This window comes from Schistosoma haematobium, chromosome 7 (genome assembly GCF_000699445.3).
Source record: "Schistosoma haematobium chromosome 7, whole genome shotgun sequence".
Taxonomy (NCBI): domain Eukaryota; kingdom Metazoa; phylum Platyhelminthes; class Trematoda; order Strigeidida; family Schistosomatidae; genus Schistosoma; species Schistosoma haematobium.
The window spans coordinates 14,711,690-14,855,868 of NC_067202.1; the positions used below are offsets into that span (position 1 = coordinate 14,711,690).

A 144,179-nucleotide genomic window follows, 5' to 3' on the forward strand; every position below is an offset into this window, starting at 1 on the left:
GTCGTTAAGACCTACCAGTTGGGAAACTCTAGTTTTCAACTTGACGAAGAGAGGCTGCACAACGGAATAAGCTTTTAGGATTAGGGGCAAATTTGTCCATAAGCTTTGTCTGATACTGAAGCCTATCTTCTCTTATAGCCTTCGTGCATATGTTCCTTATATGTTTATATTGCCTGTACGCTCCGTCGTTATCAGTTCGTTTGTATTCCGCTCAACAATGCCTTTTGCGGCTTAGCAGGCGAATAGTGCGGTTCTTTATTATTGTAGGTGGCTTGCAGCTTTTGGGAACCGTTTGAGGAACTGAATGGTTTGTAGCACGTAAGAGCGTGTGCAGTAAGAAGTCCCAATGACCGTCCATATCGAGTTGGGGGTGAGCATCCCAAACCACCTGTTGTAGATAGTCTTGTAGAGCTGACACATTCAACCGTTTAAAATTCCAACGCAAGTTATTGGTGGGGGACCTTATATAAATTTTGCTGACAAAACTAAAGGCTATGACGTCATGATCGCTTTTTCTCAGGGGAGACAAGATTGAGAGGTTGTCAACTAGAAATTCTTCGTTTGTGAATACAGTCTAAGCGCGATGGCGTCTGACTGTTTCTCCAACGAGTTGCCGACCTCACATTTTCGTACAATCCCAAGTCATCGATGAGGTTGAAGAACCGAGCTTCAATTTAGTTGTCGCCTCCAGTGTACGTGTGTTCCGCGAAGTTGACTCTAGGGAGATTAAAGTCCCCTAGAATCAGGATGTGTGTGAAACCGAGACGGGTAGAGCGGGATAGTCCTTCCAGCATACGACTATCGTACTCGATGTCGGCAGTTGGCTTCCTGTAAATGACTCCGACTAAACACCTCGAAGTACTAGACAATCTTACAGAGCACCATATGGATTCCTCAAGATTGTTAAACTCGAGGTTGTGAACTTGGTGCACCTCCAAGCAAGAGCTTATGTATGTGGCTGTAGTGGCTGTGCTTCGTTAATTAATCACCCTCAAACCGTTATCGTATAATCTTCAACGATGTTTGAAATCAGAAGGCAAAAAGAAGCAGCTACTACAGTTTATTTAGTAGATAATTCGGACCAGACAGCAGAGAGGCAAAATGAATGAGCAAGCGAACTGCGATTGTAGCAGTAGCAAGTAGTTGTAGTTGTAGTAGTAGTGAATGGGTGCAAATGTACACATATATATATGTATAGGAAAATGGATGAGTCAGCGAATAGATTAAGCAGTTAATAATGAAGCTAGCAGAATGAATACATGCGTAGGCGCTAAACAATGTTCAAGCATATGTATTTCATACAAGCATAATAATAAAGATAGTACAACAAGTTGTTATATCATGGATGACTTTGTCCATTAAATAGGTCAACAAAAGACCTTGATTGAACTAAACTCGATTGCACGTGAGTCACTATAATAGCTCCCCCCTGCAAACAAAGATATATGGAAAAATGTCTGTGTTTGCACAAAAAAATAGTAAACTGAGTAGGGTAGTTACAATCGTTTGAAAAAAATGGTTTGTACAAAATTATGATGAAGTTAGTGTGTGCTGTACATTTGGTTTGCGCCCGTCCGTGAGGTTTTAAAAAATAATAGCAATAAATAGAAGGAATGCGGTATTGCTTTACATTTTAAATAAAAATTATACGTGTAAGTGTAGGGGTACATAAGATATGTTGAGTTTTATAGCGTATAACATGAAATTAGTAATGTATGTGTATACAATGAAATTAATATTTAAAATAGTAGAAAATTATTAATAGAAGATTGCAGCGACATAATGTTGGGGCCATCTTACTCTTCGGCCAGACCTTGTCGTTACTGGATTCTCTTCGCTTGTGTTCGTCGATGTCGTTGATGATTGGAACTGACGCTTCGATGATTCAACGGTTTTCGCAGTATCTGTATGTACTGGCTGATCGTAGGCTTCGATGAAAGCTGGTTTGACTCGGTCGATGCTAATTACATCCGTTTTTCCAGCTTTTTCTACCGTGATAGTTTTGCCGTCTCTTTTAATCACCTTAAATGGACCATCGTAGGCCGGTTGTAAGGGACGTTGCACATTATCCCTTCTGATAAACACATGGGTACTGTCACTTAGTTGTTTGGGTATGTACACACGGCGTTGATGTTGTCTCGGAAGCGTTGTCCTTAGACTACTCATATGCTGCTTAAGACGCTGTACATAGTCCGCTATATCAGTTGGAACGCTTTTACCTGCAGTGAAAAACTCTCCTGGCAGACGTAGTGTGGTTCCATAAACCAATTCTGCTGGGCAGCATTCTATATCTTGTTTGATTGTTGATCTTAAGCTCAACATGACTAACGGTAGCTTGCTGGCCCAATCATTATTGCTGATGACAGCTGTAAGAGAAGCTTTAAGTTGCCGATGCAATCTCTCTACCATACCATTCGACATCGGATGGTAGGATGTTATGCGAATTCGTTTGATTCCGAGTAGTTCTGTGAGTTGTTGGAAGAGGCGGCTCTCGAATTGAGCTCCTCTATCGGTTGTGATATTAGTAGGTACGCCATAATGGGAAATCCAATGCTCTACTAGGGTTTTTGCGATAGTTTCGGCTGTAATATCTTTTATGGGCACAGCTACAGGCCATCGCGTGAATCTATCAATGCAAGTGAAAATGTAACTAAAGCCATTCGAAACCGGCAGTGGTCCTATAATATCGATATGTACGTGCTCGAATCTGTTATCGGGATGACGGAAATGACCTACTGCGGAACTGGTGTGGCGATGTATCTTAACTCTCTGGCATTTTATACACGCTTGCGTCCAATTACGAATATCCCGATTCATACTTGGCCATACAAAACGTTCGCTGATTAGTTTGATGGTGGACTTTATTCCGGGATGCGAAATATTGTGCATGGCTTCGAAAATGTTTCGCCTTAGCGGCTTTGGAATAAATGGTCTTGGTTGACCTGTAGAAATATCGCAGATGATGCTTACTTCTTCCAATGGAGTTTCTTTGAGAACTAACGAGGTTGTATTGGTAGACTTAAGTCTGTTTAACTCGACGTCGATATTTTGTAATGCTGCTAACTTGTGATAATCGATTTCGGACTGGACGAGAGCGTTGACCATCGTTCTGGATAGCGCGTCTGCCACTTCGTTACTATTGCCTTTGATTTACTGTATGTTAGACGTGAATTGGGAAATAAATTCTAATTGTCGGATTTCCCTCGGCGAGTAGTTGTCCTGTTTGGCATTCAATGCTTTTGTGAGGGGTTTATGGTCTGTATATACTGTGAAAATGGTACCCTCAATCATATGTCGGAAATGTTTTATTGCCAAGTAAATCGCTAGGAGTTCTCTTCCGAAAGTACTATATCTTGTTTGTGTCGGATTCAGTCTTTTCGAAAAAAATGAGAGCGGTTCCCATACGCCATTTACTAATTGTTGTAAAACGGCTCCTACCGCTACATCTGATGCATCCGTCATGATAGCTAACGGTGTTTCGCTCTTTCGTCTAGTTAGTGTCACTTCTTTATTTAGTGCTTTTTTAGCGTTCTCGAATGCTTGGATCGCGTCTGGTGACAATTGGAATGTCCGTGCGTTTCCGCGTAATGCATCTGTTAGTGGTTGCAATATTGACGCGCAATTCGGGATAAATCGTCTGTAATAATTTATTAACCCGAGAAATCGGCGTAACTTTTTCCATGAGTCGGGTAGGGGATAATTCCTAATGGCGTCGACTTCTGTTGCTATTGGTGTGATGCCTTGAGAAGTTATATTGTGACCTAGGAACTGTAAAGATTCTTTTCCGAATTCACACTTCTCAATATTTATAGAAATGCCGTGTTCTCTGAGTCGCATAAATAATTGCCGTAGTTGTTGCATATGCTCATCCTTAGTGGTGCTAGCTACTAATAAGTCGTCGATACACGCGTATACCCCAGGTAAACCTCTAATGACCTGGTCGATAAACCGCTGAAAGGTTTGTGCCGCGTTAGTCAGTCCAAAAGGCATACACAGGAATTCATATAGCCCAAATGGGGTTGTTACTGCTGTCTTCGGTATGTCTTGTGGGGCAACAGGGATGTGGTAGTATGCTCTGACTAAGTCGATCTTCGAGAAGATAGTAGTGCCCTCTATACTGTAGGTGAAATCATGAATGTGCGGTATAGGATATCTGTCAGCTACCGTTTGTTTGTTTAGTGCTCTGTAATCCCCACATGGCCTAATCTCTCCATTCTTTTTCGGGGCCATATGTAGCGGGGATGCCCACGGGCTGTTCGATGGCCTTATAATGCCTAGCCTCATTAGCTTGTCGAATTCCTGTTTTGCGATGGCTAGTCTTTTGGGATCTAACCTTCTTGGTCTTGCATTGATTGGTGGACCATTCGTTACGATGTGATGCTGAATAGAATGTTTGAGATCCGCTTTATTGTATGTTACTTTTACGAGTTCAGGGAACTCCCTTAACAACAATTTATATGGATCACCACAACTTTTATCTATCACAAGGTTCATTGAAACGGCTTCCGTAAGTATTCCTCTTATCGAAGTGGTTTGACTGCCGTTTATAAGTCTGTGTCGTCTAGAGTCTACTAGCAGGTCAAAGTTACATAAGAAATCTATGCCTATTATGGGCATCGATACGTCTGCTATGACAAAGTTCCAACGGTATGAAGCGCCACGTCCAAAATCTAGGGACAATTTCCGTTTACCATATGTCTTAATATCTGATTTATTTGCTGCTCTTAGCACTAACGACGGGTTAATGTTTTTTCTTTCCTCGTTAAATGGAGGTACTACGCTAATTTCCGCTCGAGTGTCAACTAAGAATTGTGCGCCAGTGGTCCGGTCTTGTATATAAAATAGGCGACTATTTTCAGGCATTATGTGTGTTGATGCTGTTGCCATTGATACTCGTGGGTATCGGTTACTATCCCTGTTAAATCTACAAGGTTGTAGGCACTTTCTAGCCCTGTAGCCGAACATTTGATGATACCAACATATCGCGGGAGTTGTGCGTCGTCTAGAAGTTGACCGGGTCCTTTCACGCGAACGATCTCGCGATGACCTTTGTGGCTTTTCTCTCTGCGTTAACTCTGAGAGTTTTCGGCACAAAACATTTATTTCCTTCTGTAGAGTATCAAGTCTATCGTCTACCGTCACATTGTGTAGTGGAGGGCTTGCTTGCTTGCTTCTTTCGTATATTCTATCGGCTATCTTTGCTATATTGTCTAAATCAGCATCCGTATCTCCCACAGCTAGGATCTGCTGTATATTTGCAGGGAGTCGGCGGAGCCACAGTTGATAAAAGAGATTATTGTCAATGTGTCTATCGCCAAGTAGACTTTTCATATAATTTTTTAGTTGTGATGGGGTCCTATCTCCCATTTGTACTTGGTTAAGAAGTTGTTCGACGGCTTGTTGGTCACTGAGAGAGAGAGTTTTAGTTACAGCCTCTTTTAGCACGTCGTATGGTTTTTCTGTGTCTGGTTTTGCTAGTGCCTCTCGAACGCTGTCAGCTACTTCGTCTGGGAGTAGTGTGTTTGTCAGGCCGAACTTATCCTTTTGCAAAAGAATGCGGTTAGCGAGAAAATAATTTTCAAGTCTTATAAACCAAAGTTTTGGGTCTGCGATTTTAAAAGAAGGGGCAGGGAGATTAAGAGACCTCACGGACGAGGCTTGCTGTACGCTTGAAACTGTGTTTTCATAAGACATGCTTATAAAAATTAAGTAGCACACGAAAATAATTTAACAATCACAAGGAAAAATAGACGGGCGAAAACAATGATAGTAAAAAAATGGCACAATTTATAAAATGGAACAGACTTACTAAATTGCACCAATATATCAATAGTTTATGAATAATTGTTATTTATTATGATTATAATCGTCACGTTTAATAATGTTTGCGAAATAATGTAAGTGTAATTAAAATAATAATATAAATCCACAGTTGTAATTATAGTTCATTTGATAATCCAAATTGAGATGAAGGTAGTCGAATTTTTGGAATTTGATTATTTCGTCAAAATTCGCTTCCCGTTCTCACGTCGGGATTACCATTTCTGTAGTGGCTGTGCTTCGTTAATTAATCACCCTCAAACCGTTATCGTATAATCTTCAACGATGTTTGAAATCAGAAGGCAAAAAGAAGCAGCTACTACAGTTTATTTAGTAGATAATTCGGACCAGACAGCAGAGAGGCAAAATGAATGAGCAAGCGAACTGCGATTGTAGCAGTAGCAAGTAGTTGTAGTTGTAGTAGTAGTGAATGGGTGCAAATGTACACATATATATATGTATAGGAAAATGGATGAGTCAGCGAATAGATTAAGCAGTTAATAATGAAGCTAGCAGAATGAATACATGCGTAGGCGCTAAACAATGTTCAAGCATATGTATTTCATACAAGCATAATAATAAAGATAGTACAACAAGTTGTTATATCATGGATGACTTTGTCCATTAAATAGGTCAACAAAAGACCTTGATTGAACTAAACTCGATTGCACGTGAGTCACTATAATAGCTCCCCCCTGCAAACAAAGATATATGGAAAAATGTCTGTGTTTGCACAAAAAAATAGTAAACTGAGTAGGGTAGTTACAATCGTTTGAAAAAAATGGTTTGTACAAAATTATGATGAAGTTAGTGTGTGCTGTACATTTGGTTTGCGCCCGTCCGTGAGGTTTTAAAAAATAATAGCAATAAATAGAAGGAATGCGGTATTGCTTTACATTTTAAATAAAAATTATACATGTAAGTGTAGGGGTACATAAGATATGTTGAGTTTTATAGCGTATAACATGAAATTAGTAATGTATGTGTATACAATGAAATTAATATTTAAAATAGTAGAAAATTATTAATAGAAGATTGCAGCGACATAATGTTGGGGCCATCTTACTCTTCGGCCAGACCTTGTCGTTACTGGATTCTCTTCGCTTGTGTTCGTCGATGTCGTTGATGATTGGAACTGACGCTTCGATGATTCAACGGTTTTCGCAGCAGCTACTACAGTTTATTTAGTAGATAATTCGGACCAGACAGCAGAGAGGCAAAATGAATGAGCAAGCGAACTGCGATTGTAGCAGTAGCAAGTAGTTGTAGTAGTAGTGAATGGGTGCAAATGTACACATATATATATGTATAGGAAAATGGATGAGTCAGCGAATAGATTAAGCAGTTAATAATGAAGCTAGCAGAATGAATACATGCGTAGGCGCTAAACAATGTTCAAGCATATGTATTTCATACAAGCATAATAATAAAGATAGTACAACAAGTTGTTATATCATGGATGACTTTGTCCATTAAATAGGTCAACAAAAGACCTTGATTGAACTAAACTCGATTGCACGTGAGTCACTATATGGCTACTCCGCCCCCAATTCCTGTTTTTCTGTCGTTGCGGAACAAAGTCATCCCAGGTAATGCTAACTCTTGGTCCGAGAACTGAGAAGATATCCAGGTTTCAGATATTCCTATCAGATGGGCCTTATTAGCATTGCTAAGTTCACGTAGTTCATTCAAGTTGTTTAGTAGACTCGCGGCGTTCATATATAAGCAGTTTATGCTTTCAATTTGGAACGCGTGAGCTTCTTCCTGTTTGTCTGTATGGGCCTTACGTGAATGGACAGGTAGCCCACCTAAATGAGGTTTGCCGATGTGGTAGGCCATGTCATTTACACGATTTTTTATCGTATAGACAGTTTACAAGTGGAATGGTCAGCTCCAACTTGCCTTTGTGTTTGGTCCTAGCTTCGTATGGCCTATCAGGGTGCATATGGATTCCAGGTGGCAGTCGACGTCTGTTGGCACGAAATGCTTACAGAGTTGCGGCCACCATATGTGAAGATGAGAAGGTTATCTTCATTAGACGGGGTCTAGTATCACCATCCTTCTTGGCTAGTTTCGTCACATGCTGAGTCAGTATGTTTTTGAGCCTCAAGGACTGTTTGATGAATTTCCATTCCCTGATGTCAGTCTTTAATTGAGTAGGGTCCGTATTTTCCTGTATACCTTGCACGATTATATTCCTCCCGCGGAAAAACTGATCGCGAGTTTCTTTGGGGATGTTCCGGATGAGATTGCGCTCAGAATACGGTATGTCAGGCAGTATTATTATTATTATTCACAAACATCTTATAAGTACATAAGTGTTGTGAAGAAACCATTTCGCGTTTCTTTAAAAACTACAATAATACACAATTTTTAATAATGTCAGCATTATACTTGCCATATTAAAAAAATTTAGAGTAATAATAGTAGAATATTAATAATAATCAATCGGGTCTGTGTAACTGCGAAGAATATTGAATTGAGTTCAAAGAAGGAAATGGAGAAAATAAGGGAATAGAAATAAAGGAGACGTGAAATACGCAAACAGTTTAATTGGCGTGTTTATGAACATAAAACAAGAACAAACGACTATGTATATATCGTCAAATTAGTAACAAAAAATAATTAAGAAAAAATAACTTATTATCGCAGTAAGATATGACGCTAGAATAAATGTTTGTGCAGTCATAGCTTGCAGAGATACTATGAAAGTCTAAATTAAGTGAAAAGGATAACGAAATATCAATATGTATGAGTCTGTAAATCACCAACGTGGACGATCTATGTCGAAAATGATTGCAGGCCTACTCGAGTTAGACGTGAATGGTGTGACGAACCAACTAACGTCGAAGTCACACCTCATGGTCAGCACCTTACGTGGACTACCCCATTGACGTATCAAGGTACCATAGATGCTTTGAAGACTGTACAACACAGAGGACGTTATTACAGAAATATATTAGTTAAGGTAGATACAAGCGAAAGTAAGACCACTGCCGCATGGGCCAGTCCATGGCGTATGATTAACTAATGCGCGTTGCTTGTACATGACCTTGGCAGGGAGCGATGATCTGTTCGACATTCAGTGATCCAACTGGCGGATGATTTGGCTAGGGCTTAGTGACATTTCGATGGCCCTACAATACTCCCCCACCAGATTCAACGGTCGTTTGAATCGGTACCAAACACGTTGGGACTAGTTGCGCACCGGAGATTACCAAACGATTAGTATGAATCCTCCGGGTATTTCCGAGCTGTAAAACAAAATGGAAAGTAGGCGGCAGAAACTGATCGGGAAAACAACGAATAATAATATGTTGGTACGACGTTGGTTAAACGTAAAGCGATTAACCATAGAAATAATGAAAAGAACAAAACGTCTTATTGTTCTATCAAGTCGCGCTGAAATATATAGCTTTGACAAGTAATTCAGTTCCTCTGATGAGAAACGTTAAGTTTACCGCAAGAGTAATGATGCTATAGCAATAGTAGGATAAATGTACTATCAATCGATGCCGAAGTCTATACTGTCATTGATTTAAATTTGAATGCCAGACAGTGTCGTTGACAGCTTCTAGTTATATCTATATCTAACAGACTAACCGTAAGTACAGAAGTATAACCGTGAAGAGTGGTCGTGATTTCGTTGTGCGAAGCTATTGACCAACTTGTAGTCAGAGTTTGAAAAGTCGATTACTGCTGTTACAGTCAATAAGGGTTGAAGACTACAAATCGACAGCAAAGGTGGCACGATGAAGTCTCTAAAAGATGATAAACGGTGAATGCTGCGTGTTTGTTCGGTTAGTGAACAGAAAAATATCGAAAAGAACATAAGAAACCAAGAGTGTCACTCTGGACTCATGTCAATGATACCCGTGAAAAACGCTGTCAGTGTTGGGATAGAGGCGACAATATCGTTTTCAGTTTGCAGGAGATTCGCTCGACTGCATAAACTGATGATTCGCGCGAATGATATTGTCGTCAGACCACCAATTGAACTGGACAGGTTGTAAATCGTCGAGTAGTTGAACAGCCGATTGATTTACCGGAATCATCTGTTAAATAACAGCCACGAGGAAACAATACTTCATAAAATGAAGTGCGACATCGAAGTAGAACAACTACAATAGTTCAGATGTGTTACAATGTCAAGTCTAAATAACATCGTTCTTACGTATACTGACAGTTGCACTGAACGTTCGTTTAAGCATTATTAGCGTAACAGTTGGAGGTGTGAATAAAAACATATACGAAAACTATGGTTGGGTTCGTGGAGAATTTTCGAGGACGTTTAGATATTTTCCAAACCCGTATCGCATGTAAATAAACCGAAAATAGAATTAAAATGACTGTCGTGTAATAAGGAAGTCGAGCCATGATTTAACGTGTGAATTAATAGCAAATACAAGGGGTATAATAAACATTAGTTAAAATGGTAACCACCAATGTAACTAAGGTTTAGAGGGTCCAGGTAACGTGGCCATTTCGTAAAAGGCTGATACAAAGAGCTTATTACCTAGCGTTAAGTGACATATTAAGTACGACAACGTGTGCACTTGGGACATGGACTAAGCGTGCCCGTGTACATGCAATATGTTTTACCACAGTATGTCGACTAACGAGTCATAAATGTACATGATTTCGACTAAAACTTGACGGCAGTGACAGAATATATGACTAGTTTACGTGAAAGCAACTACGAAATGTTATCACGCATCATAAATATAGTACGAAATAATCTAATGAAATTATGAAACTCGCCTGGGTTACTCTTACCTCTAAGTAATGAAGATATGAATTAGGCAGTAGTTTGAATCTGGATTATGTACGAGGTACTGTTGATTAAATTTTTCGATTAACACAGCATTGTAGACTGAATTTGTATAAGTCCAGAATTAATTTAAGCCGAATACATAGCATTACCTGACGAACAGTCTAAACGAGATCTAAGATCGCAGGAAATTTATAGTTCAAACTCACCGTAAATTTCTAGCATTCGTATCCTCTGTTTGGCCATGGAACTCAGCAATTGGAAATTAGGCAGGCAGTGGTAAAAAAAAGCAAAACATTCTAGTGGATAGTGGTTAAGCAGAAAGATGAATTTATAGTCGATAGTTAATCTTGTCTTATTTATACCAGTGGATAAGGTACAAAGAGATATGCGTTCGTGTTGCCTTGTGGCTATACTCACGAGTGGTTGATATTTTAACAGACATATTACACAGGAGCATTTACATGCTCCTAATGCTTGTTAAAGAACCACGATAGCCGATTATAATCGTAGTTGGTTGGTTAGTTCTGTCGATTGAACGAATTATCTAGGTTTAAATGCTAATCAACATTGACATGAAGCAACGAAAGTTCACAGTGATAGATTAACATAGGCGATGATAAAAATGAAAAGGAATAAGTATATAATGCAATAATAAAGATCATACTGATACGTTGCGTTATTCGAAGTCTTGCTCACCAGTGTTGATCACCAACGTAGACGATCTATGTCGAAAATGATTGCAGGCCTACTCGAGTTAGACGTGAATGGTGTGACGAACCAACTAACGTCGAAGTCACACCTCATGGTCAGCACCTTACGTGGACTACCCCATTGACGTATCAAGGTACCATAGATGCTTTGAAGACTGTACAACACAGAGGACGTTATTACAGAAATATATTAGTTAAGGTAGATACAAGCGAAAGTAAGACCACTGCCGCATGGGCCAGTCCATGGCGTATGATTAACTAATGCGCGTTGCTTGTACATGACCTTGGCAGGGAGCGATGATCTGTTCGACATTCAGTGATCCAACTGGCGGATGATTTGGCTAGGGCTTAGTGACATTTCGATGGCCCTACAAGTCATATATGCATAGTGAAGATAAAACGGGTCTGAGAATTTAATTTGAGTGTGACACAAGTTATTATCTTAATTAGAAACTTCGTAATCTTAAGAATACTTATTTAGAGGGAAAGAAGAGGGAAAAGAAGTGAACACCTAGTGAAAAGTTTCATCCATGATAAGAATAATAATTGTGTAATGAATATCAACCTCAGAAGGAAACCAGCAATTGAAAAAATAAAATAAAAATCCTTTAAAGCACTCGGATGAATACATTTAGATTTATGTAATAGTATACAGAGTGAAACAGGATATTAGCATAAATATTTGTGCAATAATAATTAAGAATGATGCTATGAAAGTCAAAATCGATTTCAAAAGACAATCTGGAGTTAAATATGTTTAGAAGGATAAGAAGAGATAAAACGAATATCTAATGTGTCGGGGAACTAATAATGATAATAATAACGGTAATAATGATAAACACGAAAATAAGCTGACTTCATATATTAAGATAAATAGAAATAAAATAAAATATGTGTGAAAAGATTTAAAGCTTTTATCTCGCTTTTCAGGCAATTAAATGGATGACGGACCTTGTTTTTATAAATCATTATTGAATACATTGATATTCGATAGGTGACATAATCCACTTTCGGAAAGAAAATCATCAAGGAGACTTTTGGACTGGGTTGTAGTTTCACTGCAACGGAGGTTCACTGGCAGTCTGTTCCACATGGTTGAGTAGCGAATAAGGAAAAAATTCTGACGTAAGTTTGTGTGGGTTCTTGGAATCGCTAGAATATTCTGCTTATTGCGTAGATTGTGGGATGATATCATAAAGTATGAAGGGGTGGATACCGAAGAGTAGGAAATACCGTTAATAAGCGGGTAGATAAAGACAAGATTTAATTTGATACGTCTGATCCAAAGAGGTTCTAAGTTGAGTTGTTGACATCTTTGGTGATAGTCTTTGTTATCAGAATACCCCAGAACAGCTTTGGTGAACTTTCTTTGAACACCTTCAATTTTAATCAGGTCATTATGTCTGCAATTACTGTAAACTAAAATACCATATTCAAGAATGGGTAAGATACATTTTCTGTATAATAACAATCTTGATTCGATATTATTGACGTTGATCGTTATCAATCCGATGAGCTTTCTAGCTTTGGATACTTGAGATATAATGTGCTCAGAAAAGTCAAGACTGTTACTACATCTTAAACCCAGGTCACGAACATTCCCATCTGATTTCAGTAAATGACTCGCTAGTAAGACATCCTCTACGTCGGTAGTGTTACAAGAAGTAGCCTCGGGTGATTTTAATGCTTAGATTCCTTTCCCCGAGTGAGCCATGTGACTGTCAAAGGCTCTATTCTTGGAAGTCCAATTTTCTTGTTCAATTCTCCCCAGAACATCCTATCATTTTTGTCCTGCAAACTGAGAGGAAGGTCAGGGTTGTCTTTGAAGTTCATGACTATGAGAGAGTCATCACGAACCGTTATTGTCGTCCCAGGTTTTCCGATGCGTTCAGGTTTAGCATCTTGTTGTTTGGGGGTCGAAGCACGTTTATGTATCCTTGGCTCTTTGATGACCGGACGGACAATCTTGGGGGTAGACTGTGCGAGCAGATCACCAGTTGACTTCCGTTCAACAACTGGGTTGTTCAACTTAGACTGTGACGCCTGGCCCCTTTTAGCTCTTTTGACATGGGTCCAATCACCTACAGAGTTTTTGGGAACCACTGTCGCGTTCAAGGACCTTGTGCTGTGAGACCCGAGTTTGCCGATGGAGTCGAGTACCGTCGTCGTAATCATGGTGCTGAGTTTCAGAGTGTCATCATTATTGCTGTTGCATGCTCCGTCGTTGGTAGACCTGTCGACATCCCTGTTCTCGTTTTCAATGCGCTCTCTTGTTTTTCTACCTATTTTTTGACTGTCTTTTCCCATATTTGCCGACAACTTGCTCTGCAGACCTGTCAGTAGGACAATGATATTACTCAGCAAGACTGCAGCATCCGTGCTGCACGTAACACATTTCCACTTATGATCCGACTTGCCGAGTCTGTTGTGAGCAGTTGCTGTGAGATCTGTGCACACTTCGTGGAACCAACGATTGCAGTTGTCGCATTGCATTCCAGATGTAACAGCAAAACGGCATCCAGGTCGTTTGCATAAATTTTTCATGACTGTATTGACGTAAACTGTGTTGTAGATGCTAGCAAAAGCCTAAGGCCGTTAAAAATACACGAAAAAGCACACTGAAAACGGACAAAAATGGATAAAACGGATGAGATAAACTGAACTAATCTTTACGTGAAAAACTGGAAAACAACCGAATAGTAAGCTGAGGGAAAACCACAGTTAACTATGAAATGGGGTGAAACTCAAAAAAAGCAATCTACCGAACGTATAGCTCAGGATAGATTCTTTTGATCAGAAATGGTACTTTCGTTACGGAAGAACACAGCAAAAGTTTGATAAATGCAAATCACGTTAGGACTAAATTTCCCGTTCAAAAAGCGCGGTTGTTCCTCCTAATTAGGACTGGTCATATAGGGGATATACTCAGAAAATTATATATAGTAAGGTCAACTTGTTTCTACTAAAGATTCGTATCCAGCTTGGGAACAAGATATACGGGAATTATTTGCTTGAAGAAATAGTATCATTGCCTTTTGTTAATATTCACAGCGCTGAAGGTGGAAAAGATAAACAAAGATCAGTTAACACTTTTGGGAAGCAAGTACATACCTAATAATAGATTTTATGGCTAATCAATGAGTTTGAATGTTTATTGACCAAATTGTGTTTTAATGTAGTAAATGAGAAAAGCCGGCCAAGGTATTGAAATTGCGTAATGGCAGAGCTAATTTTATTTTACTTTGATTATAATCTGCGATTTCCCTGAACCTTTAAATGTACTGAAAGTAAGTCATAATGAATTTTGATGTTTATTTCCGTATTTCGTCTATTGCTATAAGTGTGCTTTTTGAGGGGACTGGAAACAGCTGATAGCTTCATGTGCAAATAGAAGGCAGTATGTGACATATGCAGATAGTAACTATAAAATACCAACAATACGTTCTTACTGTTTTCACTGTTTGTGTCCGTATAAAAGACTCCGGATTTATAAATATTGAAAGCTATTCTGCTGCACCTGTCAAACTACACACCCCTTAACTTATAAATCATGAAACAAAAGTGATCCATCCCTTTCAGCTTAATTAGTCATATAGTACTAGTTATCAGTCCAAAACGTTCGGTTCAGCCTTATGCAGCAATAACGATCGTTTTCAGCTCTACCTTGTTGCCGATTCCCTCGTAAAGGATCGATCATACGTTATAGGCTTTCATTCTAGTTGCTGATACCATTGGTAAGTTGTAAGTGTTGGTTACCATGATAAACGCGGAATATCGACCAGAGTAGACGGCTAAAGACTCTAAACTGTTATGGCAGTCCAGAGAAATAAGATATTGGGACTTAAGTAGTTATTAAACATACTCCATCGTAAAAATCAACCTCATAAAGTGAAAATTCCCAGGAACTCGATCGATTCGTATAAGATGTTAAAAATTCCATTGACTGACTTTACATCTTTGGATACCCAAATGTCAGAATAGGCTAGTTGATTGAAGTCCTCGCGATTCTAACAAATGATTGGAGACTGAGTGGCATGAAGCTGAGTTCGTCGCAACAGAGCAGATGTATGTCTTTATCTCCCCTTAAATTCTAAGCTTCTTGGTTATCCTAGAAAATTTTCATCCCACAAACATTTCTTCGACCGTGTCATTCATAACTATTTTTCTCCACTACTACTGACACTGTTACTACTTTTGTCACCCTAATATCTTCCTATGCTGTTGTGTGGCAATGTATGTCGAGTTACATGTATACCAGGTTCTAGGTTGTTTATAAGTGACTCACTGAGCATTTTAAGCATGACCCCACGTAGTTGAGACATGAAATCACAATTATATCCTTACAGCACGACTAGAAAACAAAACTTGATAAATACTACGTCGGAATATACCGTAGTTTCGGAGTTATTGCTTGAAATTATCCCCAGGCTTTCGTTTCTAAACTGGTGACGCTGTTCAGTCAATAAATTACTGTTGTGAATGGCTGTGACCTGTATCTATTAGTGAACTCTTGGGATTATTTTTTAAAATACCTAGTCAGTTCATTCAAAGTATCCTGCAGTTAAAGCCCGTTATTTCTACTGAACACCACCGTTCTGAAATACGAATCCTGATTGTTTATAGTTGACACTTCCTAAGAAGTAGGAAGAGTGAGGACCTTTATTCGTTAATTTGTGATACAACATTCTTTAAATCTATATTTAGGTGTTCTGTCCATTTCTACTACCTGTCCGACCATAAAAAGTCTCATCATCATTTTACTGTCAGTAGACTCAGATCTAGTTTTTACACAAGCTCCACACATAAAACTAGGTGTTTTGTTAAGGTTTTCAATGAGCAGACTTATCTAGAACTACTACTAGTGCTTCCTCGCATTGTTTACCAGGTTAAAGAGGACAGTACCAAAACTGGTTGATCTTGTGTCAGATGACTGTGTTTGATTGTGATAGTAATCTATCATAAAGGGCTTTTCCCAAAAACTTTAACAGCACCAGTCATGTTGACGAACCGGGGAATATCGAAGAGCTGTTGATGCTACAATCTACAGGGTTGATTGTATGATAAGCGGGTTGCTACTACTATGAGTGTTACCCGAGAAAATCCATATCTCGCCAATCAGCAGGTAAACGGTATCAAACAATGTCATAACAGTGTAATTCGTGGTCGTGATAATGTCTATTGGTCATGTATTTAGATGGGAAAATATAGAGCCATACACCAAATATACGAGAGTGTGGCTGCAATAATGTTTCTGATGAATAACCAGCATCCACAACAATGTTCCAGGTATAACTCCTTATGAAAACCACTTGGTTTGGTCTGGGCACCCGGGCAGTACCCGAGCCCTCATACAAATTGAACGATTTATGTGGTGCATATATATTTGGTGCCTCCTTGTACCAATTTTCGTGTTTAAATAAATAAATGCTACCCAATGAGTGGAGGTGGTTAGGAAAGGTTGACCCTTCACTTCGTATTGCTCTATAGATTCCGGTGCCGGCTGTTAGTCTTTAATACTGTGGAGCTAACATATCAAAGACTCACAAAAAGACCGTCTATAACGGGCTACAAACGTTTGTTCCTTGCACCTTGTGATCACACTATCAGGTTGTCAAAACCATTTCTAACTCCGTTTCCATTTCGGGTACCTCAAACTGTGTCCTTTAACGAGATGGCCGACCGGGAAGTGACAACCACCCTCATAACTTTAATAACTCTGGAAATCACCTTGTTTACAGTTAAATCTGCTTTTCTTTTCCCAACATTTCTATTTCTATAATTCCTCGTTTTTCGTCTTCCTACACGTTGTACTAATGCCAACAGTCCTAGTTTTCCTGAATCCCCCTTCAAACTACTTGTTGGAGCCTCCAATACTTTGTCAAATCAGAAAAGAGTCACTAGCTAAGACCTTAGAACCTGGTTTCATCTATGTTTACTTTCTCCAAAGCATAAATACATGATCCTAATGTGTTCGTTCGATTAATGTGACCTAGCTAGTACAACAAACCAACAGGATTCGCCTTTTTGTATATCGAGATTTGACTGCGATTCCTCGTGCCCTCATAGATATAGTGTGAAGTTCCAAACCAAAACAGGCTTTCCTATACTGAATTACAGTATTCAATCGCTTATGCACCGGTTAAATGGTACTGAAGGACACAAACACTCCGTTGTCTCTATCGTTTTTGCCTACGCTCTCACTGACTACAGTTCAGATGATAAAAATGACACGTTTTACAAAAAGCTTTCTAATCTTCAAAATACCAAGTGCTCAAACGTAGTAATTGTAGCAGGTAATTCCAACACTCAAGTACGTAGGCTAACTCAAGCTGGTAGACACTTGTGTCTCTTGGCGACTCAAGACAGTGAACAATTATCCCAAGATAACTGTTATTCTTAGAAAGTAGGAACTTTAAGTATAATGAGAAACATTGTCTAACCTTTCAACCCTTAAGATTAATACAAATGCGCTGGTACGGCCGAGAGTGGGGAGAGTCCGCTCTCCCTCTCGAAACACTCACATGACCACGCATATATAGCCTCTGCCAGGGAAGTCCTACTCACTGCCTTCTCGTGGCGGAGGTGTTGTTTACGAAAATGAGAGGATGAAAATCGAATGTCCGGCACTTTAACCGGATCCCAAACCAAATCAATGGTGCACATGGGCTCCAGTATCGTGCAGGAACAATTGGCGTATGAACCAATCGTTGGTCACCGGCTTCCATGGGACTGCATCTCCTTACGATGCTCCACTGCCTTGTGGATCAGTCGTTCAGGTCGAAGGCTCGGGGAGTGGCCCCCTAATAAAACCACCTGCTTCGGTTTGGGCACCCGGTCAGTATCACAGCCCCCACACACATATCAAATGAGATTTGTGTGGCGCATATGTATTTGGTACCTCCTTGTACCAATATGTGTTAAAATAAAATAAAATAAAAATACATAAACATTGGTACAAGGAGGCACCAGTTGTACATGCACTACACTTCGTCATTCGATTTATGTGACAGCTCGGATACCGCCCGGTTTACCAAACTGAACCTGGCGGTTTTTTAGGGGACCATTCCGCGAACCTTTGACCTAAAGGTCTAGTCCACAAGACGGCGAAGCAACGTTGGGAGATACAGTCCCATGGTAGTCGGTGACCAACGATAGGTTCGTGTGTCATCTGTCCCCCCAGATTCCTAGAGCCCACTTGCACCAATGGCTTGGTGTCAAGGTTTCCATCTCCCTTAGATAGATCCTTCGTATCCGACAACCCAGTCAAAGCGCCGGACATTCTCTTTTCGTCCTCTCAATTTCGTGAATAACACCCCCATTGAGAGAAGGCTGCTAGTAGGACCTCCCTGTCAGTGGCTGTATGCTGGTTTGGCCGCCCCTAACCTTATTCCAACCATCCACAACACTAGTCAGCATTGAGCGTCGTGGTAATCGGTGTTCAGGCGTATGTAACACGTGACCCAACCATCTCAATCGATGAAGATTTACGACCTAATCAAATGACTTACCATCCTCATTCCCTAATACCCTGAGTCTGACCTCACTATTACTTACCTGGTGATTCTAACACATGCGAGCAATATTTCTAAGATATTTGTAATCAAATACTAGTAACTTACAAGTATCCTCTACCCTTAATGGTCACGTTTCCCAGCCGTCAAGTAGAACAGAATGAACTGCCACGCAGTATACTCATCCCTCAATTGATAGACGGATATCTCGCCTTCGCCATATGTCACGTAAATTGACAAACGCCAAACGAGCTTTACTGAATTGATGCAGAGATTTCATCAGACACAAACCCATTAGGGTTGATCAGACTTCCAAGGTAAGTGAAGCTGTCAGCGCATCTAAACATCCCGGTATTGTTTCCCAGTTCTACTAAGAGACTGCATTTTATCAGCGTTCTCACCAAACAGGACTATGTCATCTGCATATTCTAAGTCGATAAGTGGATCTCCTGGTAGGCGATGAATGCCCGAAAATCTAGACAAGAACATCATCTCCAGCAGTTTTTCTATAATGGAGATAGTGAACAGCCTTGTCGAACATCACTTGAGGTTGCAAAGTCAGATGACAGCTCTGACTCGACTGGTAGTGTTCGAGTAAATGACCTAATATGCGCAAACGACATCTACTTATTTCCATCTTTTGTTAAACACGTGATTGAAACAGATCATAAGATTGATCTTAGCATTTTTAATTGTATATAAAAGCTGTCTATGGAGACTACTTGGGTTTGTCGAAATCTTAGCCATACAAAATTTCAACTTCCTTCTGTATGTTAAAAAGAGATTCGTAATTACACTAAACCTGCCTATCTCGGTAGTATTGACTTATTATCTTGGTTTTTCCCCCTAATTTTCGTCACTTGTTTTGAGATGTCGGTCTACCAATGAAGAGACTGGCATTCTGCACACTGATTCGTTGTGCGTCACTAAATGATTGTGTTAGCCTTTAGAAATAGAGGATATTCGTAAGTTATTGGTACTTGATCGTTGAAACCTTCGATGGATTGCTTTCAAAACTACCGAATGTGGACAGTTGGGGTCAGATGCATGGTAGTAGGTACTTATGTCAAACTGGTTGACGAGATTTTGGATTTCCATCAACTGATGTAGCAGTCGGTACATGTAATACACATACCAACCACCACCTACCATGACACACGATGTTATACTGACAAGTGTAGGCTCGAAGCAGTCTAAGAGCTGCTAAACCAAAACACGAGACCAGTTCATGAAGTCATTAACGGCTGGTTTAGGCCGTGCTAGTAAGTGTAGACTGCATAATTGGGGTTCAAGTGGTTGGAGCTTTTAGATGAAATGGCTCAGAATCAGTCGTAGGAGCGCAAATTCTCTCACTCTTTTTCTTCCCCTGAAACATGAGTTCCAGAAATACTTTATTCCACGAATTCACTCCGCTTGAACCATGCTCTCTATACTTAATATTTTTTCACTATCACTGATACCACTATTATTTCTACTACCTTGCGAAGGAACCTGAAGCAACTGGTATTTTAATCAATTTTTGTTGTTTATACGATCATGACAGACAAGCCCAAGCATTATGTATAGGTAGCAGCTGTGGTCGCATCTAAGTTCAGTGACGAGTTACAGTTTATTTATGTATAATTCACATTCTTTTACCTGTATTTAACTCACAAAATCCACCCTGAGTGTTTTATTTTTCATTCCTCACTTGTTCTACAGTTAATCGGTCGAAATTTATTCACATGGCCGTAAGTGGCGAAAGACTAGGGAAGTCAAGCACCCGTGTTAGTAGTGATCTATCCTTAAACAATGCAAGCACTCATAATATTGGCAAGAATAATCTGATAGTATCTAACTGGCCTGATACTGTCATTCCACAAATTTCCACTATCAGATGTCAAGCAAATCAGCCACCACTATCTTCATCACCGGTACTGAGTGCGTGTGGTGCTATTTATGGTCAACTGGTAACAGCAGACCAATTATGCCAGTTGGAACAGCATTCAACCACGAATACAAATGATGAAATTACTAAGCCAATTGACGTCGGACAAAAGAAAGCTAGTTTGTGTCTAACTAGTGTGAAATCAACACCATATGAAAATAAAATTCAAAAAGCTGTATCAATAATTAGTACTAACGTAACTTCCAGTACAAATGTTTGCCAACCTACTTCTCAGATAATAGTGGCTCAGTCAGCTTATGCCAATTTAGATCCAACAGTCACTAAAATACAACAACATACTAACAGAGATATTCATCAACCTATGGAATTATCGCATTCACTTGGTTCAGAATCATTTATATTTTCATGCCATTCCGATATTCAACCAACCGCAATGGACATAGGCGGACAACCAGGTAGTCCATCATTATCAAAAAATCTTACAACTGTAGTATCTAGTTGTTTACTTCAAAGTAGTACTTCGCAGAGCGGATTAAATACTTACTGTTATCCTATTTTTCCATTTCCTGTTTCCACTGCGGATGAAATTACTTGTAATTCAACATTATGTAACCATGTCAAAGATGCTGGATTAGGCAGTAATACTCGTGGTACTATAGTTACTCATTGTGAACCGATAGTAAATGTTAGTAATCAATACCCCTGTCCACGAGATTTAGAACAACGACCTGTCATGAAAATGTCAGTGAATCTTATTCGAACTTATAAAAATATTAATGAGGTAAGTTTTGTTAAATTATGCACCATGAAAAGATATTTCAATAATTCATGTTAATGCTTGCAGTTCACAAACCTTGTCATTTTTCTTGTTCCCCAATGCACAAAAATCTACTGTAATATTTATAAGATTAAAAATAATATGTTTATGAAAGTTTTGTGGTAATTAGGCAATTCAGTTTTTTGACTAATATACAATTTCATTCACTCGAAAACAGTGTTTGGATTAAAGAATCTAATTTATCTGTAAATGTTATTTGAGGAGAAATCACTGTAGCTCTAGGGAGTAGCCATAATGGACGGGGTCTAGTTATGCGGGGTAGAGGCAGTTACCAACTAAGGACAGTAGACGATAGTTGAGCAATATCGCGAGTTAATCGATGTTTCACATTTGGACCTCTGAATACTGACTCAGTGGTCTAGAGGTTAAGTTCTCTTCAAGAAATTCCAAGCTCTCAAGTTCCATTCCCTATGGAGTCGTGGATGTGCACTGCTGAAGAGTTCGATACTAAAATAAAATAGCTGTCCACTCCCCCCTGATTCCTAGTATTTGTCAGCTTGTCGTCTCAATAATATTCAACAATGTCTACAAAACACATATAACAATAGTTACCTACAAATATCCTATTACCTTGATATATCTTGTATTTATTCGAATAAAAGAAAAACTATCCTACCGTTAATGTTTAATTCTGTGGACCAGTGTTCTCATTCAGATCTACTGTGTAAGTTACAAGTTTTCTCAATTTTTGGAATAACTAACATTCAAAGTTTATTCAAGTTTATATTATTTTCTGATTGAGATCATGAACTGATTGGTGTTAGACTACCATTGAAAACCTGGAAGCGCTGGACGACCGTTTCGTCCTCAGTAGTGCGTGTCCACGATCCCGCTCGCGGGATTCGAACCCTGGGCCTTCAGTCTCGCGCGCGAACGTTTAACCTACTGGACCACTGAGCCAGGGTCCAATGGTGTTAATGTCTAACCTCAACCAATCCACGAAGTTGCGCGACCATCTTCCATTGTACTGAGGTAGACACCTGTTTCTACCGACACGGATTAGCTCCACTGGTCACGGCTTCTTAATGGGACGAAACGGTCGTCCATTGCTTTCAGATTTTCAATGGTGGTCTAACATCAATCGGTTCATGATCTCAATAAAAAAAACTTAACAATCTCCGCAACCCCTAAACTGATACTTATTTATATTAGTCAAATAATTTTCTTATTTGTTTTTACGTATTAATTTAGAAAATCTTGATAAAATCTGTTAGTTCTTATAACCCTTCCGTACCATCCAGACTGTCTCATCTGTTATTTACTCAGTCATTTGTGTCGTCTAAGATGGTCAAGCACAATAACACTTATATTGCTCAGCTAAGTTTACCACGATTTCCAGCTCTAAAAATCAGATATATATCCTCATCCCCGTTACTGATTTTAACTTCATGAATTAACTTTTTTTGGGATCAATTCATTGAGCGACGAAATAAAAAATATGTATTACACATAAGTTTAATCAGTAGTAATATATATATATATATATAAGATAAAATAAATGACTGATTTTCCTTTATGTTTGAACCAAAACGGATAAGTTGGATCAATCATATGTTGTAAATGAGTAGGCTTATCATATTTAGCGTTGTTCTTTTTTGTTGTTGTCAATTACCACCAACATTTCGATTTCTATTCGTCTTAATGATAATCTAAAAATAGTTATTTAGACTTTTATTGATCGAAATTATATTTAGCTGGGGTGTTATATTATTATTATTGTCATCTATATTATCTTAATCGTGATTTGTCTGTATATTTAAGTCTAGATGAGTTTGTTCAAAATTTCTGTATTGGGACATCAAATAAAATGTCCTAGAAACTACATAATTGATAAGACTTTTTTAAAAAGTATTTTTGAGCGATAAATCACATTGAATATACTCGTTACTTATCGTCTGTGACCTTCCTCTGTTGGGTTATTATTCTGAACTAATTAATTATTTTATATAATATAATAAAGGATTAAAAGTACTTCGTACAAATTGATTAGTTTATATCTACATTGATGGGTTCTTCGTGTAGACGCATAGATTTGTTAATGTAAGATTACACCACTATATTTATTTATGTGTTCAAAAGGAGATTGTTATTAATCTTTCCTTACCTTGGTAACTAATATTCCTTCGTTGTATCTTAATATGTTCTTTTTTCCTTTTCCTTTGAACTCTTTCTTTTTTTTTAATATTATTATCATTAGCTTTATTCAATATATTTTTGGTACAATATAGAATTCTCAGCGCAAAGTATTTCAACAAGTTTCTGTTTCTTTCTTCTTGGTCGGTCCTGGCGATAAATATTGAGTGATCGCCAGTTAGATGTTAGCAGTTCAACAAATGAACATCTGAATAATGTGCATTCTTTACGTTGTATATTGCCAGTAACCACATTGTCTCTTATTGAATTTTTTGTAACTTTGACAACGAAAGATTGTACACTTTTCAGAAACGCAGCAGAATAGGTTATGCGATTAATAGACATAACGATATATTAAAACAAACAAAAATAGATAACTTATTGAAATATCTAGATGGCAGGAACAGGTAGCCCAGATGCTCAAGCAGGCCGCTACGTTTATCACATCATTGAGTATTATTCCAACTATCTTTCAAATTAATAATCTTATTTTATCAACTAAACTCTACTCATTTTATTCCTGTCAATGTTTACTTGTTTCTAGCCGTTTGAACTGTTGTCACAATGTTCTTTTACAAAATAAGGTATATATTTACAATATTCAGTCTATTAAATTTATTTATACTAATGTGTCTTCGACGTAACTTCCAACCAAAACGTCTCATGTAAATAATTTAAACCCATTATGTGATGAATGATTTCTAAATATCACAGGTTGTAAGCAGTTGATGAGAACCAAACGAAATAAAAATGAATTCATGCTATTCTGTTAGAATGTTTGTTCTTGCTCTTTTCAAAATGATAAAGGGAACTATGTGTATAGATATTATATAGTTGTTAGTGGGATAAAATACACATGGTTCTTTCCATTTGATACACTTTTCTTGGTATGTTGTACATGAATCTCAAGAATTCAGTATTTCTATTGATTTGGAAGTAGCTCTATTTTATTCAAATCTAAACTACTCAATTACAATTATGTATTTACTCGTTAATTCCTCAAAAAAAGATTAACCTATCTTTATTTAATTTAAAAAGAATTATTGCAACAAACGAAAGCTACCTTAGAAGATACTTGTATTGTTTCATAATTTGTACGAGAGAGTTAATTATTAAGGAAAATTTGCGGATTACTAAAAAGTTGATTATTCACATCTAAACAACATACTACTTAAGAATCAGTTATAATCAACGTGCAATTTGGGACAAATGTACGTTAACCCATGTTGCCGTATCATATCAGAATCGTGCGATGCAATGGATGTAATGAGTAGTAAAGGAATTGAAATAATTATGATACCATTGTTAGCGGGAAGGACTAAACATTGAAAGTATAGTTATGTATGAAAGCAATATATATGAGAAAATAAAGTGAATGCTTAGCCATGTTACCTAACGTCCAACTACTGATCATGTTTATTGCTCCGATCCCTCTTAGGTGGTCTCTATCCATTAACCATGAATTGATTAACTATATTTGACTGAGCCGTTTTGGTACGTTCAGTCTACCTATAGAGTCCGTGTAATTATCTTAACCTCTTCTACTTCTTATCCAACCTTTAGTATCATCATATTTTACTGATTCAATCAATTATTTTAAAGTACTTTCATATTGTAAAACTATTGAAAATGTATTTGTTTGCTTACTTTTTCAGTCCTATTTGAGTAATGTTTCGTTTTTTTTCTTTCTGTAAGCCTAGAATTATTTTTGTTATTAACACTTCTATTGAGAGAAATTCTGCGCCGGTTTTTTTATTGTCTAATATGTTGTTTGTTTGTTTTTTATTGGACATTTGACATTCTCATCATTTACAAAATCCTTAAATATACGAATTTCTCAAAACTCCGCTTTTTTTTCCTAATAAAAAAAGAACTAAACAAACTTGTTTAAGTGTAACACGAAGATTAGTTGTTGAGAAAAATAAGAATTAAAGTTCTATATGTTTAAGAATATGATTACTTAACTGTTAAAAGTTAGTAAAAATCCACTTATCTTTTCTTTCTTTTAGGTCTACTATCGAAAGAAACGTCGTATTAGAGAACAAATTAGTGAGGATAGTATTCAAAAAAGAGATCGTAAAGGTTCTGTTACTTTTGGTAATGGTGGTGGATTGGCTCCTTCATGTCAAAATGGATCTACAGGAAGTTTAACAGGAGTTAATGTTGCAACTGTAGCAAATACAGCTGCATTAACATGTCACTATCATCATTATCATCATCACCATCATCATTGTGTAGCACCACAGTCGTCTACATTATCATCACAAATTCCTATGGTACCTCCACATCGATGTGGTATTGGTTGTAATAATAATAATAATCTTGTCACAGGGTCTATTTGTTGTACATCATCTTCAGATTTACAAACACGATCATCCGGAGTCAATGGCATTATCCAATCACGACATCAAGGACCCTCTATAGTTCAAATGAAACATCTTCACCATTCAACTATTCTTCATCCTAATCAACATCCTATTTCCAAAGATCTAACTACTTCACATCTCTCTCACCATTCTCAACAACATATCTACGATCAAGGTAAATTATATCGCTTGAATTATTAGATGATGCTAAGCATTCGAATTTCATTAGTGAACTAGATTTCCTATATACAATTTTTCTTATCTATATATAGTATAGACATCTGACTTTCAGTTAAATAGATTAAGAATTTCCATGTAATTTAAACAATTCAGTGTAATTATCTAGTTAGTACTTATAACTTCACAATTATAATGAGTTATAGTATTGTAGGTGTACTTGTACAGTTTGAATGAGTTGGTTTTTTATTTGTTTTTGTATTTCAGTCTCTTCTGCTTTCTTTATTGTCCACCAAGATAGAATAGTTCCTTTCAAATTAAGTACGCTACATCATCACAGAACATATAGTCTAGTGTTCAGTATCAACAGGATTTTCCTTATTGATTTTGTGTAGTGATATAACACCATAGTGTCTAGAATCTAATATTTTATATCAACAAGGACTGACTAGTTCGTGGAATAGTTGGTTAGGTCTACGTTGCGGTAATTTTCAGTTGGTTTGTACCCTAATATATATGCTGTCATTTTTATTAAACAGTATTTATAGTAAATTAACTCATCCATCAAGCACATGGGCTTGAGCGGTAACAATGCTCACCCGGCTGTCCAGACAGGAGTAGAGCGGGGTTCAAACCCGGGATTTAATGGCTGAAAGTTAAACGGCTTAATAGCCTTTTCATCGCCCCACTGATACACAGTGCTTATAAAGTTAACAAATCTATGTACCAATCTAAAAAGAGCTGCTTAATTTCATTTCGCTATTCTTGCAATGATGCAAGATAATTTATAGCAAAAACATTATATGCACCTACGTTCGTTTGGTGAATATGAAGTTATCAGTTTAAAACTTCTCTTCATTGTAGGTTACATATCCCTTATTATTGTTCGACCGCTACTACTGCTAGTAATAGCAGGAGGAGTACGTTTGTCACATTACATATAGACAGGCTAATGCAAAAGCGTAAAACTCGTAAAATAACATCATTAATTAAAACAGACAGCGTTTCAAATAATTTTTAATGTAAGTAGAAAGCTGTCGAAGACAGTGAGCTTTCGTCTTAGCACTGCTAAAGTTTTTGCTATACATCTGGATAAACTAGAACTGTGTAGATAAAATAAATTTATCAAACTCCTTCCTTTACCATGGTTTTAATCTCGTTTTTCTTCTAAAGACCATCACCTTCCCTTTTCCTTTATTTATTGACCTTTTATATTCTACCGACTCATTTGTGTTTCCATGCTCTTCCTGACTACAGTTCATCTCAACTTCAACCTTTCTCTCACAACGATTAATAATTATTTATTTTAATGACTATTCAATGTCATGACGGTTACATTTTCCAATTTCTTAATAAGTGTTGGGAAGATCCAAAGTATCCCTGGGAAAAGTCCAGAGGGATCGCGGAAATGCTGGAAGACATTTTATTCAAATTAGTGTTCAATATAAGTTTCGCAAAGACATCTAGAAAGTGAAGTCACGTGCCACATTTATGATTGAGTGATTACCTATCCTGCTACTACGTTTAGTATGGTTCCAGAAGCCCAAACCCACCTGATATACTATAAATACCCTCGATTTTTTGTACATGAACTAAACTTGGAGTAAAGCATTCGTTTCACACTTCGCACATTTTCTTATGTTCAAGTTGTTGTGTACATTTTTAACCTGAGATTATTAGAAAAGTTTAAGAAACTGATTCAAGAGTTCACTTAGAAAACTTATCAATAACAATAACATTTTTTTTGTTTTTAGTTTATCTTACCTCTCTGTCACGGTGTTTAACGAACCCATTATTATTATTATTATTATTGTCAGTCAGTCAGTAACAACGTAGAACTTCGTACGTACGTACATGATGGTAAATCAGTTGATGAGGTTGTTAATCTTCATCGACTGAGATGGTTGGGCCACGTGTTACGTATGCCTGAACACCGATTACTACGTCGTGCAATGCTAACGGGTGTTAGAGATGGTTGGAAGAGAATTAGGGGCGGCCAAACCAAAACGTTGCATCAGTGCTTGAAGACACTAACCTCTAGTCTGAGCCATGTTGGTAGATGCAGACTACTTGGTTGGGGTCCGCGTGACTTTCGTAACCGATGGTTGGAGACTTGGTGACATGGCTCAGGATCGATCACAATGGCGTAGGTGTATACACTCCTTGTCTTCCCTTAAACTAAGAGATTAAAATCACTTCATATCTTTCTACTAACTAATTCTTTCTTCCTGTACTATATCCTTATATGCAATCTTTCTCCTATATATTACTACCTTTGACCTAACCACTGCTATGAATCCGGTGTTCATCTTGCTGTGCCAATGAGGTATGGCAACCTGGACCGATGCATATATGTGCCTGGTCCTACGTTGTAGCTGACTGACTGACTGACTGACGTACGTACATTAGTTAGAGTTGCCACACCACATTAGCACAGAGATGCAGTGGCCGATTCAAATCCCACAGTGGTAGAGGTAATAAGAGTATAAGCAGCAATCAGGAAAATTAGTGTTTGGAGATCTTACTTAAAGAGTATAATCCAGTGAAATAAATTTGGGAAGAGAAAAAAAAGAGACAAGGAGGAATAAGGAGATCAAAATTTGGGAGAACACAAAGAGTGGATGCACCTGCGCCATTGCAAACGATTTTGAGCCAAGTCATTCAGGGTCTCTAACCATCGGTTGCTATCATTTCGCGGTCCCCAACCAGGTAGTCTACACCTACCAACATGACTCGGTCTGCTTGTCAGTGACTTCATGGACTTGTGTCATGTTTTGGTCTGGCCGCCCCTACCTTTCTTCCAACCTACTCCTATACCACTGAACATCGCACGTCGAGACAGTCGGTCGTTGGGCATACGTAACACGTGTCCCAGCCATCTCAACTGATGAAGTTTCACTACTTCATCAATTGATTTGCCATCCTTACCTAGTACCCGTTTCCTGACAAATGCGTTACTTACTCGATGGTCCTCGGATATACGAGTAATATTTCGAAGACACCTATGATCGAATACTAGTAACCTACGAATATCCTCTACTCTTACCGACCACGTTTCACTGCTGTAAAGTAGGACGAAACGAACTGCTGCTCAGTAAACCCGTCCTTTGGTTGATAGACGGATATCTCGCCTACGCCATAAATGACGCAAGTTTGCGAAAGCAAGGTAGTTGAGCCTCCTCTATCCGTGCTGAGATTTCGTCACACACTAAACCACAAGGGCTGATGAGACTTCCAAGATAAGTGAAGCGATCGACACGCTCAACTAGATTATTATTATTGATCATTTTTGAATATAGATATAATTTTGCGATTGTAGCTTTTTAACAAAGTGAATTCCCTGAGAAAAAGCTTTTCAATAAAGGGTTGTGGAGATTGTTGAACTTCATTGAAATCATGAACTGATTTATGCTAGACTAACATTAAAAACCACTTTTATGGAATAGAATTGAAAATAAGATTTGAAATAGTGTGAAATTATATATGGATATAAGAGGTATTATTAGTATTGACTTTTTTTTCAAAATGTTTATAGATTATGGATGTAAGTTAGTTAAAGAGAATCCGCCTTAATATCAACAGTTTCATTCACTTTTTGTTTTCCCATTTTTTGAGCTAGGGTTTCAAAACTTATTTTACAATGCTTTGTTCTACTAATCTATATTATCCTCTCGAATCGTATCTTCGATACCTAATCTTCTCTATTATCACTGATAATGTTACTAACTCGACTATTCTTGGATTTTGTCTGACAATTTCATCTCTTTGTGCTAATGGGGTATAGCAATTTGAACGGATGTACATACGTACCAGGTTTTACGTTTTGACTGACTGACTGACTTTATGATGTGAATCATGTTCTCTTTGTTGTCTAATGTACTTTTTTCATTATTCTCACCAATACTAAATATTCGTCAAGATTTTTTAGTCCTTTTTTCAACTTAATCATACGAAAATCTGGCTGTCTCATTCTTATATTTCTCTTCTTACGTTTTTTTATGTCAACAATGTGTGTGCATGTGAACAGGTTCATCATTTCCTTCTTGTAATCCGTCTAAATCATATCCATTGACTAATTTGAATATTGTTACCACTGCTTCTGGATTTCGTACTGGACTCACATTAACATCAACAAGTGTTGGGACTGGTCCATCTGTATACTCTTGTCAAATACAATCAAATTCTGTTTGTCAATCATCATCAGCATCATCGTCTGTATATCCATCACATCATCATCATCATCATGGACTTGTGCGTATTGGTGATGTATGGTATAATCGTTATAAAATTCTAGCCTTAATTGGGAAAGGTACATTTGGTCAAGTAAGTCATTATAATTTACGTTTTTCTGTTTTATAATTTTGTTAATTTATTTAGATTGAAATGTATTATGATAAAAATATGGTTGTAGGAAAGAGCTAATCAAAAGCAAGAATATAACTTGTTGGTTTTTGAGCGAGATTCAATTATCACTTATTATATGAATAGTAGAAACACCTTTGTATGTTGTTCAACAAAACGTTTAAAATGATAAGAATTACTTTTAGTTACCATAACAATATTTAACTCTCTCTTCGAATATTATACAACTGGCAAATGGACACTAGGTGCTATATTATTAAACCTTAATTCTAAATTTGTAATCTTGGAATAAATCTTAATCTGATAGTGATATATTTTATGGGCAAATAATCAGATACCACGTCTTGGATTTTCGCATGAAATTCATTCATCCATATGTCCACATTGAAGAGGAAACTAGGAGAAGACCCTGGAGATGGATAGGACACATTGCGGAAATCATCAAACTAAATCACGAGGCAAACCCTAGTTTGGAATCCTAAAGGAAAATAGACAAATCAAAGAATTCATTGCCGTGTGAATTCGAGGCAAACATCAAAAGAATGAATAACATTTGTCAACGACTGGAAAGGGGAGCTCAGGAAGGAGTGGGTTGAAGAATCCTGGTCGGGGGCCTCTGCTCCAACACATACGTAACAGGCGTAAGTGAGTACATGATATGGCTACAGTGAGCACTTTTGAATGACAGTTTGTGATAAAAAGAGCCACTAACCTTAGTTGAGAACACTGGTGGTGAAGGGGACTCTTCGAAATCAATCAAGGTTTGAGTAAACCGTATTATTTATGACCATGACGATGAATTTGCACGTAGTTTTCTCTCAGTTATTGGCAGAGTAAGCTATAGACGAGATCTAAACAGATCCATTAAATATGTAAAATCTGTCTACACTTTATAATCTGATTGTTTTCTTTTCCATAAATTATCCATTTATAAAAACTGTCTTCTGATTGGCTAAGAACTAATTGGTTAAAAACAAGTCGCAGTTATTTTAAGCTCCTCCTTGTCCTATACTCTTCCCGTTATTACTTCGAACCAACGGTACAATTTATAGATACATGCATGCATATCTTTTTTCTATATCGTGCAAAATTACCTGATTCTACTTATTTTTACCTAAAATTTACTGTGTGCTTATTTATTATTTTTTTTCAAATTTTGATGCTTGTGTGTTGGTTTCGAGAACCTTGTGATACTTTCTATATACGTACATATGTATATGTGTACTCCATATTATATTGATCGACATACTAGATAGACAGATACAATGGTGAAAATTTTAGCATTATATTAGCAATATCAGTGGTAGTGCGGTTGGTTGTAATGTTAAAAGTAGTATTAATAGTAGTAGTTTCTGTCGGAATTGTAATACAGTAACAATAGCTGTAAAAAAATAATAGTACATATATGGCCGTAAACACGATGAATCATTTTTGGTAAATCACTGTGCCGGTTTATGTGTGTGTACATTTAAGTCAGCTAGTTGAACAGTAGGTTGGTTAATATCGTGTAAGCTAATCATGCTGTATGTATGTATGTTCTCTGTGATATCGCCACCCATCACCACACCTGTATGTTATGCTTCATAGTATAGTTATAGATGCGATTTACAAGTGCACACGCAGACATACACACATAGGTAGTAAGTGCAAAGACACATACATACATATTTTGGACATATACAATGTTTATGTCTAACTGTCTGTATGACTGTATGCGACTTGTGTTGCTATGATATTTTTCTCACTATTACTTCGTACATACATAATATATATTTATATAATCGATGCTCTTTTGGGTTTCACAACTCTACTTACGTAAACATACATACATGCATACATAGATTGATATCTGTACACATTCAAGTGCCGCTTTTAACCGACTTGATTTTACATTGGTTAATCTCAGATAAATTGGTGCTTTACTTCATCCTCATTGTGTTGTTCTGATTAATTACGGTGATTTTTTCTCTATCTTGCCCTTTTTCCATGTTTTTTTTTGTGAGCATTAAACATGTCATGCGTTGTGAATTTCACCATGTTCCTCTAAGTAGTGTTTAAATATATACTATTTGTAATGGAATATAATCAATGCCGTTTTAGCCAGTGTTAAATGTTCAAGATTTGTCTGTTTGTTCTCTTTGTTGATAATAAATGTCAATAAGTATCTGATTTTCAGACTAGTGAGTTTTTTTTAAATAACCATGTTTAATTCGTTAGTAATTTTAGTCTGAACAAATATCCAGAAATCACTCAACTAAAGAAAATTCTAATCATTATAAGAGGTTTGTAGAGATTGTTGAATTGCATAGTTTATGTCACAGACTGATACTAGTTAGGTAATCATTAAAGATTAGGTGATGTTGAAAAACCCGACCGAAGCTGCTACCTTGACGCGGTGGTCGGGCTTGCCTATCGTGATGACTCAATCGAGCTATATTGGCTGGAACATATGTTCCTGTAGGTTCTACCATGCCAGGCAGGTCGATTGGAGAACAGTAAGACTAAAAGCAGCAACTCAAGGTATGAGGGCGAAGTCGTACTGCTGACTGTAGAGGGGTGTGACAGCAGTAAGGTGTTTCCTTCAGACAACCAGCATCTGCAGCGATGCTGCCTTCCCACAAGGAGGGGTGGGGTTAGGTAAGGTCAACCCTAAAAATGTCACACCTCACCTTACCTCACGGATTTCCGTCTCCGGTGGTAAGGCCCTTTGAAGAACGGAGCTAACACATTGAAAACCTTCCACGAAAAGGCTGTGCGCGACCGGCCTCAAGCAGTTGTCCCTTGGGTTCTGCGGTCATGCTCCCAACACTAATCCAATTTCATTTTCAGGTTCCTCAAGAAATACCCTTCCACGGTGTGGGCAGCCGGAAAGTGACATCAGCCCTCATACCCGTAACAACACACGAGACCAAGTTGGTCACATTCAAATCCTTCCTACATCTCCTAATACCTCTCTTATCTCCATGGCTAACCTTCCTCACATCTCTTTACCATCTCGCACCGCTAGGGCAAACGATTCGAGTACGCGGAATGCTATTCCTGGTCCCCTGAAACCACGCTCTAAACTACACGTAGGAGCTTTTAACGTCCAAACTTTGCCAAATAGGACAACAGGCTTCCTTAGCTAGGACTTTAGAATCCCGCGCCATCGATGTGTGCTGCGTCTCCGAAACACACATACAGGATCCGAGTAGCGTCATTCACTTGACCTCACCATGCCAAAATAATGAACCGACTCGATTTACACTTCGTATATCTGGAAGCCCTGATTCTGCTTCCCGTGGCCTCGCCGGCGTAGGTATAGCATTAAGTCCTAGGGCAGAACTAGCTCTCTTAGACTGGATCCCAGTAGACAGTCGTTTGTGCGCTGTCCGACTGAACGGAACAGTAAGGATCCGAAAAGATAGGGACACTCGTCGTCTCTGCCTATTCTCCAATCGAGTGCAGCTCAGATGATGTAAAAGATGAGTTTTACAGAAAGCTCTCCGACCTTCTCCGAAATGCTAGACTCTCGGATGTAGTAAAGGTGGCCGGTGACTTTAATGCTCAAGTAGGTCAACTAAGCGATGGGGAAAGACACCTAGGTGGATCTTATGGTGTCGTGGCTCAAAGAACAGATAATGGCGACCGTCTGTTGCAGCTATGCTCAGATAACCGCCTGTTCCTTGCAAATACTAACTTTAAGCATAAGGAAAAACATCTTTTAACATGGCGACCCCCTAATTCGTCCCAACGTTGGACCCAAATAGATCACATCGCAATCAGCCACCGATGGAGGGGCTCGATAGAAGACTGTCGCTCATTCTGGAGCACATGCCTAGATTCAGATCATGCTCTAGTACGAGCGCGTATTTGTCTGCCTCTTACTGGACGTAGGAAGGAAAGACGCTGCAAGGAAACCTCTTAGGGGCCTACTTAATGATAGTCAAGCTAAGAGTATATTTCAGGAACAACTAGAAAAACAGTTAGGCAGTCATGTATGTGATGCCCATCCTGAGGTAGCATGGAATGATATCCGAAAAGCTGTGGTGATATCTGCTAGTACGGTGACCCGTAAGGTTAGGGAGCAACACTGGATCTCAGCAGCATCTATCGCACTGATAGATGCTCGGAAACTCATTCCACCTGACTCTGAACATAATGAAGAGCGGAGTCAGCTTAATCGCAAGCTGACAAGAAGCCTACGCAATGATCGCGAACAGTGGTGGGTAGCGAAAGCAAGAGAGATGGAAAAGGCAGCGGCAATATGTAATAGCAAACAACTGTTCAGACTTGTTAAGGAAGCCGGTATTAGGAAACCGACTGTTAGCGAAACACTCTCAGAGAAAGATGGACATATTATACATTCTCAATCCAGGAGATTGGATCGATGGGGAGAACACTTTAGGGATCAGTTCAACTGGCCTTCAGTCACACTTCGGTTTCCCACGATCTCCAGTCAACCTGAATGGTAAGTAAATATAGGTCCTCCGACTCTTTACGAAGTTGAAAAAGCCATAGGAAATCTGAAGCGAGAGAGAGCAGCAGGCCCTGACAGGCTTACTCCTGAGATTTTTAAGGATGGTGGTCCAGTATTAGCAGTGAGATTAACTGAGGTCTTAGGTAGAATTTGGGAACTAGACATAATCCCATCTGACTGGTCTCAATCACTGATTGTTCCAGTCTATAAGAAAGGACAAAAGTCCTCTTGTGACAATCACAGAGGAATCAGTTTGACTAATATAGTGTCTAAAATATTAGCTTTAATAATTCTTCGACGCCTAACTAAAGCTCGTGAAGAGCAGACTAGAGAAAATGAGGCTGGTTTTCGACCTGGACGTGGTTGTATCGACCAGATATTCACACTACGTCAGGTTCTAGAACACCAAAGGACGTGTTTACTGGGCTGCAGTTCGTTCCGTCCTACTTTACAGCAGTGAAACGTGGTCGGTAAGAGTAGAGGATATTCGTAGGTTACTAGTATTCGATCATAGGTGTCTTCGAAATATTACTCGTATATCCGAGGACCATCGAGTAAGTAACGCATTTGTCAGGAAACGGGTACTAGGTAAGGATGGCAAATCAATTGATGAAGTAGTGAAACTTCATCAGTTGAGATGGCTGGGACACGTGTTACGTATGCCCAACGACCGACTGTCTCGACGTGCGATGTTCAGTGGTATAGGAGTAGGTTGGAAGAAAGGTAGGGGCGGCCAGACCAAAACATGACACAAGTCCATGAAGTCACTGACAAGCAGACCGAGTCATGTTGGTAGGTGTAGACTACCTGGTTGGGGACCGCGAAATGATAGCAACCGATGGTTAGAGACCCTGAATGACTTGGCTCAAAATCGTTTGCAATGGCGCAGGTGCATCCACTCTTTGTGTTCTCCCAAATTTTGATCTCCTTATTCCTCCTTGTCTCTTTTTTTTCTCTTCCCAAATTTATTTCACTGGATTATACTCTTTAAGTAAGATCTCCAAACACTAATTTTCCTGATTGCTGCTTATACTCTTATTACCTCTACCACTGTGGGATTTGAATCGGCCACTGCATCTCTGTGCTAATGTGGTGTGGCAACTCGAACTGATGTACTTACGTACGAAGTTCTACGTTGTTACTGACTGACTGACTGATGTTGGAAAGCTGTTTCCTCCTAGTATGGAATTCCTCAGAAGTGCACATCCACTACTTGGTCGGGGAGTCGAGGCCATAACTTGTAAGTCTTATCGTAAACAGCGCTTAAAATCCAGGCTGATGAGTCTACATTTCTAACTTCAATCAATTCGCAATACTATACAACTCTCACATCTGGCACGATCGAATTCCACCGTTCACGATTTCGCACTAGAACTCCGTGAATTAGTTCTCTAAATTAGTCATTAGTGAGTATACCCCCCCAAATGCCCTGGTACGGCCGAGAGTGGATAGAGTCTGCTCCCTCTCGAAATGCTGTCACACGGCCACGCGTACACAGCCTCTGACAGGGAAGTCCTACTCAATGTCTTCTCGTGGCATTACTGTTGTTTACGAAAATCAAAGGACGAAAAGCGAATGTCCGGCGCTTTATCCGGATCCCAAACCAAATCAATGGTGCACATGGGCTCCAGTATCCTGAAGGAACAAATGGTGTATGAACTAATTGTTGATCACCGGCTATCATGGGACTGCATCTCCTCACGATGCTGCACTGCCTTGTGGATCAGACCTTTAGGTCAAAGGCTCGGGGAGTGGTCCTCTAAGAAAACCACCTGCTTCGATTTGGGCACCCGGGCAGTATCACAGTCCTCACACATATCGAATGAGATTTGTGTGGCGCATATGTATTTGGTGCCCTCTTTGTACCAATATCTATGTGTTAAAATAAAATAAATATCCTTTCGATTACTTAGTATTTATTAACAGACTGTTGGGAATATATTTCGTCATAATTTTGTCAGTTCATTTATTTTAATAATTTATTTTACAATTGTCTTTTAACATTCCTAGATTCGGTAGCATTCATATTTTATATATGTTATTTCTTTTTTCATATAATCCTGTATAGTCAAGGAGTATTAAAAAACTGGATACAGAATCCTCTCTTATTTTGATTTTTGAAGATTTATTCATGTTGTGTTGTACAGACTTAATGGTTGTTAGATAATCGTCTCAGTTGATAAGTAGTAATGTTATGCTATCTTCGTCATAAGGTTAAAAAAACGCTGAAACCATCATAAAAACAAATCTCTTGGAGATTCAAATCCATAACTTTAAGCGCTAAAGCAAATGGGAGAATGTAAGACTTAACCATATACAAGGCCTATGTTCGATAGGGTAGTGTCATACCTGTCGTCTATTGTCCTTACGATTGAGGGAAAACTAAAATAAAATGATTGACTACTGATTTGATGACGCAAATTATCCGGTAAGCACTTTTAGAAGAATTCTTTTCAACCGGATGGTGTTGTTAACCCCATATGCAATTCTTCACCTTTACCTGTGCTTGTGACTCCGGGCGGAATCACGAGTTGACATGACAACGGTTAGAAGCCCTACTTTTTTTCCATTGCTATCCATAACGTGTAGGTTGTTTTTATACCTATGTTCAGTTTTAGTTTAATCGCCGTATAATAGATAGGGTAAGGTTATCTATCGTCTTTTCACTGTTCATTAAATGTGTAATATCCAACATTTTCGAACATTTTTTTTCGTTCATTTAGTGGGTGAGTTCTAAATATAAAACCATAATTTTCATCGGGGATTTCATTTCAATAGTCTAAAATTGTCTTCTGTGATCACACCAGTCCAGCACACTTCGAATGGCTGGATAAAAAATGGCAAATAAAGTGAATAGTAAAGCATGAAATGAAATCCTCACTGAAAATTATGTATTTACGTTTAGCGCTTACCCACTGAATTCTCTAAAATACTTGATACTGCACATAGATTAGACATTGTAAGATTTATGGACACGTATCCTATCTTTAAATGAAATACAAATTATGATAAATTATTTGTATTAGGTTCTGTGGAGATTATAGAGTTTCAATAGATCTTTTATTTATTTATAACACTATTGAAAACTTAGAAATACTAGACGGTTGTTTTATCGTAATTCACGACATAAGACCTATGAAAATTGTATAGTCTCCACAAAACCATATAATGATAATAATCATATGACCAACTTCTAGATTCAATTCCTGGAGTTCCAGTGAGAAGCCATAACCAATCAGTAGAGTCCAATCAAATAAGATGTGAGATAGTTATCCCCTGCAGGTAATTGATGTTAGACACTACCAATGCTGGATATCAACTCAGTGGTATAGAGATTAGGCATAAGCGTGCGAAACCAAAGGTCCTGAGTTCACTATCCAGATGTGAGATCGTGGATGTGCACCGCAGAGGAGTTCCATGCTATGACGGTACGGGCGTCCATTGCTTCCACTCTTATGGTGGTCTAACTAAGACATGTTCGTGATATAAAATCTACGAACTATTTGTTTTGTCTAAGATGCTAATCGCTATCATTCTCTATGTAAGCCAATCGAAATTCCATTCATAATTTTTTTTACCTCGCATATTCTATTTCGTCTGTAACTTAACGTCCCCAGTCTCTTCTAGTGATACGTCCCAGCTGACACGAATAAATTTGAGTTCATATAAACTTATCTCTTATTGTTCCTCTGATTCGTAATTTTTTCTTCTATCCCCTGCCTTAAGTCTAAGAAAAAAGAGCAGTCAAACTTTTATTATTATATTCCACCCATACAATGTATTTATCCCAAACACTTTAACTCACATACATGAAATATCCAACTGCAACTCAAATTAGGAAACCATTATTTGCATACAACCACTCCATAAATGACAGAACGAAGTGAACATTACATTATTAATTATCAATAATTGAGAATTAATGAAACATTTAACAATAGTTAACATTTTCTTTGGAAGCTTACAATAAGGATGTTTTGTCTGAAGACCCGTTGATCAATATCATGTGCCAAGTCGCCAATCAGAATCCTAATTCTAATTTGGTCTATTATTTAATTTATAGCTTAATGTCTCTGACTTGGTCTATTATACGTCTAACCAGCACTACCGACTTTGAGTCGATGAAGCTAGGTTTTTACAGGTTTGTTATTCACAAGCTTCTCTCAATACCTTGCCTTGAGTTTAGAAGTCAGCAACCAGCTTTAACTTTATTTATATTTCGAACTGACGTTTGTATACAGGGTTTCACCATACCGTGAAATGAAAAATAACAATTAGACACGAACAAACAGAAAGTGGCTACGGATATGAGAGACCGTAAATAATAGACTGGCAACAAATTATGACCGTTGGTTTATGGGCTAACGAAAAGCTTATGATAAGCGAAATACATAAACGTAGTACTTTGGTTACTCTCTAATTATACAACTAAATTATAATTATTAATAATTTGGAAAATTACTTCAAATCTACAACATTCAAGCCGATTTAAAAAAAGGTGGGAATATGAAAATACAATAATACTGTTAACTACTATACAATAAAAATATAAATAGTAGTAATAATTAGGGATTTAGTCCCTGATATTGTAGTTTGCGTACACTGATCAATATCATCAATCAGAATTCCGGCTGTAATTTTGTGTTTCTCGCGTCCATTGTTTCGTTTATAAACTAGTGTCCTGGACCTGCTTAAATACACTTTTATGACTCACACAGTTAGCCTTGAAAATACATAGTCTGAGCACCTAGTAGTCGGCTATTCATAAACCCTTCTCGATCTTCTTCCTTGAGTGCAAGAGAGACGTTAGCAGCCAGCTTCCATGATACTCAATTCAATCATGACTCAAAACTCACAATAATATAGAGTGAAATCATAACCACACATCAACATAATTAAGAAATGACAATAACGGAATAACTACGCTATAAATGGAAGAGAACTGAGTAATAGGTCTATAATAAATGAACAGTAACTTAAGTAAAGTATAGCATGCAACAACAGTTTATGTATGACGAGAAAGCAGAAGAATACAAAAATGCGGTAACTTAAGTAGTTGATAAAGAGCAAAAATAACTTCAGAAAGGAGAAAATCCTAAATTTTCTAATAATCGTTTCGTTTTAATGCCAAGAGGTACACTTTCCTCAATATTTGCTTCACTGGAACTATTTTTGTTTTCGGTATTTGCATAGTTCGTTCATAATTACAGAAATTCAGCCTTATTGTTAATTCTGGTTATATACTAAGTTATATGTGTAAGTTAAACAGGTTCATACTGGTTATTTTCATATACGTAAAGTTTGTTTTTATACAATTTCAAGATGATGTCATACATATGTCACACATATAATCCTTACAAATCCAAAATGTCACTTCAGCATTGACTAGCATCGGCGCCTGAAATAATGTTTAGTGATGGAGTAGTTGAATTGCCTCACCTATCTTGAGTCTCATCAATCCTGGTGTTTGGCGAAATATCTGCTCGGATTCAGAGACCTTGGCTGCGCTTCGCTAACTCCCATAACTCATGGCGTAGGCGAGATATCCGTTTACTGACAGAAGGACAAGTCTTCTGTGCAGCAATTCGAACCGCTATACTTTGCGTGTGAGAGATGGTCATTAAAAGTAGAGGACATTTGTGGGTTATTAGTATTAAGTCTTAGGTGTCTCCGAAGCACCACTTGCGTACCTTGGGACCACGGATTGAGCAATGGCCTGGATTAGGAATAAAGTAAGCACCTTAGATGCCGTTGCTGTTCTGCATCACAGTATAGTGTTCAGCTTAGAAAAGAGTAAGAAGTATGTTCGATGAGCTTTTCTGGACTGTACTTCTGCTTCTGATTCTATCACAAGACAACTTTTACTTGACAAGTTAGTCAGCGTCAACATTAACAGCTCGATAACCAACTGGCTATGTTTCTACCTCTCTGGAAGAAAACAATACACTTTCTGGAGGGGGGGGGTTCAACGCCTCTACTGTCTCATAAAGGTGTGCCACAAGGAGCTGTCCTTTCACCTCTTTTCTCTTTTTTCTCTGCATGATCTGGCATCTGTCACAGAAAACACTTTTGTGAAATATGCGGACGATCTCACTGTATGTATGCCGATTTCTACCTCTTTATAACCCTTAAAATGAATGAGTTTTTGTCTCGTATTGATTGTTGGTCTGTCGGTAATGGTTTCATACTTAATTCGTCTAAATGTTAGACTGTTAACTTTAGTCTGAGACATGAACAGCACCTAAACACCATGTTGGGATCCCATAATGCTTGTGCTATTGGAACTCTGATAAACACAGTGTCGAAGGTCAATAATCTTGGTGTTACCTTGTAGTGGTTGTGTTTCGTTAACCAATCACCCTCGTAACCATTACCATATAATCCTCAACGGTGTTTGAAATCAGAAGGCAAAGAGAAGCTGCTGCTACAGTTTTATTAGCAGATAACTCAGACCACAAAGCAGTGTGGCAAATGAATGAGTCAGCGGAACGAGAGAGTAGTGTGTAAATGTATATATATATATATAGGGAAATGAATGGATCATCGAATCAATCAAACAGCTAATAATAAAGCTAGCAGAATGAATATATGCTTAGGCGGTAAGCAATGTCCAAGCATACATATTTCATACATGCACAACAATAATAAAGGTACAATAAGTTGTTATAGTACGGATGACTTTGTCCGCTAAATAAGTTAACTAAAGGGCTTAACTGAGTTAATTGAGAACAAACTCAATTGCACGTGAGCTGCTATAACCTTTTGTTGGTCTTCTCATGTTTTTACTGTTATCGAAGAAATTTTTCCGTCTGATTTGTTACATAAAGAAGCTGCATGCTTTTGGGGTTACTTGACACTTACTCTTGCAACTTGTCAATTCGTGTATATTACGTATTATTCATTATTTTTCTCTATTATTCTTTCCCGGGATTTTAAAAAAGACTTTGCTGTATTGCGGAAAGTGCTAAAGGTAGTTAGCAAGGTGTGTGGTGAATCTTTTGCGGTCATTATTGATATGGTTGTGGATAAACACATAAAGTCTTGAAAACTCCTGGTAGCTGTTATCGTATCAGATACTAACCATCCACTTCATATCTGTCTCCTTGTATATCTTCTTCTGGTAGAACGAGATGTCGATACATTGAAATCCATGCAAGCAAAGATATAAAAGTCCCATAACACCTTACCTAGCAAATATTCTCTGTGCCGAACAGGTTGTTAGAGTTGACCTAGTCAGTAACCTGTATTCTCAAACATGTCTCTAATTAAAAATTTGTACAGATTCAGATCATTTTTTTAAAAAATAAACTTGTTGAAATACCTCGTGCTGAGAATGCTCTATTGTACCAAAATATAATATTGCATGAAGCCATTAATAATAATACGAGGCAGAATGGCAAATCGACTGAGGAGGTTGGAACATATGTTACGTATGCCCGACCACCTATTTCCTCGACGGACTATGTTGTCTGATGTAGTGTATTTAGCTAGAAGAAAGCTAGAGATGGCAAACCAAAACATAGCATCAGTTCGTGAAGTCACTAACACTATATTAATAGGTTTAGACTACCTGGTTAGCGTCCGCATGTTTATCGTAAGTAGTGGTTAGACTTTGAATGATATGGCTGATAATCCTTTGGAATGACACAGGAGCATCCATTCTTTGCCAACCCCCATAATGTACGCTTTTAAATTTCTTATGATTTTTTTATTTCACTAATTTATGTTTTCCTGTCGAGTCCTATCTTCGATATTTAATCTTTTCTATTATCATTGATACTGTTGCTGCCTCCACTATTCTGGGATTTGGTTTTATAATTTCATCCATCTGTGCTAATGGGGGTATGACAACTTGAATCGATGTACATACCTATTAGTTTCTAAGTTATAACTAACTAATTGACTGAAATACAATCTGAATCATTAAAAATTAATCAGAATTATTTCTAATAAATGTTTTTTTTTTCTGTCATACGCATAGGTTGTTCGTGCTTTCGATGAATTAACCGGAGAGGAAGTCGCTATTAAAGTGATTAAAAATAAACGTTCTTTTGTACAACAAGCTGAAGTTGAAATTAAATTACTACATGAAATGTCTATATTTCAAGCGAATGAACAATTAGCTACAGATGTTGGAGCTAATTATATTGGTAAATGATTGTTAAATATACTTTCATTTTTATCAAACAATTTTTAAATTAATATTCGTTAAACTTTCTAGTTTATCTTTATATTTAATTTCGTCATAGATATCCTCTAAGGAGTTACAATTTTTTTATAATTTAACCTTTAAGAAGGATTGATCATCTTTACTAACGAGGAGATTGTGCAGCATTACTCTTTCTATGATTATGAATCCATGATCTATACATAGAGATATGCGTAGATTACAGATTTTTGATCATCTGCGTCTTCGAAGCATTACTTGTGTGTAGCATGAAACGACTGAGTGGTAAGGAATTTCAAGGCTAGGAAAAGATGTTAAATCAGTGTATGAAACTGAATATTCATTGACTATGATGTGGTTAGGACATGTGTGATATTTATGCCTAAACACTGTCTGCCTTGATGGCCGATGCTTGCTTGTGTAAAAGGATGTTGGGAAGAAAGCTCCTCCCGACCAAACTAAGAAGTAACATCAATTATCGATTATTGGTCTGAGCCGTGACCATACGTACAGACTAGATAGTTGAGGTGTTCGTAGAATAATCATGACCAGTGGTTAGAAATGTTCAGTGACATGGCTTATAATGATTCACTCTTTATTTTCTTCTAGATCTTCAGTTCTAGTATACCTTCAGGCATCATACTTTCCCACTTTGTCTTTTTAAACTATATTCTTAGTTGAGATCATGAGTCAATTGAAGCTAGACCACCACGGAAAACCTGGAAGCACTGGACAGTCGTTTCGTCCTATTGTGGGACTCCTCAGCAGTGTTCATCCACGATCCTGTCTCGCGAGATTCGTGGATGCGCACTGCTGAAATCGAAATCACTATAATATCCACAAAAACCCTTTCTGATATATTCATAATATTTAGTTTTTTTAATTTTTGTCATCGATACTGTATTATTCCGATGTTATTTTGTTTTGTAGTATGAAGATGTTCTCCAACGATTTTTCTCCTAAACACTACTGATTATGATTGATTAAATTTTAAGCATCAAAGTAATTAGGAAATTTAGTAAAAAAATTTAAAGCTTTTAATTTTTATTCTTTTGTTTAAAACAATTACTGAATAACCTTTACGCTGATAATAATAAAATTCAGGTTAGGACGATACAATTTACTTTGTGTTAAGTCTTGTTTATTCGACCTCATTACTTTTGCTGCTTAGTATTCCTTGAACACTACTCCGTTACACTGATCTTCAAATCAGAAAACATCTTAAACAGGAACATAATTACATTCTAAAACAAAACAGTAGGTTAACCGAGTTAAAGTCACAGTAAAAAACGTTTTTTAGTAGTGTTTTTACACAAAAAGACTCAAAGGTCTTCTCGATTTATCCACTAGCGTAGCGTTGATTAGCTTGATATTGGCCAATCAGTATGCTGGAACGTAATTCTATATGGAAAATTCTGTAATTTAATTTATGTTCCACTTAAACCTAGAATTTAAATGTATTTTCTAAATCATATATCGACCTATTCGAGTTGAACTCAGTGATATATAAGCCAAAGGTAAATTCCAGGAGCAACTTAGGCAATTTTGAAATCGATGCTGACCCATATGTTGCTTGAAAAGATGTACGAACAGCCGTGAAAACAGCAGCGATAACCATTATTGATCTGAATCAAAGGGTTACAAACAACCAGTCGATTTCTGCGACATCTATTGGACTGATGGACTCTTGTAAATTCACCCCATCAGGCTCCGAACACGATGAGGAGTGTAGGTGTATATACTCTCTGTCTTCCCTTAAACTATGAGATTAAAATCGCTTCATGTCTTTCTTTCTGCGAACTAATTCTTTTCTCCTGTACTATTTTCTTATATCCAATCTTTTATATATTACCACCACTACTTCTATGAATCCGGTGTTCATCTTGTTGCGCTAATCAGGTATGGCAACTTGGACCGATGCACATATGTGCCTGGTCCTACATTGTAGCTGACTGACTGGCGATGAGGAGCGAAAACAAATCAGATTTAGCTCGACTAAAAGTATACGAAACGGTAGTGAGCTGTGGTGGGCAACGAAAGCAAAAGAAATGGAAAAGGCAGTGGCTGTAGATAACGCCATACATCTTTTCAGACTAGTAAAATAAACTAAGATTAATAAGTCAAGTGTAAGTAAGCCAATCTCGGGAAAAGATGACACTTATCTACTCTCAGCCTAGAATGATGAGAGGAACAGTTCAGCTGACCCTTAACTACTTTACAACTACCCACCATTTCCAAACAGCCTGAATGGAACATTGAAATAGGTCCGTCGACTCTAGCTGAAGTTCAAAAAGCTATAGCTTATCTGAAACGAGAAAGAGCAGCTGATCCAAATAGAATAACTCCAGAGTCTAAAGATGATGGTTCATTTTTAACGACTAGGTTGACTAATATTTTAGCTAAAGATAGGGAATGACGTAGTTGAACGCGTCGACAACTTCACTTATCTTGGAAGTCTGATCAGCCCTAATGGGTTGGTGTCTGACGAAACCTCTGCATCAATTCAGTAAAGGTCGTTTGGCTTTTGATAACTTACATCACCTATGTCGAAGGCGATATCAGTCCATCAATTAAAGGACGAGTATACTGCGTGGCAGTTCATTCTGTTCTATTTGACGGCTAGGAAACGTGACCATTAAGGGTAGAGGATACTTGTAAGTTACTAGTATTTGATTACAAATATCTTAGAAATATTGCTCGCATGTGTTAGAATCACTGGGTCAGTAATAGTGAGGTCAGACTCAGGGTATTAGGGAATGATGATATAGTTCTGTTTCTGGTGAAAACTGACAAGATATACGGTTTTCTGACTACCTTGCATGGAAACTCAGTCATTTTCTCTCTCTCTAAATCCAAAATGCTGCTTCATGACTGGTCTACGTAAACGTCTGAACTAATGATAGATAATGATGTAGTTGAGTGTGTCGATCGCTTCTCCACTTTAAATTAGGCCACTCTGACCTTTACTATACGCCACTGATCTTTTATGATGAACGTTTTCTATCAATTCAAGTGTTACAACTATTGTATATTGAATGCATAAAGTCCCAATATTATTTATCACCCATTGTTTCCAACCACTAGCTGATCTCGGTTATAAGGGGGACCTCAACTAGATAGTCTGCTTCTTCCAACATGACTTCATGAACTAATGCCATGTGTTTTAATTTGTCTCCTAACTTTCTTCGAACCCACTTCTACATTAGACAACTTCGTTTGTCGAGGTAGGCGGTGGTTAGGTATACATATTGCATGTCCTAACCGATTCGATCAATTTGAATTTGATATCTGATCCACTGATTTGCCATTTTACTTAATACCCAACTCCCAACCTCTGGAGCTTATACTTATCATACTCGATCAATGATTCGATGGTATTTATGATTGAATACTAGTATAGTAAACTACAAATTATTCTGTATTTAAAAACACTATATCTTACATCTACATATAATGTGTTATTTAAAGCATATATATATATATATATATATATATATATATATATATATATATATATATATATATATATACTATTTTTATCACTTCTTATCATGAAACTGAACACATGTAATGACAGTTGAATTATCACCATCTATGATTATATGTATATCGATTTTGTATTCTGCCTTATTTATCAATTAATGACTGTATTGTTGTTAACGCGTTACCATCTATATTTTCATTCAGTTATCTTTTTCATTATTTTCACGAAAAAAAAGAACCCGACATTGATTACACACTGGTAGTGTTAATTTAGTTGGTTTATTGTTGAATATCTTTCAGTGAATATATATGTTCCATAGGTTTATCAAATCATCTAACACATTATCAGCTGATATTCATTTGTTTGTGTGTGTGTGTGTAGGTAGGTAGGTAGATACGTGTCTGTACGTCATACTATTTTAAGAGAATACTTGATTAAGTTGTGTACATGTGTATATAGAATCATTTTATACAAGTGAAATCGAAATCATATATCATGATTATGAAAGTGATCCTTATTATTATCATCATTATCAGTTGTATGTTAATAGATTGAATAATTGGATCATATTTATGATGAAGCTTTTTTTGTATGTTAATTTTAACTCAATGGATGTAATTTTTATTTATTGTATAATCTTATATTTAAATATCATTGTAATAACTTGTAGATTTTCAATATTTTATGCTCCATTGTCAGTCAGTCAGTCAGTCAGTCAGTAACAACGTAGAACTTCATACGTACGTACATCAGTTCGAGTTACCATACCACATTAGCACAGAGATGCAGTTGTCGATTCGAATCCCATAGTGGTAGAGGTAATAAGAGTATAAGCAGTAATCGGGAAGATTAGGGTTTGAAGATGTTATTCAAGGAGTATAATCCAATGCCCTATTGTCATTCTCATAAATATAAATACTCCTTATTGAATAGTAATAGATTGATATTTAGAATCATTCATTTAAGCAAAGTTTATATTTGTTGTTTTTATCAATTATAATCCATATCTTGTTATTCTGATATTTAAAGGGTCTGGATTATCTGTTGAATGTACTTTTTATGCATACATTATAGTCTGTAATGCTGATCAGTGTAAAATTGATCTCAATAATATAATAATTATAGAAAATTGTGTGGATTGGTAAACTATATAGTTCACATCATGAACTAATCTTTATTAGGCAAACAATGGGAATCAGGGGATAATAAGGAGCTTTTTCGTACGAGCATAAAACTTCTAAGCAGTACACATTAAAACCATCCATACCTTAACTAATTGAATTTAATCATATATTGTGTGAGTCACTTACCTACTGTTAATGATAGTATTTAAAGAAGGTTGTTGCAATATCACAAAATGATTCAAGTCAAACCATTGCAACCTGGCTCATTTTAAAGGTTAATTGCTCACTGCATGACTTGAAAGTTCTGCATTCGATATCTGGTTAAAGGTCATCTATCTACACTACTGAGGAGTTCTATGCTACGACGAAACAGATTCCCAGTGCTTTCTGATTTTCAATGTTTGTCTAACAAAATTAAATTTATCGCGTAAACTTCAGTATGCCAATAATATCCGAAATCCATACAACTTAACAAATACCTATTCCTACATTATTGAATACTTCATGTATAGATTCCATTACAAAAGTTTGTTGTTAACAAAAAATCAATTATTTTATGTCAAGTGTTGTTGTAGTAGTAGACCTCTAACTGTGTTAGTATCTATTCTTAATATATTATTGTATAACACTATGATCACCACTATTCAACATACCTTATTGTATATACGTCATCATCATACATATTATGTTCTAACCACTTTCCGCTGACTACAACATTCATTTCATTTTCGTATTCAGACAATGATGGTCTAGGTTAGAATCGACTCATGAATTAAACTGTTAAAATACTACAATTCCCTATACTAATAATATTCAAAAAATAGTTTATATTATTGTCTTCATTCTTTTTTATTTAATGTATTCAATGTTATATACTACTTATATGTTCATTTTTCATTCTTTTTTTTTCCTAAAATATTTAATAGTTAATTTAAAAGGACATTTCAGTTATCATGGTCATTTATGTTTAGTATTTGAATTACTCTCTTATAATTTATATGATTTACTTGGTAATACAAATTATCGTGGTGTATCATTAAATTTAACAAGAAAATTTGCTCAACAATTATGTGCTGCATTAGTATTTCTATCTAGATCAGATGTACAAGTAATACATTGTGATTTAAAACCGGAAAATATTTTATTAGTTAATCCAAAACGTTCAGCAATTAAAGTTATTGATTTTGGTAGTTCATGTCATGTACATGAAAAAGTATATCAATATATTCAATCAAGATTTTATCGGTAAGTTAATTCATTATTTCATTGATGATATTTATGTAATATTTGAATCATTTTATCTTTAATATTATCAGTATAGGATTGTTGATAAAAATTTAGCCCCTAAATGCCGTGGTGTGACCGAGAGTGGATTGGGCCCACCCTCCCTCTCGAAATGCTCTCACACGGCCATGCGTATACAGCCTCTGACAGAGAAGTCCTACTCAATGCCTTCTCGTGGCATTACTGTTGTTTACGAAAATCAAAGGACGAAAAGCGAATGTCCGGCGCTTTAACCGGATCCCAAACCAAATCAATGGTGCACATGGGCTCCAGTATCCTGAAGGAACAAACGGTGTATGAACTAATTGTTGATCACCGGCTAGCATGGGACTGCATCTCCTCACGATGCTGCACTGCCTTGTGGGTCAGACCTTTAGGTCAAAGGCTCGGGGGGTGGTCCTCTAAGAAAACCACCTGTTTCGATTTGGGCACCCGGGCAGTATCACAGTCCTCACACATATCGAATGAGATTTGTGTGGCGCATATGTATTTGGTGCCTCCTTGTACCAATATCTATGTGTTAAAATAAATAAATAAATAACAGGATTGTTAATTTTCACTTATCAATGTTTGACCATCATTGAAAGCCTTGAAACACACGGACGGTCGTTTCGTCCTAGTATGGGACTCCTCATCAGTGGTGTATCCACGATTCTTCACGCAGGGAATTCGACCCAACACGCGTGAACACTTAATCTCTAAACCACTGAGGCGACGGGGTTTGTGGTGGTCGGTATTCGATATAATCCTTAAACTTCGTATACAGTTGGTCTTGATAAACCGTCCTAGATAACGCTTTAACGGCATATTAATCAGAAGGCGAATACGAAGTGTTGAATACGTTAATTACGGGATCACATACAGATATCCAAAATTACAGATTCGTTAAACAAACATGAAAGAGTTGTGCCGAAAGGCGAGCGAGTGAGTGAGTGAGTCAGCGAATATGATTACGAGTAAGCGAGTACAGTTAAGCGAGAGAGAAAGAGAGAGCAATGAACATGAATAATATGGATATATTATATATATACATGGTGAAATGAATGAATCATCTAATCAGTTAATCGTTTAGTCGTAAGGCCAGCAGTGTGAATAAATGGGTGAGCAGTAAGCAATGCTCAAGCATACATGTTCATACATTCGCAACAGTGATAAAGATACGATGATATAGATAGGTTGTTGTACGGATGACTCAGTTCGTCAATAAGTTAACAAAATGACTTAATCGAATTAATTGCGGACATACTCAATTTCACGTGAGCTGTTATACGTTAATGTGTCTAGTAAGCAACAAACGTAAAAAGTGAATATCCTTCTTTCTCTCTTTCAAATATCTAGGCTATCTACAGTCTTTTATGAATAAGTGATGTATTTCTTGTTATCATTATCAATCCATTGGGTGTTGGTTTTTTTTACGTTCCATGATTATCATTACTATTGATCGATTACGTAGTATTGAATTTGCTGACTTACAATAATAATAAAACAAATTCAAAATAAATTCTACTATACTACTAATCACTAGCTTGTAATTGTGAAAATGTTAACTGCCTTTCCGAACCTATTTTGATGATACTAAATAATATGGAGTATATTTCTGTATGTCTGGAAAGCTGGTTAATTTTAAGTCCCCTTTTTATCATTGTTTATTTATTATTTTATTTTAACACATAGATATTGGTACAAGGAGGCACCAAATACATATGCGCCACACAAATCTCATTCGATATGTGTGAGGGCTGTGATACTGCCCGGGTGCCCAAATCGAAACAGGTGGTTTTCTTAGAGGACCACCCCCCGAGCCTTTGACCTAAAGGTCTGACCCACAAGGCAGTGCAGCATCGTGAGGAGATGCAGTCCCATGCTAGCCGGTGATCAACAATTAGTTCATACACCATTTATTCCCCCAGGATACTGGAGCCCATGTGCACCATTGATTTGGTTTGGAATCCGGTTAAAGCGCCGGACATTCGCTTTTCGTCCTTTGATTTTCGTAAACAACAGTAATGCCACGAGAAGGCATTGAGTAGGACTTCTCTGTCAGAGGCTGTATACGCATGGCCGTGTGAGAGCATTTCGAGAGGGAGGGTGGGCCCAATCCACTCTCGGTCACACCAGGGCATTCGGGGGCCCTTATTATTATTATTATTATTATTATTATTATTATTATTACTATTATTATCACTGTTATTCAAAAGTATACACAGTAGTAGTAGGAGGGCAGTGAATGAGAACACAAGTAGGGACAATCGAATGTATTTGAATACAAAATTACATGTCGTCTTAGTAAAATTTGATAACCATACAGTAAATACTTAATTTGCAAAATGCCAATCAATTGTCTCAAACTTGATTGATCCTTTGCAAATGTCAATCGATCGTCTCAAAACCCACTGTTCTATCACTTCCATACAAATTGCTTTCTGTTTCCGTTTTTTTCTCAACCTTTTGCTGCCAGACATTCTATTCCTGACTAGTGTTTTATACTACTTATGTCAATATAAGTAGCATACACGGGAGTAGCATATTGGTACTAAGAATAAGACTGACCGATTTATTGATTTCCGTATCAACACTTTTCTTGATGATTGTGTTTTTTTTTTCTCTTCTCAATTAAATACATGTCTACTTCATTATTTTTCTTAAAACAATGGAAGAATGGCGAATAATATTTGCATAACATTATAATGAACTCATTTATTATTTCATGGGTTTCTTTCTTCAACTAATATACCGTTTAATAACTCTCTAGTTATTTCCATTTAATAATGGAATGTATGTGAATTTCCATGCAAAAACTGAATTATCAATCAATAACAAACAAGTTGTTTGAAATGTGAAAGAACTAAAGTTTCAACAGTGTTGTTTTGTTTCCTGAATAGTTTTCAAGGGTGTTAGTTCTAGAATACTTAAAGCAAACTTTTTATTGCGTAATGTAACACTTTTTTGGAAGTTTACAAAGGAAAAGAAGACGAGTAAGCTCGACTCACTAGATTATGACTATAAGTAATTAAAGTCGAGGTGTTTAATTTTTTAAAACCATTTTTCCCATTCTTTTGTCTATTCTTTCTTGTTGTAGTTTGTATTAGCGAACATATATATTTATGAAAATATACAGACTATTTCGTGAAAAAAAATTTTCCCAGTGATATAGCTTTTTGTGTTCTATCACGATTGCAAACCAATCGAAGTTAGGTAGTCATTGAGGATCTGGAAGCACTGGATAATTGTTTTTATCCTAGTATAGGACTTGTCGACTGTGCACATCCTTGAGCTTGGTACTAGAAATGAAACCCCAGGACCTTCGATTTCGCACTCAAATTATTCCATTTTTATTTATTTAAACACATAACGATTGGTACAAGGCGGCACTAAATATGTTTGCACCATATAAATCATTCGATTTGTGTGAGGGCTGTGATACTGCCCAGGTTCCTAAACCGAAACATGTGGTTTTCTTAAGGGGCCACTCCACTAGCCTTTAATTTAAAAGTCTAATCCACAAGGCAGTGGGCCTACGTGAGGTGATGCAGTCCCATGGTAGCCGGTGACCAACAATTAGTTCATACACCATTTGTTTCCTCAGGATCCTGGAGCCCTATGTGCACCATTTGTTTGGAATCAGGATTTTCAAACTCCCCCTAGGTGGATCCTCCGCATCCATCACGCGAATACTTAACTCTTAAACCACCTAAATGGAATTCAATTGTGTACAGATCTAATTTCAAACAATTCAATCATTATCAGGCTTTACTCTAATGTACAGTAATGTTTATATACATGTGCAAAAAATCAAACCAAGTCAAATTATTCGTCATTAATCACATTGAAAAACGATAACGTAAATAGTATGAATTGACACTAAGATAATTGGCGTACTGGTAGTGACAAAAATAAAGACAGATTGAATGAATATTTTAATACAGGAAGCAGGCCAAACCTGGGATAATATAAACACTAAATTATTATTCATTAAAAATTATTAATACTACGTTGTAAGTGTGCAAACAATCTGTTCAAGTATATGGATACAAAAAAGAGTAAATAAAGGCAAACAAACAAGGGATTTTAAAGAATCAAATAACCTTTTATTTTAATCAGGTCAAGGAAAAGGCCAATCATTCTTAGCATATAAGACTAGGTCGTAGGCTCAAATCCCTACTGTTTTAGTTGTATGTAGGAAAGCACGTCGAACCATGTTGGAAAAAAATGCGAAGGTTTATGATTGATCATTTGGAATAATTTAGTGGTATTCGACATCTGACTGCTGTTGACTGTGATAAGACCTAGCTACATATTATCTTTGTTTTACTCTGCAAATCACATAGGGATATCTTCATTCATTTGTCGGTTAAGTCGCCGGTTATCCTCACTATAGCTTCCTCTACAGGAGCAACTGAATTAATAGATATAAAGCAGAGGCAGAGTTATCCTTTGTTTGAGTAAACATCTTCAGTCGACTAGACAATGAGAAGCTAAGATCAGTTGTGTGGAAGGTGTTTTCAACCCTCTCCCTCTTCTTCAGTGAATACTTCCTTAATTTCTATCTGGTTCAAACCAATCTGTTTGACTGTATGGATGACCTAGAAATATTGCTTATAGCGGGACAACTTGACCTAGCACTTATGGGTTATAACAACCATACTCCTTTTTTTGATATCCAGTCGGAGTGGTGTTTTGGAAGAGCTCACTTTTGTGCAGTCGACTTAACCTACCCCACAAGAGCGAGTAAACTCATCGATACACTCATCAATGTCTTCATGGAAAGTTTTCCCACATATTATTTGAGTTCGTTGTTTTGAATTTAAGCTTGTGGAAGTTGATATTATTGATAAATATCTTTCGGAGATTACATATTTCGCTGCAAATTGATTATAGAAATCGATTATAGAAAGTGTAGGTCAAATTTCTTTTCCGACCTAATATGACCAAACTTCATAATTTTGTATACGTTCCATCATGACCTTCCATTTATGGATCTTAGTAACTAATAATCTGATCTTTTCAATAGGATATTCATGAAGTGAAATTCTGAGTGTAATCCTGATTGTAATATGAACTTGATTTATTGAGTTCAATATTTTTGTCACAAATAGTCAGGTGCCATCCACATATCATATATATAGATGAAAACTCGATTATGGGTCTAAGTGCCTTGAAATAGTCACCTAGACGACAGGCTCCCGACCATCCAATCTCTACTTCAATAATTTATTAATAAAACTCATTGTTTAACTTAAACTGCACATTAAAAGTTCTAAAAATATTTGTCTTCCCTAGAATATGTTGCATGATAATATATAGTCTCATAATTTGATGTAGTGCTTTACCTTGTGTTTTTTTAATTGTTGGTTGATACTGTTTTAAAGTAGTTTAGACTAACACTTGTCTCTAAATCTATTCTACACACTAAAAATTACTTCAATTCGCTACCAGATATATTTATATATTCCTTAATCAACTGATTTCAGCTGAAGATAACTATTGAACTCCAGATAACTGTATGCACCCACTTATGTGAGAAAATATAAGGATCGCGATCTACTGCTCATCACTAGGTTATTCCGAAATGTTAACAAAGGGTAAAGGATAAATGTTTTACACAGAAATCGTTGTACATTTAGTTTAGGCAAACGATATACGATCAAATAATTAATTCAAAGATTCGAAACCCACTCTATGTACTTAATTTCAAATAGTTACTTGATATAGTTGTCTTTTCTTCTTGTTATTTTTTAGTACTGTCTCACGTGTTTCTTCGCTGAAGCATTGCCATTATTATCATATATCACTCAGTTGTACTTTGCCTTTCATTTATAATGCTTAATGCAAAGAAATTATGAGAACAACCAGTCTTTTTTACTTACTAGTATTGTTGGTTATTATGTCCACCACTCGTTTTTATTGCTTATTTCTCAAAAAATCATGTCTTCTCTTTTCCATATTAAGCTCTCCAGAAGTATTGTTCAATTTAGACTATGGCTTGGGTATTGATATGTGGTCACTTGGCTGTATTTTAGTCGAAATGCACACTGGCGAACCATTATTTTGCGGAGCGAATGAGGTTTGTTTTTTTATTTATTGTTGTTATAATTCCCTTTCATTATTTATTATATCTATCTCTATGTCTGAGATTATCTTATATTGATAACTCAACATCTTATGCAAAAGTAATTGTCAGTAGAGATAATCACTTTGTATATTAGATTCAATTGTGTAGAATCTCTTTCATAGTTATTACTCAATCTGTCTGTATGTCTTGGTATAGTCGGGATTGGAGACAATTTACTCTCATACGACGATATACTTACAACCTCTGCCATATAAGTTCTACTCACTGTCTTCATGCGGTTGGAATGTCTTTTCGAAAATTAGGGGACGAAAAACGAGCATCAGCTACTGAAACTGAGGGGTGGATATTCAAGGTTCACCTAGAAGAGTTGGGAAATAATGATTCCATACCAGTGGTCCACATGGGCTCCAGGACCCTAAGGAACAAGAGGTGAACAAACCTATCTTTATTCACTGGTTTCCACGAAACTGTATCTTCACTCCTTTGTGGACAAAACTCTTCAATCAAGAGCTCACAGGAATTCGCTCGCTAAGTATCATAGCCCTCACATTTTATTTTATGTGGTGCATCCTATTTTTTGTGTCTACCTGTACCAAGTTGTATATAAATTGTATAGACAATTAATTATTGGAACAACTTTAACACACCATATCTGTTTGTCTATTGTATAAACAAGGGAATTATCACAATCGGTAAACTGAAATCTCTCTGTTTATTTGTTTTTAACAAAAAAATGATGTTGAATCATCTTCGAATATAACCCTTATTAGTCCTGTACACTTGACTCACTATGAAACTGATTGTTATCAAAACGTTATGCATATATTGCATAGAATAAAGTTTTTTTCTTCCACATCACATCAATATATAACCTTTTTGCATATCTAATCAGATAGGCGCATACCTGTAAGCAGTGTGTCGCAATATCGTTCAATAGAATTGTAATTTATAAAAAATTTTCTCAAAAATCAAATAGATTTTAAACGCTTTAATACATCTCAATTTGACTGTCGTTTATAGTCAGTGTATTTTAAAGGTACAATCTTATCCATGTTATTATTACCCCCTCTCCCTTCCTACTTGAATTTTTTTTATTAGTTTTTTACTGTATTTTACTCTTTAGCTTGAACAACTGCTCCAAATTATTGAAGTGCTTGGTTTCCCACCGGTGTATATGATCGAAGCTAGTCCTAAATTATCAAACTTTTTTGAATGCATACCGGTGAATTTGAATTCTACTTCAACAGCAACAACAACAACAAACTTAATCAGTACTTCTACCACTGATGGTGGTGCTGACTTTACTGCCAATAATACTAGTATTAATCCGGCCTCGAACCCTACAACGACACCATCGACAACCACATATGGCACATTAACAACAACAATTAAAACAAACACAATAGCTGGAGATAATACAGTGGCAGCAACAACACCAGCCACTGTTTTATCTTCATCAAAAAATACTACTAATGCTACTACTACTGCTACTACCATCAGTAGTAGTTCGGCCTGTGGTGCTGATTGTATTAATTATTGCTCCAATAGTAATACAAATGTAAAAAATCCAGTCAATACTGGTGTTACAAATAGCTGTGATAGTAATAATAACTCGAATACACCAAACAATATAGCTGATAAATTGAATACAGGTGTATTATTATCAACATCTGGGACTGTGTTTTACAAACCGAAACGTGTATGGACTAAACAAGAGTGTACTTACGAGGTGAGTGAATCTTTTTAACAAAGAAAAATACAATATTTTGTTCCCTGCACTATAAATGATGAGATTTGTTTCCCTTAGACTATTTATTTCGAGAAGAGGTTCCACTCATAGTTATCTTTAAAACTTTCACTAAGCCTGAAAAATACCAGAGACCATTCACCAGTTGGTGTCTTTAGTTGCTCCTAGAACTAGATTCTTAGGAATTTTGACCATTCTTCATTATTGTCATGCTATTCAATATTATTTCTCTAACGATAAATAGAGGAAACAAAAGGATTATCTCATGAGGCTGTGAACTATAAATGACGAGTTTGTGCTATACTCCATAACTGACCCTGATAAATTCTTGACTTCGTTCAGCCAATCTGAATCTAGCAAATATGAATGAATAATTTCTTGTTGCTAAGATTAGTATGAACACTCTAGAATTGGTGTTAAGTTTTATATATAGGTTATATGGAGCCTAAGTCTTTGGGTTCTATACCTTAATCTTTAATTCCAAACATTTACCCCTAAAACCATAGTCCTATCCTTAAGCTTAAATATCTGCAATTTCTTTTATGTTCTTATCACATGATAAGATTGCCAGTTAGAACACCAAATTGTTGACCATTACGAGAAGCCTAGAGTTAACTGCGAGTTCTTACTGGCCCTCTGAGATAGTAGCTCCTCGCCTAACTCAGCCGGTTCAGTCCAGAACACTAATGTCAGTCTCCGCTACATCAATCATGTGTTCCAGCCATACACAGTTTATATACAAACAAATCAGACCGCATCATACCGTAAAATAAGTAGTAACAATTATACAAGACCAGATTATATATGGCTGTGATTGTGAGAGATTATAACTAATATATTGGGAATAACTTAAGAATAGCAAATCGTATCATCATAACCAATAGGTTAAATAAAAGCTTATAATGAGAGGAATATAAATAAATATATTTACTTAACAGTTATACAACAAGAATATATGTAATAATAGTCCATAAATAGTTCCTACCAGTTGCTATCCATTTATTCCTCGTTAGCATATAACACCTTTCCATTTTTAATACTAGTCATCGCACATTGAATGGACAATATACCATTTCGATATATGCCTCAAAATATTAAAATGGATTGTTCATTTCTGGATTTACTCACTTCTGATAAAAGTAGTTCAGCTTTACTGAGTTATCTTCTTACCTTTTTTTGTGGTAATTTTCCTATTTTACACTATTAACACTTGACATTTTCTTCAATGATGTAGTTGTTATCGTTCATACCTCATCAGTTGTGTTCACTTTTCTTGTATTTCTTTTTATTGTTTGACACCGTTTTTAACATTTTCCAAATCTGTCAATCCAGACTGTAAATTTCCCGTGTTTTTTGCTTTTGCCTTACTCATTTGTTACTAGAGTTAGCAATGTCATTTTAAGGTGAAAAGAACTGTTTACAATTTATTGACTACTTTGTAAACTTTTTTCTTGTTTGTTTTTTCTCTTTGGTTCGTGATTTCTCAACACATTCACTATCTGTGGTAAACCACATATTCATAAGTGGTAGCATCTTAATAAAAAATATTTTATATATTTAAAAATTAAAACAACACATATAAGCGAACAATTGTTTTCAATTAGGTCGTCATCAGGCTTTACTCTAATATATATGAATGTTTATACGAAAATGTTAAACCAATCAAGGCTATATTATGGGTCAATAATCCGGTACAAGAGAAATTTGGTTAGATTGTCTCACTAGCAGAGCTAAAAAGATCTGCACAGTAGACACTCTAAGTCAGGAGCTTGAATTCATCAACAACTCACTGACCGAGATCGCCTACCCCAGTGCTTTCATTAAGAAATACATGTATGACAACAAAGAAGTCGGAGATTTCGACTGTTCGTAAGAAACCTTTATATATGAAACTACAATTCAACGGGGATGTGGCCAGTGATACTTTGAAATATAGGTTAACGAAAGTAATCACCAAGACATTCTACGCAGCCAATCTTGCGTTGGCTTTCTCTTGTCGACCAGCGATGTCTGTGCAAACGAAGGATAAGTTACCTGAGTTGGCCTCCTCAATATGCATCTACAAATTCAGCTGCTCCTGTGGGGATAGCTATATCGGGCGTACTACCAGGCAACTTAACCAACGAATGAGTGAACATCTACCAGCGTGGTTTATAAAGGGCCAGATAAAAATAATTCGCAGTTCTATCTTGGCACATCTCATTGATAGCGGTCATGCTGTAGATAAATCGAAGTCATTTCGAGTGATCTATCGTATACCTCCATCATTTCCCAACGGAGTTCGTTCCCGCCTGCTACATATAGCTGAAGCTATAGGAATTCGTACATATAACCCCAATTTATGTGTACAGAAGAAATACGTGACCCCCCCATCCCTCCCATGGCCTGTTATAACTTAACAAACGACTTTTATTTTGTTATCATTAGCCTTATTTTCACATCCATTATTTGTTTGTAATTTCCTGCCTCTTTCCGTTTGTATTCTTCACTATCTAATTATTTACACACTCCTTATTACGCAATGATTTTAATGTTTTGGTGTTGACTATTCCAAGTCTATTTATCCACGTTTGACTTTCTATTTTCAACGTTTAACTATTAATAAGACTTTTTTTATCGTATTTTATTATTCTTACTACTATCAGTACACCTTTCTTCCTACTACTATCAACTTGTATTTCTACTTATTATGTGTGGTGACCTATTCTATTTCATTATGATTATTGACCCATATTGCCTTGATTGGTTTAACATTTTCGTATAAATATTCATATATATTAGAGTAAAGCCTGATGACGATCTAATTGAAAACAATATTGTTCGCTTATGTGTTGTTCTAATTTTCACAATGGGAATCTTTAATATTTAAAAATGACAACTTTCATTCAATTCACTCCTCTCTTCATCTTACTTAATAATATACATTTAGTTTGTTGATCGATTATTTCATTTTCTAAGGTATTTGTTCACAAATTGAGTTTTGATAGATAATCAGTTTCATGAAGTGATAATAATAGTAATAATAATGACCAACTTGGTTGCACTAGAATGCACACATTTCATATTTGATTTTAAGACTTAGTAGCTAAATGAATAACGCGATGGCGTTTGAAGCGAAGGGTACTCGGCTCGAGTCCCAGTCAAAGTGAACATTAATTCTGAGATGCATGTACATTCAGTTGACGAGTCCCAAATAGGACGAAACGCACGTTCTGGATTCCAATACTAGCCACTATATTTGATTTTATCAAATCAGTTGACTAATAATTATGTTGTACCAGATTCTGTTAGAGGAAATCAAATTTCAACCAATTAGATACAATGTACAAATTTTGTTCTGTCTTATAATCTTTTTGTGGAGACCCGTAGCTCGCTGCGTTGCGTTCGTCGTCGGCGGGCTTACCGATTTTTTATGGCCCGTTTGATCTGACTCCATTTAGAGCGTACGAATGATTGTATGAATGTTTGCTATCGCTGATTCTCGTATATCATCGTCGACTTAAATCGCGTTATCCAAAAACGGAATTAAATAAGTCGAATAACGAGAATTGACTTGAGAATACATATATTTCGAATATGAAGCGAATAAAGCGAATGAAGCACAGCAAAGCAAAAACGACACGTATGGAGGATGGCTGGGAAGCCAACTCCATTTTAGTCAAGCGTTACTCAATATTTATAGTCAGACAAAATAAAGCTACAGACATGTGATTAATAGGATAAGAAGGGCACACACATATACGCTCATATAAAAACAGTCTAGATTGATAAGCGAATAAATAACAAGGTCAATGTATGGCTCAAGTAAAATGAATAGAATGGGATGTCCGAAAGCTCGTATAAGGTATATGGGCTTGGCATAATAACTGACACTACAATCTATAGAAGTCTGATCGACCAATTTAATTCATAATGTGAAATATCTACGTAATCATATACATTCATGATCTCTGAGTTGTTGTTGCTGTTGTTTTTCTTTCTCTCCTGAATCATTGAAAAATGTCTAATATTTCTAAGTAATAATTAATGAACAATAGAATATAATTTACAAAAGTATTCAAGTGATCTAATTCCTATTTCTTTCACATTCATTAATTCATTGAAGAAGAAAAGAACTTTCTATCAAATATTATTTTTCATACTTTTTTAATGAGGTGAATTGATGATTCATTAATGTCTGATGGAGATCTCGTCACATACAGAAATCTGGATTTACATTTGCCTGCTTTCATCACTCGTGGTGTAGGCGAGATGTTCATGTACCGAATGAAAGATAAGTCTTCTGCGCAACGGTTCGTTACGTTCTACTTTCTGTGTATGGAACATAGACATTAAGAGTAGAGGATATTTGTAGGTTACTAGTATCTGAAAATAGGTACCTTTAGAACATCATCCGTGTATTTTGGAACCACAGAGTAAGCAATGCCTGGGTTAGACATAGGGTACTTAAGAAAGAGGGAGAATATAATAAAAAAGGTAGTAAATACTCATCAGTTGAAGTGGTTGAGACATATATTGTGTATGCTCAACTACTGCCTACCTAGAAGCACCATGTTTATGTAGTAATTAGATGGAAGAAAGCCAGATGCGGAAAATCAAGACGTACCAGTTCACAAAGTCACTGACCATTGGACTCAGCTATATTAACAGATGTTAACTACCTACTTGAGGTAAGCGCGATTATCGTAACAAATGTTCTGAGATACTGGGCGATATAACTCGGAATCGATCACAATGGCAGAGACGCGTTCACTATTTATCTTCCCTTAGTTGCTGAATCCCGAAATCTTTACTCCTTTTTCTGTTGTCTACATCTAATCTTTGCTACATTAATACCGTCGTCGCTTCTACTACTATGGGATTTATTTTGATAATTTTATTTCATTGTTCTAATGAGGGCATATATCAACTTGAGTCGATGCACATGTGTATCTCGCTTTACTTTGGGTAATAACTAATTAATTCAGTTATTATTAGCTAAACAGTTTTAGTTACTCAATACTTATTTCTAGTAATTAACTATCATTGAAAATCTCTTTTTGGTAGTGTAAATTTTCTGGAGTTGGAACAAGAACATTGCGTACAGTTGTTGGAGCTGATATTGGTGGGCCTAAAAGTTGTCGTCGTGGGGAACAAGGTCATACACCTGAAGATTATGATAAATTCGTCGATTTGATCCAACGTATGTTAGTATATGAACCCCGGTTTCGTATTCGCCCGGAGGAAGCTCTCACACATCGCTTTTTCACACGTAAGGATGAAAGTGGTAAGAACCCTGTTTTAATGTCAAGTTAAAATTGATGTGATTCCAGTTCTCTTTAGTGAATGGGGTAACATGTATACTTTCTATAGAGTAATACACATTCATAATTATTCGTATACAACTTTTGCTGCGTTTTGACTCATTTAAAGTGACTGAAAATCTCATGTCTGATGTCGTAGATAAGTAATATCTAATCAACTAATAATTTATGTGTAATGCCAATCGAGAGTGAATAAGATATGTAATGAAATTACCTATCGAAGATAATGGTAGATGGTTGAACAATTGTCCATGAACTGAGTGGAACTAAACTTGTAAAATATTGGATGCGCTTCAAGGATTTAAACATTAATCGCTCTCTGTGATACCTGGAGCTCCTGGGTTCAGCCCTTTGTGATGATAGGGTTCGTAGGTGCCTATTGCTACTAATCAGTCAGTCAGTAACTTAGACCAGTTCATAATCTGAACAATATATCTAAATTATTGTTACCTTAAAAACTTAAGAATTTCCTTGATTTTTTCAATGACCTTTGTATTTAAAATCATATTGTACGATATATTTTATAGCATTTTTATTATTGAAGTGGTTCTATATAAAATAAGGGGAAATATCCCTTTGTTTGAATAGTCCTATCTTTGCTCTCATATGTACATTCCATATTCCAAGTTTTTATCAAATATACTGCCTTTCTGGATACCCTTTCGTCGTTATTTTAAAACAAAGCATTCAGTCGAACACTTGTTCCTAATCAACATATAGAGTATAACAAAACTTTACACCGAAAGAAGTTTCCATACCACATTGATACAACCAGATAAAGCCAACACGAATCGAATTAATTCACTAAAAACGATAATAACAAAGACTTATCTTTGAGAATATAGTTCAGAAAAACGTTATGAAAAGGTATACACGAAAGAATGCTGGAACACTAAGATCTAATGCACGATAAAAAGTGAATTCATCTGCACTATTATGATCGATTTTTGTCTCATCTCCATTCATTGATCGCAGTTATCACCAGATTGTGGCCAGACCGTTTGCAATGCTTCTAATACACTTGTGATAAAAATTCTACAGTCTACCCACATTTTCTACTGTCAGCACATACTGTCACATTCCTAAAATAATTACGGACCAGATGAACTGAATGTTCTCTATCAGTTATAAAAACATATGATCTATCATAAGTATGTAAAGTAATGATTATATCCCACTGTCCGAGATTCAAAGAATACTAACCTTAAACCTATCAACTATACAGTTGACTTCTTATACGATTGTTAAGAATGCTAGATCCCCAGAAATCACTTAGTAACCGTCTCATTTTTTGACTTCATTTTGGAAATTTGATTTCCTCATTTTTGCGCAAAAAGCGCCAATTTTTACCTTTAATTTGTATTTTTCCACTTGGAAGAACCTTAAATGTCATTGGTTCATGCTTCCAATTGCTTGTGGAAAATACATTTACATCGTCTGAAACTGATCTTCTCCATCTAGTTAGCAGGGCTGAGATGCAGTAGAATAGTTTAGCTTGTTCTGTTGTTGTGTTACTGACTTTCGTTCCGTTCGCCAGTTTAAGGTGATATCATAATTTGTTCAAACGTAACAACCATATTCACTTAAAGAGGAATATATATATATATATATATATATACTAAAAATTACTCAATGTCTACGCTTACATTCATTCACAAAGTTCTAATGTAAACATATCTCCCCTTATTAAATCATACATGACCTGGGATATTGCGAAAAAAAATTGAAACGGGTAATAACATGGTAATATTTAAATGCATATCCTCTTCAGTGTAACCATTTTAATTTTCCCATATAAAGATTAAGTAATCAATCAATCCAATCTTTTTTTCTTTGCGTTTTAAAAGGAACAATCATCAAGGTACAATTATCTCTCTGAACATAATCTTTTTGAATATGTTAGTTACATTAGAAATAGCTGCCTAATTTCGATAGTTATTTTATGGTTTATCAAGAAGAATTATGTTTCCTATGAAACATATAATTCTAAACAAAAGTAATTGCTTGTCAAATAACATACTATTACGTAATATGTGTATTATAATACGTAATTAGATTAGAACAAGTTACTTGAATTTGTCAATGAGTATTGCACTGCATGTTGTTCTTCTAGAGTAATTACCGGTCTGGTCCCAAACCCAGGTAAGTGAGGAAGGTTAGACATGAGGTCAGAAAACAACCTTGCTAAAAAGCACTAACTAGAATAAACAATTTAAAAAAGCATCAATTGCCAGGTATTTAATAGTCTTATTACGAGTGGATCGTTACATATCTATTTATATTAATAATTATAATAAGTTAAAATGCCATTACTCTTGTATTCTACTTTCTACTTCCTTTTATCTCTTTTATAAAAACATAGGACAACAGAAACAACAGACTGGTAACAGTAGCTCTTCTACAACCCCTTCAACTGTCAATCCGCCACTTACAACTTGTTCAATAATAACGACAACAGCCAATGTAATCAGTAGTAATAGTAGTACTATTACTTCTACTCCTAATACTACTACCACAGTCGTCACTAATACTTCTGTTACTGGTTCCAATACGAATATAATATCTCTCTCTTGTCAGTTTGCTTCCCCCAATAATAATAAACAGTCTCCTTCCAGTAATTTAGCGCAGTGTATTCATGAAAAACTTCCCTCCAGTAGTAGTAATAGTAGTGGTAGTAGCACTACCACGACGATGACGACTACATCTCATCAGCATTATAATTCCGAACAGGACATAATGAATGCATCCTACTTAACATTTGCTCCAAATCAAGAGATTAAACTATCTGGATCAATTGTTACCTCTACTACTTCTACCGTTCCACCACCATAATGACTTCTATCGTTTAAATATCCCTTCATACTACTCATAAGGAGTCGGTAGATATGGATGCAAGCTATCATTTTTTTATTGGTTGGTTGGTTGGTTTGAAATCCTCACAATATTATAGTGTGACAGTGGTATTATTGTTGGTGATTGTGTAATTTGTTTCTTTATACATTTATCTGCTTAATTCATTCACTTTGCTGGGTTTTCTCTCTCTTCTATTTATCTTCTATTAATGATATGTTATATCCCTTTTTTTACGGAAACCTATATATATATTACTGAAATTTCACCCCGGTTGGAGTCTATCCTTATTGTTCTTTCCTGCGCTCTATCTCTCTATGAAATGCATTCAATTCACTTTATATGTTTATATATATATATATATATATAGGCTATCGATCATTCTATTTCTTATGCTATGCGATTGAGTTTCTTTTTTTATTATCCCCGACACCATCAATGTAATCCACTTTATTTCTAAGCATAAATAATAACACACATTGGTGAAATTCTCTTGAATCAATCTCAACATAATATGATGTTATTATTAAATTTTTTGTTTTCTTTTTTATTCATTAAAATACCATGAAGCTTTTATCATGTTCAAGTATCAATAGTGATCATTAGATTGTTAGTGTAAATAATAATAACAATAATACCAGTAGTAGCTGTTATCATTGTTGTTGTATTAATAATAGTGATAACGACAATGATCGCCTTTCTCCATCTAAACTAATTCACGTACAAAAATACAAAAACAAAAGTGTAATGTTTTATTATTATGTTATCATACTCTCTTATTAAGCTGATAATACTGTTTGTGTATGTGTTATTTTCATGATATTTTTCACCATTCAGTTAACACATATACAAGTTTCCTTGTTTATTTCAATAAAACATAGTTTCAATTTGAATAGAAGAAGAAAATTGGATGACCTGTATATGTTAATCTACCTGGTAATGACGATAGTTTCTTAGAGTTATCCTAACTTGATCAAAACAAATCACTTTCTTTTTTTGTTCTGAATTATATTTATTATTCTACAGAGATAAACCATGTTAAGCACAAGATGTGAATAAAATAATTATTTCCTCCATGAAGATGATTTCTTCTCTTTCTTTTTTCTGATGGTTATTACTTTGGCAGCAGTTCTCTTGTGTTTGTATGCATGCGTATGTGGAGTCTTGTGAAATAATAATAATAACTTTCCGTAATTCATAATAAAATACTATCAATTACATTCATGAATGTAGTCAATTATTCTATCTTTTGCTTCATAGCAAAATGGAAATCGATAAAAGAAGGATCTTCTTATATATATATATATATATATATATATATATATATATATATATATATATATATATATATATACTATAAACAATGATCTTTGAAGTCTTTAATAATTATTCTCTTACTATATTTAATTCACTGCTGATTATAACTTGCTTCTATTATACATTTACTAGTTTCTTCTAAACATTATTTACTCTAATATAAGATGGTGTTAATAACGACAACAAAAATAGTCAGTTCATCCGTCATTATTATCGTTGTTGTTGTTGTTGTTGTTTTCTTCAATGATAATAATTTGTTTTCCATCAAACAAACAAACAAAAAACACTTTCATTCAAGTAAATAACAGCAGTCAAGTGGTGTGTGTATTAAATATGTTGATCGGATCATCTTATATTAGATACAATTTAATTGCTTTTTATTTATTTCTATTATTATTACTCTTTATTATCATTTAATTAATTTAGTGTTATTTTATCAATGATATATGTTTCTCTTATCATTGTGTTTTATTTGTTTTATATTTTAAAACATGAATTAGCATTCCTTTATATCATGTTGCTTGTAAAGATCAATTTCCTAGACCACTATTATTCTCATTGTTGCTTTGTTCTTCTTGTCCTTTTTTTTCTTTTAATATTCTCTTTTATTTACGTTTTGGTTATGAAAAAAAAACAATAAAAGTATACAGGCTTATCATTCAACAATAATTTTACTCGGTGTATTCTCTCTATTAGGGTGAATTCTCCCTTTTCTTTCCCTTGTTTTATATATATATATATATATATATATATATATATATATATATATATATATATATATATATATATATATATATATATACAATTCTCATTATTGTATTTATACATAAATGAATTCACTACAAGTGTATTCCTTCAAATAAGATATATATTGAGTGTGGTGTCCCCCCGCCTTCACGTACATACATACAACATACACGCGCACGCACATACAGTCATATACTTGTTTTTGTCAAATACAATTGATTTAATTATTTTGTTGTTATCATTGTGCCTTTTTCTTAAATGATAATTTTTCTTTAAAAAAGTTAATACCCCTCCCCACTGAAAAGTGCTTAATTTAAGTACATGTAAATGTTCTCTAATTAGACACATTTCTCTTCTTGTGTAAAGTGTGTTATTTCATTTCTCTCTTCTTTTTTTTGCTTTCAAAGTTTTACTTATGTATATCCATTGAAATAAAGAGATATAGTCAGTCTAATCTATTTTTAATGTTCATAAGTGGCGTTTGAAGCGAATGAATGGATGATAAATCCCTTTATATATATATATATATATATATATACCATCATTACTCATTCAAACAATATAATTGAGTTATAGTATTTCATATTCATTGTTCTTATGGTAATATTTTATGGAAGGTATCTCATGTGTGTGTGTATATATATATATATATTCTTGTGTTTTATTCCAATAACAGCTGTCATCGGATGTCATATGTATATGCCTATTTGTGTTTTTAGTTGTATTTTGCTTGTTTATTATTCATCATTCTCTTAGTAAAACGATTATTAATAAGGCTTTTTTAACAATCATGAATCAAGTTCCTATTATCTATTTGTTTTATCAATTTTGCCTATTATCATCAAGTTGTTGTTGTTGTTGTTGGTGTTGTTTTTATAACGAAAGTGATTCTTCTCCGGTGTATGCGTTGTTTTGATGTTGGCTTTTTTAAAAATAAAAAGTACCTGAACATATTTGTTTATTTTCTTAGTGTTTGTTTGTTTGTTTTTCGGGGAAAAAAATGAGGTTATTTCCCATTTGCTCACTGGTTCCTCGGATATTCTTTTTGCTTTTATTTATTTATATATATACATATATTTGTACTTTCTCCGATTGTCTGTGCCTCTTTGTACATAATAAAAATACTTTAATCTTTTTTGAATTTTCTCCCATTCTGTGTGTCTACTACTAGGGAACTTTTGTTGTGCTTTTTTTAAACACGCAGACTGATATTTTTCTTATGTTGCTAATTAAAATAGGCTCATAAATTAGGTGATTATCTTTATTATTACTATTATTATCTTTATTCTTGATTAATTGTATTTTTGGGGCCTGAGGAGAGGGTGAGATTCGTAAAGAATTACTTATAAACTATTATGTCATCTTATATTACAGCTTTTTTTTCGCACGTAATCGAGTTGCCTATCTCTTGCTGCCTTTCTCTTGTTTTATTCCTGTTATACTACTTACATATATATATATATATATATATATATATATATATATATATATATATATATATATATATATATATATATATTTATATGTTTACTATTTCTATCTTTGCCTGTGGTAAGCATTGTGGAATTATCAAGGCAATTTATGCTATTATATGATTCAAAGACCATATGCTTTGTTGTTTGTTTTATTTAGGTTGATTAGTCGTATTACTTTTAATCAACACTGTTCTGGCTGTAGATCCCTATGCATCTATTATATATACACACAAAAAGAGTAATAGGCATATAATCACTCAATTTATTTTAAGCTTTTCAGTTTTAAAAACCTGATATAATTGAATCTTGAATGGATCACTACTGTTCTTATTATTACTCATATGTACTTTATCCTTATTAACCTACCTATTATTAACGTATATTCCTTAACGTCTTGTGTACATACTTATATATATATATATATGCTTTATTTGCAATTATTCCATTTCATCACATTATGAAATAATATTGATGGTTATTATTATTATTATCATTAATTCATCTGTATCCAGATTGTAGTTGATTGTATGGGCAATATTGTGTAATGATAATAATTATGGTACGCATAAGAACTTTCAAAAGAAGAGAAAACAAGCAGGATGAAGATGATAGTAGAGAAGTGAATCGTTCTTTTTTTTGTTGTTGTTTTTGTTGAATATTTCATCTGGTCATAAAATAGTGAAAATGTAATTTTTTACCTAAGGAAGATTGTGTTTTGTTCTGTTTCTTTTTCTTGTGTTCTTTCCTTGTTTTGGTTTTTTTTAAAATTCTTTCTATTTCAGTTACTGAAAAAAATACATTGTTTTGCGCAAATTTACTTTTTGTCCTGATGTTACTATTAGTTAAGGTGTTTCTCTACAACTTACAATTAAAACGGCAATACTCTAGTTGAATGGGTCAATTTCCGGGAACCACCGAGCTGCGACACAAGTGAATCTCTAACTTAAAATCCTAGAGGTAAAAGGAACAGATAGAGACTAATGAACACACAGTACTGAGATTTCGAAGCAGATGTCTTAATCATGCATAGCACGACTGGAACAATATACACAGGATAAAGTTGTTTAGTGACTCCTGGTCGTGTAATGTGTGCATATGGGACGTCTTACATTAGTTCCTGTATGCATTAATTTATCTCAGACGATTTATTGTAGTTTCTGATTTATATTTAAAGTAAATAAATCTACCTTTTCGTGCAAACCGTGGTGTGAAGAATATCTGTTTTCTTGTTCAACAATGGCCCTCATTTCTTCCCATACTATTTCAGTGTTAACATGCTTTTTCAGACACACCATTACGAACAGGTTTGCACGTGTTAAAAGGAAACATCAAACTCGTAATATAACGATTCCTTATAGATCCTGAATAAATTGGTGAGGATATCACACCTAGGTCAAGCAGCTGTGAATTTTGTCTTAATATACTGCCCTCCTCCTAGTTGCCTCTCTCAAGCACGAATAAGAGCTGCTCCATGTAATATTAATATATCCTTAATCCAAGTGTCGATCGACACATAGCTTTTTCTTCAGTTGTCAACACCTAGTCTATATAAAGTGACTGATAACAGAGACGTTCGACAATCAGCCCGGAGTAACTATTAAAGATACGGCGAAACTAGTATACAAGGACCCACACACAAAGAGCTTAAGATAGAAAATCCTAGAGACTACACAATCTAGTGTCAAATAATTAACGAAAGTTTTTCATGTCCTAAACTTTCTGAGCACCAGCCATCACGTTGCTATTGATTTCAACATTACTATCAATGAAACATTCATAAAACTGGATCCGTCACACTAAGATCGAGTTCGTAGTCACATACCTTAGTCGTTGTCACAAGGGGATTATTTATAAACTTACTTTAAATTAGGCCCATATGATGATATGCAGAACATATTTGACAACACTTATCAGAGTTATGAATTAATTCAGGCTCAAATTAGGGGGATTGTTTTCACTCTAAAACATCAGAACTAGACGACATTTTTGTGTGTAGTTTCATTTTCAATTACGCGACCATTGAACTACTGATATAAATATGTTCAACCAGTTTTTTCAGATTCCTCAAGGTTTGTGCATCACGTATAATAACATTTCTTTCGATATAATGGAGGTATAACTTGAAAATTCACGAACATGATAGAGGTCTCAAATCATTGACCATTTAGACGCCGAATATTTTTAAATTAGAAATCAATTGACTTTCCCTCATTTACAACGATTGTAAGTTGCCAACTATGAGAAGCACTGAGTGGAATTCTAAATGCACATAGCGTTAGCGGATTATTTGACGTGACATTCAGTCTCTCTTTTAATGAAAATTTATGTACATCCACGCCATTTAATGATGAAAAACGTTTTCATCTAAGTGATCACTTGCATGAGCTAAGATAATTCTTTGTTTCTTGGCTTTTAAAGATACTTATTTTTAGGGTCCAACCAACAGTTAAATGAAGACTGTGTGTTACTGCTGTCGATAGGTATAAGTAGTATGCATCATCATTCGAAAACTTCGCCTGAAGACCCTTGGGGCTACTGCCGGTCCCAAAACGAATAGAGGAGGACGGTTGGGCATAGGGTTAGCGACCCATTCCCGTAGAAAAGTAATTCGCCAAAAAACCGCTAACCAGAAAATGAAATACCTAGCAGAAGAATGTTATAAATATCGAATAAAAGAGAACGAGAATAGTGAATGATTACTGTGGAAATAAAAGAACTGTGAGATCTGAGACGATTGATTGATATTTACAAAGGAAATAGTCAGGTTTGAAACAATTGATTCTCGTTTTACGAATTAAGCATTTACTATGTGGTTCTCAGATTTTACAAAGATCTGTAATTTTATTTGCATTCGATTGTTCTAACTTGTGTTCTCCTCCCCTACAAAGACCACCATAGTAACAGTTAGTGAAACCGATCCCAGGTATTAAGGATCCCATTGTTTTTAAAGTTGGGCAGAGATATTCTTAATGAGGCCCCATCCAATATTCGTTAGTAAGCCATATGTTGCTGATGCAAAATACTTTATTACATTATACATCCCAAGTGCTACGATTTGATCAAAACCATGGAGTTTCATTACTGAACCTTGTTTCAATCAATCGATGTTCCTGTAGTGACTCACGTTTATCACGAGAACACGACTGGTTTAATAAAAACAATTATTATTATAACCAACTGTACCAGTGTTTGTTTTAACGTGATTTTGTTTGACTGTGCTAATGACAGCTATTTTGTGCTTTCATTCTTTTACTTACACTTTTGATTGTGACTTCGCGCGAATTCGGCACACTATGCGCGTTAGGTCACGGGTTTTCGCGCACATGTAACATATTGTCGTGGATTTTATGTGTCGTTATTTATCAGCTATTAACAGCCTTTTTTCCATCATACGTGACTTCTCGTAATCTTTGTGACTGGAAGATAGTTTTTATTTCAATTTATAAGCAGTTTGACGTATTTCGTGCTCACCACCTAAGTAAATATGTAGTTGGCGTAATATGGTTATTTTTAACAATACAAAGTCAAACAAGTCAAATCACCATTTTTCTAGTCAAAAATAGATTACAGATTGAGTTTTCATGAAAATAAGCCGTGAAAAGCATTATATATGGCTCACCTCCTTGATTATGGTGACGGCAAACATAGATGTCCGTAGTCGTTTATAAAATGTAATCAGAAAGAAGTAAGCGTTAAACTAACTATGAATATTATATAAGTTGTTTGTATTTAGCCATAAAAGGTTATTTGGACTATAGGTAGCATTGTTTTGTACTGAAGTGACATATTATTGTGTAACGTATCAGAGAAAAATTATGTGAGTAACAGTTGACGTTGATAGTCTTTTTTACCGGCTTTCTGAACGTATACAGGAACAGTGTATAACACCACATTAAATAGGCGCAAAATCTTCATAAGTAAAACGATGGATGTCTCTTCTGAGCATGGTGACAAAACCATGTCGTACTTAATACTGATTTATGATGTGTCTGTTATAGGGTTGACGAATAATTTTCTGTAAACGAAGTGCACAATCGCAGACGAAAATGTGGACAAAGTTATGATGCATATTGTCGAGTAATATCTAAATGGTGCCTACCAATTTCTCTTGCTAATACCAGATGTATAGACGAAATACTACAAAGGCTAGACACTGAATAAATTCCCAGTGCTTGTTACGACACAGACTTGAATAGAAAAACAGCTATTAATGAGTTAATTCATGAATTCCTACTGCATTACAGACTGACTCGTCCGAAGTAATTCATGCAGACAACGTGACGAAAAGTGAATGAGCAATGGAAGCAGAATCACAAGTTCCTTGTATTCATATCTCCTTTATGCCACATTAATTACTTACATTTTCTTCATAAGTCAGACTACGCTTGTATGTTGTGACGAAACTAACTTCAGCAATTTGTAAATAACACTGATATGTGTGTTGTAAAGATTACCTATTAATTTTTATTAAAGGAAATAGAAATCTCTAATGATTAGCGCTGTCTGCAAATAAGAGACTTATACGTACATTCTGTAACCTGCTATTTGATGGACTTATTGAATGTGATACTGATAACCAAGTCTAATTCTTTATTTCACGACTGATTCATTGTTTTTCAGAATTGTATGAATACATTAAAGTCGTCAAAGCTTGGTGATGATGTTTACGCCGGTCTACAACTTATGGAATTTGTGATTATGGAAGACCATGTTAAAAACCGGTTTACAAGTTCACGTTAACTGTGTTCCGTATTGCCTAGTAACATTTTTATTCAACTAATGAATTAGTGAAATATAAATATAGCAACTACACTCAGTGTCTTACTTTATAAACCGTGTCCGTATTTATTAATAGTCGATATGACGCTAGAACAAATATAGATAGAGAGTAATATGAACTCCTTATAATCCATGGAATGAACAAGTAATAAGATGGATTATGTAATAATTCATCTCACTTTTAAAATTAAGTTACCCATTTATTCCAGCACCCTGTCACTTACATCTGCTCACGTAATCCTCTGTAATTATGTGACCTCTTGAAATTGTAATCAATTATTACGTAACCCAAGTTTTCAGTTCTTAAATCCACGGATCATTTATAAGCTATAAGATTTTCACACCACTTATCTGTCTGTGAACTCCAGTCCACTATTACACCACCCATTCTTAATGTGTTATTGACTGTAAAAACAAATGACCTTTGACCTTAAACTGCACATATATATATATAGTCATTATTGATAACCTACGTCATTTCAATTATTCATATTCAGGTATGTCAACTGTTTTCCACATCACTGTTAAATCCTAATGCATATTTAGTTATAATGAATGCATACCACTGTTAATCAACATTTCTCCTGGTTTCATTTTAATTCATAAGCGGAACTAATCACATGAAATTAAAATCTACTTAGCTACTGATACGATTTTGAGTATAAACGTAATCCGACGAAGATGAATACGATATGTGGGTGCCTAATCTGCAAGACTGTACGTGGATGTAGGGTTTCTTAATCATTCTTAATTATTACAGACAGTTAAACATGAACATTATTGCTATTCATTCCCATGAAAGTAGGAATAAGATGAAAATTAAAATTATGAAAATTTACTGAATAATCATTGCTGCTATAGCAGAAAATCAAGTTTACAAGTTGGTATTAAGAATTCTTAAGTAATAATTGTCCACTTTCTTCTCAACTTCCGTTGCGAAACGTTCACCATACTTCTCAATGATGCGATGCTTATGGATTCTTTGGCTTCGTTGAATACTTATATACACTTCTCTCCGTCGTGGTAATGCAGTTAATGTATAATTTTGGAAGTTCTGGGTATTATATAACTTCCATCTGCTACAATATCTAAGAAGTTGATGAGCTGTGAAGTTAGTATTTCATAATTGATATAGCTTACCTGTAAGATTTCGTCTTTTAACGTAGGCTCACAGTGAAGTATTACGGGCTTCAAGTTCTCTTTTTCTTCTGACGATAATCTCCTTGTCCATGGATCACATACCATCCATGAACTACTACATGGATGATTGTGGAGCATGTTGTAGGATTTGATGACATATCCTTGCTCCTCTAGTCTTACACGGAATTTAGATTGACAATTACGGAATTTAGACCTTCAACATAAGATATTAGTTACAGATCTTACGATTTTTGCCTCACTTTCAAACCTTCCGATTTCCGTTTATGACCAAACGTACAATTAAACGTTACAAACAGGTATTTGAACCTGACATCCTTCGGCAATCTGCTTTCTGTGTGGATGTAACGAGTATAAGTAGTCTGAGAAGCGATAAAATTGTAATTCCATACTTTTTGGAAATCTTTTAAGACGCTTTCAAAATCATCCCACAACACGAAACGCTTGTTCAGTATCATACTTCGAAAGGCATCGGTTAGGTCGACTGAAATGTCACTTGAGCATGAAGCACTAAAAACAGACATGACTAATTATTAAAAAGTTATTCCTTGCAACAATAATAACCCAAGGAAATACTACAAATACTTAGGATTTACCTGTGACTTGACATTTCGTTGAGCTTTACTACAGTTGTTGGGATCAAAGATCAAATTACAGAGCAACAACTGAGCCAAAGTGTACACTACAAAACAGAGAACGCTAAATTAATGGTTTTGGTATTTCGTGCTTTTTTATGTAGCATAAGATGACTTATATATGAAAAAACTTGATACTCATGCAATCCAACCAACCCACGGCAATTGAAATACGGAATGACCGCCTCTAGTCAAGCCGTTCAAGGTCGTTGAAACGAAAGGGCGAGCACATTTCAAAAGGACCTAACGTTTAAACCGTGCCCGCGAATTCGGTTACGTTCTGTAACCAAGCTTGTATTCTGGCACGATCTCGGTATCCTTTCGATGCCACGAGATCGCCAGCAAATATAACTCGACTTGATCCATTAACTGCCTTCTGATATTTGGCTTCTCGGAGATTTTATGGGTTTCTTTGGTTACGTTCAACCTACGCCTTCTGATTTATTTGGCACGTGTTTCTTGGTAGCGGTGTTCATAGTTAACCTCAACTCGACGCCACGCTACATTCCACAACCCCAATAATAAATTTTGGTCATGAATTTTATACAATGTATGTTTCACTTTCTAACTGAGTTTAATGGAACAAATAGATGTGATAAGTAGACTCCTCAATAAATAGAAGATTTACTGTACCAACGGACTGGATAGCTGATACCAACTTTTTTCAAAAAAAATCCCTGAATTCAGTCTAACTTTGCTTCCAACTCAATAAAATTTCTTCTTGTAATATGTATGACTGCTCGTAAAAATACTGTCTGCCCTCCATGAAAGAAGCCAAGAAACCTGTCAAACATAACCCTGTTCAGACGTCTCCTTGATGATATTATCTCCGAAAGTGAATTGTACCACCCATTGAATATCAATGTGTTTAACAATTATTCACATAAACAAGGTCCGCCATGTACCCAACTGACTAAAACATAAAGTAGAACCTTTGTAACTTTTCTATTTTATTTTGTTTTCTTTATATTCATTTTGATGTATAAAGTCTGCTTACGTTTATACTTATGATTATTATTGCTGTCATAATCATGGGTGGTCCCTCGACACATCAGAAACTCTCTTCATCCCTTCTTTTCTTTCCAAACATATTTTATTTCCAAACATCCAAAGTCTCTAACCAAAAATAAATTATCTTAAGTTACAGTTGGAGTTTCCAGATTCATTTTATTTTTACACATATATATAACTCGTAGAAATTGATATTTGATTATATTATAAGTTGATTGTGACTTTTATAGCATCAATCACATCTATTACTGCACCATTTTACCGTGGAATCTAACTCCAATGATAATTTATTTTCTTATTTGTTTTTTGAAAATCTTTTCTTCGTTTTTCACTATTCAGTTGACGAAATATAATCATATATTCTTGTTCTGTGTTCATAAACACGCTTATTATACTACGTATTTCATGTTGCCTTCATTTCTATTCCCTTATCTTTTCCATTTCCTTCTTTAAAGTCAACTCAATATTCTTCTCAATTACACAAAACATTCTATTAAATATGGCAAATATTTTGCTAGCATTCGTGAAACTTGTGTATTATTACGTTTCTGATGAAATCCAAAATCGTTTCTTCACAATACTTATGTACCCATAAGTTGTTTGTGAATAATATTAATTTGAAATGCCTTCAGAAGTCATTCGGTTTTAACGGATCTAAACTGTTCAGATCAGGTTTTGACAAGACTGAAAACACATGTGAAATGTTCACATTCAAAGTTAGGTCAACTTATGTGAAGAAACTGGTTGGTGATTCCAAGAACAGGTTTAAAACTTTACTCCGCTGTATTTGGGAGATCATAGAGAACAAATGGAATTATTATTCTTCCGCTTTAAGAGATTCTATGAAAAATAAAGGGGATGTTGGTAAGCACAAAGTCTAATACAGATATTACTGTAAAATGGTATTCAATGTTGGTATAAGGTCAGTCACATGCTTCCGAAATGTCAGATGTTATTTGAAAAAATATTTTTCCTCTTCAACATACCTCATCAAAAGAGTTTGTAGTGCTATTGTTTCTCAGCCAAATGATCCTCGAAGCCAAGCATAGAAAACCTGAAAAGGTCCTCATTGAATATTCAACACGGATTAAGTGTTGGACATTGGAAAAAAAGGATCGGTATGGCGTGGCTTGGCATCGTGAACTTAGTCATTTAGTGTAACGCATTCCTGTTCATATCAGGTATATTATTCAATCAGTTGCTGAGAATGTTCTTCAGAGGTGCTAGACGTTATATTGGTGATTGTCACACTAGGACGAGTCAGTATAGACAATGATGTAACGTCCATGTTAGATCCTATAGGTTTAGTCGTCACATCAAGACTAATCTTCAATTTTTGGATCAAGTCTATAAATATAGCAACAGATATCTATGTACTTATATCGAACTAGACAATGACTCAACATGGTTAGTGATCCTGTCGATGATTATCTTCGAAACATAAAAGCTTCATTAAAGTGCACCAAATTGCAAACTGTGAGTTCGTTCCTTTTTGGCATACTATATATCATTGCCTTATTTTAATTTTTTATACACTGTGATATTTTTTTATGTTTTTGGATATATATTTTTTTCTTGTACTGCATATTTGACCATGAATGAGCAGACACTCAAAGTACTTAGGCTTAAGACTATGTCCCCGCCTTCGTTCGAACTCATGCCTTTCTGCCCAGACGACATAGAAGCCTGATTTTGCTAGGCAGAAGCCGACTTCTCCGAGCACGGCGTGATCGAAACACGTGCATAATTTTTCTCAATAGTCAAGGTACTGCCGCGCGAATTCAACAGGTACGTAAAACCTAGCATATTTACTAGTGATGTTTCTGAACCCTACATAACACTTAAACGATATATCCTTAAACGCGGAGATCACACACTATTGACAAAGGTTGGACCAACTCCTCAATAACATCGGCCTGCAACACGGTTCTGCGACAGACATGTTGCAAAGAATTAGAAAGGTTATCGGTCAAAGAACCTTCGTTGATGGCCTATTCAAACAACTTTTCCAATCCAAACTTCCTCAACAGGTGCAAGCTGTGCTGGTCTTGTTTCAATACAACGCCTTAGACGAGCTGGCTGCATCTGCCAACCGCAGTTTAGAAATCACGAAATTTTCTAATGACGAGGTTTTTTCAGTCAAAGAAAAGCCTCAAACGACCCAGGATGACATAACAGTGTTATGTCAGACACTTACACGTTATCTTGAATTTCGTAACGACCGTAAGCGGTCACACACTTCTCGAAGAAGCACTTCACGTAGGCGATCTGTCTGTGGACCACGAGAGGCTCATAACCACGACCGGTGCTGGTATCATAACCAGTATGGAAAGTTTTCCAGAAATTTTAGAAAACCCTGCACTTTTCCCAACTCAAAACCGACCGACACGAAAAACAACTCTAGAAAATTCCAAGCCTGCACGCGTCAATGGCAACCGTCGCCGGCGAACATAGCCGTCTGTTGTACGTCACAGATGTGACAACGAGAGTTCGCTACCTCGTCGACACTGGCGCAGAAGTTAACGTTGTCCCAGCGAATTCTAACGACTCTCTTCACAAATCGGTTTTAAATCCAAAGCCGGCAAACGGAAAGCCTATGACCACGTATGGTAAAAGGTACGTTTACCTTAACGTGGATTTATCCAAACCCATACACTAGATCTTTGTTGTTGCGGATGTTTCTCTGTCAATCACTGAAATAGACCTCTTACAACACCACAATCTAATTATCGATACGCGCAAACGGGGGCTAGCGGACGGAAATACTTGTTTTCGACCAACCACGAAGACATGGCATTACTGTAAACATTCAGAAATGCCAAGTGGGGACTGACTCAATAGATTTCCTAGGAAATACTATAGATGCGCAAGGCATCCAACCCTTTAGAACCAAAGTGGCGGCAATTCTGGATTACCCAGAACCGGCCACCATTAGGCAATTACACACGTTCCACGGCCTTGTAAGTCTCTGTCGACGTTTCATACCTAAGTGTGCGTCACTTATGAAACCGCTAACCGATCAACTTCGTGGAAATGCGAAATCCATCAATCTAGACGACACTGCGCAAAAAGCATTCTTTACAATTAAGGAACATATTACTAAAGCAACAATGCTTGCACATCAGGGCACTCAAGCACCCATTAGTAGTGCAGTAGATGCATCCGACCCAGCAATCGGAGAAGTCTTACAACAATAGGTTAACCACTCCTGGCAACCTTTGGCATTTTTCTCTAGACGGTTGCTAGACGCTGAATCGAGGTATAGCACTTTCGGTAGGGAACTCCTAGATATGAATTGTGTTGGACGACATTTTCAACATCATATCGCAGGCCGTGAATCTGTAGAATTATGGTCTACTATGATATTAGTACTGCTCTAACAATAGACCTAATCCTAAATTTGTAGATTTGTCATGATATAACTGCCTAATCTATAAGATCTTACGTGGAAGTCACACCATCGACTACACCAACTCACCGTATCGTAACAACTACCAATACATGATGAAGAACAAGCTTAGGCTAGAGAAAGAACAATATATTTAATATGAACAGAAGATATGAGGTAACATTCAGAGGGACCACACCTGCATGGCCGAGCCATGCCATCCGATCAACTCCAATTCATTCAACTCATTGTTCGCGCCTTCTCCATTGTTAGGTATTTCTCCGCGTTAAATATTGAATATCTATTTTCTGAGTAGTCTCGTGTTCACAGCTTTGTGGACTGTATGGCTATTGTACAATGCCACTACAAATCCACTCTTTTTACTAACCATAAACCTCTTACTTTCTCTTTAAGCCACTCTTCAGACAAGTACTCACCATTTGAGTCTCGACAACTGGACTACATCTTGCAGTTTACTTCAGATATTCAACGCTCTTCTGGAGCAACCGATACAGTCGCGGACGCCTTGTCTCTAGTAACTTTCCTGAACAGTTCCCAAGGAATCGACCTTCTTAAACTCGTCCAGCTTCAAAAAGAAGAGATTGATCTTCAGTACGAGTTATCGTCAACAACCAACGATAGCGTCAGCATCGATCGCCTCAGAGCAGCTTATTTGTTAGGAAATCCTGTTCACATCGATTTTCCTTCATACCATCGAACGATACGAAACCTACACTTACAATACATCAAGCGACAGCTAACACACATGATGATACTTCGGCAGTATCAGAAAATGAACTTAAAACATAGCGTTCTGGAAGAAAAGTAAGGTTTTCAGAACATTTGAACGATTGTTGCACGTAAAATACTAGTTTACATTTTATATCATCTCGATTTTTCTTTGTACTATATGTAATATAAAAAAAACAATTTAAATATGCTTATATGTTTATTTTTAATTCCGAAAACAAACGAACAAAAAATCACATAGTAAAAATCCTTTTTTTACTCTATTGCCTGTGCATGAGTTTTTTTCACCCGATTTGTGTTTTTATGCGCGTACATGTCTATTTCGAAAAGCACTTACATATATTTTTCTTTTACAGGACGTCTACAAAGGAAGATAGAAAGAACGAAATTTTCATTTTACTTTTTCTTTTTTTGCTATATTGTACTTCATGGTCCTTTATGGTGAGGAAAGACGACCAAACGCTGCTAAACCCAGCAGGCTATCAGAAAAATGTTTACCAACGACAAACTCGTCGGGGTTAAACTTCTGGCTGGCCAAGTCTTAGGGCCATCACTGCCCCCACTAGGGGGGAGTGATCTGTAGCGTTAAATAAATCCCTAAAATAAATAGCTCTGTAAGGTTTCGACATTAGGTGCTGACCACATTAGTTTAATGGACTCACCTAGCTGAAGGCGCTCGGTGTGCAGCCACACCAGACCACGAGTGGGAACGCCGCGCACAACAACCCCTGCAATCTCTAGCCAGATTGGATCAGACGATCCTCGGTATATTGATAGTCTATCAAATATATCTTCGAACCTCCCCACACCTGTCTTTTGATTTCACTTGCCGGGTACGATTAATATTAGGTGTTACTGGTTAAAGCATTGACAAACTCTGAATACCTGTGGCATCTTCAGCAGATAATCATTAATTGGATGATGTCGTAGCCCTGAGTCAAAAGCTTATGCACTGATGTCAGCTATCCAAAAAAAACTCTATCCTTACGGCCTAATTGGCAATAAACGGCGCACAATGCTCCTGGTACAATAAGACCCGACAGTAGCGCAAAGTGAACAGGCAACCTGAAATTCACACAATACATGATTTATAGCCAATACCGTGACCACACTATGGCGAACGATGAAAGTTCAGTTTAGTTCCCCTGAGGCATCAAACACAGTGAAACTAAGTATCTGACATGAACAAAGATATACTGTAGAGTCATCACATAAAAACAAAACATATGGAACACAAATATATCAGAAACAGATGAGACAGCATTTTGTTAAGACCGAAAAAGTGATAAGTGTCTTATCGTTTTGTAACTGTAGCACTGTGAACCCTATGGTCACGGCCAATAGATTTACAGATTTGATTTATTGTCGCTGAACACAAGAGGCTTCTACTCTATACACATTTTATTGTACTGATATTAAACAGATATTGGGCATTGGCGAAATTAGTAGCGCGAGCTATGGATCCTTCTCTGAATTATCCTCAAATCTACAAAGCTCTTAGCATTGATGTTAAGAAGTACTCTTTGCTTATTATGTTATAAAATTCCGTTCAAGGAAATTAAGCGAGATAAATAAGTGTGACGAACAGGCTACTGACTATGGTAACAAAAATATATGTAATCGTTGATTTCTTCGTGCAACCAGCTAGTGTAGCGAAAAGTTTGGCCGTCCAAGAATGTCATGAGTTAGCGGCAGTCTTTTTACTGGGCAAAGCAAAGTAGGTTCACTATTCTCGTATATCACACAATTAATTAACGGGCACATATCTTTGCTTAGTCCCTCGGTCAAATGTCTGAAAAGTTTTGGCTTCAGATAATAAAGCCTGACTATAATCCTTAATACTTTTTCACGTCACATGAGACATTTGAGTCCTAATAAATTATCAAGGTTGGAAGACAAGAAAAATTAGGGCACATCCGTTGCAAATTTATCACTAATTAGTTTCTTTTAATGCGTTTAAGTCACTTCTGGTTATTCTATTTGACAATGGAAATAGGTTTAGCTTAGTCAGTGTAGTATCAGACGACAGCTCCACACTGTAGACCGGAGGTTGTGTGACAATGTCACTGAAAGGCGCACCTCAGAAGTACATAAATCTTGTGAGGGCTCATTATTCGAACACTTCCAGTCGAGTCAGAGCTTATAGCGAACTGTCATCTGATTTCACAACTTTAAACGGTGCCTGGCAAGGCTTCCCACTATCCTCATTTTCGTTAAATTTCATCATAGACCTACTAGTGGGAATACGTTCCCGTTGTCTAAATTTCCAGGTATTGATCCACCAGGAGGTCCACCTATCGACTTAGAATATGCAGATAACATAGTCCTGTTTTGTGAAGACACTGATAAAATGCAAAGTCTTTTGGTAGCACTGAACAACAATACCAGGATGTTTGGGATGCGTTCTAAATGCGAATTGTTGCTTCAGGACTGGCCTGTGTCAATACCTGGACTAAGGATCGAGATTGAAGTAGTCGAACGCGTCGACAACTTCACTTATCTTGGAAGTCTGATCAGCCCTAATGAGTTTGTCTGACGAAATCTCTGCATCAATTCAGTAAAGCTCGTTTGGCGTTTGTCAATTTACGTGACATATGGCGAAGGCGAGATATCCGTCTATCAATTAAGGGATGAGTATACTGCGTGGCAGTTCATTCTGTTCTACTTGACGGCTGGGAAACGTGACCATTAAGGGTAGAGGATACTTGTAAGTTACTAGTATTTGATTACAAATATCTTAGAAATATTGCTCGCATGTGTTAGAATCACTGGGTCAGTAATAGTAAGGTTAGACGCAGGATATTAGAGAGTGATGGTGGTAAATCAGCTGACGGGTTGTGAATGTTCATAGACTGAGACGGTTAGGCCACGTTTTACTCATGCCAATATTCTATTCCACAAAACAGTTGAGCAACGTTAGGAGAATCAGTCCCATGGTAGCCGGTGACCAACAATAGGTTCATACGCCATTTGTTCCTTCAGGATCCTAGAGCCACATGTGCACTATTGGTTTGGAACCAGGGTTTTCCAACTCCCCTAGACAGATTCACTAACCTGGTGCAAGCCCCTGCAGGACATTCTCCTTTCGTCCTCTCAATTTCGTAAAAAACACCACCGTTGAAAGGAGGCAGTAATTAGGACTTCCCTGATAGTAGCTGTATACGCGTGGTCATTTGATGGCATTTGGAGAATGAGAACGAGCTCCCCTGACCTTCGACTGTACTAGGGCATTTGGGGGTCATGGAGCAAACAAACATATAAAACCACCTGTTTTTGAGAATATTTTAGAAACAGATCTGTGATTAACTTAGTCGAGGAGATTAGAATATTAGGGTCATTACAACAGGCTTCTAGCTGTCCTACAGTTACTTACTGTCTCCAAACAACCTGAACGATAATTTGACACAATTGTCGCAACCCTTGCGGAGGTTGCAATCCTCATGTGTAGCCTGAAGCGAGGGATGGTCTTGGGACTAACTTCTGAGATCCCTAGTGGCGGTGCCCAAGTTGTTGACTGAGAACTGAACGTAATCTCATATGATTGGTCTTAATCTCTGTTCATTACAGATTGTATAAAAGTAAGTCGGTCCCCTTATAATAACCGCGTAATAATTCGTTTTACCTATATATATATATATATATATATATATATATATATATATATATATATATATATATATATATATATATATTCTGAGGGTAAGTGAATTCTGTTTGTTTTCTTCAGATGTGAATTCGCTGCTAAAAATCTGACTTCTGAAGCATCAACATTATTTACAGCTGCAAAATATTTTATACAAGCTGATGACAAATTGGTTTGCACTAATTCTATTAATTATGAGGATAACTTAAATTGCGCGATTCTTTGTTTATTAAGAGCAGCAAGAGTAAACAATTTCATTACTTTCAACATATATGCATACAATAGATCTATGAATTGAATGAACTTTTCACATTAGCGACAAACGTTTACATTTATCTGGTGGATACGTTAATGGTAATTCTTTTTTTGTTTTGTTTTTCTTTCCAACTAAACTTGAAATAAATCAAGTAACCCATTGTAACTGTAATGGCTGACCCTGTGTCAAACTCGCATAGGCTATTCCAGTTTCTGGACCAGTCAGTCTGTTCGTTCTTCTCAAGCCACATTTTTACCTTCGCTTATTAGTCCTGACTGTTTTTTATGTGGTCGTATGTGTGCTAATTACTTACCCTACTCATTATGTTTCTGTAACTTATTTTTCTCTGACTATGAATATCGATTCACGCTTGGTTACATTGAGTTGACTCATATGCCATCCACCATTCGTTTCGTTTCACTCTGTTCTGTTTGTTCCCTTCGCTGCGTTTCGCTGATTATCTGTTCATATCAATGGGTGTAGGAAATATACTTACTTATACCTAATTGTCGTATTCAACTCACTTAATTCCGATGTTCATCAACGCGAGTTAGGTCAATAATTATATACGAGGATTGGTGACATGTATATTTCGACAACAATCATTCGATAACGAGCACTCATCCAATGTAACTGAAGTCAGATTTCGGGCCACTAAATATCATTCGATGGAAATAGAGCAAGTTCAGCAAAGGAATTTTTCTTTTCGATGAAATCATTTACTTATACTGTATGTACGTTTGTTTTTTACAGTTTGAAAGAATATGTCAGTCTAATGATAAATAAAAAGAATAATTATATTATAAAGTGATCCGAGCTTTCAAATGTCCAAAGAAGATTGCGTAATTGTAAGGAATGAGAATAATCTACCGGTCAGGAATATGATAAATAATTATTGACTTAAGAAAGAGGTGGAAAACGTAAACGTCATTTAGACAATTGAATCATGAAAAATCTTGTTAATTGATCAATAATAACTGATCACGATTTAGAAAAGTGCTATTTATTATTATTTAAACAGATAAACATTGGTACAAGGAGGCGCCAAATATGTTTACGCCACATAAATCAATCGATTTATGTGAGGGCTGTGATACTGTCCGGATGCCCAGAACAAAACAGGTGGTTTTCTTAGGGGGCCACATCCGGAACCTTCGACCTAAAGGTTTGATCCACAAGGCAGTGGAGCAACGTCAGGAGATGCAGTCCCATGGTAGCCGGTGACCAACAATAGGTTCATACACCATTTGTTCCTTCATGATACTGGAACCTATACGCACCGTTAGTTTAGAATCAGGGTTTTTCAACTCTCTTAGATGGATCTTTCATATCCACCAACCCGGTTAAAGCGCCGGACATTCGCTTCTCGTTCTCTCAATTTCGTAAACAACATCCGTGATGCGAGAAGACAGTGAGTAGGACTTCCCTGGTAGTAGTTGTATGCATGTGACCATGTGAGAGCATTTCGAGAAGTAGAGCTGACTCTCCTCACTCGGCCGTACCAAGGCATTTGAGGGTTTAAAAGTATTAAATAATAGTAGAAATAATAATAAACTCAAAACATACTGGAAAAAGATATTAGGTTAATGAAAGGATGGAAAATTACACGTATTACTTTTTTGCACACATAGTTCAGGCTAGAAATGATAAATCAATTGCAAACATTTTAACAGTGCTTAATTTCGTTTTACTGTGTAGATTATTTTGAAGGACCATTCATTTGAATTGACATGGTCTAAGTGTTCTTGTATTGAGCTACTGATTATTTCATATTTCCCTTCTTCTTATAAACTCACGTATAATTTATTAAATAACTGGTAAAACTATAATTCATGGACGACCTTTAAGCGACCCTAAAATGATCTTAGAATTTCGAACCACTGCTTACTAAATTTAAATGAGTTATTATATTAGTGTGAAGAATAAGGATTAAGATTTACAGTTGAATGTTAAGGTTAGGAATAAGATTTATGATTTTCATCACGAATTGTACATCAGCTATAATACTGCTAAATATGGTATTCAATCAAATGAGTGGATTAAATTAACACGCTAAAATTCAAGATTTGTTATTTCAAATGTGATTAGTTTGTTCATAAATGATAATCTCTCCATATAACTACAAAGACGATTATACAGTTTACAGTTTTACAGAAAGAAATTTTTCTTGATTGAACTATCATTGTTTGTTTGTTTTTCTATTTTTTTTTGTTTCTCTCATAGAGACGATATAAATTTCATCAATCTATACCTTATATAAAACGATCTATAGAAATTGTATCCAAAGATATACTATTAAGTTTAGAATTATATAAACGTTTAAGTTATTGTCAATTATATATACGTAAGTTGTCTTATATATAAATTATGTATTCTCCTTTATTTGAATAGATGATTGGCCTGGTGCATTGTATACTTTTATATGTATACAAAATTTAACAAAAAAAGAATTGAGTAAGTTTATATATATAATTTCCTATTCAATCCCAATATATCTATATTATTAGCATTGAATTCATTTGATCTATATATACAATATTGGAGTATATCTGAAATATTTCGAGTATTACTTATACTTCTATGTATGGTATGTTCCATTTCAGTTATGATTTCTTCTTTATTACTCGATGAATAATAATCATCATTATTGATAGCCTTCCTATAGATTACATAATCTTGATTCATCGGATTATTCTTTAAAACAATATGATATTATTGTAACTGATGAAAAAGTTGAAGATTTATTCAAATTATCTACATTGAATTCTGTTTATATGGATAATAATTTATTTATTCTATTACAGTCTTTTGTGGTAAGTCAATTAATACTATATATATATATATACTATTCATTAATAATATGAATGTTTTAATAATAATAAAAATAATTATTGACAATTTTTAGTATGAGGTTTTGTAAACATTGTAGTATTTTCGCAGTCAGTCAGCTACAACGTAGCACTAGGCACATATATGCATCGATCCAAGTTGCCATACCGCATTAGCACAGCAAGATGAACACCGGATTCATAGAAGTAGTTCATTCAATGGTGGTAATCTATAAAAGATAGATTGCATATAAGGATGGATATAGTACAGGAAGAAAGTTTAATGGAAGACATAGAGTGTATACACTGACGCCATTGTAATCGATTCTGAGCCATGTCACCAAGAGTCTCCAACTATTGGTTACGATAGTCACGTGGACCTCAATCAGTTAGTCTGCATCTACCAACATGGCTCATACCAGAAGTTAGTGGCTTTGTGGACTGATGCCACGTTTTGGCTGGTTTGGCCGCCCCTAACTTTCTTCCAACTATTCCCAACACTAGTCAGCATTGAGCGTCGTGGTACTCGGTGTTCAGGCATACGTAACACGTGACCCAACCATCTCAGTCGATGAAGATTTATAACTTCATCAACTGATTTACCATCATCATTCCCTAATACCCTGAGTCTGACCTCACTATTACTTACCTGGTGATTCTAACACATGCGAGCAATATTTCTAAGATATTTGTAATCAAATACTAGTAACTTACAAGTATCCTCTACCCTTAATGGTCACGTTTCCCAGCCGTCAAGTAGAACAGAATGAACTGCCACGCAGTATACTCATCCCTTAATTGATAGACGGATATCTCGCCTTCGCCATATGTCACGTAAATTGACAAACGCCAAACGAGCTTTACTGAATTGATGCAGAGATTTCATCAGACACAAACCCATTAGGGTTGATCAGACTTCCAAGATAAGTGAAGTTGTCGACGCGTTCGACTACTTCAATCTCGATCCTTAGTTCAGGTGTTGACGCAGACCAGTCCTGAAGCAACAACTTGCATTAAGAGGGAAAGAAGCGCATTCCAAACATCCTGTTATTGTTGTTCAGTGCTACCAAAAGACTTTGCATTTTATCAGCGTCTTCACCAAACAGGACTATTTCATCTGCGTATTCTAAGTAGATAATTGAAAGTCATAACCAGTGGAGTTCAGTCTGTGTCGGGTGGAGACTGTTATCTACCTCAGATAATGAATGAAATGTTGCGAAATATCATGGATCAATTGAAGTTAGACATTGACATTGTTGGATACTGGCTCAATGGTTTGAAGTTTAAATGTTCACGCGTGAGACTTAAGGTCCTGTGTTTGAGTCTAGCATGCGAGATCGTGGGTGTGCACTTCTGAGGAGTCACATACTAGGTCGAAATGGCATTCCAGGGATTTCAGATTTTCAATGGTGGTCTAGCTTAGATTGACTCATTAGTTCAACTGTGGAAATGTTGACATTTTTTAAAATTCAATAAAACCTGATACTATCGGGCACTAGAAGTAGAAAACACTGCAAAAGTAAGAATGGATATCGTTATGTTAGGATAAAAATAGGTAATTGGAATGCAATCAAAACAACTATAGAATGTAATGATTGATACTGTGGATAAAAATACTATTCTTTCAGTTAAATAAATTCATCTATGTTTTAAGGAGAGTGTAAGTGAAAACATCGACAGGATCAGCAGTGTCCTCTATTCTATATTATTTCTGATAACATCTCAAGCCGATGAGTTGCACCATCTCTAGGACTTCAATCAAGAAGTCGTAAGATAACCCAACAGACGCCAATCATATACTTTTTTTTCGAGTCACGATACTATCGTAGACCGAACACTTGTCTGCTTTTTTCATCTAGTTTTAGCGCTATTGTCACTTACGAAAGAATTCTATTATTAACTAGTAAATGAGACTGTAATTTCACTTTCCCTGTTATCTTTCGTATTATTGGTAAATATCTACTTTTTTATTATCTTAACATTTTGACATTCAGTAGTATAATGAACAAAGTTTAAAAAACAACTCTCATAGGTTATAGTGTTTTTCTCAACTACTTAGTTGATACCCTTACAACAACCGTACTCAATGGTTGCAGACTTTAAACAATAAGACTTAGAATTAGTTACATGGGCTTAGGTTCATTTACTATTTATCCCTCCTCTAGATATTTAGTTAGTGTTTTTTCTGTACATAATACATTTTGGATGCTTCACTTTTTTGTTCAAGTATTGTCGTTACTATCCAAAAAGTTTACATCAGTATAATTCTAGATTGTTACTTTTTCATGCCAATTAAACATCACAAAGCTAAATTGAAAACCTTCTATCGTTGATCAGTCCTCTTATTGGCTGTTCACATTCAATTCGATCACTCAATAAATGGATTTAATGTTCATTCCTCAAAATCATGCAAATACTATTTATAGAGTGCTATATGCCCATTCTATTGCTTTTCTTCAACGTCTGAAAAATCTGTTTTAAAGATCAGTCTTCTCTTCTTTATTAAATGTGGTTGTGTCAAAGTTGAAAAGTCATTTTCTATTAACTGTTCAATCTACTTAATCCCTTTAGATCAAGTGTTTTTTTTCTTGTTAAAACCTTCCTGACCATATTCTTCTCTAGTACAATAAATCACACTTGTAAATTCTAATATAAACTTTAGCAAAAAGAAATCTCTATGTTGGTAAATTAAAGTGTTATAATGAGTCCTGGTACGGCCAAAGGTGGGGAGAGTCAACTCTCCCTCTCCGAATACTCTCACATAGCCACGTGCATACAACCAATACCAGGGCAGTCTTACTCAATGTCTTCTCGCATCATGGATGTTGTTTACGAAATTGAGAGAACGAGAAGCGAATGTCCGGCGCTTTAACCGGGTTGGTGGATATAAATGATCTATCTAGGAGAGTTGAAAAACCCTGATTCTAAACTAATGGTGTATATAGGTTCTAGTATCACGAAGGAACAAATGGCGTATGAACCAATCGTTGGTAACCGGCTACCATGGGACTGCATCTCCTGACACTGCTCCACTGCCTTGTGGATCAAACCTTTAGGTCGAAGGTCCCGGGTGTAGTCCCGTAAGAAAACCACCTGCTTCATTCTGGGAACCTGGACAGTATCACAGCCCACACACATATCAAGTGATTTTTGTGGCGCATATGTGTTCGATGTTGCTTTGTACCAATATTTATGTGTTCAAATAAATAAATAAATTGGTCATATAAATTTTAGCCACTCAATTGAAGATTAGAATTCCTATTCATCTACTTCCGTCTAGACAAACAGTGACTATGCGTCATTAATTCAGTGTGACTCAAAATCGACTTAACGAACCTGTACATGATAATGAGTTCAGGATGATAATAATAATAATGATAATAATAATCGTAAAATAATACATAATTTGTTCCAATTTTTTATTGTTTTTATTTTGTTCTCTCTGTTAGTTGGCACATCAATCAAAAGATATTTTAGAATTAGAATCACTTTCAGTTATGCTTCAATCATTTGTAAATTTAGAACAACGTGAATTAATTAGTTTAATTCTTCGTGAAATAATAGTGGTTACATCGTGAAGAAAAACAAAATAAATGGGTTTTTCTCTGTCAACATATTCAAATGAAACAAACCTCTCTGTGTCCTACTTTGTGATCTTTCAACCAGAAAACTCAACGGTTGTCAAGTTCTAGCAAGCTTACTTCCTTGTTCTTCTAATATGTATATGTGATATTTTTCTGCTTTACTTCAATAAAGTTGAATTATCTCTGTAAATTATTTTTCATAAAATATGTTTTTCAACAGAATTTAGACTTTTCTTTTGATCTCCGGTATAGGAGATGTCATAAAGATTGATGATTTTTCAATTCATGTCACGTACTGATCTCAGCTAGATAATCAGAAAGCACTGAATAGCTGTTTCGTCACAGTATAAGACTTCTCAATGGTTCACACTTACAACTATTAGCGTTAACAGTATAGGGTTGTGGAGACTGTTGATTTTCATTAAAATTACGAGTCGAGTAATGTTAGGCTTGTCGGTAATGTGAAAGTACTGGATGGCCGTTTCGTCGTAGTATAGGGCTTCTCAGCAGTGCGTATCCACGACCGTGTATGCGGCGACCAAACTTGAGACCTTCGGTCACGCTCGCGAACTCTCGACATTTTAACTACTCAGCGCACTGTTGAGGCGTTCCTTGTTAAAATGAAACGGTCGTCCAGTGTTTCCAGGCTTTTACTGATAGTATAATAGATAGATTGGGAAACTTTTGGTAACTTTTTGTTTCCTTCTCGAATTGCAACCGTCTGGCTTAATTTAAAATTTGTGTTGACTTCCTCTTTTCACTGATGACAGTATACATTTCTGAATTAGCCCACTTTTTCTTGAGATCCCGGTATTTCCTCATCTAGAAGCTGTGTTTTCTCTAAATAACCCTTCTTAAGTTAGAGCAGATGGATAATTCAACTATTATTTTAAGAAAAGCATAGGCCAGTCTCAAAAAACTTATTCAACAAAATTATAGGTCCTGTTGACAGAATGTTCAAGATTTGCTCTTCATTAGTGATTTACACCTCTGAAGTACTAAAAAGCCTTAAGTCACTTTATTCTTGGTATGAGCCGCGTCTAAAGTATGGGGATTAGTGATACTACTCGGTTGTTCAAACTGTAGTAGGTTTAGTGGGATTAAAAATTATTGGTTGGAGGTCAAAGTCTCTAACAGCCAAACCACCTTTTCACAAGCAAACAAGAAGGATATTAATAAAGAAAAGGCAAATGAATAAAGTATATAAGCATTATCAAAATCTAAAACAAAATGGAACTCGTCACCATACATCAACTTCCTTGATTAAGAGCAAGTATTTGACAGTGCGGATAGGAGAACTTTATGAAAACTTCTTCGACACCTGAGAAAATCGTCAACATCATACCCAAATGATGCGACGTACTACAGTGCAATGTTATGCGTGGAGGACAACTCATATGCATTCCAAGTGAGGACCGGAGACAGATAAGGCTGCCTACACCTCCCCCTCCCCTTTCTTCTGGTGGTTGACTGGATTACGAAGACCTCCACATCTGAGGGAAAGAACAGGATACAATGGACACCTGAGAATCAATGAGATTTGGACTTCGTAGATGACCTGGACCTTCTATTCCATATACACGGACAAATGTACATAAAGACAACTAGTGTAGCAACAGCCTCTGCATCAGTAGGCATCAACATTTTGACAACAGATTGTTGTGTTAATTGATCGTTCAGTAATTTTAATCGATAGCATATTTATCCGGTTCCTCACATTGATGGAATTTAATCACTGATCAAGTTGCAATATCACCAGTCTAAGTGACTCAATATCGTAATGCATTACCAGCGACATATTCTTTACATAGGAAACAATAAACCATATTTTAAAGACCTGATGTTATCTAGGAGTGAATATTTGGAAAACATTATACTTTCAGAGCTGTTATACGCGGGAGTTATTATATCTGCCTTGTTCCTTATTAATATATAACTTAATGATACTACCAGTTAGAGAACAGTAAATTACAGACCAGACCAATGTCGCGTATACCCGTACGAACAGTCTAGAGTCTTTATTGGTCCTGCTTCCTGTCTAGCCCGGCCTGTTAAGTCCAGAACACCAATCTCAGCCTCTGCGATATAAATCATGTATTTCAAACATATTGGGTTTATAAACAAACCACATCGTACCATAAAGCAGATAACATTTGTACCAAGATCTAGCCAAAAGTGGCTGTGAATGTGGGAGATAGTAATTGATAGACTGGGATTAACTCAAGAATGGTAAATCGTATAATAGTTCATAGGTCAAAATAAAGCTTGTAATAAGAACACGAATGTGAATAGTTTAGTTGATTAATCTATGTATGGTATTGGTCCATAAATGGTTTCCAAAAGCTACCATTCATAATTCTCGACGGGATATACCAGTGTGTTTTGCCGTTTTTGAAATTATCCTTGATCTATGGTATATTAGTCCAATCAGGAACTGGCAAATGATAAGTACTTATGTTTGGTCAAGAAATACCTCTCATTTCTAAGGGATATAACAAACTTGTAGTGAGGTGTCGAGTCGCGGTTGACTATGATCACCACTACAGGAAGACTACGTGCCACTTGAACGATAAGATCCCCTGTAAGCCAAATATCAGAAGGCAGTTGATGACTGTAGTCGAAATGTATTTGTTGGCGATCTCGTGGTATCGAAAGAATACCGAGAGCGTGCCAGGTTACAAGTGTGGTTACTGAGCATAACCGAATCCGTGCAAGGTCACAAGCAACGGAAGAAGGTATGTATTTTGGTACAGTTAAGCAAACAACAACAGTAAAACAATCACTTGTAAGATTGGTTATAATAATAATTGTTTCCATTAAGCCAATCGCGTTCTCTTGATAAAAGTAGGTCACTACAAACTAATGAGGCGAGACTATAATTTATAGACGAACCAATCAGATATAAGATGGCGAGTCACGAATTTTGGCGCGAAATTTATTCATACATTTGTCTATATAACTGATGTCAGTTCGTGATAAAAATCCTAAATCTAATTTTTAATCCTAACTATCAACTGTAATTGAGAATTCTAACTGCTTTATAACCCTCATTTAGTCCTAATCAGTAGGTGATCATTCTCAAGGTCACTTCAGTATCGCTCAAAGGTCATCCATTAATTATAGTTTCACCATTAATGATACTTAACTTTTCTTAAAGCTATTCACAATTGATTGATCACTGGGTGGTGATCAATGTCATATGTGTCAAGTCCATCTTAGTGCAGATCGAATACTATCGACCAAGTTGTAATATGACCACTGATCTAGGTGACTCGACATTGCGCGCACTATGTTGAGATAGAATGGTGTTTAAAGGTAGTCAAAGGGAAACTCTTGACCTATGTGTCGTGTTATTTTGGCACTCATCAGCAAGGTGTACCTGAAATCTTTAGGGAACTGATGGTTTTGATCTCGTCTCAGCTAGCTTCACAGTCGATAGGATCCAATTTGCACTAAATAAGGACTTGACCCACATGACATTGATCACCACCCAGTGATCAATCAAAGGTGAATACATCTCAATCCTACAGAAGGAAGATCGCTTCCCGGATAGTCTAGTGGTAACGTATTCTTAAGAGTATATATATATATATATGAATGAGTAGACATTCATATGATTCAATTCACTTAAGTAAACTTCCATTCTCACTTTCCATACTGTTCTATTAAATAAGTAGATTTACTTATAAGTAACATGTATACATAATACTTCCTTACAAAGTTATCACAACTTACATAGAAACAAACAATTATATTATTTAATTGTTTAGTTTATTTATATAATACATTAGTGTTTAATAACAATTTATGAATACCATTAAAGGCGTTATCATCACTTACAAAATATAGTTAGAAACTATTAGTTATCTAATGAAATCAATGAAAGGGATAGATACTCCTGTTATGCAAACCTGTTAGATGAATGAATGTAGTTTAAAACAACGATAATGTACATCAGATAAATGTTACTTTATCAAATTGTCTATTTCAATTATAAATGTCTTGTAACAATTAGAATATTCATCTTATGATACTACTGATATATATCAGAATGAAAATTAAAGGAAATAGTAACTCCCAAAATTAATTTAAAAAAAAACATTATTATTATATAATTACTTAGTAATTGAATTACTAAATAATTATATATTCTGTATATGAATACTTACATAATTACGCCAGTTACTCCTCGTGGAGGAGCATAGGCCGCTCACTAGAATACTCCATTCAATTCTGTCCTCAACAATCCTTTCCAGCTCTTCCCAATTGTTATTCATCCTTTTCATATCTGCTTCTAATTCTCGACGTAATGTGTGTTTTGACCTTCCTCTTTTCCGCTTCCATTCAGGATTCCAAGTTAGCGCTTGTCTCGTGATGTAGTTTGGTGATTTGCGTAATGTATGTCCTATTCATTTCCATCGTGTATTACTAATTTCCTCTTCAGCTGGAAGTTGGTTTGTTCTCTCACACAGTAGGCTGTTACTGATGGTATCCGGCCAATGAATGTTGAGTATCTTGCGTAGACAACTATTTATAAATACTTGTACATATTTGGTGATGGTTGTAGTAGTTCTCCAAATCTCAGGTCCGTACATTAGAACTTTCTTGATGTTCGTATTGAAGATTCTCACTTTGATAATGGTTGAAAGTTGTTTTGAGTTCCATATGTTCTTCAATTGTAGGAATGCGGTCCTTGCTTTGCCAGTCCTCGCTTTCACATCTGCATCCGATCCTCCTTGTTCATCAATGTTGCTTATTAGGTACGTGAAAGATCGCACGTCTTCCAGAGCTTCTCCATCAGATGTGATTGGTTTGGTGTTCTCCGTGTTGTATTTGAGGATCTTGCTTTTTTTCTCTATGTTTGCAGAGGCTGTTGCTACACTAGTTGTCTTCATCTGCATTTGTTCGTGTGTATAGGATAGAAGGACTAGGTTATCTTTATATGAATTGACTAAGAACAAAGATTTTACTAGAATAGTATAAATTCATTTTTTGTTCATCACTCGTCAGTTGCTTACAACTTGAAATTTACTGAAGACGTTGCTATCAGGTAACAAAAACGTGAGTTATGTGTTCATAAGAAGATGATTATTAATCTTTCTTTTGCCTTGGTAACAAATATTCCTTTGTATTTATAACATCACTATGACTTTTTATTTCGTCTGTTTTCTAGATTAGTAATCTTATTTTAATTCACTAAGATTCACTCATTTTATTCCTATCAAGGTTTACTCATTATGTAGTCCTCTTTTTTTCTGGTCGTTTGAATTGTTGTCACAGTCAATATTGTAGAATATTCTTTCACATAAGATATATAATTACTGTAGTGAACAAGAACACCAGCGGCGACAATCGAATGTATTTGTCACAAAATTACAGGACTTGTTAATAAAATCTAACAATCATAAAGTAAATGTTTAATTTGCAAAATGTCCATCAATTGTCTCAAAATCACTCAGACTTCATTGTTCTTGCATTTTCATACAAATTGCATTCTGTTTCCATTCTTTATTGTTCGATCCTCTTGTCTCTCTGCTGCCAGACATTCAGTTCACGACGAACATTATATACTACTTATATCAATATAAGTAGCACACACCACATTACAGTATTCAATCTATTCAATTTATTTACACCATTACTACACTGTACTGATGTATTTTCATTATTAACATCCAACTAAACACTTTCATGTAAGTAATTTGAACCGATTATGTAATGAATGATTTTTAAATATCACAAGTTGTAAGCAACTGATGAGAACCAGATGTTATTCTGCTAGAATCTTTTTGTTCTTGCTCTTTTCTAAGGGATAAAAGTAACTATGTGTATGGAGTATTCTTTTTAGCTTTCGATTAATCTATTAACTATGATTGTATTGTTTATTAGTTCTATTTTACTATCAATAGATGATTATTCATAGCTACTTTTACATTGTTCATGTATAATTATGACTTTTCATTTGATGCAATCGATATGCTCCAGTACGTTTAAAATAGTAACTGACTGTTGACTTCTCTATTGAACTTAATGCAGGAGATAAAGAAAGGCTTTAATCCAAATATACATTGAATATACAAAATGTTCATAAATTTAGTCTACACTGTGATTAATTACTATTTAAGTCATTACTTTTATTTCCAATAGTCAATATTATCCACTACATTATGAATTCTTTGCAAAGAAATGAAATTACACCTTGAGTGATATAACTGTGTTTCAGTTAAATATAGAACAGAATAACATATTATTTTAATAGTTGATATCATGAATCAATTGAAGCTAGATCATCATGGAAAACTTGGAAACATTGGAAGACTGTTTCGTCCTAGTATAACACTCCAAAGCAGTACGCATCTACGATCCCGCCTCACGAGATTCGAACTCAGGTCCTATCAGTCTCACGTGTGAACGCTAAGCCTATAGACCACTGAACCGACCGGTATCCAACGCTGTTAATGTTTAACTTCAACTAATCCACGAAATTAAGTGAAACATTCACCAGTGTCTTCCGTGAGTTACTATCTTACAACAGACCCGGTTGAACTCCACTGGTTACTGCTTCTTGTGAGGCGGGATTGTGGATGCGCACTGCTGAGGAGTCCCACAATAGGACGAGATGGCCGTCCAGTGCTTCCAGGTTTTCCATGGTGGTCTGCCCCCAAATGTCCTGGTATGGCCGAGAGTGGGGTGGGCCCGCCCTCCCTCTCGAAATGCTCTCACACGGCCACGCGTATACAGCCTCTGACAGGGAAGTCCTACTCATCGCGTTCTCTCATCACGGGGGTGTTGTTTACGAAATTGAGAGGACGAAAATCGAATGTCCGACGCCTTAACCGGATTCCAAACCAAATGAATAGTGCACATGGGCTCCAGGATCCTGAGGGAACAAATGGCGTATGAACCAATCGTTGGTCACCGGCTACCATGGGACTGCATCTCCTTACGATGCTCCACTGCCTTGTGGATCAGACCTTTAGGTCAAAGGCTCGGGGAGTGGTCCCCTAAGAAAACCACCTGCTTCGGTCTGTGCACCTGTTCTGTTTATATACCAATCAAGCATACCACATCGTACCATAAGATAGAAAACAACATTTGTACAATATTTAATAAGTGAACAAATATCGACCAGTAGGAAATGTCCATTTAAAGTCCAAGGACACCATTGGACTTAACATGATAATTATTGGTATATTCCTCTGCATCCATAACAGTTGAGATGTGACCCAAGTTGATCATGTATTCAGGGACTGAGTTTTGACTGATTTTCATTCCCCTTTAAAAAGCCACTCAATATAGTGCTCGAATATTGATTTACCACATGCACGCTTTTTATGGCCAATATTACCTGCTCCGCAAGGGCAAGTAGACAGACAAATACACATTGAGGTGTTCCAAAGCAACAATTCAAATTTGACACTTCCCTGAATGGATATTTGCTGAAGAAAACAGTTCGGAACTTTATTGAATAGACCATAATTCTATAAGGGTCTAGATAGTTCGCTCTTTAATAAATTAGCAGCCGTATCACTCTTGAATTCAGTATTCAAGACCTGCGTGTTAATCTATTCTTCAAAATTTTTCGCAAGATTACATTCAGCTCATCATTAAGTATGTCTTCAATGCATATTTCTTTGACTCTTATGGTAGAGAATAGATTAAATTTCTCTTTCCATTTAACGAAACTCCATTTTGAACATTCGTACATTATACATTCCAAGTTGGATTTGCAAATCATATACAACACTTGAATAAGTTGAACTATATCTATGATGATTATGCAACACTACTCTTTCCTGCTATAGACTACTTCATGTAAAGATAAAATTACTGATAATAAATACAATTTTACATTTTCAGAAAATGATATCGTCCAAATGAAAATATTTCTTCATTGAAATGTCTTCACTCTTTTTAGAACATCAATAGGCTTTTAGCATTTTCCAGTTGTTTCAACTGAATAATTGATTATACATGATAACTCTATAATACTTATGCGCTATTATATGAAAGATTTGTAAATTATCTTACTACTAACTACTGAGAAGTTCAAATGAAATCATTTCTATTGTTGGAATACTTTCCTTTACATCTCATATATGATGGATAGAAAAGAAAAAAGAAAGCTTGTTGTATCAGCTGAATAAGTAGAAAACACAAAAATGATAAATGTACACGACTATCTAAGAATTTTACTTCCTTTACTTACGCCTCTTACTCTCAATGGAGCATAGGCCACCGACCAGCATTCTCCAACTCACTATATCCTCGACATTCCTTTCTAGTTCTATCCAATTGTTGTTCATTTTTCTCATGTCTGTCTCTATTTCTCGGCGTAAGGTGTTCTTTAGTCTTGAGGATTCCAAGTGAGAGCTTGTCTTGTGACGCATTTCCGTGCTTTCTTCAATATGTGTCCTATCCACTTCTTCCTCCACCGGAATCTGGTTTGTTTCTTCTACAGGTTGTTGCTAATAGCTTCTGGTCAACGGATTATTGCGTAGACAACTGTTAATAAACACTTGTATCTTCTAGATGGTGGATTTCGGAGTTCTCCGAGTTTGAGCCCCATACAGTAGAACTGTGTTGACTTTTGTATTGAAAATTCTAACTTTGGTGTCAGACTATCTAAGAAATGACTTTTGTTTTCAAAGGATAAGACACATATATAGTTTAGTAAGATAGACTTCCTCTATTCAGTAGGCATATGATTCTCATTTAAACATTAAAAAAACACAAAGTTCTGCTAGAGGATATATTTGTTAGGACGGCTTCTGAGAACTACAATGGAGCCTCCAGAGGTGTTAAAGGAGCCGAAGCGTTTCCATCCAATCTAACTGCTTTCCTCTCATTCTTGTAGAACCACTGAGTTTAAAGTAAGCACTGGCTAAGGCCTATTTACGTTCAGTTACAGGAGCAGGTGAATTGGGAGATGTAAAGAGAGGCGATCAGATGAGGGAGCTTATCCGGAAAACAAGTTTCTACTCGTAAACGTTAGTCGCAACTATGCTACACAGAACGTTCCTTTTATCTCTGCTGTTAATTAATTTTCACATACATCAATCTTGACGCCGATAAAATCTAAATTCATATAAAAATATTACATTGGAAAAGAATTACCGGATTTATCAGTAAAGGTTAGTGGAGATTGTTGAGTTTTAATTGAAATTATGAACCAACCAATGTTAGACCACTATTGAAAACCCGGAAGCACTGTTCAGCCACTTCATCCAACTATGGAACTCCTCAGCAATGCACATCCACAATTTTACATGCAGGAGTCGAACCCAGACCCATGTTTCGTGCATGTACGCTTGACATTGATCAGTTCATAATCTCAATTACTGTTTTGCTCTATGAAGCAGCTTGGATAGCCGTTTCCAGTCAACCTTTATTTAAGTAACATAAGTTTTTCATCAATGGCATTCAGTACTACAAACAAACAGTAGAATAAAATTCCTCTTTCTGCATAGTAGAACCCAGATATAAAGTTTGAACAATTGGTTGTATCATGTTTGTTTTCTGTAAATCGACTCACATTTTTAACTGTCATTTGTCTCGAATAACCGAGTTGACCTACAGAAAATGTATAGTCCGTATCAGCTCAACACATCACATAGTAATTTCTTGGTTAAATTCACGTGTCATATATACTACTTCCTATCAAAATGTATTTCTAAATTATAGTAATATGAATATGTTTTTCAAACAAACAAAAAATTTGTTATAATCTATACTATAACAGAATTTATGGTATTCAATAGCACTATTGTTATTATTAATATAGAAATGTGCAAATTCTTGCATGTATATGACCTAATGGAACATGATTTAGTTCATCAATACAAAAGGTTTCATATATCTATATAATACTATTTGTATAATATAGATGAGGTAAATTCATGCCAGAAAATAGTTTTGTTAAATCAATGTAATTATGTTAAATTGTATCATAGTATGAAATATATTACTAAAATGAAATGAAAAAAACTATCAGATGAATTCTATTATATTATAAATTTGACTATTATTTAAAGAAGGGGTTTCTTTGTGGATATTATAAGTAATTTCAATAGTTAAGATCATGAATCAATTGAAGCTAGATCATCATGGAAAACTTGGAAACATTGGAAGACTGTTTCGTCCTAGTATAACACTCCAAAGCAGTACGCATCTACGATCCCGCCTCACGAGATTCGAACTCAGGTCCTATCAGTCTCACGTGTGAACGCTAAGCCTATAGACCACTGAACCGACCGGTATCCAACGCTGTTAATGTTTAACTTCAACTAATCCACGAAATTAAGTGAAACATTCACCAGTGTCTTCCGTGAGTTACTATCTTACAACAGACCCGGTTGAACTCCACTGGTTACTGCTTCTTGTGAGGCGGGATTGTGGATGCGCACTGCTGAGGAGTCCCACAATAGGACGAGATGGCCGTCCAGTGCTTCCAGGTTTTCCATGGTGGTCTAGCTTCATATAACTCGTGATCTCGACTATTCAAATTATTATTTAAAGGTTAAAAAGGAGACAAAAAACGGTGAATATATGTAGGGAAAATAAAATTGTATAACTGAGATTAGTTGATCGTTGTGTTGTGACCGATAATAATATTGACCTAGTCCTATTTAATGTTGATCAAATTTTAATGCAGCAATTTGTCTAAGTGACTCGAGCGTTCAGTGCATTTTATTGAAAACGATTGAGTTCAATTAACACTACAAACAACTAGACAAATATGACATTAGTTATCATCCGGTAATTAATTAATTATAATACATTTTTATTTAAACACAAACATTGGTACAAGGAGGCACCAAATAGATATGCGCCACATAAATCATTGGATTTGTGTGAGAGCTTGGATACTGCTCGGATGCCCAGACCGAAGCAGTAGAGGGACAAAGAGCTCAATGGTAACATCTCAGATAGTGGAAAAAAGTGACAGTGAACCAATAACTCCATGGAATATCAGATTCCTTAAGACTACAGGTACTTGTTGCTGATGGGTTGCAACTAGAAACCCAGGCTGAGCAGGATTTCATGTCGACAGCCTCCAACAATTATGGATGCTCACTATATTTTAATTTTTTGTCCGAACCTTGTCCACTACTTCTGATACAAATTAGTGGATTAATGATGAAAATAAGTTGTGTTTGTAAATAATTTTGATGAGACTGTTATCACATGAGGAAACGAACTGGTGAACAATTTTAAAGAAGTCATAGGCCAAGAACTAGCATGTTAATCTCAATGATTTTTCGTCTTATTCTAGCCCGTAACAAATAATGACTCAAGATTGACTAGGCCTCCACAAACCACCCGATTGAACAATAACTTTGTTTACTCATAACCCATCACCGATTGTTGTTTCCATTAGTAAACATTTAAGCCACGATTAAATAAAACGGCGCTTACCAATTATTAGCTCACTCATATGAATTTGGTCCACACTGTTTAAGCATTTGTAACTACCAGAACAAGCAGGTTAGGCAGAACACCTAATAACTTTGATCAGAGATTATTTCTGAACTAATTACTGCTCTGATAACTAACTTTCTATCTTTTAATAGTATCATAGTAAAATACCTTTGAGTTTATATTAATACTAAAACTTCAAGATAAATTTATTCTGTATTATACAACGTAGGAATCGACACAGACCAAGCATCTATAGAGTGCAAACACTTAGACGAAGGCTCATTACCTGGATGTTATACTTGTTGGCATTTTTCAGAAATCGTAGATGTCGTACGTCCAACCACCACATAATTTCAGATCTAAAACTAATTTGTAGACAAGTAGAGAATGCTCAGATGAATGAACTGGACCTTATTTCTTGATTGTTAGAGATGATACACTGAGATTTTCTGACTAGTCTACATCACTTATTGTCTTTTTTTATAGATGATGATAACTACGACGGGAGTCGATTAGTCAATGATTTAAAAGAATCAGGCTACAATAACGGTATAACAGACGACTTAAAAATTTCTCATTGCAGTATACTACGCTTATACAGTAATATGATAATGAGGCTGTTTTTGGTGACCGAGTATATAATGCTGCTAAACTGAATATTCAAACGAGCCGCTATACACGGACCAGATTACATTATATCTGATACACGATTCACGACCAAAATTAGAGTACCAGAGTAACGCCAAACAATATTTTATCCCACACAATTAAAAGAACAGTAGAAATCAATTAGAGAAAAGGAAACGACATAATCAATAATTTGAGCGGCTAAGTGTCCACACCCAGTGACCAATCACCTTTATTCTCACTACTAGACCGCATAATCATGTCTAGTAAGAGCATCAGACTGGTTTCCAAACTTGTCTTGAACTTGATAACGAGATACCTACCGATCAAAAGCTCTTAAAATGCAAGAACACGTAGAATGTTGTCGTATATCTCGACCTAAAGGCCCCATTTCACAAAGCAGTTAGAGAGGTTTTACATTTTTTCATGGCATGACAATGCCTACAACTAGTGTTCTAATAAATTACCAGAAGTTGAGGGTTAACAGTAGCTGAATTGTCAACCACTTGGTTATACTATATTTTAGATTCTGAGGCATGAATTTCTTTTTCTACAAAAGGTCTGAAATCCATTTTTCTCACTGAGTATAATACAAACTTAGACAAAGATATTCAGCCTTTACTGAGCACTGAATAATCAAGCAATCAACTAGTTCACATAGAAGATATTACAAGAAAACTTAAACATATTCTACAAACACAATTTAAAAGTTACTTAGTATTTTCAACCCACCTTGTTCTCTATTATATATATATCTATGGTGTAAGCAAGAAATACAATGAAATGTTACAAAACCATTATACTGAATACATATTTTCAACTAATGGTTGTATTGTATCAGCCAAAATTCATGTTGATTGTGTGTTTGAGTACATTTATATGAAAGAAAGAGAGAGAAAAAAAACAATGAACTTTTATTTCAAACCATTAGATTACAATCTCATTATCAAGAAAAGTTTAAGGACTAGATAAACAAACAAGCAAACAAAAAACGAAGCCAAAAATAAACAAAAAAAATAACAAGAATATTGGCTAGAAGATATTGAGAATTACGAGAATAATAAAGCTAATTGAAGTATATATATATGTATTATGATAACGTCGTCATCATCATCATGATCACGACTATGACCATGATCATCATCACCATCATATTGAAGCAAGAAATAAACCTAAATATGATTTTATAAATAATACATTCATACAGACTACTATTAGCACAATTACTATTCAATTGTTAGAATCAAAAAGTTGAGGAAAACAAACAGAGAAGAAAAAGAGAGAGAAATGCAACTAAAGAAGAAAAGTTAGAATTTTTTTTTCTTAATTGCAGTATACAAAAAGAAACACCAATTAAGTAACTCAATGTCATTGCACCATATTGTTTACGACATATAAGAAATTGGTTCAAAGAGATATGTGCACACACACATACATACATACATATAGATATATGCACAATCTAAAAATATTGCCTAAATCAACAAAACAAAAGAAACACATAGAATGATCAATGAGAAAAATCAACTATGCATAGATATCACTAATTAATACCACTTATCTATTAGATCTGATTTACGGAAGCAAAAGCATACATACGACATACAATCAGTACGCGCATTAGGTCAAAAGTACTAATTCATACATCAAAATAGTATCTGTAATAACAATAGTAGTAGTAGTAGAACAACAGTCAGAATGAACATTACACAATCCGACTGATTTATGACATCGTAAATGAAGGGAAAAAGATGGAAAGTGAGAGAGTGTGCTCTTCACTCAGTCAAAAAATGCTATGTTTTAACAACTTGCTAAAATGTTCCCTCTGCATACATATATAGACTTTGTAGAGAGCAATTACAAATGACAAGCATAATAACTGGTGAGAAAGGAAGTGTTGTATTATCACCAAACGACCACATCAGTCAGTGGGTGTGTGATGCATGTAACTTTTGAATGAATGGAACAGGGAAAACGTCATACAAAAACACTATGACTAACTAACAAATCAGCAGAGAAAAATCGCAAACATACAATGAAATTAAATCAATGTATTGATACTTTTTACAGGGTGTAATTTTTGACTAACAACTGATTGATGTCGAATCAAAATCGTAGGTTTGAATGAAACGGAAGAATAGTTAGAACAAAAGATGATCTGTTACACTCTTTTCAAACAATAATAATATTAATAAATACATATTGCGTAATAAGAACTGTAATAGATCAATCGTTAAACAGGGAATTGATTAATGCGCCCGTGCACATATATATCAGACAACTTTGCCAACAAAATGCAAGTCACAAAAGAGAAAAGTAGAAGAATGATGAACATAAAAAGCGTCTAAAATCTATTTGTTCATTGACTTTTCCAAAGAAAGAAAAAGGGGGAAGAATTGTTCATCTTAATATTATAAGAAACGAACTTCAATCCAAAAACAAACGATCATTTTGCGAACTAATTAAACAGAATAACAATAGCACAATAGAGTGTAGACTAAATAATTTTATTACAGTTAGTGGAAACAGTGAACAGGAGCTTCCTTCTTTTGTTCATTTCTCGAAGTACAATGGCGACGAACAAGAAGAAGAAGAAGAGTTTATCATAAAGAAAGCAGGAGGGAGGGTATAGGAACAGATCAATATACAAAAGAAATGTGCAGGTGGAAAAACTAAATGAAAACACATTTTAAAGTAAGAATCACTTCATAGCAGAACAGAAATATAAACTATCAAAGAAAAAATAAAATAAAACTAGTCGCATATTATTATTATTATTAGCAAATTCGATGATTAGAAAAAGGAGATTTCTATTTCGACACGTATACAGAAAAGGCATGCGGTAAATCATTATGATAAACGAAAATTGTTGTTTGTATCATAGACTAGATTCATGTATATATTTAACAAAAAAAAAGAAGAAACAAATAAGCGAACACAATGAAAGCCGACGATACAAGGAAAGAACGAAAAACTACCAATTATTTCTCCTTTTAAACAAATGAACACCATTATTATTACCATCATCACACAAACAAACAAATTAGCAAACCAGGTAATTAAAAAAGAGTCCTGTTCAATAACAAGACAACAAAGAAGAGCTATAATAAAAGATCATTTGAAAATAAGGAAGAATTTCGATCAAATACATATCATCACGACTAAACCACCTCCGACACACAGACACAGACACACAAACATAGCTACGTCGTCTAAATATTACTGAGTAAGCACGAAGGGTAGGGGGTCGGACAATGGGTGCAGTTTATTGTGTAGAAACACTGGACACACATCCATACATACATAGACTAAGTGGATGAGATGGAAGAAATAAACAGCACCAAAATAGTGTGAATGTGGAATGAGGCAAAAAGAGCAATAATGAGGAAGCGAAGAAAGAAGGAAAGAAAAACCAATTTAAAAAATACATGAATCGATAAGAATAAGTGGTAGTATTGCATCATTTTTTAATGAACGGTAGGCATAGTTGACAGCAGTTACTGAGAGGTTAAAGTGTATATGCATGTATTATCGTCTCTCATATACATATATATGATAACGGAACGAACAAGAAAAAAGGCAAACTGGCGGCGGCGCAGAATCCAAACACTGATATAAGGGCATAGATAGGGAGAGTTCGTTGCGTTAAATTAACTGGTAGTTGTAGATACATTGTGTTAGGACCGTCGACAATACATAAACTGATTGGCTGAGAATAATTCCAATTTTAAGCGTAGATGGAAGGCTAAACATAATATAAAATAATGAAATGTAGACAACTTAATACTTATGAAGATATTATGAGTTAACCACTAGAAAAACTCTGATTAAAAAGAATTGATTTTGAAGTTCTCACCTGGTGAACCTTGATGATTGGTAAATAGTGGCTTATAATCTTAATTTGAAACTGCTCAAATGATAACAATTATGACATACCACTCTATTAAATTAAACCACGACATAAGCGACCGTCTTTCATTGTCTTCCGCCGGTAACTGCCTTACACCCGACACAGTTAGCTACACTGGTCATGGCACCTCACTAGAACTTTGGAAATTCCCCTCCATTGTTGGTCGCTAGTGAGCACATGTTAATCGTCAGTAAGGAGCTGTGGAGATTGTTGATTTCCATCAAAATCACGAACCGATCAAAGTTAGACTACCTTTGAAAACATGAAAGCACCGGATGAGATTTAGTGAATTAAGACGTCCAACTCTCTATCATTAAATAGCAGTTTCGAACACCGTTTCGTCAACTTTGATTTGAGGATCGGATAGCAGTTTTATCATTGTAAGCCCTTAAAATTAGTGTGCGTCTCATACCCAAGTACCTGATGAATGAATTCTATCATAGATGTTTAGTCGTTCGCATGATCAGTGAAATTCATTTTGTTAATTTCAACTCATCTTACAAATCCATAATTCACAGCCTTGCCACGTTCTATGTTGATGATAAATGAGCAAGCTCGTAAGAAATAATCATAAGAATGTCAACGAGTCAAGGGAAAGTTAACAACTTTCATTGCAGTGTTAAATAAGATTAAGAGTAATAGAAAATCCTCAACAAAAAATGTACAAACTGATTCCTCCATCTGTACAAATATATTCTCTTAAATACCTCCAATTCATAAGATTATTGTAGTACACTTCCATTGAAATCATGGACCGATCAATGTTAGACCACAATTGAAAACCTGAGAGCAGTGGACGGCCGTCCCCTCCTGGTGGGAATCGAACTCATGAACTTCGACTTCACATGTGAACGCTTAACCTCCAGACCACTGAGCTGACACGTACGGTGTTAATGTCTAACCTCAACCAACCAACGATATTACGCGACCATCTTTCACGGTCTACGGTGGATAACTCCTTCGAACCCGATAAAAATGAGCTCTATTGTATGCTTACTATGCTAAACAATAAATTTCTCCCACAAAATTATGTATGACATCATTTTAAAAAAAGGTTAAGCAATCCAATGCATAATTATACTGACATAATATAAACACAGAAATAATTAATCATTACCATTGACAAAATGATGCATACTTCATGATATAATTTATCAAACAAGATTATATTCTTTCAAATTCAACTGAAGAATTGTATCTTTTACAGCAGCAAAAACGAAACGTATATTCTCTGTATCAGTAGCACATGTGAAATGAGAATAGATTATTTTCTCAGGATCAGGATTTAATTCAACAAACATTTTTAGAATAAAATCACGGGCAGCTTCTGCATCGCGTTGAGGACCTTAAAGAAAAGGACAAATGAAATTACATATATATATAATATTTTCTAATAGTACTAATACTTCTATTGACACTGTTATAACTTCTACTACTCTGTGACTTATTTTAAAGTAATTTTATCTCGATATTCTAATGTGATATAACAACTTAAGATGATGCGTATACATGTCAGGTTCTACGTTCTGTTGTATATGACTGACTACCTGATAGATATATGTTACTGATAATACTGATACGAATCAGTGAATTTTTAACGTTTACCATTTTACTGATCTTGAAATACTGATTGATAAATAAAATGAAGAACAATAGTTGTTCATCTATAATAATTACGCACTGAAATGACAGTCACTGAGGTTATACACTGTGAAATTGTTTATTGGACAGTTATGATTACAGGAACCCTATTATTAATTTAATACATTTAGTTGTTATTTATTTAAGCACATAAATACTGGTACGAAGGAGTATCAAAATATATATGCACCACACAAAGTAATGATTATTCAATTTGTGTGAAAATTGGGATACTCCCCGGCCGCCCAAACCAAGCAATCGATTTTCTCGGGAGGCTACTCCTTAAGCCTTTAATCAAGAAGTTTAACCCATAAGACAGAAGACCAACGTTTAATGTGCAGTTTCGAGGTAGCCGGTAACCAACAATAGGTTCACATGCCATTTGTTTCCTTAGGCCCATTGATACAAACTATTTCAACTTTCTAGAAGACAACAAATAATAATGTAACTGGGAAATCATAAAATGACAATTTTATGGTTCATAAGCCCAGGTATAATAAGCTCTCCTATCAAATATGTTCAAAATGATATATATAACGGAGTGCATACTGGATTTCGGATCAAGATTGGTACGGGTCATTCATGATAACCTAGACATCCCACTGGTCAAGTTAGACAACCAGTCAATAGAAAAGCTTGCATGTTCGAATTCGAGAAGCCTAAATCTGTATTTTGATATGTGGGTTTTATTTGCTGGGTTATCGATGCAGAAATTGAAGGTTAGTGAGCGCTACAACAACGATTAACAAAAATTCCTTGTTTATAAATACACTAGAAGTGAAAATTATTTAACTATCCAATAAAATCAACTCAAATCGTAGCAATGGCATGCAACTGTTACTGATACTTAGATATTTAAACATATCTAAGACTGAAGAACATCTGTAACCTAAAACAAATGTCAACACAGTCCTACTGTATGGGGCACAAACTTGGAGAACTACGAAAACCATCATCTAGAAGATACAAGTGTTTATTAACAGTTGTCTATACAAAATACTTCGGATCCGTTGGTCAGACACTATCAGCAACAACCTACTGTGGGAGAGAACAAACCACATTCCAATGGAGGGAGAAATCAGGAAGAAGTGCTAGAAGTGGATAGGACACATATTGAGGAAAGCACCCAACTGCGTCACAAGGCAAGCTCTCACTTGGAATTCTCAAGACCAAAGAACACATTATGCCGAGAAACGGAGACAGATATGAGAAGAATGAACAAAACTGGATAGAACCAGAAAGGAAGGCCCAGGAATAGATATGATCCAAATTACGAATATGACTTGTATTGTAAAAACAACTGACTAATATCCTATATATTCTATTATTATGATTGTATTACACATTGAGTTTCTTTTTTCTTCTCAAGTCAACAGTTAATGTATGAACGAAATCTTCTACTTTGTATGTAATTTGTAAAATTGACTGAGATCTTAGTTTAATGAATAGATAGATATTTTGAACTAATGATTTTCTAATAAATGAAGATCATTTAAACTCATAATTTATGTAACTAACTAATATGTAAATTTACTACTGAAGAAAATAATCTAAATATAAGTACACATTTTATCATATTATCAGTATAAATTACCAAACCCTCTTACTCAATAAGCTTGACCTAAAGATGTACGTATTTGTTCCCCTTTTTCTTCTAAAAAGAAAAAATGAAATTCACCCTTCTAAACTTTCTTTTTTAAATTACATGACCTTTTGTTCGTTTAGTTTTTTCTCAAATTTTTGTCAATTTATGTAAATTGATGTGAAAGATGATGATGATTACGAAGAAGAAGAAGAAAACATTACCAATACAAGTTAACCGTACAAATTTGAAAGTAGTTTCATTTGAGTGAATGAGAAAACAAGTGTACAACTTTGCATTGAAAAACATTAATGTTACGGAAATTGTAGCTTTAACAACGAAAAAAACAACAACAAATAACAAGAGTAGTGTGAAAAAAAGTTGTGTTTGAATTGCTTAACCATGCAACAATTTTAAACAAGTGTGAATCCCATATTCACCAGCTCAATGACACAATAACGATTGTGTTTAAGGTGTGATTTCTTATTTGATATGCTGTGTGGTCAGGTATTTTAAGTACACTATTGTATTCGTTTTTGGTCATTGAGTTAAGAAAAATAAACTAATTTACTTCCTAACTGAGTCTTCTGATTGACTACTGGGGTTACAATGAGTTTGATGACAAAATAAGTGTGTTAAAGCCTTGATTATAGTTGATTGGCCGATGTGTATACTCGTAAAATAGATCATCGGTCCTATTGGCGATATAACACGTGATGTAGATCAGTCAGTAACAACGTAGAACTTCGTACGTACGTACATCAGTTCGAGTTGCCACACCACATAAGCACACAGATGCACTTGTCGATTCAAATCTCATAGTGGTAGAGGTGGTGAGAGTATAAGCAGTAATCCGAAAGATTAGGGTTTGAAGATGTTATTCAAGGAGTATAATCCAGTGAAATAAATGTGGAAAGAGAAAAAACGGACACGAAGAATTCAGAAGATTAGAATTTGGGAGAACACAAAGAGTGGATGCACCTGCGCCATCGCAAACGATTTTAAGCCATGTCATTTAAGGTTTCTAACCATCGGTTGCTATCATTTCGCGGGCCCCATCCAGGTAGTCTACACCTACCAACATGACTCAGTTCACTTGTCAGTGACTTCATGGATTTGTGTCATGTTTTGGTCTGGCCGCCCCTAGCTTTCTTCCAACATACTCCTACACTATAAAACATCGAATGTCGAGGCAGTCGGTGGTTGGCCATACGTAACACGTGTTCCAGCCATCTCAACTGATGAAGTTTCACTACGTCATCAATCGATTTGCTATCCTTACCTAGTACCGGTTTCCTAACAACTGCATTACTTACTCGATGGTCCCACGATATACGAGCAATATTTCGAAGACACCTATGATCAAATACTAGTAACCTACGAATATCCTCTACTCTTACCGGCCACGTTTCACTGCCATAAAGTAGGATGGAACAAAATGCTGCAAAGTAAACACGTCCTTTGGTTGATAGACGGATATCTCGCCTACGCCATAAATGACGCAAGTTGGCAAAAGCTAGTCGAGCCTTCCGTATCCGTACTGAGATTTCGTCACACACCAAACCACAAGGGCTGATGAGACTTCCAAGATAAGTGAAGCGATCGACAGGCCCAACTTCTTCACTCCCTATCATTAGTTCAAGTGTCAATGCAACCCAATCCTGAAGCAACATTTTGCATTTCGAGGGAGAAGATCGCATCCCGAACATGCTTGCATTGTTGCTTATAGTGGTCAGAAGACTGCATTTTGTCAGCGTCTTCACCAAATAAAACGATGTCATAGGCATATTCCAAGTCAAAAAGTGAATCTCCCGGTAGAAGTTCAACCCCTGGAAAACTAGATAAGGAAAGTGTCATTTCTACAAGCACCTCAACGACAAAGTCAAACAAGAATTGAAAGAGTGGACAGCCCTGACGATCACCACTTGAGGTCATCAATTTTGATGACAGTTCGCAATAATCTCTCACTCGACCAGTTGTGTTTGAGTAGAGAGCCTTTATAAGGTTAATGTGCTTCTTTGGTACTCCTTTCAGTGACAAACACTGCCACAAAACCTCACGATCAACAGAGTCAAATGCCGCATTAAGGTTGAGAAGTACTACGATTGTGGGGCGTCTGTGTGTCTATGTTCTAGAACCTGACGTAGTGTGAATATCTGGTCTATACAACCACGTCCAGGTCAAAAACCAGCCTGGTTTTCTCTAGTCTGTTCTTCACGAGCTTTGGTTAGGCGTCGAAGAATTATTAAAGCTAATATTTTAGACACTATATTAGTCAAACTGATTCCTCTGTGATTGTCACAAGAGGACTTTTGTCCTTTCTTATAGACTGGCACAATCAGTGATTGAGACCAGTCAGATGGGATTGCGTCCAGTTCCCAAATTCTACCTAAGACCTCAGTTAATCTCACTGCTAATACTGAACCACCATCCTTAAAAATCTCAGGAGTAAGCCTGTCAGGGCCTGCTGCTCTCTCTCGCTTCAGATTTCCTATGGCCTTTTCAACTTCGTAAAGAGTCGGAGGACCTATATTTACTTACCATTCAGGTTGACTGGAGATCGTGGGAAACCGAAGTGTGACTGAAGGCCAGTTGAACTGATCCCTAAAGTGTTCTCCCCATCGATCCAATCTCCTGGATTGAGAATGTATAATATGTCCATCTTTCTCTGAGAGTGTTTCGCTAACAGTCGGTTTCCTAATACCGGCTTCCTTAACAAGTCTGAATAGTTGTTTGCTATTACCTATTGCCGCTGCCTTTTCCATCTCTCTTGCTTTCGCTACCCACCACTGTTCGCGATCATTGCGTAGGCTTCTTGTCAGCTTGCGATTAAGCTGACTCCGCTCTTCATTATGTTCAGAGTCAGGTGGAATGAGTTTCCGAGCATCTATCAGTGCGATAGATGCTGCTGAGATCCAGTGTTGCTCCCTAACCTTACGCGTTACCGTACTAGCAGATATCACTGCTGTTTCCACAGCTTTTCGGATATCATTCCATGCTGCCTTGGGATAGGAATCACATATATGGCTGCCTAACTGTTTTTCTAGTTATTCCTGAAATATACTCTTATTTCGACTATCATTAAGTAGTATCTAAAGCCATAAAAATCACCATTTTCAAAACAAAACAGTTATAGTTAAAATGCCCCCAAATGTCCTGATACGGCCGAGAGTGGGGAGAGTTCGCTCTCCCTCTCGAAATACTCTCACACGGCCACGCGTATACAGCCTCTGCCAGGGAAGTCCTACTCATCGCCTTCTCGTGGCATTAATGTTGTTTACGAAAATGAAAGGACGAAAATCGAATGTCCGGCGCTTTAACCGGATTCCAAACCAATGGTGCACATGAGCTCCAGGATCCTGAAGGAACAAATGGCGTATGAACCAATCGTTGGTCACCAGCTACCATGGGACTGCATCTCCTTACGATGCTCCACTGCCTAGTGGGTTAGACCTTTAGGTCAAAGGCTCGGGGTGTGGCCCCCCTAAGAAAACCACCTGTTTCGGTTTGAGCACTCGGGCAGTACCACAGCCCACACACAAATATGATGAACTGCCTATAATTATGGAAACTACTTTACTTGCTTCAACTAACAATCAAATAATTCAAATTATTATTATTACTATTATTATTATTATTATTATTATTATTATTATTATTATTATTATTATTATTTACCACATTATTCACCCTCTTTTATACTTATACAGCGGCTCGTCTTTGGTGGAAATTCGACTGTATTTAAACGTTCTCGAGTCACTGTCCGGTTGAAAATTGTATGTTACCACTGAATATGAGTACTGAAGCAGTTTTTCTGAAACCACGTGCACCATTCAAACTGGCTGCCTTCAATATTCGCACACTTATGCAGGTCGGACAACAGATAGGGCTGGCTATGTCTTTGGAAAGTCTTAATATCGATGTCTGACTAAGGAACTGACGACGCTGTTTACAAAGGTTTGGGAACTAGAAAGTGTACCAACGTCATGGAATGAGTCGATAGTTGTCCCTATCTTTGTCCGTAAGTATGGTATGTGCTTTGCACTTTCGAAGTGCAAAGTACTTCTACAAGACTGGCAGGACTCTAATCCTGTACTCACTTTGAACGGTGAGCAGATAGTAGTCGAAAAGTTAGTGTATCTGGGTAGCTGCATAAGTGCTGGTGGGGGTGTGTGACGAGATCAATGCACGTATAGTGAAAGCCAGAGCGGCCTATGCCAATCTGGGCCATCTTTGGCGCCTTCGTGATTTCAGTCTGGCTGTAAAACGTCGGATCTACAACGCGTCGGTGAGAGCAGTTTTGCTCTATGCTTGTGAAGCCTGGCCTCTCCGAATTGAGGATGTTAGACGACTCTCTGTGTTTGATCATCGTTGTCTCCGAAGGATTGCTGACATCCAGTGGCAACACCATGTTAGTAATGCAGAGGTTCGGCATCGTGTGTTCGGGCACAGAGACGATAATGCAATCGGTGTCACCATCTTGAAACACCGAGAGATGGTGCTACACAGTGGCTAGAGACGTTATCAGATATGGCTCAGAATAGAAGCCAGTGGCGATCCTGCTGTAACCTTCTTTTACTTTCTTCATAAAAAGTGGTTGTGTCTCCCTTAACTGAAAGATTTCTTCTGATTGTACCTTTCCGTTCCCTCATTATTACTATTATTATTGCTACACTACCTTACACCAATCTCTTCGTTACTGTTCTCTTTTTTTACGCTCCTTACCTTTTTTTCTTTCTCTTCGAATTCTCATTGTTTTGTGTGGCGCATATATATTGGCGCTCTCTTGTACCAATATTTATGTGTTCAAATAAATAAATAATATAGTTAAAATGCTTAGGTCTTATACAAAAATGACAGTTTTGATTTGGTCAAACGATAAGTAGCTACCGAAAACTATTCAAATTGGTATATATTTATTTAGCCACTTGAATCACTCCTAACGTTTTATCACTCAATTGTTTTTTTTTTCGCGCAGAACCTACTTCATATAACGAACAAGTCAACAATCAACATCCTTTTTGTACGTTGAAGATAGTTACTTCGAGTTTGAATTGACAATTTATGTTAAACATGGGTAAATACCAAACAAAATGTAATTAACCTTTTTTAAGAAAAACAAGGAAATCATAATACTTACCATCGTATTCAGGAAAATAATCAACAAGGTGAGAATAGAGTACTTTCTCTTCTAGAAGATCTTTCTTATTCAGAAATAAAATAACAGATGACTCTTGAAACCATGGATAAGTAATGATTGTTCTGAAGAGCGCTTTACTTTCTTCCATACGATTCTATAAAATACGGTACAGAATTATGCGAAAATCATTCCATTTCATCTGAACGAATTTAAGCAAGACTTATTTGAAAAACACAAATTCATGGATGTGCAAAGTAGTGTACATTGTACGAAATTCAATTATACCATCCAATTTACTAGTAGTAAATGAGATTGTAACACACCTGAATTTGTTGTGACTCAAATAGTCACGCATTTGACAGTACTTAAGTGCAGAAATTAGCAACAAAATATTTTGTGTATATTTAGTCTGTTAGTTTAAAGTAAACTAAATTCAACAAAGCGTAAAATGACACATAACACTAACTCCTGCTCAATCCCACACGTAGATAAACACTTTCCACTTACGTATATTACAGAAATAACTATCTAACTGTGTGGTCAGACATCTCAAGTATATTATTGTCTGAGTTTTGAATCATGATTGAATTGAATGCAATAGAAAACTGATTTGCTTTATATTTTTATCTTATGATTGGGCAATAGGTTAGAAGCAGCTCGAGGACCAGTAAGCCTTCAGATATCACCTGTTCTCCATTGTTTGGTATGTTAATTATTACTTAGAAGGTCACCAATCGTACCGGTGGACATATGTGAACGAATGGATAATCGAACTAGGGTGTCACACAACTACTGTCCTGTCATCATTACGGCATGATCACATTAAATGAATTAAGAAAGCACACTACGTACATATGTATAAACTTCCTGATTGTTATAACCCTTTTAACAGGAAATTTACAAAACAACCTAAAATAATGCTAATAAACTTAAGTAATTTGAAATCTATATAGTACACTAAAAACAATTTGTAGAAAATGTTACATACCTCATTATCGGATTCCACCAAAACTTGATCATATTCAGATAATGCAACTAGAAACATAATTGAAGTTACACTTTCAAAACAATGTATCCACTTTCGACGTTCAGAACGTTGTCCACCAACATCAACCATCCTAATAAAATAAAAGCGAGATTTAATCAATGTAAATATTCACAAAGAATGAGTATTGTGATATCAAGTCATTAGAATATAAACATATCACTAACATCAGATAAATTCTTATCAATTATCTTTTTTTACCTTATACTAATATTTTACAATGAACAAAACTATTCCTATCCTATTCTTCCATACTCTGTTAACTATGGTGAGAAGTTCAATTTTGTAATAGAAGCTTTGTGTAATGATAACCTGACTAGAACTAAGAATACATTTCAGATAATTAATTGGTTATATATCGATAACAACTATCAGAATTTATGATCTGAGTGATTTTTACCAAACACAAATCATAGTAAAAACGTATTGAAAATCATGTAACGAGAATGTGTTGAAAGTTGACCTGACGTTCAATTCTAACGGATAATGATTACTTTCATTCTAAGTTGTAAATTGGAGATTGCAAATTCTTAACATTTAGGTACTGACATTCTATTAACCAACACCAAAGTCAGAATTTCCAATACAAATGTCAACACAGTTCTATTGTACGGGGCGGAAACTTGGAGAACTACGAAAACCATCATCTAGAAGATACAAGTGTTTATTAACAGTTGTCTATACAAAATACTTCGGATCCGTTGGTCAGACACTATCAGCAACAACCTACTGTGGGAGAGAACAAACCACATTCCAATGGAGGGAGAAATCAGGAAGAAGTGCTAGAAGTGGATAGGACACATATTGAGGAAAGCACCCAACTGCGTCACAAGGCAAGCTCTCACTTGGAATTCTCAAGACCAAAGAACACATTATGCCGAGAAACGGAGACAGATATGAGAAGAATGAACAAAACTGGATAGAACTAAAAAGGAAGGCCCATGACATAGTGGGTTGGAGAATGCTTGTCGGTGGCCTATGTTCCATTAGGGGTCAAAGGCATAAGTAAATTAAAAAAAAAAGCAACTCTGAGATTAAAACTAAATAAAACCATTATTTCAAGTTGGATTTAAATAAGTGACTGGTCCTCCTCTTAGATTACTGTTAACCAGGCTCAAACTTTAATAAATCATTCGTGTCTAGTCACCCTCTGTCTTCCCTTAAAGTATGAAATTAAAATCGCTTCATATCTTTCTTTCAACGAACTAATTCTTTCTACTGTACTATGTCCTTGTATGCAATCTTTCTTTTATATATTACCGCCACTGAATTAACTACTTCGATGAATTCGGTATTCATTTTGTTGTGCTAATGAGGTATGGTAACTTGGAGCGATCCATATATGTGCCTGATCCTACGTTGTAGCTGACTGACTTTGCTAATTCAAATATCAGGACTTTATCAACTAAACTAATGAATATCATTTCACAAAAAAGTATCCGTGGATGCTGAAATTAGTCATTCTTTACGGCTGATTTGCAAGATGGAAATGTTATTTTCTTGGAAATGGAAGTCATAACTCCCGATACTTGTTTGGTTTGGTTGTTTTATAGCATAAATCTCATTTGTTTTTAACTTGTAAAACAAAATATTGCATTAAAATCTTAGTCATTTGGGAATAGTTGTGTTGGTAAAAGGAAAATGTTTGAATGACTTACCGAAATATGATAGAATCCAAATCAAACAAGTACTCTACAATGCCTGTAGTAGGAACTCGAACTCGTAAAATATCTTGAAGCGTCGGTAAATAATCTGATTGTGAAATTCGGTCAAGATTATCTAAATAGCTGTGTATTAACAGAAAAATAGCATACAATTAATAAAATAAAATGAATTATTTACTAATGATTTTCAGTTACATTTACATTTCATGAAACAATGAGACAATCACGTGGTGTATGCTACTTATTCAGGCCGATATAAGTAGTATGTAGCCGCAATCTAAAGCGGAATGTCTGGCAGCAGAAGATTGAATTGAAGAGAACAGAAAGGTAATCAGAGAGCAATCAAAATAAAAACAGAATTGGAAAAATAATGGAGTATGTAAATAACATCGCAAGGATATGCAAACGATGTATCTAATGTATGATTTTTATATTTTATCAAGTCATTGTGTAGTTTTGCATTAAACAATAATTTCGTCCCCCCCCCCTGAGTTCTCGTTCACTACGGCCACACGATGTGTCATAAGCTAACGAAACAAAGACCTAACATTGAGTTTAAATCTTTGCCATTACATTAAATTTTAGCTGCAACTAACTTGAACGATGAATATAAAACTTAATATCCTCTGTGTTAACTGCTTGATAATCAAGAGTTGTGTATAACACTAGACAAGCAACTACTATGCTAAAGCATATTTACAATACACTGAAGCAAGGAAAAATAATATATTAGGATAAGAGTAAATTAGTAAGAGAGAAAGGTTTATGACAACAGCAAAAATGAAAGATGCTAAAAGTGGAGACATGTATTCAAAAAGAAAACACTTCCACAACCGCAGTTGGGGAAAGCCCTCTCTTTCTAGGAATTCCCTTAAACAGTAGTGCGCTTACAGCACCTTCCGAGGGAACGTTACGCACTTCATGTAATTCACAGACCACACCAGCATGATGAATAGGTAAATAATTGTAATAGCAGTGATAGCGAGGAAATTAAACATTAAGAATATCGTTCGAGAAGACGAAATGAAAATTTATGTATGGAAAAATAATGAAACTCAAGACCTCGTGGAATAAGAGCAGTAAATTAAAACTGAGAGATGCAGTTTGCAGTGATGTTTTAAGAAGACCAAGAATTGAGCCTCGGAAAATCGAACCAGTAACAATGGTAGACATAAGGTAAAGGTTAATAGTATGGATAGAAACGATAGTAGGAAACGAAGGGATTCAGTCGTACCTCAAGTACTGTTAAAGATATGAAGGTGGTTGACCCAATCCAGTTCCCCACATCGTGGCAAAATACTTCTCAAAGAACTTGAAAAGGAAACTGTGTTAGAATCAGCCCTGACAATGAGAGCATGATTGCAGAGCACAAAGGAAAACTACTTCAGACCTGCCACATATGACCTTTTTGTAAGTTGCTTTGAATATGTTACCTTTTTAGTTTTCAGACCTTACCGCCGACAATATAAATCCATGGGATAGTGGCAAGTGTGCCAAACTTAGAGACAACCTTTTGAATCCTCTTTCTTCTGTCGGGAGATGACAGTGTCGCCACAGATCCTGATTGTCCGAAAAAATTCTTTGCTGCAGTTACATTCCAGTACAGTTAGAAGTTTGAAATCCCCATCGAACTTTGAGTTCACTGTTTCTAATCCTATTATTTTCCAACTGACCTAAGTGGCACAGTAGGGTTCAAAGAAACAAGTGTTTCGGTAAATATAGTAGTAGTATGTACATGAACATCTCAACTCAAATATGATATCCATCAAATTATATATGGAACTAAGAGATTCGATCACAAAAGGTACCGGGCAAAAGTATAACAATAAACAATGTCATAACTTGAGAATCCACCTACTATTTTGCTGAATCTGTTAGTTGATACTCACGACGACGATCATAGCATTCTTTAATACCTGGATCATCCCACAATGATTTGATAGCTACAACGTGCTGTGGTTCCATAGTGGTAACGGTCTCATAGTCGATCTCTTTTATTGCTTCCCCATATGCCTAAAAACAGAAGTTAAGGTTTCCATTTAGCACACTTTGTAACATTCAATGGAGAAAATAAACACGGTTAGAATAAGCATTTTTCTCAAATAATTAGTTTAATGGTCAGTTGCACTTAACGTGCTTACTCTAACGTTATTTGGTAAAATAATCATGTTTCCAAGAGCTAAAATTTCGTTATAACAAAAGCTTGACAAATCGTTTAGACAATTTTAGAAGGTAAACTTGAAGTCAGAAATTTCCAGAAACGTTGAGTAACTAGTAGAAACTTAATTAAACTGGGGATCGATGAAATTATCTGAGCACATATTTTCTATTGGAATACTAATACAGTAATTAGCGAACATTTCCAACTGATGACACTATGGGTATCATAGGATCTTTAGTATACCTAAAAACAAGGAATATACGATTTTCACACGAGTAGAGGAAATTGTGACTGAAGATTGATAAGATTTCAATGGAATACGTCTCATCTTAAACACCATTTTTATTAGAGCATATGTACTTTGTGTTCAATGCATGAAATCACTGATACTGTTAATTTTTCCTGATTCCTAAAATTGTAGCAGTTTCAGTCAACTATTGATGATACTCTTACAACAGAGGATGTAGAATACATTAAATATCTTATAGGCGGGATTTTCTGGAATGATATAACGCCAGAAAGCTTCAAAACTAAGAAGGAATAGGGAGTGGTTTTGAAGACAGCAAATATTTTATTAATTTATGCATCGACAGATTGTTAGAATATGAACAAATCAGGCATCTTTGCACATCAATGTTTAGGAGTATCCTTTGAAAAGAAGAAAATCCTATCATGAGAGAGTCTTTAAAGTATGACCTGTGAGAGATTCTGTGTATCAAAAGCCGAGATTTTGTATCCTAAGCACATTTGTACTTCATTTTTGAGACGTTCCTTAAAACTTCAGTGAACTCTTTTCGAGTTAAGCGATTTAATCGTGAAGTTTTTATTGTCGTTCTGGGCATCATTAGCAAAAGTCCTAGAAGTGAGTTACTCAGACTTCTCTATGTACAACTGAGCTTGTCATGTCGATCTTCGTCTTGATTAGATGTTGTTGACCCTTATTCTATCATTTTCAGGATATTTATTTTGATTGCTATCTTCGTTGACCTAATTCTTAACCAAACAGTTACTCTTGTTCTGTTCAAAAGCACAATTAAAGCTTCATGATTTGACCACGCAGTTCATAGAACGAAATCTTACTAAAACCACTCACCTAAACTACAAATCTCTACCATTCCTCAGAATGTGTATACACCAGGGAATCGACAACAGCTGCATATAATGATGCAATCTTTAATTATCAGAGTAGGGAAGGATACTTATGAAACCACCAGTTAAGAAACTCAACAGGAATGACCAAAGTATCATCACTTCTAACAATATTTCTCTGCTATTGGTATGGACAAAAGTAGGACAGCGATTCAGGCGGGCACAATTCCCAAAAGGACAGGAACGAAATATGGATATTTTTGTTACCAACTTAAAATGATTGAAACATAAGGTATACGAGACGTAACTTATATGGAATTATACAGGATTTGATTAATGTATACATAGAAAATCTTAAGACTAATATTTATCGACTGTATTAATGAGATCCGGTGAAGTAATTAGGACATGCTTCCAAATGATTAATCAGTCACGAAGTGAATAGATTTTTGTAATTCAAGATCTTTTTGCAAACTTTTTATAACACTACTTTTTAATTTTGCGAATGACGATCATGACATATTACGTAACAGAAGTATAACTTAAAAAGATTAACCTTGTTTGCTGGGTTTTCATAAGGGATTTTTAGACTTTCCACAGCACGAACCATCGTAAACATAGCCATGTATATGTTTTGATAAACAATTTTGATGAAGGTTCTTCGCTCATCGTCCGAATAACCTGCTCCATGTATGATGCGCATCTGCTTGATGAAGGTACTTTTGCCCGACTCACCGGTACCTAGTAAAAGCAGAAAAATTCAAAATGTAGGAAATCATGTGTTGTAAAAAGATTTTACTACTATATAAGTCACATTTTTCAAACGTCAGTGATACAACTTCACTGTTCAGACTTCGGTATGTGAAGAGTTTAAATTGTTAACAATAATTAGATTTATTAAATTAATAATAACTAAAAAGATTAATATGAGGTTCGAGTTGTTACTATGTAATCTCTACTAGAGTGAAATAGGAGAAGACCCCAAATGCCCTGGTATGGCCGAGAGTTGGAAGAGTCTGCTCTCCCTTTCGAAATGCTCTCACATGGCCACGCGTATATAGCCTCTGCCAGGGAAGTCCTACTCACCGCCTTCTCGTGGTGGGGGTGTTGTTTACGAAAGTGAGAGGACGAAAAGCGAATGTTCGGCGCTTTAACCGGGTTGGTGGATATGGAGAGTCCACTTAGGGAAGTTGGAAAACCCTCATTCCAGACCAATGGTGCACATGGGCTCCAGGATCCTGAAAGAATAAATGGCGTATGAACCAATCGTTGGTCACCGGCTACCATGGGACTTCATCTCCTTACGCCGCTCCACTGCCTTGTGGATTAGACCTTCAGGTCGAAGGCTCCGGGTGTGGCCCCATAAGAAAACCACCTGCATCGGTTTAGGCATCCGGGCAGTATCACAGCCCTCACACATATCAAATGAGATCAGTGTGTGGCGCATATGTATTTGGTGCCTTCTTGTACCAATATATGTGTTAAAATAAATAATAAGTAAAATGCACTGAGAATTCAAATACTTGTTCAAAGTCACTAGCAATTGTTGTTTCTATTGAAAACTTGGAACAATGCATATTTGAGTAAGGATATATGATTATGACTGATACTGATGTCGTACAAAGCACCAACTTCCTATTATGCGATTCATGAGAATATAATTACAAGATGTTAAATGATTCATGGTACAACGATCACGATGCACAGGAGAGTAGAACTAACTAAACTTAGAACTTGACTAAGAAATATCATACTTTGATAGTACAGGAAACAAAATTATGGTGTCCAAAGTAATTTTGTTACACAAACCCAATAATTATTACAGAAATGGAAACTTTCAAGTGGTCAAAACATTTGGTTTGAGTGATTTGCTTGAAAAAATAAGCATAAACGTAGGATATGATTAAAAGTGAGTCAACAGTTATTACACTCTCCATTTGTGCGGTGAAGAAATAACCCAAAGGAAAAAGTGAAAATACTATCGACAATTGTAAAAAGTCTACGCAAAAGCAAACAAATGAATACACAAAGGACGGAATAATATTACATACAAGGTTTAGAGGGAAGCGAAGATTGAATGCATCTTAGTGAGACTAATTAAGATCAAACCACAAAGTCTGCATTCTCCTAGTTTGCCCATATCATTAGTTTATCTCTGCGGACCACATTTCAGACTGATCATCAGTACATTTTTCCATCCATTTCTACGATAATCAGTATGTAACACCACAGCTAGTGACTTAGTATGTGCGATCACTATTATGACGAGGAAACACGAAGGCGGGTATAGTAGAATGTTAGCGAAATATATATGAAGCGTACATTTTACTGGGTCATATTGGTTATGAGAGTTTAAGTGCACACTGCTGACAGGATATACAATCAAATCCCAAAAGATCTTAAGGCAAACCTAGTTTATGATTAATTGCAAGTTTTAAAAGTTACAGCAGTCTGCCTGGGATGTTCAGAATCACACAGAAATACATTTTCGACGTTATCTAACCAACCTTTCAATTTTGTAGTTTAATGAACTTTAATTAAGCAACTTAGTGGGTTATAGAGAGAGAGTTGTTGCATATTAGATGGAATAAAGTAGAAACGTAATAAATTTATTCGAACGAGTAAAAAAGTAGCGATCCTTGACAAACTTGGCAGAGTACCCAATTACAACTTCTAGTTGTGATCATTTCTAACATAGAGAAACTAATATTTTAGTTAGATTAATGCTATGCTAGGATAAAATAGCTTTCCAGTACTTCAGAGTCCTTAATAGTGGTCTAGCTAAGATCAGTTTATGATTTAAACAATGAAAATCCTATGGTTTCAGCAAACCCCTAAGAGCTAATTTTAGATAAAGTACCAGGACAAAACATTGGTTTCGCATTTCCTAGGGATGTTTGTACTTCTTTGACGTAAACTTATTTGTAAATCGGAATTCCACTTGATTTTCTCGATGTTAAGTTAGTATCTCTCCTAGGTCTTTGTAATATTTAAGGCTGTTCACTCACTTAATAAATGCCCTAGACTGAACATAGCCGCAGTAAACCCACCAGTTTCTTCTGGACTGATTGAATGCAATGACGGCTGTAACAAATGATATCAATGGGCTTATTTGGTTCATCCCGGCTGCTTATAAATGGTGCAAGCCACGATCATGCTTGTTGTACAAAATGCTTTTCTACAACATATTTCCTGACACCATAAGCTACAGAGCCGCTGGACTCCGCCTGAAAACATCGTGCGAACAGATGAGATCATTAATGAGAGCTATTAAACGCTAGGAAAAACAATCAAGACTTGGCTTTTTCAGTAATCCACAGCTTGTGCACAGCTGGATTAAGAAAAGGATTATTTTGCACGACAAAATTGACAGGAAAAAGTTAAACAAAGCCGATATATAACTTTTGATTGGCCCACTTGAAAGAGGAATAGAAAAGCATTCAAGCTCATTATCAGAGAATTAACATACTACCAGCTATCTGTCCTCAAGACAAATCAAGTTTTATGTGATTGGACTCTTTAACCAAAAAGCCAGGAAAATAGTATAAACGATTTCCAGTAAAACATACCAAGGAGGAGAAGTTTAAGCTCTCTACGTGCATCTTTTTTGTCGCGCTTCAGTTGTTTCTCAATTTCTTTGTTGATGCGGTTCTGTTCTTTATATTCTTCACTCCGGCAGCAAAACATTGAGATTCTATTCGGATATCGTGTTGTGATGGCGAAGCGTTTTTTGTGAGTATTTTTCCAAGTGTAAATCTAGGCACTGAGATGAGAACTGGGAGAGCAAAACGCCCATTATTGTCCACAACTGTTTGCAAGCGCCATCTTACTGTTTGTAAAGGCCACTAAACACTAACAGCTCAAACAAAAATAAAACGAAACGGACAATTTGTTGTTGCTAAAATAGCTTAAACCGATAATTTCTAGTTTTTTTGTTACACGTTAATAAAAAAATGCTGAGAGCGCTTCATTAATCAATAACCTCATGATGAGATAACAGCCTCTGACAGAGCATACTGTAGTGACTTTATTCACTAACGCAATATGTATATGACTGATAGAAGCTTATGAGAGGTAGCGAATCGTTTATTTTTGCTTGAAAAAGTCATACGATCACTAAAACTCAGGTAACGATACATTGATGTCTCTTGCTTTAAAGAAATCAAACTCTCAATATTAACAACAACCACAAACTGGTCTCCCTGGGCTCAAACGCTTTTGTTCAGTTGGTCTTTCCATGATGAAAATTTAATCTCAAAGCAACAAGATAAGATTTACGTTTTGAAAAGAAAAACGCTTTACACTAACTCGCGTCACGACTCTCAATTAAACCACTTAATTCACCATAAAATGTTGAGTTAGCATACTTTTTATGTAGGCAAACACAAAGACGTAAAACGGGTTGAAACATCTGAAGCAACGTTGATTGTTTTTGACGCGCTAACAACTCATCAACAGTTTGTGAGCTAATTCATGACGATTTCTCAACATCATCGTATATCATTTTTGGGACTTGATAATCATGTAATATGATTGGTAAAATTGATGGAACTATCAACACAAACTCAGCCGATAAATTGGTCCACAGAATCATCACATAGTGTCGTTTTCTCGTGGTTATTTTTAACTAACATAGATGATTTGGTTATATTTTTCTATCATTTGCTCGCTTGTTAAACAGCTTAGAACATTCCCAGTCTATCTGGATGTCTGGAAGCACAACCATTCGTGCAAATTATCAGTTCGATATGGAATAACACCTTCACGCGAAGGTCTTTATCGGTGGCGGAGTCCAGATTGGAAATCAATAAATATTTAGATTGATTCCTATCTAATACATTTAATTTAAATCGTTCCGCTTGTAAATCTACTCATCCTGCATATGTAATGTAGTCTTCATCAGCTTCCTCAGTCACCTATAGACATCTGTTCACAGAACATTCACTTAAAATTTTAACAGTCTCATCGAATTTAAATTCTCGTGGATGTTTAGGTAGAGTATGGTTTTTATACTTTTGGTACTTGTTAGGGCCAAGTCTCTGTAACAGCCGGACTTTCTTTGCGTTACCCATGGCAGCGAATTCCACTCAGAAAATACCTTCTTTTCTGTCGACCGATGCTTCAAATGTGTGGCCACGGACTGCATAGAAAATAAACCTCGGAGTGGGATTGAGATTTATATTCAACAGCGGACAAAAAAGAAAGTTAACAATGGAAAACGTGAGAATATACATTAAACTCAACTGCATGGCATGACTCAGCCTCTCATGTGCGGTCATTCTTGCGTAAGTTATCACTTTTATTTATATCGTTCTATCTGCAGTCTAAATGTGCCCTTAAGAAACGCCGAAAACATTGCTGATATGACGAGTCAGTGTAGACAACAACGGGACTTCCAAGTAAGATCTCATTGACTAGGTAGTCACATGATGACAATTCTACGATTTTACGGGTAGGTCTATTATTATAGCAGTACTAATAACGAACTAAACCATAATTCTACAACTACACATCTTTATGTTTTGGAATATCTTGTTAAATAGAAAGTTGCCCCAAAACCTCTCCCAGGAATCGCCATTGAAAAGCTGTCATCTTTTGCTGCTGTTGTAATAACAACCTCAGTTTTTCTGAATAAAGTGCCATTTTTACTGCTAATAATAATTTTAACTCCCAAAATGACTGGCGACTATTACAACGTGTTTTGTTCCGAAATCTTTTTTTCGCGAAATCCCCATCACCAGTTTGTCGTGACTTTTGACAGAATAATATACTACGTGATTTACTCGACGATCAGAATACGACTTATACAATCTTAGCACCGTGCCAAATCAATGATGTATTGACTGGTATGTGCAGCCTGGAGTCATTATTGGTCGTTTTTCGTGTTCAGCTCTGCCTGTTGAAGCCGAAACACTAATATCAGCTTTCACTGTACGAATCGTTTACTTCGAACACACCTGGTTTACATACAAGCAAACCAAACCGCATCGTGCCGTTAAATTAAAAATAATATTTGCACAAGATCAAGCCAAAGGTGGTTGTAAATGTGAGAGACTGTAATTAATAAACTGAGTATAACTTAAAAACAGTAAACCGCATAATAACGGTCTATAAACCAAAATAGACCTTATAGTAAGAGGAATATAAATATACATAGTCTGGTTACTCAACATTTATGCAATAAGAATGTAGATAATATTAGTCAATCAATAGATCTCAGAAGTTACCCATAATTTGATCTTCTCTAGGATATAACAGTGTCAATTCTACCTTCTTAGTTGGCGAGTATGGCTCATCTATGCTTTAGGTAGCGGCCTTAAGGTTGCTGAACGTGAGCATTTTTTGCGTAGTGATTTTTCTGACAGTACCTTAATCGGCGATATGGTCTTACGATCCTTAAAGTTTATGGGAGGCATAAACGTTCAACCACTACACTAAGATATTGAGGGGTACCTCATCTTCTTGAAACATAGACTAACTCCACGTGGTTTAAGACACGCTGTGAAGAATGAGTCAGATAAAATGGTTGGAAAAGTGATCAGAATCCCTGTTGGGTTTTCCGGTTTGATCTACTCCCATTGTGACTCCATTAGAGATGGATGAAAAAACGCTTAGAATTTGTATTGAACACCTCCTGACAATAAATTCTCGCCTATTGCAATATATTTGTACCACTGAATATGTTCTATGTAATATGCGTATTTGCAAATTACATTGGGTGAAACCTCTAATTAACTAACTGCAATCAATACGACAGATATATGTTCCTACCGTTTAGATTACGTTTTCACTCTACGATGTTCTGATATGAGTCGCCTAGGTTCATTGGTTCAAGTTTCGTGCCTCTAGGTAACCCTCGTGCTATTGATAGAAGAAACCAGACAACTAGTGAATAGGTCTTTATTTAGATCTTCACGCAGTCACAGTGGAGCGTGGGATTATTTTTTCAGACAAACAAAGCCTCTCAACATTCAATATAAGATAATAGGAAATATAACGTCTATACAAAATAAGGAAGTGAATGAATACTTGAACTATACTGTTCTGACATATGTTTGGTTGTTTGAGGTCAACTCTTAACCAACCAACCTAAGCTGTTACACAAGCATCGTCGCCTATGGATATCTCAGCACTCAGACCATGGATTGGTGCTCTTTAGCTTTATTCCAGATTTATTACTAACTTTACAGAAGTACTGTCCCTACTTTGCGACCTGGTTTCTAGCTAAGTATGTATGTGAACAACAACACGGTGATATGTTAAGGGACACTTTGGAGTTTTCTAATTGTGAGACTTTCCTCAGACCGTTTTCATTAACTAAAAAATCTATCCTCGATTACAGTTGTGTGCGATTTTAGAGCGGAGAAGATAACCTAATTTGGCGAGACTCTTATTTATGGACGAGCCAATCAGAGGCATTTGAAGAATTTCAAGGTCACGAAGCCAAGTTCAACACCTAATGCTCACATACGATCGGTTTACAGCGGATTTTAGAGAAGAGGTTATTATTGAGCGGCTACAAGAGATGAGAATACTAAGGAGTTCCTGTACCTGTGACTGCGGTTATCAAATGCTTGCAGTAAAGTATGCAGACTATCGTGATGAGATTGTATGTCGTTCTTCTTTGTGTTGGGGAAAAAAGTTTACTCGAACGGGGACTTTCTTCGTTCGATCGCGACTGAACTGAGGCAAATCATGATAATTGTTGCAAATTGGATTATAAAGGCACCAATAACACTGGCTGCGGCGTTTTTCAGATTTTACTGAAACTTCAGTCGTCCAGTGGTATGAGTATTGTCGTGATATATGTGCACTTAAAATGACACGTCTACACCAATCATTCGGAGGAGTAGGAAGTATTGTGGAAATAGATGAAACAGTAGTGCGAAAACGAAAATACAACAGGGGGCGTAGCATCAAAGAAGACTGGATAAGTGTCACTTCCGTAAATATACTTGAAATTTGTGATCAGTCAACACAAAAGGGGCATTTTCAGAAGGTCAGAAACCGGAAAGCAAGCACAATAATACCAATTATACAGCAATACCTGCAGCCGGGCACTACGGTATATACAGATGATTGGAGAGCGTATAGATGCCTCCATAGACTTGGGTGTGTCCATCATGTCGTAGTGCATAAACGTCATTTTGTCGACCCTACTACTGGCGTTCATACTAACAACATTGAAGCCATGTGGTCGAGATTGAAGGAATTTTTAAGACCGTACCACGGCTCCAGAGGACGACTATTATATAGCCATATGGACGAGTTCCTATATCGTATGCATTATGATTTCAGGACACCAGAGCCTTTATCAAACCTTAACAAGTTTTTAAATCACGTAAAAGAAGAATATCCAATGTAATTTATTAGTTTCTTATATTATACTTTTACTTTATACTAACTGTATTCTGATTGGCTAATAATTGCCAAGGTCACTTAAGATTCGTTCAAGGTTAGTCCATAAATTAGAGTTTGCCCCTACTTTTTGTCTGGAGATTTATCACTAGTGAACAAGAATGTCCCAAGACCGAAAAGAGACTTTAGCTGTGGTATGGAAAGTAAACAGACTGCATAAATGTTTGTTTGGTGTAAAATTCCAAGTTATAACATCACCTAATCGGTTATCCATAATCTAGAAAGAGGCCCTAGAGTTTAGTGTCTTTGATTTCATCATTGAACATCGAGTGGCTAAAAGCATGCCACATGCAGATTTTCTATAACACTGTTCTTATTTCAAAATATCACCTAAAGTGAGCCATTATACGTTGATTCAGTAATTACCTGTTGATGCCGTAGAACTATCAGAACACTCGTAAGTACATTGGGACCTCCAAAGGTACAGTGAAGAGAAGTTGAAGCATTCAGCTCAAGAGTAGGTTTTCTGAGTTTTGAAAATCCAACGAAGACATATCACTACGTACTGAAGGTATTTTGTGAATTAATGATAGCGTAATGATTGCGCTTACAATCAGATCTTCAGCAATAGACAACATTTATTCGGTTCACCAGAGCACATATGGGACGAAAACACTTGATCTCCAAACTGGTTGACGGCCTGAGATTGGTGCTGATATAAGTCAAAAACCGAAACGTATGCAATTCTCTCTTGAATGTTGCTCATTTATCTTCTCAAACATGAACACCACAGCCAAGATACGAGTAGATGACATCCGAAGAGACTTCATACGTAAACCGGTTGGATGTGACTCAACCCTTGACTACACAGCTAGATGTAAGCAAGTTTACAGGCAAGATCAAGTTCTTACGAGTGCTAAATGCTTTAATTTATTAAGTTACTCGGTTATATAAGCAACAATATGTTATTTTTCTACTAGGTTATATGTCGTCTCTCATTTTCAACCTCCCTACCAATTGTAATCCATAGCCCTGTCTACAGACTCAAATACAACGCATATACATTGCCAGCTATAGAACACCAAAGATCAATGCGTTGTTTCATATAGTGTGGCATTGCTTTTAAAGGAACAGGATGCCAATACCTGTCCCTAACTGTGACAGCATTACCAATTTCAAAAGACTAACAACACCGTTTTCAGACTCCAAGGCGCATTTCATGAATATAACGGAATGCCATCGTCTTCATATATGTATACACAAATTATAAAACACGTCGTTTCTCTTAGCCCATTATTCTTTATTACCCATGCCCTTATGCTCCTACTCCTCACATCCAGATTCAGAATTTCTCTAATGTTTAAGCTCGAGTACATCTTTTCCACGAAGTCCTATGCCACTTCTCAATTTCTATTTCAAGCAGACAAATCACAAACGTTTTGAGCGCTGCTCAAAAATGGCTGATTACAGGAAGCTCATAATATTCTAAATTATTGTGAGTTCCTTCTAGTTCATGCTCTAAAATTTCTAAATTTTTTTATTAGCATTCAAATGTTTTGCTCTTTTACTTATCGTCGCACTCATGCGCTTTTCAACCCCAGTCATTTTTTCACATTCTTTGATCAGCTGTTTGTCCTTATCATTTATAAACCACTTATAATCTAACTACTATCTCAAAACATACCATTAGTTAACCTCATAGCAGCGTGACATACTAGATGGATGTCTAACCCACAATATAAAGTTTCTAGCTGTAGGATCATCTCGTAACATGGAACTAATAGAGACAACGTATTCCAACAAGGTGTGCAACAGTGTTCATACACACCATAAAAGTAAGAGAGCCTACATCACGGAGGGAGGGATGGTGGCGCTACTAACCAACAAACATAATAGTGAGGGATAACCTCAGTCCACCCATGTCTGTAGGGAGGAACATTTTGTTAAACTATGGCTCCTTAAGGTCTAGCGAAACGTAACTAACCAATGGTAATTATGTTAATTTGCTATACCAAATGTCTCTTTGACTTAAGTATGTAACCTTGAATTGGTTTCACTTCCTGCTGAGAAATCTTATTAAAAGAAAAATCGAGCAACTACGCAAAACAGTAGTCCACTCACGGCTCTACAGAATTAAAAATAATAATGATAATAATAAAGACTTATAATAAATTCGACGAAAAAAGCCATCTGTATTCCCAAACATTGTGTTTTCCTTACTCAAATTCAAAAATACACATAATCCTAAATTCCAAGCTCTTTTGAATCACCTCCATTCACACAATCCTTTGTCCATTAAACACCATACTTCGGCATGCTTTCTTTAACCTGTCGAAATATACTTACTTAGAAATTGACCTAACAAAAGAGAATGGTTTCAAGCTGTAATTATTAAAGTATATACCTTAATTATTCCATCACAAATGACTAAACTTCACCAGTCATGAACACTGTATGTTCCGCCTCTCACACCACACTTTTTCCTCTTTTTCAGCATATTGATGGTGTATCACAGAAAACATTTGTCGAACATACGACTTTGTCCTGCGCCGCAACTTATACCTCCGGAGTTTATCTAAAATCCATATCAATAAGATCAAACTAACTCAGTTAACGTCTTCGATTGACTGTTCTGGACTTCAATTCCAGTCGTTGTCGACTAGCAGTTGCTTTTCACAACGCAGCCCTCACAAAGTGCATCAACTCTCATATTGAACATTACAGTCATACTGGAATTAATATTCTAATGAATGAAAATCTGTCCCCTGTTTAGATTGCCCATGTGCGCTATAACTTACCAACATTGCTGAGTAACTTAATAAATTAAAGCATTTAGCACTCGTAAGAACTTGATCTTGCCTGTAAACTTGCTTACATCTAGCTGTGTAGTCAAGAGTTGAGTCACATCCAACCGGTTTACGTATGAAGCCTCTTCGGATGTCATCTACTCGTATCTTGGCTGTGGTGTTCATGTTTGAGAAGATAAATGAGCAACATTCAAGAGAGAATTGCATACAAACTTTGAAAAGGGTTAGCTCAGCCTCTATTGCGAAGGATTCCTCCATTAGGAAACTCATCATTGGTCTAGATTTACGATCGACAGAGGAGGCATGTTCCTCAAATTTTAGGCTTTCTGTGTAATTAATACCTGAATCGTGGACTAATTTTGATGTTTGAACTCTGCTTTGTTGAAGTAAAGTGGTTGTATATTAAGCGAGAACTCAGTTGAGGGAAGCCAGTTTAATATTCAATGCAAAATTACGGAATTCCTTCGTAAAGTATAAAAATGATGCATGAAATATATTATTTTCACAACTTTCTTCAGTTGTCCTTGATATACTTCATGATTCTTGCAATTCTGTTGTTAGTACAGTTGCTTAATTTTTTCTTTCCCGTTCTCTCCAATCCAAATTTTCCAGTCTTCTGCCGGCAGGAATTACATTTACGGTTGGTGCTACATACGACAACTATCAACTTAAGTAGCATATACAACAGTATTTCATGGGTATGATTTCCGAAATGCATGACCCCACACTTTTTGTGGTTAAATAGCAATTGTCATTTCTTCGCTTCCACATGTTAGAAGATAAGCTATTAGTGATTTGTTTGTATCATAAGTTAGCAGTAAGTACTTTGCGTGGAAACACGGATAAATATTCTCCACCCCTATAGCGTTAACTTCACATCTCATTTCATCAGTTACACATAAGGTGACAGAGATACGGATACTCGGCAGATGAGTTATTACAAATCAAATTCCATTTTATGGTCGTTGCTTAAACCAAAATTATTGAGAGAAAGGAATCAAGGGGTAAGAAATCTCATTGTCATCAGACAGTTGCAATTTAAGGTTGAAATATCTATCATAATGTGTGAATCGTGGTTTTACTACCGTGATAAGAAAGGTCCCTAGTGGTCTTGTCCCCGAAATCATGAGAACATCGTTATTTCATGAAATTCGGCATGTTACACTTTGTAACTATCTTTAATGAGCTGTCGAGTGTTGAATATGTGTGACCTAACTTACCCACGAACAAAAAGGTGTGTAGAGAATACCGAATAAACCAACCGGAAAAATTGAACAGACTCATTAACTCACCATCGGAATATTTTCATTGCCCTCTGTATCTTCTATTTACATTCAAGTTGATTTAACAAGTTTTTTAGCATAAACAGATAGTCTCAATTGCTTATTTAAATCTATTAGTATATTTCCTGAAATTTCAGTTGCTGTACCAACGACTGACATTACAACTCATAAAAATTTCCACCAAAACTGGACAGTCACAACAAAAAATGTTCAAGGAGCTCAATCTGAGTCTGAATTACTGAACAACTCGTCAAAGTTCATAAGTTCTAATAAGTTTTTCCCAAGTAGGTACTATCCATATTCAATTGGCTAAGCGAAATGTATGTATCACCGTTCGAAAGTCCTCCTAATGTAACTCCGGAATATCACTCACTGGACAGCATCCTCTAACTTATGATGCTGAAAAGAACCTTGTAATGAGTAAATTACTAGAATTTCTGAAGAATCGTTATGACCATCAAGCAAGTGAATCATGAAGATGTGACAGTTTACATTACCCTGATACAAATAACTAGCAGATATTGGACGAAAGTTCATAAACTATACCTAGTTATTTCTCTCGATCACAAGTACCTGTTTACAAAAGTCAGACAACAATTATATGACCGCTTAAAATATACAACGTTACGTCATATATATGAAGTGTGGCGTCGAGTCGCAGTTGATTATGATCACCACTACAGGAAGACTACGTGCCACTTGAACGATAAGATCCCCTGTAAGCCAAATATCAGAAGGCAGTTGATGACTGTAGTCGAAATGTATTTGTTGGCGATCTCGTGGTATCGAAAGAATACCGAGACCGTGCCAGGTTACAAGTGTGGTTACTGAGCGTAACCGAATTCGTGCAAGGTCACAAGCAACGGAAGAAGGTATGTGTTTTGGTACAGTTAAAAAAACAAGTACGGTGAAACAATCCCTGGTACGATTGGTTATAATAATAATTGTTTTCATTAAGCCGATCGCGTTCTCTTGATAAAAGCAGGTCACGGCAGTTACATGATCAAATAAGTTTTCTAGTCAGAGTAATCCTACGTTTATTGTCAGAATATCCAGCTTCTTTAAAATACTTGAAATACAGAGCATATATTGCCCAAATGTTATGCATTCGTTAGAAAAGACTGGAGGACTGTATTACGAAAGAAACAGCCAGCCTTCTATACGTACCCTCTTTATGGGGAGATCTGATAATTCCATGTTAATCATCACTGACACTAGCGAAGTTTGGTAAACAATGTATAGTGTTAAGTATTCTAAAATGTGGATACGCTCAGCTTGGCCGATAATTTGGGAAGGACTCAGATTCAGATTCAGATTTGTGTAGTAAGGACAGAAGGCCTACGGCCTATGTTATTCCTTTTCTAGTATGCTTCTGTGAGTGTCCAGTCTTCTCTTGAAAGAGTCAATTGAAGGTGCAGACACCACTGCTTCAGGCAGCAGGTTCCAAGTATTGATGACTCGGTGTGAAAACCTGTATGCCACGGGTATTTTGTTCGTTCTTGGCTTTTCTACTCGCCTGCTATGTCCTCTGAGGCGTCCCGATCTAGTGGGAAGAAAGAGAGAGAATAAGTTAGGTCCGAAATCATTTATCAGTATTCTGTACATCAATATTAGATCTCCCCTTAGTCTGCGATAGAACAGAGTAAAGAGGTTCAGTTTTTCAAGCCGCTCTTTATATGATAAACCCCGGAGTTCCGAAATTGCACGCGTAGCTGCCCTCTGTACTTTTTCTAGTATGTCTGAGTCACCTTTTAAACAGGGGCTTGCAGCCTGGACACAGTTCTCTAACTTAGTTCTCACTAAGGATGTGTATACTGTGGTGAACATGGTAATATCAAACTTAGTGAATGTCCTTTTTAAAGCCCAGAGGGTTCGAAACCCCTTAACTGCAACCTCCCGGCAATGGGCCGTCGTCTTAAGATCATTGCTCACTGTCACCCCTAGGTCCTTATGAGACCGGACTACGGGTAATGACACATCCCCTATGTTGTACGTATTAACCTTTGAATCCCCCAAGTGCATGTAGACACACTTTTCCGAGTTGATAGGCATTAGCCACTCTTTAGACCAGTTTATCATATTATTTAAGTCCGCCTGAAGAGTAAATGCGTCTTTGTCTCCAGTTATTACTCGCCAAATTTTTACATCGTCAGCGTATAATAACATTGGAGACTGTACTATACTTGTAAGGTCATTAACGTACATTATAAAAAGTAAAGGACCTAGGACGGAACCTTGGGGTACTCCACTAAGTACTGGTCTCCAGGTAGAGCACATGGAATTTATTCTTACTTTCTGTCTGCGACCTACTAGGAAATCTTTAGGCTATTTTAAAAGAGGTCCGGCTATACCAAGATTTTCTGACTTCAGTAGCAGTCTATTTGTTGTCAAAAGCCTTACTGAAGTTAATGTAGACAACATCCACTGAGTTTCCGTTGTCTAGAGCCTTTATCCAATATTCCCTTGCTGTAAGGAGGTTCTTTATACAACATAAATCCTTTCTAAAACCATGTTGTTTGCCGTTTAAGAGGTTTTTGTTTCCACAAATGTCATTATTCTTTCCAATATTTTAACTACAACGCTAGAGAGGTCGTTGGAAGTTGTTTTGGTCCTGTTTTATGTATGATAGTGACAGTTGCGTCCTTCCGGTCCATAGGTAACACACATAGGCCAAGTGACATGTTGAATATCACAATTAGTGGAGCCGCGATATATTGTTCAATAAGTCTCAAGATTTTGGGGTGTGGTTCACCTGGTACTGTTGACCTTTCCATGTTTAAGGTGCTAAGAGCCTTGAGAACATCGTCTTGATCGAAGTCCACCGCGAGCAAGTGGTTTGTTGACTATGTATTCGGATTCGGTTCTTTGTCTAGAGGAGGTTCCTGAGTGAAAACTGCCTCAAAATAGTTGGTCATAACACCTAATCTTTCCTGATCTTCCTTTATCATATCAGATTCACTTCATTCTTTAATTAGGTTGGGAATCCAATGATGCATCCTTGTTCTGCAGTTTATATACGTGAATATTCTCTTAGGCTGCTTGAGCGAAGATTGTGCCAAGTGCATTTCATATTTTCCTTGAGCTTCCCGAATTTTAGTTATAAACGTGTTTCTTACCAATCTTCAGCGTTCCATCGTACCTGCTGTACCAAGGCTGATAGCAACATTCCAACATTTCTTTTGTCTCAGTAAACGTTTAATAACCCACGCTATCCAGAAATGACCGTGTTTCTTCTTCCTTTGGACTGTCCAGGGCATGTATGGTTGAGTTGCCTGATTGTATAACTGCCTGAAATAATTCCATACCTCTTGTACAGAAGCCCTTGAGTCAATTTCCGAGTCGTCGGCTGATGCTGAGGAGTTGATTGCCTCCATATCTGCCTTCCATATATTTAAACGGGCCAGCGCAACTGTTTGACAAGCAATCTCAGCCATGAATTTGAATAATATGACTGCACGGTCACTCCTCCCTAGTGGTGGGAGAAAAGCCGTTTGGCCAACGTCATCACCGTGTGTGAAGACTAAATCTAAAAGAGAAGAGTTTCCTAAGTCGTATCTTGTGGGATCTCTAATGTGTTGGAATAATGCTAGTCCGATCGAGGTTTCTAACAGTTTGGAGTCGAACGACGATATGGATGACCCTACTTCTAAGTTAACCCAGTTTATATATGGTGCATTAAAGTCGCCTACTACAAGGCTTTTACCGTTGTTACACCTGGACTTAAGTTTACTAAGGAGAAAATCATCTGCTACACATTCTGGACTGCGATAAACTACAACTACTTCAATATCTTGCCTTCGGCATTTCAACTTACGTCTCACCAGTTCACATGTCCCTGAAACATGTGCTACTGTCTCAGCTAATCTTATGGTTAGGGTACTTTTCGTGTACACAATAACCCCGCCTCCCCTTCGGTTTAATCTATCAGCCCTACTGGTTATGAAACCAGTCAATTGGATTTCACTATCTAATACTTCTGACGTTAACAAAGTTTCCGAGACAGCGATAACGTCCGGTTTTTCTTTATCCACCACTGACTTCAGCTCCGCCATTTTATTTAGTAGGCTGCGAGCATTTGTGTAGCACACTTTTAAGTCTGTGGAGAGCTTTCCCTTGCCACCCAGAATGGCTTGGGGATCGTTTTGCTCCCAACTTTTACAACTTGAAAACCCTTAAGAACAAGGTTTCGTTCCCCGTTTTGGCGACGTTCATTTATTTCCGCTTCTGTAGCTCGTCTGTTAATATGATCTGCTAGGATGAGATCCTCACGGACATATATTCCGGATCCTATTAGTTTACGTGAATTACTTAGAATCAGGTTCCTTTCTTCCACCGTGTTGAATGTAACCGCCAGGAGGCGGTTTTTCGGAGGACTTTCGGAATCCACCTTTTTTCCTATTCTATAAAGCTTACAAAAACTCACTCCTGAAACTGTATCAGGGAGTAGTTTACTTAATGATGTCTTAGTATAATTGAGATCATGTTCAAATCTTGCCTTTGGTTCAGTATCTGAAGACTCTCTTATCTTATGAAAAATGACTGATCTATCACAGAGGTCTGTCTTGTCACGCGATGAGGATTTTTCTTCTGATAACATCCCTTCCAATGTCTTGCTGACCAGCTGCGTTTTGCCTATAGCCTTTTTCTTATTTTTTTCTTCTTACCGAAGTCCATTTGTCGCCACTCAGAACAGCCACACCTAGACTATGTGGAACGGTGACAGTTTTACCCGGATCTTCTATTTCTACTAGAGGTGTATGACTGCCAATGTCAATATCAAGCGACACTTCATTCCTCGTTAATGTCAACGGAGATTCCACGTTCCCGTCAACCGCAGTCAGGTGTTTAACGGGTCCAGTAGCAGCATTTACTACACTGACATATTCTTCATCGCCAGTGCTCCTGTTATCAGTGCTTCCGCCATCGTTTTTCTTGCAGACCAAAGCCCATAGGCCCATAGCCTCCTGTATTAGTACCTTTTTATTCGTACAGCAGAACATGCAAAGCCAATGCGAGTTAGGCTTCGAGCATCTTTTGTAAGCCGTCGGACTTAGTCGTGTACACATTTTGTGGTACCACTTTTTACAATCATCACACTGCGTTCCCTCCTCAACGGAGAACAAACAATTTGGTTGCCCACATTTGTGAGTCTTACCAACCATTGTAATTCGATTTAAAGGGTTTAAAAACGAAAAATGATAACAATGTGAATACAAGTGTTAATCAAGGACTAAAAACAGGTACACAGGACAAAATTTAGCAAAAAATTTCAAACTTTAACCAAAGTACTCTTAGTTAAAGTAGACCAAGAATGCTTTTTAGTGCAATAAGTACCCAAAGCAAGTATAATAACAACAAGTACAAAAATCACTGCCCTTTTTGAAACTAGCGCGGTAGCGAAGTGTCGATTCGCCGAACATATGCCCTTAGTTTTGCTTTTAATCTGATTCCCTCGTCTATAAATAATACCTTTACCGACTCTGTAATCATACATTTGGGTCGTTTCAAATTCCAGTTTCACGTTGTAGCTATTGCTTATTTGTTGTTAGATTATCGTTAATTACGCATTATGGTTAGTTACTTGTCACCATTTCGTTTCATTCTCTTTAGTCTGAAACAACACTAGCACGTCAAAAACATATTGAGGACCTAAGACTGGATTTATGGCGCAGTATTTACTACAGACGCTACTGCAGCCCATCGACGCTTCTGGTGTTGTGTACTATTTTTCATTGTTCTCATTGTTTAGTGTAAGTGTATCAGTATCATCAGACGACTTTTTCTCGTTTTCTCCTGGAATAACACACTGACCACACCTCCGTGTAGCATGCTAAGCTGTCTGCTAGTTTTAAAACTGGAAATCAATTGATTTCCAGATCATGCTAGTTTGAAGCTTATGGTAATGCTGATTATTGTCTGTTTCTCTTCTTAGTAAATGCAGGTGCATCGTGTGTGCTTTCTGGGTCGTTGGCTCACTCTTTCTTTTCTCTTTTGTAGCTCTCCTCATTCACGCTATTCTGCTTATTCTCCTAGTACACAAAGTACCTTCCGGCTATCCGCGAACCTCTACATCTCAGTATAGAATGTACCCCCCGACTACAGGCAAATTTACCAATAGTCAGGCGTTACATTACTAGTCTACAAACTAAAAACAAATAGAACGCTTTGTAGTCTTATCAGCACTGTATCAAATAAAACTGATTAAAGACCAAAGAAGTAGTGATTTCTGCCTGTTCTACGGATTTCTTCTTCGTTCGCGTGTAATCAAGAAAAAACGAGAAAATTCCGAACTACTTGCTACTAGAACTACTGCAGTCAACTGATAACAAGGAATCTGATACCTCCACCTTACAATACAACACGAGTTCAAATAAATCAACAACTATAATCACTCGTTACGAAAATATTTGATTTACTAAATGTTCATCTAATCATCGTGTAGTTAAGTCCTCCACATTGATTGTGGTATTTCTCTGTCTGTGAATAACTTCAGTTTAATTCATATTCCGGAAATAATCTTATCAGAATCTTCTGATTGTTCAAATAGATCCGATTGTGTGTTTATAAACACAACTGTTTGATCCATTTAAACTGAGACAATTTTTTAACTAAATTGAGGGCATTTTCATTGATAACAAACCATACAAAGTTCATCTCTCGAAGGTATTGTTGAGAATGGACCTTGACGACTACGTCATTTCAGTGGTTCAAATCCCGCCAGGCTACACTTCTAAAATGCTTCTGGACACCTGCAATCCTCAAGTAGAAAAATTTCTTCGAAAGTTTATGAAACGGTTAGTAAAGAAACCAGGTGCACTCTTCTCTCGTGTTTTACCGACTTCAAGTGATGAAGGTGATTCTCTCAGCCTGTGTGTTACAGATTGTCAAACCCCTTACATACCTTATGTAATAAAAGGATCCGATTCATCTTGGCATATACGTCAGTTCCCCACACACAGACTGTCTGTTTGTTCACTAAAAAATAACAAGTAAGTATAATTAACTGTATCCAACTTGATCGGTGATACTTAAATGCTGTTTATCCACGTATTACTGACAAAAATTTGTTGAGATTATTGTTGTCTCTAAGAGTTCCCTATTTGACTCCATAATATACCATGCTATCTAAGTATTCCCAACTATTGCTTCACAAAGTATCATGCAAATGCGTATTGAGTAGTCACTCTCTAAATTTTGGACTCGAATCCGATATTCTTGCAAGAAGCTAGGATAAATCAATTAGTTTTCTTGAGCCCGCATCTTGGTGTTGAATAGTGGCTCTAAATCTATTAGTTATCAGTTAGGTTAGCTATAATCAGCCTTTCATTTCAAATGCAGAATATGAATTACATTGACTAAAGTCCAAAAATAAGTTGTAACACTCAGTAACTCAAGGCGGCCAGTTTATCTCCACAGTAGATTTTGCCAATCCAGGTCAATACTGTGCACGTGTAGAAGTAACGGAAGTGATTGTATGGTAAATTACTCCCATACTTTTTATCTCAGAATTATGATACTTCTAAATATAATATAGTTTCATGTAAATCTAAACAAAGTTTACTTAGTTTGTCTTAACTGTCGCTCTGGCACTTATCAAAAATACTGTTTGCCAGAAGACTATCATTTTAATTGAAGTGCATCCAAAGCTAACGGTCACTTGATTACAGATATTTTTGGAGCATGACGGGATCACAAATTATGTGTCTTTACTAATAAAATTAAAGACAAATCTTGTGAAGGCTCTTTACTGGAACACTACTAATCGAGTCAGAGCTTATGGCGAACTGTTACCTGATTTCGTAACCTTAAGTGGTGTACGGCAAGGCTGTCCGTTATCTCCACTTTTGTTTAATTTCATCACTGACCCACTGCTCGTAGACTGGATTTTCGGCAATTGGTCTCCTACTAGGAGATCCACTTATCGACTTAGATGACATAGTCCTGTTTGGTAAAGACGCTAATGAAATGCAAAGTCAGTCAGTCAGCTACAACGTAGGACCTGGCATATATGTGCATCGGTCCAAGTTTCCATACCTCATTAACACAACAAGATGGACACCGGATTCATAAAAGTAGTTAATTCAGAGGTAGTAATATATAAAAGAAAGATTGCAATAAGGATATAGTACAGGAAAAAAGAATTAGTTCGTAGAAAGAAAGATATAAGGCGATTTTAATCTCTTAGTTTAAGGGAAGACAAAGTGTATACACCGACGCCATTGTGGTCGATTCTGAGCCATGTCACCCAGAGTCTCCAACCATTGGTTACGATGGTCACGCGGACCCCAACCAAGTAGTCTGCATCCACCAACATGGCTCAGACTAGAAGTTAGTGACTTCAAGCACTGATGCCACGTTTTAGTTTGGCTGCCCCCAACTTTCTTCCAACCATCTTCAACACCGGTTAGCATTGCACGTCGTGGTAATCGGTGTTCAGGCACACTCAACACGTAGCCCAACCATCTCAGTCGATGAAGACTTACAATCTCATCAACTGACTTACCATACCCTATTTAACCTCACTATTACTTACCCGGTGATCCCAGCAGACGCCAGCAATATTTCTAAGGCATCTGTGATCAAATACTAGTATCTTACGGGTGTCTTCTACTCTTAAAGGCCATGTTTCGCTGCCGTAAATTAAAACAGAACGGACTGCCGCACAGTATACTCGTCCTTTAATTGATGGGCTGATATCTCGCCTTCGCCATAGGTCACGTAAGTTGGCAAAAGCCAAGCGAGCTTTTCGAATCCGTGCTGAGATTTCGTCAGACACCAACCCATTAGGGTTGATCTGACTTCCAAGATAAGTGAAGTTGTCAACGCGTTCGACTACTCCACTCCTTATTCTTAGTTCAGGTGTTGACGCAGACCAGTCCTGAAGCAACAACTTGCATTAGGAGGGAGAGAAGTGCATTCCAAACATTTTGGCATTGTTGCTCAGTGCTACCAAAAGACTTTGCATTTCCCGACCGTTGTTGCTACCTTGACGTGGTGGTCGGGCTTGCCTATCGTGATGAAGCAACCGAGCTATACTTGCTGGAACAACCGTTCATCAAGGTCCTACCATGTCAGACAGGTCGGTTAAAGAGCGGTAAGACTAAAAGCAACAAACCCAAGGTCCGAAGGCGAAGTCGTACTGCTGACTGTACAGAGGTGTGACAGCAGTAAGGTGTTTCCTTCAGACAACCAGCATAACAGCGATGCTGCCTTCCCACAAGGAGGGGTGGGGTTAGAAAAGGTCGACCCTAAAAATGCACACCTCGCCTTATCCCACGGATATCCGTCTCCGGCGGTAAGGTCTCAACAAGTACGGAGCTAACACAAAAATCACCCATAAAAAGGTCGTGTGTGACCGACCTCAAGCAGTTGTCCCTTGGGTTCTGCGGTCACGCTCCCAGGTCACTAAGACCACCTCTAATCCAATTTCCTTTTCAGGTACCTCCAGAACAACCCTTCCACGGTGTGGGCGACCGGGAAGTGATAACCGCCCTCATACCTCTAACAGCACTCAAAACCACTGTATTCCTAATTAACCTCCGTCTTCACTTCCTATTATTCCTCCTACATCGACTTTCACCTCTAAACTTCCTTTTTTGGCTTCCCCCTCAAGTGTTTCTTTATATGCACAAATTAATATTATACTTCTGTCCTTGACTAATGGTTATTCACTTGGGTGTAAACTTTTGTATGGTGCAGAAAATATGTAGCTCAGGTGGATGATTTTGATGGAGTTTTGTTCTCTGAGCTGGATGTTTTGGTCGTGGAGCTTTCATCGTTCTTCTGAACGAAATCATCAGCCCAAACTTCAGATAGAAGTGAAGTATTCGAATTTCTCCACCTGTGTTTCACAGCTTGTCCTGTAGACCTCGATCTTGATTAGTTCTTGTTGGTTTTAAACCTGTCATTGTTTACTTCTTTGTTTTGGTTGTATCTTCCTTTGGTTTGGTTTTTGTTCCTATTTTTGTGCATAATTTTTCAGAATGGTTGATAAATGGGATCGATTTCAATGTGCTTGTTGATTGCTGATTGACCTGAGTGCCAAGCTTCTGGAAGCTTGTTGCATACAATCTCATCATAAATCTTGTCATAACACTCTACCATATACAAAAGTAGAATAACTTGAATGTATTTTCTTTATTTCCTTGCTACAATTATAATAGTCTTATCTTTTAGAAATAAAGTAGTTCATTTTTTTAATCGAACTATTTTATATTTCTGCTAAATGTCTAAATGAACCAATATCTTTTTTTCTTTGTCACATATTGTATTATAGTGATTGTGTTATATTAGATGAGAATAAAGAAGAACCTAGTCGTAAGTTATTAAAACGAGCTCATCCAGTTCGAGAAACCAGTCCTCAATTAGTCATCTCTAGCGATGAAGAAATCAGTCGACCATCAAAAACGCGGAAAATTGAATCAAGATGAATACTAATTAGAAGATGTTTTGTACTGATATATATTTTTACAATACGAATAATTTACAAATATACAGATGTATCCCAACTGATAGTTTGATTTTTACAAAGTTATCAAATATGGGCAATATGATCTAACAATGAATCATTTTTCCTAATTGACATGTATTGGTATGTTAATGAACGAAAACATAGGTGGGTGACAATCTAATGTATTTTAAAACAAAATTACAGAGTAATTTTGGTAAAATATAAGAACCATATAGTGAATACTTCATTTGTAAATTTCCATCATTTGTCCTTCATATTCTGTATGATTCTTCATGTTCACAATTCCTTTCTTTTTTCCCTTAGTATTTCTTCAACTCTATTTTCTTAGTTTTCTACTGC

At 36.3% G+C, this 144,179-nt stretch overlaps 5 protein-coding genes across 7 annotated transcripts in view; 3 read left to right on the top strand and 2 right to left on the bottom strand.

Moving 5' to 3' along the window:
- The first annotated feature begins 14,255 nt into the window (after nucleotides 1-14,255).
- On the top strand, nucleotides 14,256-68,583 carry DYRK1A_2 (Dual specificity tyrosine-phosphorylation-regulated kinase 1A). 2 transcript variants are annotated; one of them, XM_051218070.1, is made up of 11 exons: nucleotides 14,256-14,591; nucleotides 20,517-21,484; nucleotides 25,684-26,215; nucleotides 30,245-30,540; nucleotides 43,020-43,188; nucleotides 48,740-49,058; nucleotides 55,047-55,161; nucleotides 56,294-56,899; nucleotides 61,964-62,183; nucleotides 64,583-67,128; nucleotides 67,191-68,583. In XM_051218070.1, exons 2-10 carry the CDS (start codon nucleotides 20,540-20,542, stop codon nucleotides 65,050-65,052), a joined length of 3,672 nt encoding a protein of 1,223 aa, XP_051064505.1. In that variant the 5' UTR covers nucleotides 14,256-14,591; nucleotides 20,517-20,539; the 3' UTR covers nucleotides 65,053-67,128; nucleotides 67,191-68,583. The 2 variants fall into 2 exon arrangements, with proteins under 2 accessions (XP_051064505.1, XP_051064506.1); XM_051218071.1 differs by lacking the exons at nucleotides 14,256-14,591; nucleotides 20,517-21,484; nucleotides 25,684-26,215; ... (5 more) ...; nucleotides 64,583-67,128; nucleotides 67,191-68,583 and having other exon boundaries at nucleotides 46,758-48,921; nucleotides 48,962-50,770.
- A 12,613-nt stretch (nucleotides 68,584-81,196) lies between these two features.
- On the top strand, nucleotides 81,197-94,527 carry F8A2_1 (coagulation factor VIII-associated 2). 2 transcript variants are annotated; one of them, XM_051218072.1, is made up of 10 exons: nucleotides 81,197-81,846; nucleotides 81,885-81,931; nucleotides 81,975-82,047; nucleotides 84,058-84,217; nucleotides 84,259-84,327; nucleotides 86,453-86,573; nucleotides 86,621-86,683; nucleotides 86,737-86,816; nucleotides 86,884-87,042; nucleotides 90,507-94,527. In XM_051218072.1, the coding sequence occupies exons 1-10, from the start codon at nucleotides 81,788-81,790 to the stop codon at nucleotides 90,633-90,635; spliced, it is 960 nt and encodes a 319-aa protein (XP_051064507.1). In that variant the 5' UTR covers nucleotides 81,197-81,787; the 3' UTR covers nucleotides 90,636-94,527. The 2 variants fall into 2 exon arrangements, with proteins under 2 accessions (XP_051064507.1, XP_051064508.1); XM_051218073.1 differs by having other exon boundaries at nucleotides 81,753-81,846; nucleotides 86,737-87,042.
- Nucleotides 94,528-94,954: 427 nt separating this feature from the next.
- LAMC1_12 (Laminin subunit gamma-1) lies at nucleotides 94,955-98,437 on the bottom strand. Its single transcript, XM_051208420.1, has one exon. It carries the CDS (start codon nucleotides 95,540-95,542, stop codon nucleotides 95,051-95,053), a length of 492 nt encoding a protein of 163 aa, XP_051064509.1. The 5' UTR covers nucleotides 95,543-98,437; the 3' UTR covers nucleotides 94,955-95,050.
- A 200-nt stretch (nucleotides 98,438-98,637) lies between these two features.
- MS3_00009672 (uncharacterized protein) lies at nucleotides 98,638-124,773 on the bottom strand. The gene is made up of 9 exons (XM_051218074.1): nucleotides 124,491-124,773; nucleotides 121,478-121,662; nucleotides 119,530-119,684; nucleotides 117,666-117,794; nucleotides 115,951-116,080; nucleotides 114,963-115,116; nucleotides 107,717-107,944; nucleotides 103,422-106,434; nucleotides 98,638-99,277 (listed from the first exon to the last, which is right to left on the bottom strand). The coding sequence occupies exons 1-7, from the start codon at nucleotides 124,606-124,608 to the stop codon at nucleotides 107,754-107,756; spliced, it is 1,062 nt and encodes a 353-aa protein (XP_051064510.1). The 5' UTR covers nucleotides 124,609-124,773; the 3' UTR covers nucleotides 98,638-99,277; nucleotides 103,422-106,434; nucleotides 107,717-107,753.
- Nucleotides 124,774-138,757: 13,984 nt separating this feature from the next.
- The window catches only part of MS3_00009674 (uncharacterized protein), a 6,135-nt gene continuing 713 nt past the window's right edge, over nucleotides 138,758-144,179 (top strand). Inside the window, exons 1-3 of the mRNA XM_012941727.3 lie at nucleotides 138,758-139,119; nucleotides 139,367-140,358; nucleotides 143,646-144,179. The exon at nucleotides 143,646-144,179 is cut by the window's right edge and continues 713 nt beyond it. Of these exons, the coding sequence (XP_012797181.1) occupies nucleotides 140,045-140,358; nucleotides 143,646-143,799 (468 nt within the window). The 5' untranslated portion in view covers nucleotides 138,758-139,119; nucleotides 139,367-140,044 and the 3' untranslated portion in view covers nucleotides 143,800-144,179. The remainder of the gene's footprint in view (nucleotides 139,120-139,366; nucleotides 140,359-143,645) is intronic.

What these genes read in the sequence shown, in the direction of transcription:
- DYRK1A_2 (XM_051218070.1), top strand. Translation starts at nt 20,540, where the DNA reads ATGGCCGTAAGTGGCGAAAGACTAGGGAAGTCAAGCACCCGTGTTAGT. An exon ending in ACAACATATCTACGATCAAG is followed by an intron (nt 26,216 to 30,244) that starts GTAAATTATATC and finishes GCATGTGAACAG; the next exon opens with GTTCATCATTTCCTTCTTGT. An exon ending in TGTTGGAGCTAATTATATTG is followed by an intron (nt 43,189 to 48,739) that starts GTAAATGATTGT and finishes AATATTTAATAG; the next exon opens with TTAATTTAAAAGGACATTTC.
- F8A2_1 (XM_051218072.1), top strand. Translation starts at nt 81,788, where the DNA reads ATGGATCCTTCTCTGAATTATCCTCAAATCTACAAAGCTCTTAGCATT. An exon ending in ATCTGGTGGATACGTTAATG is followed by an intron (nt 84,328 to 86,452) that starts GTAATTCTTTTT and finishes TTTCTCTCATAG; the next exon opens with AGACGATATAAATTTCATCA. An exon ending in TACTTATACTTCTATGTATG is followed by an intron (nt 86,817 to 86,883) that starts GTATGTTCCATT and finishes CATTATTGATAG; the next exon opens with CCTTCCTATAGATTACATAA.
- LAMC1_12 (XM_051208420.1), bottom strand. Translation starts at nt 95,542, where the DNA reads ATGCAGATGAAGACAACTAGTGTAGCAACAGCCTCTGCAAACATAGAG.
- MS3_00009672 (XM_051218074.1), bottom strand. Translation starts at nt 124,608, where the DNA reads ATGTTTTGCTGCCGGAGTGAAGAATATAAAGAACAGAACCGCATCAAC. An exon ending in CTAACAGATTCAGCAAAATA is followed by an intron (nt 117,795 to 119,529) that starts GTAGGTGGATTC and finishes GTTAATACACAG; the next exon opens with CTATTTAGATAATCTTGACC. An exon ending in TTGGATTCTATCATATTTCG is followed by an intron (nt 116,081 to 117,665) that starts GTAAGTCATTCA and finishes TTATTTTATTAG; the next exon opens with GATGGTTGATGTTGGTGGAC.